The sequence below is a fragment of the Phalacrocorax aristotelis genome, chromosome 5 (genome assembly GCF_949628215.1).
Source record: "Phalacrocorax aristotelis chromosome 5, bGulAri2.1, whole genome shotgun sequence".
NCBI classification, from domain to species: domain Eukaryota; kingdom Metazoa; phylum Chordata; class Aves; order Suliformes; family Phalacrocoracidae; genus Phalacrocorax; species Phalacrocorax aristotelis.
The window spans coordinates 47,546,035-47,690,213 of record NC_134280.1 but is presented as its reverse complement, the minus strand read 5'-3'; the positions used below and the strand labels follow the sequence as shown (position 1 = coordinate 47,690,213).

The 144,179-nt window shown below is 37.5% G+C and overlaps 1 protein-coding gene across 2 annotated transcripts; it reads right to left on the bottom strand.

The window, feature by feature from the left end:
• Nucleotides 1-42,417: 42,417 nt before the first annotated feature.
• Nucleotides 42,418-143,877, bottom strand: LRRC4C (leucine rich repeat containing 4C). 2 transcript variants are annotated; one of them, XM_075094317.1, is made up of 3 exons: nt 141,991-143,810; nt 100,121-100,253; nt 42,419-45,327 (listed from the first exon to the last, which is right to left on the bottom strand). In XM_075094317.1, the coding sequence occupies exon 3, from the start codon at nt 45,283-45,285 to the stop codon at nt 43,369-43,371; it is 1,917 nt and encodes a 638-aa protein (XP_074950418.1). In that variant the 5' UTR covers nt 45,286-45,327; nt 100,121-100,253; nt 141,991-143,810; the 3' UTR covers nt 42,419-43,368. The 2 variants fall into 2 exon arrangements, with proteins under 2 accessions (XP_074950419.1, XP_074950418.1); XM_075094318.1 differs by lacking the exon at nt 100,121-100,253 and having other exon boundaries at nt 42,418-45,327; nt 141,991-143,877.
• Nucleotides 143,878-144,179: the final 302 nt, after the last annotated feature.

Below are 144,179 nucleotides of genomic sequence, written 5' to 3'. Positions count from 1 at the left end.
GTGTGTACTTCTAAACTCAAGTTAGCATCAATAGTGTAGTCACTTGGAAAGCTTCCTTATGAAGCAGTTAGTCAGCAAGAACTTCAATCAGTAGAGAAGCAAGAAGTCCCAAAGGTCATTTTCCAAGTGAATGTTTTAGGATGTGACTACCTGCTGGCCTATGAGTTGCTCTGTTTAGTGTAATTAAAAACATCTTAACTCTCTAGAGTGTTTCAGGGAAGTCCCAGGCAAGGAGCACAGAGCAGGGAAATGCTACTATACTAACACTTGACTCTATCTGTAGCCCCTTCAAACTGCACAACAAGCAAACAGCACAAACAAGTACCACCTTCAGTATCTGAGACTTAAACAGAGTAAAAGTAACCACTGAAGAACAGAAAAGTCATTGTAAACTGGGATGGTATGATATGCAGATCTCCAGCAACAGTGAAACTGTTTGTAAAACCTTAATACCAATACCAGCTTTATACGTATATGCATTTCTGTTGAAGAAAGTCCTAGCAAAGGAAGAAAGAAGGTGAAGGACCAGTGTGCATCAGCAACATGTCTCAAAGGCACAGAAATAAAATTTCAGGAAGTGTTTCAAGCCAATAACAAAACCCAGTGTTAGAAGAGGAGTTGAATACAATAAAAGCTAAGGTATGCCACAAGATGTAGAAATGCCTAGACTTAAATAGCTTTCAGAAGCCAGAGATAAAGCAATGTGCACAACACTGCAGCTCAAGCCAGGAAATAAGGTACAAGTGCACATAAGTAATTTTCATTAGAAGCACCTACACTTTTTCTTACAGGCTCTGTGGCACTAGCTGCCTGCTACACATCAGTTTGTTGCTGTACTGGCAATGAAGCTTTTGCTATTGAGCCCAGTCAGCCTTCATTACTTATAGTAACAACTGACTTTGTTCTTTTTCTTGTCTCTTCTTCATTTCAAATGCTACTGTATAGGAACTGATATACTTCTTTCTGTACAGCAATTGTAATTTTCAGACCAGCTTGAAACATTTTTTCTTGTTCATCTGAAATAGATGAAATTAATCTTAATTTTTTTTCCTGCAGGTTCTCTACAAATAGAAATCTATTTACAGGTAAAAGGTATTGAAGGACTATTGGCACACAAATCTGTCACCCCTACAAATAGTTATCACTAGTGATATACAAAATATCCATACCAGTCCTCAGATTATTTGTGTATGGATTTTGGAAGATTCCAGGGAACCCTGCACCAAGTATGAAAGTGAATGCACTTTTAGATATTATATAAAAACAAACCTTTCAGCAAGTGCATGTTAGGAGAGATTTTTTAGCCTCCTTTCCTACAAGGAAAGTGGAGCCATCGTGGTCTCCTGTATCTCATATACACTGCAAGGGTTAAATAGTATTTTCCAGCACTCCAAGACCACCATTACTCTTACAAAGAGGCTGAAACTTGAAGCCTTCAGAGATACTGTGGAAAGGGAATTCCTATCCAAATATCACAGGAAAGACCTGTTCTAGAAAAAAAATTAATGGGATAGGGGAACAAATTATGGCTGTTAAAGAGGTACCTAAGACTGTAGAAATCAATGGACTTTGGAAGGAAGAAAAAGAGCTAGAAAACAACAAGAATGTTAGTTGCATGAATTTGAATAATTAAATTCAAGACATTTCAGCATTCTACAGTAAAATGATCCTTCTAAACTAATTCTGCTTGAGGTTGGAGCGTGCTGATAAGCAGAAGGGTGTTATGGGAATCAGGGGAGGTCAGTTAAGTGCTGAATAATGCTATGAATAAAGAGAACTTTATTCTGCAGAATTGTCAATCTGGCCTTTTCACACAACATTAAATTAATTAAATAACAAGACCAAAGCATTTCTCTGCCTGAATTACTTCATTTCTCCCTGAAAGAGACAGAATATAATTATTATCAAATATGTAAGAGGCTCCTGTAAAAAGCAAAATCTATTAATCAGACTACACTTCAATAGAGCCTTTAATGCTGTGCATCCAGGGGTGCTTCACCAAAAGGTAAATTAGAAACTCAATTAAATATGAATTATTTTAGTGAATTATTTATAAAACTGGATTTAAACATTTGCCAACATGGCAAATTAACATGGGTATCGGAACCCCAAACTAGGATGAACTGCAGCTGGAAACATCACAAACAGATGAGACTAAAGATGGGTTTAATCTGGATCTCAAAAAAATTTGAAAGCTACTGAATTTTGAAGTTCCTAATAGAAATCTAACCCTGCCTGTCAAAGAGGAGGAAATAAGTATAACATACTAATGACATGAACTTCCTAGTGGTTACCAGCATGATAAATATTTTTAAAGTGCCAAAATGTACAATAAGATAAACAAAAATTGGGTTTAATGGTCTGAAAAACAAAAGCTTACTATAGGATTGACGCTAAGTAGGTCATTTCAGATATTTTGTGATATGAACACAGACCGAAGTCAGGTACAGGAGTGAACAGCAAAACCCCTCTGCATTTTCTATTCCAAGTATCTAGTAACTGTGGCATATTGGCATACTCAAAATGTGAAGTTGCTGCAGTACCATGTTACTGTGCAGGACCAATGAAGAGGTTTTAATGGCTCCTACAGAATTAATAACAATTTGTTTCTATGTAAGCATACTGTATTGCCTTTACTGTTATTTAAATAAGTGTTTTTAGGCTTTCTATTGCTTAAATACTTACAGCTTACTAGGAGCTTTGTTCGGCTTATATGAAGGGAAAATAAAATTTGTCAACTGCAGTCTCCCTAATTCCCTGAACTACTCATATGTCTGTACAGTCAAGGCAATAAAATGTCATACAATATCATTATTTATATGATTAAGAAAAGGATTTTACTATGCATGGTACTTGATTATCAACAACTTTCTGTCTGTTGGTTATGTTGGCTCCCGCAGCAGTGTACAATTTCACTCCTGTCAGCCCCCCTTCTACCCCTCAATGACTCCTCAGCCTTTCCAAGGGAGTGAGTACTTACAAATAGCTCTGACACCTCACATTGCTCTATTTGTCTGATAAGCAGGTGAAAGCCTCCCCAGGCATGTGACCAGACTTCAGAAAAGAGAAAAGGATAACTCAGGAGTTGTAACACCATCTTTAATGGGAAAACATGTAGAATGCAGAAGCAAGGGAGGTGAGCTGGACAACTTAATAGTTAGCTGGATGTCCAGGCATAGAGCCCTCTGTGAGTACTTCTTATATAAATGGTTTTCAAATGGAAAATTCTTACAATAGTTAATATGAAAATATCAGCCTATCATCTTCTCCATAGACTACAGACTCAAGTGAAAAATCACATATTGCCCCACAATCATTTCATTGTTTCTGGAGAATATTTTCCCCAAATTGATTTTTTCCCCTGGCTATGTAGTTTTATAGCATGATATATTTCTGTGCTTACAGAAAGATTTTGAACAACTACCAAAGTAATTTTCTTATTGTAGTAAGTCTGCTACCCCTGGGTTGCATGTGAAACATATTTACCCTTACTACTTGTATTCACCTAATATATTTTGGTTTTTATTGAGTGCCTTACCAAAGGTACTTGAACTCCACTTCCTTCCTTCTTTAGATTTTTATTGCCAAATTTCTCTTGGAATACAAAGTGAAAAAAATTGAGTGACTTACTTATGACCAAAAATCAGAAATGAGTGGCAGGCTTTATTGAAACAAACAGCACTTGTAGAATTAACGGTATATTGGTGCCAGCCTGTGAGAGAATTGTTGAACTGCGAGAACAATGCAAGGACTCAAGGGTAGGAAGAGAAAGGCAAATTGCTATAGAATGTAGAAAGAAAACACATTTGAGGAAACCAGAAAGCAAGTTACATTAGGAATGTGTCTTACCCAGCTGGAAGAGGCTGAGGAAGAACCTAAGAAGTTCTGAGGATTTCCATAGCCTCATTTACAGGGCCATTAAGGGTTTAATTTACCTCAGGCAATGCTTTTTTAAATTGGAATTTGGAAAAAGGCATTGATGTTTTAGATTTATCACATTGCTTTGCACTCATCAAAGGTGCTGAGTCCTTTGCACAATACAAATGCCACCATTTTCACAGACTATTTTTCAGAAGCATACATGTGTTCTGGTTCACATCTGAGGGTATGAAAGATAGGAGGATGTATGATATGAAATGTAAATGCAAAGCTGTGTTTCACTCAAATGTGAGTCTAGCCCCAAAATTTGTAGTAAGGGTGGTCATCTACCATCTAATGCATTCAAACCTAGAGCTCACGCTTATAATAAGAATCAGACTTCATAACATATGTTATATCAAAGCACAAAGTCATTCAACAGTACTGCCCAAAACCAAGAGCTAGTCAAGCTTGCTCTTTCAAAGGCCAGTTCTGCCAAAGTTTCAACACCTGATAAACCATGATGAACAAAGCATCCCTAATGGAAGATGTAAAAACTCTCTGACCTCTCATCGATCTACTGTGAATTCTCCAATGTAGTGTTCTCAACCTGTTCTGGTTCATAAACTACATAATCAGCAGTTGCTAAACTGCAGTTCTAATAAGTTACCAGTGCTTGTAGCAAATTTTGTACCAGACTTTATGTAATTTTGTGACATTCAGTAGTTTTATTATTTATCATTATTATTATTATTATTTATTTATAAGTAGTAGTATTTATTCCACCTTAGTCATGTAGTCAGGAGGTATTGTTTAAGTCAAAGACAATTACAGGACCAAAAATGTGGGCCTATACCTGAGGACCAGGGAACTCTCATGGGAGTGTGAAGCTCTGAACTTCTTACTTTGATCAATATTTATTATAAAATAGTTTGATAGCTATTTGAGAAAGGGCTGGAATTTGTCTGTTGTTGGGACCAATACGCTAACTAATAGGCCAAGGAAAATAGCAATACCAAAACACAGATTCATGAGTGCCATGTCTATACTGTGGGTCTTGGAAGCATGCAAAGACTAATATCACTTCCCTATTGTTAACAGCAAACATTTTTTCATATTGCCTTAAGTCTCTGTTGAAGGTTGCCTACCTTCAGCTGAGTGTCTAGCACTCTGCAATTTGTCTCTTTCAGAAGGTAATCTGCAGGTATTATCTCTATGCAGCAGAAAAGACATGTCTCTACCATAGCAATCAGTAATAAACTGGCATACCAGAGGTGGAGAAGTGGAGGATTATCCATCAAGAGCAACAAGGGCATTACCAGAGCGTGCAGAGATGCAGTTAGAAAAGCAAAACCCCAGCTCAAATTGAAACTGGCCATAGATGTCAAAAATAACAAGAAAGGTTTCTTCAGGTATGTCAACCAAAAGCTGAAAAAGAAGGAAAACATAGGCCCACTGTTAAACAGAAAAGGAGAGTCAATCACCAACGATGCAGAAAAGGCAGAGGTCCTCAACACCTTCTTCACCTCTGTCTTTACCAGTACTGTCAGGTCCCAGACTTTGGGAACAAAACTGCCAATTGATCCAAACACCGACCCACCATCAGTGAAAGAAGAGTTAGTACATTAATTACTAGAGGAGCTTGAACCCTACAACAAAATGGGCCCTGACGCCATCCACCCGAGGGTGTTGAGAGACCTGACTGACATTATTGCAAGGCCACTCTCCATAATCTTTGAGAAGTCGAGGAGAATGGGGGATGTCCCAGAGGACTGGAGGAAGGCAAATGTTAGCCCTATCTACAAGAAGGGCTCAAGGGAGGATCTGGGTAACTGCAGGCCCATCAGCCTTACTTCAATCCCTGGGAAAGTTAAGGAACGAATCCTCCTGGGGGCCATCACACGTCAAATGAAGCACGTGATTGGGAAAAGCCAACAGGGCTTCACTAAGGGCAGATCATGCTTGACAAACCTGGTGGCCTCTGTGACAAAGTGACTTCCCTGGTTGACATGGGGAGGGCAGTGGACATTGTCTACCTGGACTTCTCCAAGGCCTTTGATACAGTCCCCCACAGTCTCTTCTTGGAGACTTTAATGTGTTATGGCCTAGACAAGTGGTCTGTGCAGTGAGTGGGGAATTGGCTGACAGGCTGCACCCATGAGTGGTGGTAAATAGGTCCTTTTCCAAGTGGCAACCTGTCACTAGTTGAGTCCCCTAGGGATTGCTATTGGGTCCAATTCAACATCTTCATAAGTGATCTGGATAATGGCATCAAGTGTAGCCTGATGAAGTTTGCTGACGACACCAAGTTCTTGGAGTGGAGAAGTAGACACTCCAGAAGGGAGAGCTGCTCTGCAGGAAGATCTGGATAGGCTGGAAGAGTGGACCAACAAGAACACAGCTTATGAAGGTCAACAAGGAGAAGTGTAAGGTCATGCACCTGGGAAAACATAATCCGGGAGTGCAGCACAGACTGGGATCCACCTGGCTGGAGAGCAGCTCTGTGGAAAGGGACCTGGGGGTCCTGGTGGACAGAAAGCTCAACATGAGCTAACAGTGTGCTGCTATGGCCAAGAAGGCCAACAGGATGCTGGGTTGCATCAAAAAGGGCATCACCAGCAGAGAGAAAGAAGTCATCGTCCCGCTCTATTCAATGTTTGCCAGGCCACACCTCGAGTATTGTGTACAGTTCTGGTCCCCTTTATACAAAAAGGATGTAAACAGGCTGGAAGGGGTCCAGAGAAGGGCCACCAAGATGATCAAAGGAGTGGGAAGCCTGCCATACGAGGATAGGCTGGGAGAGCTGGGTTTGTTCAGCCTTGAGAAAAGGAAGCTTAGAGGGGATCTCATCATCATGTACCAGTACTTAAGGGGTAGCTACAAAGAAGATGGAGACTCCCTTTTTACACAGAGTCCCATGGAGAGGACAAGGGGGAATGGACACAAGTTGCTCTTGGGGAGATTCCGATTGGACACGAGAGGGAAATTTTTCACAGTGAGGACAGTCACCCATTGGAATAATCTCCCCAGGGCAGTGGTTGACTCGGCCACGTTGGACACTTTCAAGAGTCGTCTGGACAGGGTGCTGGGCCATTTTCTCTAGACTGTGCTCTTCCTAGAAAGTTGGACTGGATGATCCCTGCGGTCTCTTCCAACCTGTGATTCTGTGAACATTACTATTTTCACTAGAACAGAAAATAAGACTTAGAAAAAAATTAAAAATCACAGATTTTCATTTTAATCCATTAAATAGCTAAAATTACTTTCAGGCAGTTTATAGTATTATTCTCTGTTGGCCCAAATCCATAGACTCATGTCACAAAAGTATTCACAGACTGAAAAATACACAAAAAAATTAGGTGATTCTGTTTGTTTGTTTCTCCTACTATTTACAGTTTTATCTCACACTATAGTTGTTAAAACCATACATACATTTTCTTCACACTGATAATTATAGATTTTTTTTAAAAGCCATTTGAGAATTAGGAGGTGTTAAGTATGTTTAGAAATTATACACAGTGATAATAATACTTCTAGATAGAAGAACAAACAAGTAGCTTGGTCCTGCAATGTAGTTCTACTAAAACGAGTAATTTGAAGGATGCCTTTCACACCCATTGAAATCAGTATGCACTGGCAAAGCTAGTACAATGAAAGAATACTTAAGTGGTCTAAGATCATACTTAATTTGCTTTTTACCTTATGTAGTAAAGGGTTATAGGATTATATATTAAGATTAAAGCAAATAATTTTTATTCACATGTGCATATTTACCTGAGTAAACTGGAAAGTAGTTCTTTCTGCCACTACCCTTGACTACAGTAAAGTTTGGCAAATGGTCACATACCCTTATATCTGCAGAAAATGGGAAATACAACTGTAGAAATGTCTTGAAGTCTTCAAATAAGACTGCAGAAGATAGGAACATTTCAAAATGTAAAAAAAAAGTTTTTTCTTATTTCAGTACTACAGGATTAAGCTGTGGTACTCCTTGTCAATGGGAAGCCCTGAGGTCAAGAATATAAGGCAGGCTGAAGGTTTTCAATGAAGTCAAAGTCATCCTGAATTGTAAGAACCAACCCTTAAACATTTGGAAGGAATACTAAACTTCAGGATAATCTCTGATTTAGCATATTACCAACTACTAAAAAAAAAGACAAGAATGGACGTGGATGTCTTAAACCTTTACCTGAAACATTAGGTATTATTGGATTTTTTTGACATTACATGCACACATACGCACTCACATAAATAGACTTTGGGTCTGGTTCATCTGAAATGAATAAAGTTTTTCACATTCACTTTACATAGCAGTCAAGAGATTTTGAGACTATATACAAGCAAAATAGGAATAAAATTACTAGGAGTATTCTATAAAATATAGGTTTTTTTATTTTCTGTAGTTCTATATTTCCTATACTTTGTGAGACACATATGTTTGCTGCAAACACAGAAACTGAAATTAGGTATATTTAAAATAATAGGCTTATAGAATAGATTCATAGAATCATTAAGCATGGTAAAGACCTCTAGGATCATCAAGTCCAACTGTCAACCCAACACTACCATGCCTCCTAAACCATGCCCTGAAGTGCCACGACTACATGCCTTTTAAATACCTCCAGGGATGGTGACTCTACCATCTCTTTGGGCAGCCTGTTCCAATGCCTCACCACTCTTTCAGTGAAGAAATTTTTCCTAATATCCAACCTAAACCTCCCCTGATGCAGCTTGAAGCCATTTCCTTTTGTTCTATCACTAGTAACGTGGGAGAAGAAATACCTTATACATAGATATATACCTATATCCATATATACCTTAAAATACCTTTTATCTAAGTCTATATATCAAGGTACCTAAATATAGATTTTTATCTAATTATATATCCAAAATAGCTTTTTATCTATAATATAATATATATCAAGATATCTATAATATATAAGTATATTATATTTATCAATATACATATCTAAAAGTAGCTTTTATTAAAAAAAAAAAAACCTAAAATAGTTTTAGAAGGGAAAAAGCTATAAAAAAGTAGTGATACCAGATTACTAAATGGAAGAGATGGATTCAGGTTTGACTCCATTAGTTTCAATGGAGTTTCAATTGACTCATTTAGTTTCTTTCTAATTCAGTGCAATCTACCTGGATTTTTTTCAAAATTGTGACTAAAGCTGTATCTTGTTACAGACTTGCTTAGAAATAAGCACCTATGCTGTCTTCTGATTGGAGGTACGGTTTTGTTATTAAACTTTTGGTTTAACTGGCTATAATAAGCAATGATTATCAATGGGTAGATTTCTGGATGCATAGTCATTTTGAAAGCACCTGAATTTCAGAGTTCTAAAATGTCTGTTTATCTCTTCTGTAACTTCTGAAACTGGAAACTGAAAATTACTGTTCACTGTAGAAAACTGCCTGCCCTGAATAGTGACTTCCATCAGTATTCCATTGTAAGGCACAAAGATTTCTGATTTAAGTACATTACATTAAAAATGTTGTTTAACATCAGGTAATAATAAATTCATACATCTTACCTTATGTAAAATGCAAAAAAATATGATTTATAGATACAGAAACACATGCAAAATGGAAAGAATTGAAAGTGAAACTTTAGACGTTTTTCTTAGACGCCTAGTACTTTCTGTGACTTAGTTTTTAAGCAGAACATGACAATAGAAGGTGTTGCTAAAATATATTGATTTTGGTGTTTTTTTAAACATCTTGAAATCCTGAGAGAGAAGTTGATAAAGAAAACAAGGGGATCTTTTAATATCCTGTGATTTTTTTTAAAATGTGTAGATGTTTCCTCCTTAGTTCTAAAGTGGCTGATGTTGCTGTGAGGAACTGGAAAAAGAAAAATGCAAGAAGCAGGCAGTGGACAGACTGAGCCACTCCTGGGTGGCCAGCTGAGCTCCTATCTGTGAATGAAGGATGATGTTCCTTGATAAAATATATGATCTAATATTTTAGGAAGAGTAACTTCAAAAACACATTTTTCTCTAAATTTCTGGCCTGTTTTCATAATTATTTTAATTTTAAAACCAGATGAGACTAGGCCTCTTGAAACCATTAATTTTACTCTCCCACATTTTTTTTTCAAATCAAGTATGATTAATAGTTCTAAAGCAAAATAGTGTTAAATTTTTGGACTGATATTAAGGTATTAAAGGTATCAATTCACTAATAGTTTGATATTCTTTATTGCTTTATTTCTGGAAAGATTAAAGTAATTTTTTTTTCTTTTTCTACTAGAGATCTATTTTTCTCTTCTATTGTCAGACAAAAAGCAGTGGTCTAACATGTCATACATCAGCTTACAGACTGATTTAACTCTACATGCGAGAAAGTTATTGGAATTTGCATTCACACTGATATCTAACAGTGGCAAGCAGCAGCTTTCACTTCAGATTTCCTTCTATGAATAATATTATCCATCCACTAGTGTCTCTGAACATTGCACATTGCTATGAGTTAGGAACATGCACACACATGCACATACATGCCCACATGCGGAGACAGAGGAAAACATTGTTTAGCTAGTCTTAGGAGGATAAAGGAACAAATTGCAGTTTTCTCCCTTTACAAATTAAGTTGTAAATATCAGATAACTTCTACTGGGCAAGAAAAGCCTCAGAAGGTGCCTTTTAAATGGCATATAGACTAGCACTGTGTAGCAGACACCAAAGGGGATGGAAATAATGAACAACAAACATCTCCAAAAGTCACTCAAAATACATACATTCTATGTAATACCAAAAGAATAGATAGTGATGAATAGAAAGTCATGCTTGAAGCTATCTGCTGTGCATTACCTCGCTAGTTGCAAGGTCATTGTTTTAGAAAAAAATCAGGGAAAAAACTTTTCTAATCCCCAGAGTGGCAGCAAAATAAAAAGCATTTTGATTTTCTTACTTCTAAGGCACTACTTATAAGCAAAGCAAACAAAGATTAGTAAAACACAGTCAGTACGTACGTCCTTACTCAGAAACAGCAGAGACCCTAAAGTGTAATGCTACTGCATCATTGCTGTCATTTCCTTCATGTGCTTCAAGAATTTTATTTCCTTTCATTCAACTGTGGAAACTGTTCATCTTGCTTGTCACAGAAATTCAGCGAGTTGAGTGCTTGGCCTTAGAAAGTACTTGGAACTACAAGGATTAATACAAACAGAAATTACAAGTATACTTTAGTAGTTATATCTGAAATACAGAAACAAATATCCTTGGTTCTGCCTTGTCCATGGTGCTTTCAAACCAGGTACCTTTCCCACAAGGCAAAAATTAATACTTGGGATGAATAGTGCTATAATTCTGTGAAAAGAATAATTCTTCTTTATTCCACCCCCACTTCATGTGTATGGAAAAAAAATCATTCAGAAGGGCATAACTAGTATAAAAATCAATGAACTACAAAGCTGGATTTTTTTTTGTAGTTTTTCACTGAACGTGAGAACACAGGTACACAGTCTATTTTTTATTTTGCGGGCATAAAGTCCCTGATAATCAACAACAGATTATTGGAGATTGCTCAACTCTTTTAAGAAATATATCCGTTTATAAAACTATACTAGCTTCAATATTCACTATAAGTCAAAGGCAATTACTTGCTTTTTTTAAATTACTAAAACCCCACAACTTACTAGTGGGTAATAATTCAATTATTGTACAAGACTCCATTACTATTTCAGGACAAATCATACCTAATCCTTCGGCTAACTGATATTTTCCCAACTTCTAGTTAACTGAAATTGTCATTCTGATGTGTGTTCTGCCCCACTAGAAGCAAAATAATGACATTTTTAAAAGTCATCTTAATAGAATGGTAAAAATGAAAGGAGGAAGATACAGTGAATGTACTTTAATATCTATGGTAAAAACGTGAGGTAAAGGTGAGACAGGATCTTTCCAATCAGGGCTATTACACAGCTTGTTTTTCAGGAATTTGACCTCTATGGTGCAGATTTTCCAGAAGAAAAAAAAAAAACGAAACAAAAAACAGAAAGGCATATTAAAAAAAAGTGCTTTTGACTAACAATAATAATGAAAAATTATGAAAACTAGAACTTTTTAAAATCAGTACTAACAAATCAGTTAAGCTGAACTCCCATCTAGATCTGCGTAAATCTGTACTAGTACAATCCTGATTACTTAATGCCATTTAATTTAACAAAGTTTTACATAATTAATTTTTCACTGATCTAAGATGAACTGAAATTGAGTAAGTGACTCTGAAACACATTTTGCTCCTGACTATGCTGGTGTAAATCCAGATCAACTTTAGAGAAGTCAACATCAAGATCAACTTTAGAGAAGTCAGCATTAAATTTATGAGGGTGTTAGTAAGAGCAGAATCTTTTACACTTGCTGCCCTTAGTCCCCATTTAATGTTTTGATGTATTTTGCATGCAGAGCTGAGTTGCTAGGAAGATATTCATCACTATCCTTCTAATAGTACATACTTAATTACCTTTTCTGAGAGTTCCAGAGGAGTATTATGGACAGTACATGGTTGAATTAAAATTCTTCATAAGAAGATTGAAATGTTTAAGCCCCCTAAAACATTTAATATCATCATTTATTATCAAATTACATGACACACTTATGTTCAATCATATTATTTTCCAATTTATACATAGATTCCAGAAATTTTGTGAATTCTGAATAAATCCTTTACTGCTCTGTGAGGCTGCAAGCAATCTGGTACAAATGTTTACAGAAAAAACATATTTACAAGGAAAGCTCTGTAAAGTTGTGTGTCAAGACTGTCCTTATCCTCTAAAGTATGAAGAGGGGAAAATTGAAGGTCTCTGTGGGGTCATTTAACTTGGGCTCCTCCTTTGACAGGTGACTTCTTTGTGGCTTCTCATTCATAAATAATTTAAGATCTATCTTTACATCAGCTATATTGGTTTCTCTGCTTCTCCTTTCCAAACATGAGAAAGCCTCATTCCAACCTCCTTATGGGATAAATTCACTCCTAGCCAGTATATCTCTATTTTAGTGCTGAAATTGTCCTCAAGTTTAAACAGCTTTCTTCATCTCTGATGTTTATCTTCAGATACATTCATAGTGAGCAATCATCTCCTCTCTCAGCCTTAGTTTTATTAGGCTAAACATCATGCTCTTCTAGTCTGTAAAACAGGCTCCCTGTTCTCTTGATCATTTTATTCACTCTTGTCTTTACCTGCTCTTCTTTGGATTCAGCAGTCATGGACACTTGCTCTGGATACATTCTTATTAGTGATTTGTACTGTGGTATCAATACTTCTCTGCTGGTTCTGAAACTATTTTGCCTGCTACAGTCTGAAACAGTACGTGATTTTTCAATAGTTGCTTCACCTTGACAGGATACAGTCTTTTCTAACTGCATTCCCCCATGTTGGAATACACTTCATGGAACAATCTAATCTGACTATGATTAAAAATTAATAGGTCTGAAGCTATATTACCACATGTTTAAACAACTTACATAATATATGAAACTGTCAAACAACTTCTTTTCCATAGAACAATAATGTACCTCAATTAAGTGGTTTGATTATCACTGTCTGAGAAAAACAATGCATGCTCAGAAAATTTGGCACAGCATGCAGTGTCCAGCCTCAGACAAAACTTGGGAGTGGATTTGCTTTATGATTTTTTTAAAAAAATATTTTACGATATTCATTTTGTCAGTATGGTTTCAGCACTTCTGTTAGCTACAGTGCTACTGCAACACTTTTTAATAACGAAGTGTTAGCTTTAAAGGAAGCTTGTGAAATTCATGTTGATTTTCATTGTCTCAAGTATTGTTCATGTCAGAAGTTTTTTTATCACTCAAAAATCTATTTAAAACCCTATATCAATGTCCCACTGGGTGTGATCTCGTTAGGGCTCTCAGGCTACGCTGGCAAGAAGAGCAGACTCTGTAGAGCAAAACAGTTGGTGCTGAGGATTCAGCATCCACAGTGACATTACAAACAGGGTTTACTTTGGACTGACTCTAGCCTTGTCCCAGGGATTGAGCACCCATCAGCAGCTGGAGTTACTAGTTTCCTCCTGGAGGACATCCTTTGATTGAATGTACTCTAAAACCAGGACTGACTGAGACACCGTCTTTAAAATCACATTCATGACCGAAATTGAAATGACAGGGTAAGCTAAGTCTGTATCAGAGATCTCCACGTAACAAAGACACTATCTACTTTTATAACAGGGTTAGATATAAAGCGATGTCCAGATTGCATTGCACAACAAAGTCATGAATAAGTTGCTATAGAGGAAGTGTAAAATGAGAGCTTGACACCTTGCAGCCATGACATTCTACCCTCTAAGATCACATTATTATCAGTTCTTTTCAGTACAGAATGATAAAATATACTTCAAAAGCCAAAGAAGGCGCACACAGAGTTTATTCACGATATATGAGGCCAAAATTTCAGCAGGAATTTTGCCTACCTTCCTGAAGTAAATGAAATTGTGTCAGCTAAGGAGTTGGTCCTACATCCGAGTCAATCATACCTGCAGTGGCTCAGGACTTAGGTAATGAAATCCAAATACTTCCTGAGCAGAAATTGTATGAATCTTCTTTACATCAACCATGTAATTGTTTTTTAGCGATATTAAACCTTTGGTTTCCAATAAGATTTGTTCCCACCTTACCTGTAGGTTCAAATATAATAAGGTATCCACCTTAGAAAGACAAGCCCTTACTCCAAAAAAGCATGACGTGCTGAAAAATACATGCTACTCTTGGGATAGCTTTAATATTGTGCTGTCATAGGGGTTAATGGGCAAACAAGAATGACTTCAATGAGCTGCACAGGAAAACCTGCTGTTTCTTCTGCACAGCACAAACCCCAGAGAAACTGATGATGAATAGTGATTGGCTCCAATGGTTATTAGTTAAATCATCTGTCGTAGGTACTGCAGAAACACTCGTATGACCTTCTTTGAATTGATTAAAGATACCACTGACTCAAACAGCTCAGGATCTATGTCCTTTTGATTTATATTTGCAGAAGAAAAAAGACCTTTCTAGGGAGCCGTAAAGCAGGCAAGCCAGGAGACAGGTTTCCCCTTACAAAGCATTTACTTAATTTAAATCTGGGGTGAAAGTAAGGTTAATTATCACTGTGCCAGCATTTTGTTTATGTGTAGCTACACAAACAGATTGTGGTGTTTAACTGCACTACACCTAATTCATGAAAAGATTATATAGTGAAGGAACATGGGAGTTTTATAACTTTTTGATAGAATGGTTCTTACCTCAGGAGAGACTGTCTTGCGTATAGATTCATATGTACATATTTGTGTGTGTATTTATACTTAGTGTGTGTGTGGGCGTGCGCGCATGTCCATATTTACAATATAGAGGAACTCACCATAATCTTTTTTTACCTTATTTCGTCTTGAACTAAGAATACATGCTGTCTAGTCACTGGCTTACTCTCCAGCTCATTTCACCTGCCAAACCTCAGTTTGCCTGTCTGTAAAACTGCACTGCATATAGACATTTTCTGTCTGTAACCACTTATAGAGCACTTGAGATCTATTTTAAAGTCTATGTATTACTACTTATAAAACTCAGTACATACATTTGGGGATGCTTTTGGAGGAGAAAAGATTTACAAAATTAGACTGATGCATCTACTGTAATAAAAATATAACTAAGTAGTGACATGGCATATTGTTACAGCCTCCCAGTTTTAACACCTATTAAGAACAACCTCTGACAAATGCCAGAAAACACAGTGCAAAATATTAAGCAGTCTGCTGCCACATGAGTCCTGAGTACAGGGTCACTGATCTTCAGTGGGCTCAAGCAGCTAAAGGCAAGGATATTTTTGATAGTGTTGGCAAAACCACAGTACTTTAGGCCACTGTGTTAATACAGAATGAGTTTGCAGACTTCCAATTACACTGCAGATTATCACTGTTGGTATCCCTGTGATAACTCTCAAGACTGACTGAAAGATGCCAGCTATAAAAGGAATTCCAGCATTTTGTCCAAGGCTTCTTTCCTTCCCAGAGAGGGAAATTATGGTAAAACCTTAGAGCTCAATTAAGTCAACAGACTCTTACTTGGAGCACAGGAAGAAGAATAAGCTGGCAGGGTTTGTTCAGAATGTAGCTCTCCACTGCACACCTCCAGTAGTTGCCACTGCCATGCAGGTCCTTCTGTGTTACACCATGCCACTGCCTCTAAATCTACCACCACAGTGAAGCCTGCACATGTAAAAAGGGGCCAGTTCATTTATCACAAATCTGATTAAAACATTAACAATAAAAAAGAGTTCTGGTGCCACTTCTCAAAAGTATTAGACTGTGCCCGTTTTATTCTACTTTTTCCCATCAATAATGAAGCAGGTATTATACAAAAGGTTTGAGTCGTATAAAGGTTTAGAATGAACTAGCTCACCCTACTTCCCATTTATCTCAGTGTGACACATTTATTTCGGAATTGTTGATAGTAGATGATCCTGAAGTTATAAAAGAAAATACTGTGGCTTTATTTTAAACACACATTTTACCTCTTTGCATTTATAGATACCAGTTTCCTAATGATTTTGCCCCTCCCTGAGTATGAATTTCCTTAAGCGATTTACAAATGTACACAATATTTGATATAATAAACCCTATTAATCTAAGCGGTCATGTTGAGTATAGCTAATATGAAATCTATTAAAATAGAAACCTTGTGAAAGAAATGAAAGGGAAAGAGAATTTTTATCAAACATGCTGAAGGCAAGTCCAGTCCCTACGCAGTAAGATCTCAGAATTCACCCAAAGGAGCCTTTGTGCTTTACAGAAACCATTCACAATAAGACGATGACTGATCACATGTTTACGTAAGTGTTTGCAAGACTGAACTACTTGCTTGATCTGATCTTTACCATTTATCTATAGATCCAGTTACCAGGTCTCATCTCATTCTCAGTTCCAATCTAAGTTACCAACGTCAGCGAGAACATTTACCACCTGTCTAAAGTTTCAGCTCCACTGATGGAAGGATGGCTGGACAATAAGACCAAGTTAGTTGGTATATTCTGTATTTTACTGAGACGTATGCTTGGTCCCTCCCAGCTTCGAGCCTGGGCTGAAGGACGGTCATCCCAGGGTGGTGATTTCAGAAGCTTTGGGCTTACTCACAACAGCCAGGGTTATGTTTCTTGATACTTTACACTGCTTCAGATTAACATTTGTGAAGTGGAAGAAGATAATACCTCCCTGCCACATACACTATTTAAATGCTGTGATATGTTTGGTTACTATAATGATTAACACCAGAAAGGCAGATAATTTGACATCAAGGAGCAGGTGGTAGACTTATTTTTGTTACAGGGTGAACTCAGGACTCTGGAGAATGGTGTCTAGTGCAGCGCGACTTCAAAACTCTGACATGAGTGTTTTAAAAGCAGTGAAGAAGGAGCAAATGCATAATGCATTTTAAGAGGTACTTACATGTTAAACAGTGGCAGTATATTATTCTGAGACAGAGCTTTGAATTTATAAATTCTTTGGATTTATATATTTTTAAAGCCTTTTGATCTTACTTTTTATAATTAAAGCAATGCAGCCTAAATGCACATAATAGAAAGTAGCAGAACATGCCAACACACCTTTGGGAACACAATTGTGTGCTACTTCCTGCAGTTTTATTTAGTATCAGAAAATCAATGCTAACATTGATAAGCAACACTCATCATAAATTCAGGTCAGATAGTGCTTCTTTGCCTCATTCAGAGAGTAAAAATAATTTCAAAGACTTAGATTCCCTGTGCTGGGCTCAGAGTCTTAAATAACACCCAGGGCACTCAGACAGTTGCCAACAGGGTTTTGTCAATGGAACATCAACTTAAGCTTTATTTTAATGCTAATTTACATGTGTACATGAAGTTGTGGTGAGATATTAGTACAGTTTCACTTGACAGTTTGGTATCTGTAAATAACAAATAGGTTTGTTTCTCGACAGCAGGATGGGTGACTTTTTTTAATTTATTGTGCTTTAGACTCAGGTGGAAAAAAAATGTATAAATCCCTTATTTGTTTTCAGCTCTGTAAGAAGCAGAGCACACCTTTCAAGATAAATAAATTTTGAATCACAAATGGATTTGACTGGGTAAAGTCCAGGGACTTGTAACAAAATACAGAGCATTTCACTCCTGTGACATTGGTTTGAAATTAGCAGAATGAACAGACAGCAGGAGTAATTTTCATGAAACGTCTGTTCAGCAGCCTACTCAAAATGAGTTGTTGGGGTCTAATGCATGCATCTCCTTGGGGTCACACAGCCACTTTATAGAAATCAACATTAATCAGTAGTCAACCTGAATTATGAATATGCACAGACAAACTAGAAGTAGCATGCTAAGTAATCCATGTGGGGAAGGAACTAAACAGACACAGTAACAGACTCCAAAGGATCTGCTGCTATTCAGGAAAAAAATCTTGATGTCAGCATTGGTAGTTCTTTGAAATCATCAGCTCAAAGCATGCAGCTCAACAGCAATCAGAAATGCAAACAGACCTTCAAAGTGACTAGGAAATACACAGAGAAAACAGGAAGCACTGTTGTGCCGCTGTATGGATCCATGTTAGATCCACACCTGGAATATTATTTTCTTTTTTCATTGCCTCATCTTAACAATACTGGAGATGTAGAACAGTTCTTAGAAAACTTCCTAGAAAAGATAAGGGAGCAATGATGATCTGAAGTATGGCACTGATTGAAAACAGAGAAAGATTAATGAGACAATTCTTCAGTTTTGAGGAGAGTCAATGAAGAAGATATATGAAAATCTAGTGAAATCACGAATGGCACAAAGAGGTAGAATTGGCATGTTTATTTTTTTTCCACATAAGACAAAAACCAGGAGGCATTAAATGAAATTATTAGGCAGCAGGTATAAAATAAACAGATGTACTTTTTCACGCTATATATAATTAAGTTATGGAGCACATTGCCACAGGATGTTACAAAATCCAAATGTGTTTAGAAGGTGGTTAGAGAGGTTCATGGAAATAAGGCCCATCGAAGATAATTAACACAATGCAGTTGCAACCTCTGGCATTGGGATGCTTAAGTTGCAGATTACAAGTGTCTTAGAACATGAGCTTGGGGAAAACATTTTTCTATGCTGCCATTATTTTCCTGTTTTCCAACAATATTTTTCTCCCAGGCATCTTCTATTAGCTTTGCCAAAAGAGGCTACTAGGTTAAACAGTATGGCCATTTCTACAAGTCAGGAAAATCCTACTTGCCTACTGTTTTTGTGAATATATTCAAAACAACCAACCAGTTGTTTATTGTGGCAAATGTATTAAAAAACATCAAAATGAGCACAGGAAGCAAATTATTCTCCAAGGGCAAAATACCTCTTAGGTGTTTTTTTTATTGGTTGTGGGGTGGGTGCTAAATGCAGCTGCTTTTTAATCACTAATTCAAAAGTGCTATGATAACTGGATCTCTGAATACGCACACAGAGATATTTAGTGAATATATTAGAGCAATAACATTGAATTTGGGGAAAAATCTGTTTAATACTTAAGAAAAAATGGAAAACAATGTTCAGCATCTTTGTACTTTATACAAAAATGATTTGATTCAAATTTAACTTTCTGACTGCTGGTATTTTGTAGAATCCTAAAGAATGTAAGGACTAATTTCAAATTATCTCCTGTAGCATCCAGTATACGGTAATTTAGAGATAGATATGTAGTTCTATTCATGCTGAGATTGTCCTGTTCTTGGTAAAAATTGGAATTGTGTATTATAACTTTTTGAAAATGCAGGGTAAGAAAAAAAAAGAGTTGTTTCCCATAATTGTTATAGAGGAAGTTGCCATTTTCTGACTTTGTGGAACTACCTATGTGCATACACAGTATATATTCCTTCTGTACTTACATTTCCTGGACTTTTTAGTTTCTCAGCATAAGAACCCCTAACAGCTGATTTTATTTCTTTGTGTGCTCCTGCATGTCTATCATATATAGGCATCTAGCATTTTCTTCTTTTGAATCAATAAGTTATATTTTCAAATAGTTTTCAAGCATCTGACACAAAAGTGTCTGCATTTTGCATGGAGGCAAACAAATAGTCCACAAAAAGGACATTGTAGTAAGAGTTGAATATGGATCAAGGTAATGGCTGCAGGAGCAACCAGGACAAGTTTTGTAACTCAATTCTCTAGCACCCTTCTGCATGAAAGCCACAGACATTCATATTTAACACCTGCATTTTTGCTCAAAAATCTTAACAAATATAAAATCACAGTTCACATTGAACTGTCATATCCAGATAAATATTTAACTTTCCATATCCAGACTTTTCAAAGGAAAAGAACAATAAAATACCGCAGTTTTACATCAAGGCACTAGTAACAGCAATAGAACTTGCCATTATTGAAGTAATCAAATGTGAACATCTGGATCATTATTGCACATAATGGATGGAAGATTTTTTTAACTGTTATTTGTTTCTATTCAATTTGAAGTACTGTTATGCATCACAAGAAATGATTTTTGAACCTGATCTCTGAACTCATCAGACTTTGGAAGCTTTTTTAAAATTATTTTAATAGCCTTGATAAAACCAGATTCCTACTTAAATTCTAAGCTAACATGGAACTTCTAAATCTCCTAGCTGTCAAGAAGCAAGGGAACTTAACCATATTTATGAAAGCCCCGAAAAAGTAAAGGATCGGTAGCAAACTGAAGGCTCTTCCCATAATGATGGGAAGCCAACTGACAAAAACCAGTTTGAGGCTGCTCCCAAAGATCTCTTCCACACTGGGTACTGAAGTCAAGGGAAAGAGGTAGAAGCCTTATGCTGACCCTGAATAGTTTAATGAATAAATAGCAACACATTAAAGACTAGTTTAACAGCACTATTCCTTCTAAATCACACACATAGCTTCAATTAGCTTCCCAAACAACTACTAAGATAAAATTGTTTTAGAAAATAAGCTATACTTGGAAATTTCACACAATCATCACGGAAAAAGATCCAATCAGCTTGACTACAGTGTGAAACTCTACAGAAATGCTCTTAAATTCCAGTCACTAGAGGCTGCAGATCTTAGAAAAGAGAATGCAGATAATAACAAGGTGAAGACAGACAATCCAAACCAACAGCTAGTGAGCATTGAGGCTATGAAGACTGGGCATGAAAAGGGCCACAAAAGGCACAAGTATGTGTGAAAGTTTTTTGACTAGGGAATATTCTACAATCACTACTTCTCCCTTTGAAGGCATGCTATCTATCTCCAGCAAATATATCTGTATCTGGCAACAAACCCCATTGTGTAATTAGCTGCATTAAATAAAACCATATTTTCACTTCTGATAGGATAAACTTTTCTAAGCCTTCTATTATGGTTATATTTATCTAGCAGACCAGCTGAATAATTCACATAAATAATGCACCTTATTTTATCTCTTTTCTCTTCGTCTTTTGCATTTGTAAGACAAAAATCTCACCTCATAGATTTTCAGAAATGGTGAAGATAGCAAAATGAAATAAATAAAAATATCAGAGTTCCCTTCAAACATATCCCTCCTTGCTGGGATGCAGGCACTGTGCAGCTCTGGTTTTGGGACCCGCTTCTGAAAATAAAAAATGCAGCCCAACATCGGCACATGTGACTATGTAACAGGGAAAAAGGTTGGATCAGTACGCAAGTCTTTCTATATTTATTTCTGTAATTTTTTGCCTATGGTTAATTAAGTTCTCCCTTGAATGTCTGACTAAAGCAAGATAATCTCTACTTTGCAAAGATTAACCCCATTAATACCAATTAACACATAACAAAGAAGATTTTTAATGTTTTACAGCAGCAGGCTAAGGAGGATGGTACGGAGGAGAATCAGAGGGGATCACTTGCATCTTTAGTTTATGACATCTCATTAAATAATTTATAATAACTGTCAAACATTTGATACTGAAGAAGTTGTAAATGTTTAAGCAGTAGGATCCATTAATTGTAGTCAAGAAGATAAATTTCTCTCATACTGTTTAATACGTGGGAAAAGAGAAAAATGACAGGTAGGGCTGGGGTCCCAAAGAAAGCAAAGACTCAAAGATAGTACCTCCAGCTTGTGGAGATGCTGGGCACTCTCCCACTACTGTGAAATACACTAATAACAAGTTATAACTTGTGTTCATAGTAAAGGAAAGTGAGTCAGGACCATATTCAGGCAGCAGCTACATCAGGTGGGACAGACACTGCACTCGGCCATTGATTCAAGTGTTTTGCATGCATCCTGGTCTTCCACTGATAACACTGTCACACTGGTGCTATACCAGCTCCCTGCTGAGTCAAACTGTCTCATGATAAAGATGCTTATAATACAGCTAATTTTATGAATAGGAAAATAAAACAACCTGATACAGATTTGTAGTTATCAGACTAAAGTATTTCCCTAGAAAACCACATTTGTAATCAAAGGAGTTCATACCAAAATCTACCTTTGTTTCCTTGTTTATAGGAAAAAAAAAAGAAAACAACACAACAGACCCTCCTCCCACCCCCATTCCCCCTTTAAAGCGTTCAGAGTTCAATGGATAGATTTTCTTTTTTCTGACTATGGGTAATAACTCTACTGGCTTAGTTTCTTCTTTGTGCTTAACCTTAATTCTGCCAAAGAAAATCTCTGACCAATGTCAGTGAATTAATTAGAACTTTAAGTATGTTGTATTTTTCATTTGAACTAACAAGTGTATATTTTTAAATAAAATTAAGATTTTATTTTAAAATTAAAATAATTAAATCCTTCCTAGTGCTCACATCAATGCTTTCAAACTTTTACTTAACTGAGAATAGGGTCCTTCTGTGCTAGGGATCTCTGCAACAATAATAAGGAAGAACCCTTGTCCTGAGGCCTTTACAAGGGACATCAGAAAAGTAGATGTTAAAAAGAAACATTATTATCCTACATTTACAGAATGAGTTTATGAACAGGAAAATTTCATATAATTTTTTTTTCAAACAGTGCCATAACTGTTTCCTTCTCCCCTTTCTAATGGGTATGCTCAAACACTCATAGGAAAATAATTTTATTGGACATATTAACATCAGAATTTATTTTATAAGCAGCCACTGAATTAACTAGTTCGGGTTTTTTTCTCCCTTTCAGACAGCCGTCAGAAATGTTTGAATGGATTAAGTCCTTGGGAAATATATTTAAAATTCCTAGTGCAGATAAACTGTAAAAAGAATTTTCTTCCTCTGTACAAGATGCTTCCTTTAAAAGGCATGAAAAAAATAGATCCTTGCATATTTTATAAGAGCCAATTAGTCTGCAGTCAAATGATCTGTTCTGCTTTTCTGCTCTGCCACCCTCCCCTTCTGCTGCAATTTTATTCTTCTTCTAAAGATTTGAGAATATATTGGGCATAGAAGCTGCCACTCTAGGGAGTTCATGTAAGAAGATGCTAGTGTCAGACCACGAAACACCCGCAGTTACTGTGTTTCAGTAACAATATTAATTCTACAGAGCTACCTAGATAAATACAGCAACCTATATGAAGTCTGCTTTGCTGAACTGACATGGCTGCTGCCATGTATTGACTCAGAGTCCTTCTGCTCCCCCACATCCTTCCTGCTCATTGCTAGGTAACTGGAAGGATTTTGTAAGCCAGCCCAAAACTGGTTTTTGGGTTTGAGCATAAACTTCTGTAATTTGTTAACTAGCAAAAACAGAAATCGGAATTCATTAGCTGATGGCAAAATGACATCTCGAATGTGTGTGTGTACGTGTGCTATCCACAAAAGAAGTCTGTCAGAACAAAGCCATGGTGCCTCTTCTGTACCTTCCATGGGGATATCATATGTATCTGTCTGCTAAAAAATTGCATTATCCTCTATCTGAACATTATGTACCTTCTCAGAATTTCAAGAGGCCATTATGAACAATGTGCTATTCAATAGCTGATATGTCAAACATGTTTTGAAACTTCAGATGTAATAGATCACAGATAAGTACATATGTTTGTGTATATATGTTCATCATACTTCATTTAAGAATACCTCAGTGTTGTGAAAATAGAGAAATAATGCATGTGTATGTAATTTTTCACTTCTAGCAGGATTCAGCAGCACCTTTGTGAAACAAAAAAGAGAAAATACATGCATGTGTTTAAAGACATCAACCGCCCACAACAAATTTGATCACAGCATATTTTTGCCTTCATGATATAGCCACAAAGAGTTACAATGGCAATGTCAAAGTTTCCTAATCTCTGTACCAACCTTTCTATAGTTATAGAAAGGGAGATTTTATACCAGTTCTATTACTCAGTTAGAAAAGGTATACATGTATCATACTCATCACCTTCTTCCTCTCCACAGAAGTACTCTCTTCAAAACTAGTTTCTGACTTTCCTAGTACAGCACTTGCCATTAAACATCACAACATCTGAGAGCCTGGAGACCCTTGTCTCCATCCCAGTCTTCCATGCTCTACTTCAGGCATTTACTTAAAAAGACACATTTTCCAAAAGACTTATAGCCCATGATTAGCCCCTTGCTCTCTCCCAGAGAAACGTTAGGAAATCATATGATGGTGCAAATTAGGCAGCTGCCTGCAAATCGTAGACTTTCTAAGAGGTGTGCTAACATAACACTGTTCACTTAGTCATCTGGCTTTTGTTACAACACTTCATCACTAAAACATCACATCTCTTTATAAGGAATTCCAGAATTCCCTTTAACTCTATTAGACTTTTTATCTCTGCTCACTAAGACCACCATCAGTGGCAGAATTCTTCCATTCCACAAACCTGGACTCAGCACGTGGCACAATCAGGAAACGGGGGAAGGGTGGGGGGGTGGGGTGGGACGGGACGATGACTACAAAACACCACCAAAAAGGAGGTTTGTACCATGCAAACAGCAATGATACCAAACAACATGTAAGTGCTATCTAAGTCCCATGCTAAGGATTATATGTTTACCTCCTAGCTATTGAAGGCACTATAAGCAGCTAAAATAACATTCCTACACAACTCAGAACAGCAAAGGTTTTCAAACGCCAGGAGTCTGATCGCACATTATTTAGCAGAAGAACCTAATATTCAACATATTGTGTTTTTAAAATGACGTGACAAGTATAATTTTATTGACCCTACCATCTTGCAGTCTTCAATGTCTTTAAATTAAAATCAGGAACAGAAACATTTACCTAAGAAAACAACCAACCAAAAAACCCCTCTGTATTTTCTGGTTTCTCCCATCCTTGGCAGTCATTTGAATTGTTTCTCTGTGCTTCATATATGACCCTAGGTAGCCGGTTCTGGTCTGGCAATGACGTAAACTATGCATTGTGTGGATGATTGCTGTTGCCAAGGAGATCATGATGCAGAGTTCTCTTACCCTGGAGGTGTATAATTGCAGGTACTCAGAATAGACATGAACGCCTATCCAACTTTTGATGATGCTCCATGACCTGCTTTATTATTTCATAGAAAAGGAGGAACAGAGCAAAATTTAAATTGAAAATGTACAACAGAGAAACAGTGGATGGTAATTTACATATAAGATATTTGGATTAGATCCTCAAGTAGTGGGGTTCCTGTGAGGTCAGTAGACATACTCAATGCAGACATTCTGAGAATCTGCACACAGAAATCTGCATCAGCATCAAAATATCAAATGGAGAGCAATAGCATAAGGTTTTGAAAGTTCTTGTGCCAAAACATAAGTGCCCACTGCTTCTTTGTGTGCAGAGTAGGTCGTCATCCGGTATTGCCTGTCTGGCTTTAGCACAGACAAAGCACCAAATACTGAACAAAACTTCAGTGATCCCCAGGGAAATGTTTTGCCTAAGTGGCACTGTGAAAAGCAATGTAAATACAGAAAGCATGATTTATTTGTGCAACACAGTGCTCTGGTGTTTGGGGCTCACACCAGCACAGGTTTTTCTAACTCCAGTGCAGAAACTGCAGAAACCTGTCAAGGGGTTTTGAGAAGCACTATGTCAATGTGGTGATTTAACTTCATCATAATTTGATTTTCTATTTAAACTTTTCCTTTAATTGAAGAAAAACTGATCCAAACAGTACGTCACTGATTCTTGTTTCCAGAAAATCCATGAAGTAATGTAAATGAATGCAAGATCCAGCCCAGGTTCTTCCAGAACATATGATGAGAAAGACACTGATTATTATACAGTTTCTCATTTGGAAGCTGAAAAAAAGTCTACATCTCCTTAGGCATAATCCCTATTTTATTACCCTTAACAGATTTCTAGGGTGAAAGTACTAATCATTATATTTAAACCATACATCATGTGTGATGCATGAACATTGCTATGTCCATGTACCTAGATGGATATATTCTGGAGGTGGAATTCACCACTATATACTGTAAGACAGCTAGGAGGTAAATGTCACATAAAATACTGATGAGAGTCACTGCTCTTAAATGATAACATAATTCTCAGAGAACAGAAATCGCCTCCAAGAGTAAGTTTACTAAATCAAAGGAGAGCAGCATTTTATCTACATGATAAAAAAACTGTAAAACCTACAAAATGGTCAAACCTTACTATAGTCAACAAAAAACTTCCAGCAAGTTCCAGTAAACCACCCACAGTACATGCCATAGCTAGGAGTCAAGATTGAAAAAGACTGCACACTCAATTACATTTTCTGAAAATGCATTTATGTGAGAGAATATTTTACATTTCACATTAAGGGTTAAGTCTGAATAATATGTTCTTTTAAATTGAAGCCACTTATTACAAGGATTATTCAGAAGTAAGTAATAGGATTTCATTTAATGACTTCTGATGATAGGAAAAACCTGGAAACAGTTCAGTGGATTGTTCAAAGTGAGATACTTATTTGGAGCTCATTGGAAGTTACTTTAGTAACAGAATATGCCATCAAAAGTAAATACTCTAAGAAGACAATGTCATATGCTTTTTTTTACTCTTTTCTGGTGTTGGGTCCATTGGAAAAAAAAAAGTAAGAACAAACATTATATTTTGAGAAAAGTTTGTAAAGTTCAGTATTCTGAGAGGCAAATTTATATTGCCAATGAAAATCACCCCATAATTTATCTCCATTACGCAGCCAAACTTCCTCATAAGTTATCTAATATATTTTATTAAACCAAAAAGTAATATTTTTAGACCCGCTGTTCCAGTTTTAATGAGCTATATACAAGGTACCTTTTTCCTCCAGAGATCCTTGGCTTTCCTGTGGTTTTATGCCTCTCCACATTTTGGTTGCCTGCTTCTTGGAAGTGGGACCACAGACATGATCTCATGCTGTTGGGTCTCATCACCTTCTCTATGATTCTACCTATCCTCTCCCACCCTGACTTCAAACTTCATACTTCACAGAATAGAGTTAGTAAAATGCATACCATTTGGGAATTCAGTTTTTGCTTGAGTACTTTCTCACTCTAGTTCCTTTTCAAAGCTAGGTTAACAATCTCCCATACTAACCACCCGAATGCAGCAGTCCTAGCAGGGCTTCGTTTCATTTGGTTGATACTTCCCAATGTTATGTTGTTTCCCTATTTAATATATCACATCCTTAGTTTTTTCCCATGTACATATCAGAAACTGTGGTCTGCAGTGAACTTTCTAATTTGGGCAACTCTAATCATAAACATTTCAAGCTATATTAGTTTCAGGAAACTAAAGATGTACAGGGGCAAAAATAAATACATATGGGAAAAAAAAAATATTTTAACAGCCAAACTGGAATTTGAGAGTGGGATGCAGGGTGGGGGAAAAAATGTTGATAACTGTAAGGAAACAAAAAGCTTTGCTGAAGCTTAAAGGTGTATGCTGTATGGAACGACTCTTTTTCTCTTCTGTAATTCCTTATTAGTAGGGAATATTTTAAAATAAACAAATTGAAGTACTGGAGACCAAGCAGTAACTATTTTCTGCAAATGGTGGGAATTTTAATTTTTAGCTTTGAAAAATCCACACCCCCAATAAAATTTTTTATATGCCCTTAAGATCAATTCTTCTAATTCTTTGGAAATAGCGTCCCCAAGCCAAGTTGAACATTTGTAACCCTCCTATAGACTATGCAATATCTGTGGAATTGCATGACAGCCCTCATCACAGACCTGGTCTGGCACTACTCCCCTTCAAACTCCAACTGCAAACTCCTTGCAGCACTGGGAGGAAAAGTAAATTAAACTTTCTTAAAAAGATTAGGGAGAACCATTTTCAATATACAAGGCATGCATAAATAATATATTTCTTATATCTTCCTATCTGGACCACAGGCTCACCCTGGCTTTATTACTGGAAGTCATTGTGCATTTATTACAAAAGGGAAGGTATAACATGCTTATGTATTCAAACAAACATACGGATTTAATTTACTGGATTTCAATCAGAGGTGAATGTGGCTCTTCACAGCACAATTCAGTTACTGCATAATTCAACTCTTCTTGGTTATATTCTCTGATGGGTCAGCTATGGTCTTTCATCTACATTGCAACTAGATTGATTCATTGGCAAATAGGTGCAATTTAATAGCTTCTAGACGATATGGCCTACAGCACAAAAGAGGGTTAATAATCTTAGAAGCTTGAATGCATTCTAAGTGCTGACTATTTATTCAGAAGTGAGATTTCAAATCTCTTGGGTACTGCCTCACAATTCCTGTTTGCATCCTCAAATAATTATCTTCCAAAATGTACTTAAAACAAGCTCAATCTATTTCTTTATCTACTCTTTGTGACAGCCATTGCTTTGAGGAATGCAACATAATTGTGTTATTTCAGGCAATAAAACGGTCATCCCCCACAGAAAAATAATCAAGCAATTTAAAATGTGGTCATGGTTGCCTGAGCAGCCAGAGTCTGATTCCAAAAGACCAAACTACATAACCCTGAGTAAGTATTTATTTTTAAGGGAAAATCATCTTGGAAAACAAATATTACTTGGGGATGGGGGCCAGAGGGGAGAGTGTTCAGCACCGATTGTTTCTGTGAGCATCTTTTCTGCTTTCTGGATATAATAGCATGAGAAATTCCTACAGGAAATTCTGGGAATTTTAGGAAACCTCAGAATTTTGCTTCCCACTCGCCCACCCACTTTTCTGTCTCCTTTTCACATACACACACGCGCTGGTTTTTTTCTTTTTTTAATCTAAGACCTCAAGCTGTGGACTTTTTTGTTAATTTACTGTGATAGTGAAGCAGTTAATAAATCCTACAGGCAAGAAAGCAGTTGGAGAAGGCTGACAGACAGATGATAGTTATATCAAGAAAACCATGTTCTTCATAGCATAAAACTTATTTATATAGACTTCACAACCAGGGCTGATGCACTGAATCCAAATGAAATCAACCGATGTCACATATACCAGCCATCAAGTTAGAATCTGCAGCTTCATTTACTACTTATTTAAGGTTCTCTGGTTCAGACTTGACTTAGCCATCTTAAAAGCATTTAAGCCAGAGCCAGCTGTAGCAGTAACAGGTGATAACATTTGAATCTGGACTCTTTTAGATTAAATATCACTATCATATCAGGTAGCACGTTCTATTGAGTTTTTTAGAACATGAGGCCCATAAGAGAAAGGAGGAAAGTGCAGATTTCTTCCTTCACCTTCACTAATTTCCTTTTGACTATCAAATCTGGTTTCCTGCAGGCCTTCACTCTCTCTAGAACACTATTTTTCAGCTTCCTAAGATGTGTGCTTCACTCCACTCAGGACCTGATCTTCCCCTTTTTCCTCCTTAGCCACTGGATCTGCCCTCTCATTTTTCCCCACCTGGCAGCTTTTCTGCCTCAGGACATGCAGAGTTTCATTTGAGCTCATAAGCAGCACTTGTGGCTGTAAGTGGAAAGAGAAGGAAAATCAGAACATCACCTGTCAGTCTGTTCATCTGTGTGCCCATCTTCACGTCTACTTAGTCATCACTGCCAGAGCCTTGGTCAGTGGACCCCAATTCTCACAAGAGAAATGGGACAGAAAGCAAAAACAATGTGATCCAGCATTGCAGGACTGGGCAACAATGAATGAAACAAAAAAAGCAGGATCTCAAGCAGGCACTGAACACTCTTGATATTGTTAGATATCATGTACCTCAAAACTGTGAATCTATTAAAGAACAAATACATTGTCCAGCACCAACAGCATGATTACATCAGATGGATGCTTAATGAGATCACCTATCCCAGTATGCACAGTGCCTGCAGCACAGTAACAGCTCTCTCCTTCCCATCATACCAACCACGTGACTTGCTCTCAAACCTTTTTATAATCTATTCTCTGTAGCTATCTCCAAGATAAGGCTTTCTCCTCATATTTAACAGTTGTAATGAAGGCCTCTTTTCTCACAGTTCAGCAACCACAGACCTCTCCTTCACGGACTGAGACATTTTTTCATCAAAAGGCTTTGTTCATTAAAAAATAAAATTATATCAGAATACTCTAAGTCAGCAAACAACACGCCCCCCCCCAAATCCCCAGAATGCATAACTATAAGGGAAATAAGGTTCCCTGAGATGTTTCATAAAACCACAGGGAATTTTTCATTTCTCCTTAAAAAGAAATACTGTGAAAGTCAGGTCTTCCCCACAGAAATTTGTCGTTTCTGTCTTAACCCACATGGACAATGATAACAACAAAACCATACTTCCTTATACATTATTGTCTAGATTATTATTGGTTAAAAAAAAGTATTTTTTAATTATACAACCCATTTCTCCTACCTTAAAAGTCAGAACACTAATGCAAGTAGGCTCAGAGGGGATCTCATCACCATGTACCAGTACTTAAGCTTAGGGCAGCTACAAAGAAGATGCAGGCTCCCTTTTTACACAGAGTCCCATGGAGAGGACAAGGGGGAATGGACACAAGTTGCTTTTGGGGAGATTCCAATTGGACACGAGAGGGAAATTTTTCACAGTGAGGACAGTCAACCATTGGAATAATCTTCCAGGGAAGTGGTTGATTCAGCCACATTGGACACTTTTAAGAGTCATCTGGACAGGGTGCTGGCCATCTTGTCTAGACTGTGCTCCTCCTAGAAAGGTTGGACTAGATGATTCCTGAGGTCCCTTCCAACCTGGGATTCTGTGAAATACTTTGTTAGTGACTTTTAAATTGTTCAAAAAATATTTTTCTATGATAAGATTGTGCTGAAACATTTATACCTTGCCTTGAGAAAATAATTTTGAGAGCCAGACAAACTTGTGGCACCTCAGAGAACATCACTAACCTCCACATTTTTCTGAGTTCATTTTTGTTTTTTTTTGTTTGTTTTTGTTTGGTGTTGTGGCTTTTTTTGTTGTTTTGTTAAGTAAAAGAGAGAGCTACAGAATATACACTTTCCCTCTGTCCCCCCCAGGAAATAAACAACTGTGCCAGTATTAGAAGACAAAAAAAATCAAATTTTCCACTGCTCTCCACACCAGGATTTTATCATAAGTTCATAAGTTGGTCAGAGAGAAAAACGTATTTTACTTTTTTTCATACATAAGTTTGCCTCATTAGACTTCCTTGGCATTAGAACTATTTGCTAGCAGTAGCAATGTGACAAGGTTAAACATCAGGTTAAAAAAATATGTTTGAATGCTTAAGCTATTCTGGTTATGTGAGATTTACTCAGTGAGTCTACCCCCTAATAATCGTTTAAGTATTTTTAAATATTTTTAAATACATATGCACTTCATAATCACACATACCCTTCAGTGTTTGTACTGCTCTTTTATCCTTAGCCTTTCTATTTTGGAAAAAAAAGAAAACATAATAGTTCTTGTTAGCTTTGTTCTTCAGTTCTCATAAACTGGAATAATGCAGCAATGTTTGGGTCGCTAACATTGGCAAAAAAGTACATCTTTGCATTTGAATGCTAGAGTTAGGAAATATTTGGTTTGCTTCTGTGTTCTTTATTAATTGACAGAACCACACTGAATTTTAAAAATACCAATTCTACTGCATACTGCTGTTATGTGCTAGGTTACAACATACTCTTGAAGAAGCAAGGTGCTTGAATAAATTTATTAGAGAAATATATTCAACCTCGAGTAAAGGAGTTGGACACTAGGCATTCAGATAATTATGTTCAGCCTTGAAGAGTAAAATAGAATAATAAAGAAACTATAAAAACACCTTTTTGATCACATGATTTATCAATAATGAGAGCTTGGAGATTTAGTGCCAATAATAAAGACCCAGGCTTGGATATTAAGCCTTCCAACTATTTCTTAGAAAAAACATTAATGTTAACAAAACAATAATCATACATTGTAGGAAACATATATACTAAGGCCCAGAAGGAAGGAAGTACAGCATTCACACAGAGAAAGGGAACACAAAAGCCAAACACTTTTAAATATATGTATATAAACTAAAATAGTTTTCTAAATAAATGAAAGCAAACAGAATTGAAAGTAGAATTATTTATGAATCAGTCTTTCTCCCCTTGTTCACTGTGCACTGCACTCACTGCTAGCTGCAAACTCTGCGGCACCTCTGAGTTCCTGGCAATTTTTCCATCACAGAAGGGCAAAGCTCAGTGCTACACCCCTGCAGGGTGTCAGCAAGCTCGTTTCTCTTTCCATCCACGGGCTGCAAGAGCCTCCCCTCCCCAAAGGTGCCCGGCTGCTCCCTGGGGAAAAGCTCTGCCCCTGGCTGCAAAAGCTCCCCTTGCCCCAGGCACTGACCCCACTCCCACCTTGGGAAGAAACAACTCAGACACCTTTTTATGGCAACTTCCCTCCTCTTACAGATTTGGAGGAAGGGGTTTGTGAATACGTGTTTGTAAACTGCCTGAAAGACCCTCATTGAAAGATCTCGTGAAGCAGTAATGGACAGCAATTCCTCCTTACCCCTATCAGCATGAATATCCACTCTGTTTATACAGAGCTAAGTCCTAGTTCTTTGCTGTGTTGTTTCCATTCCATGAAGGCTTTCTGTCCTTTAGTTGAATCAACATTCCTGAAGATGAAACACTTTACAGTCCATATTTAAGATAAAGTTGAAACAGACAAGGCTGAATGTGCTCCTAAAAGGAAAAACCCACAACAATCTGCAAAAGCTTACTTACTCAAGAGAAGCCTTTCTCTGGGAGGATGATAGGAAGCCATTTCCTACAGCTTTCCACAGGTGAAGTGTATCCCCCCAACTCTGTGGCTCTTCTGATTGTTTCATGTACCTGTGCCTGTACCTTTCCTGCACCCATTCATTTCCTTCCTAGATAGAAAATGCTGGCTGTTTTGCCCTTTCTCCCAAAGCTCATGTTTGAGAAAGCTACAAGAGAAACAAGGAGGGTGTTGCATTATTTGGTCACGCCTTGCACCACCTGAATGTGCTGTCACTAGTCGCAGACTTTGACAGTCCTGTCACAGATGCACAACAGGCACAGAACATGAAATATCCATCAAGTAACACCATAAGAACTTTTATGTGTTTTACTTGGAGACCATGACTTGTTGACCCTTCCATGTGAAATTCTCAAAGAGAAGTGTTGAATGCTTGAGAAACACAAATGAAAAAAGTGTCCAACCTCAGCAAAAAGAGCAACTGCAGTAATGACCAGCATTCATGCTGCTTTTTGCGTTTGTGTTTCCCAACATAATCTGCAAATGGGGAAAGTGCTTCAAAAAGTCATATAAAGGGCTTTTTACACGGTGATTACATAGACCAGTGGCAAAGCCAGAATTACTACAGAGGCATTCACTTTCTCCCACTTCCAGTTACCTAATCTAGAGTACTCTGAACTGCCTGGTACAGTCTTACCTTTCTCCCGTTTATACATAAGGAAACATATTTTCCTGTTGTATAGCAGATCCTCCAGACTCCCTGCATTGTATGCATGGGGTCAACTCTTACCTCAGGGGTAGCAGGGCCCTGACCACACCAGAACTTTTAGTGAAAGCTTTTTGTGTCTTACTTTCCTCCTCTTCCATGCGTGCCCTTTGGCAGCTAGCCACCCAACGAGAAGTGCATTGCATCACCACTGCATCTGCACTGCTTTCCAGAGCAGACCTGCTGAAAAGCTTCGGAGCCACAAGAGGGTGTATGTATGTATCTATCTATCTATCTATCTATATATCTATGTGTGTGTGTGTGTGTGTATACAATACAGAATGGAATTTATATTTGTTTTTAATATTTTGTGTCTTGACTGATCTATTTCTTCTAATAGTTTTTTTCATGGTCTCTTTACACAAACATTATCTGGATTCACCTATGTCCTGGAAGCAAAATCACCAACTTCTTTCTTCTTGCCATTACTTGTGCCATTCCTTGGAAACACCCTGAGAAATGAAATGGAATAAAAAGAATTAATCTTATCAATTAGGATTGTAGAGAAACATGACTATTGGAAGTTTCTGTAAGGGATGGACAGAGACCAGTTTGTATCTGAACAACAGACATATAGTGACAACTTATTTACTTTTGCATGACTTACCCTCTAAAGACAGGCTCTTAGCTATCAATCACTTTGCAGCTGCACTAAGATAGAGCACTTGATGGAAACTTGAATGAAGATACAGAAAGCTGAACACAAGGAGGTGGTGGTATAGAAAGCTAAACTCAGGAGGAAGAGATCTTTATTACCCCCTGATAAATATACTGTGATCTATTTGCAATGTGTCTGATAGAGTTTGTATCTTAGGGTAAGTTTTCTGATAGAGAACTGCATTTGTCACAGAAGACTGGTCGCAAGAGAGCAGACACAGGAACTGAATACTTCTCACACGCTTCTGGTGCACCCTTAAAGTCAAAGCTCAAAAGTCAAAATCAACACTGTCCCAATGAAGGACTTGCTTCTCAGCCCAGCAATTCTCTCAGAACCTAAATAACATTTAAAAAAAACAAGATAATTTCCCCTACTGAACCATTATAACAGTACATGTCAGATGACAACTTTGAAATTAAAATAGAGCAACAGAGAGCTACATAGATTAGATGCCATGAATTTGCACAACTGTAAAGTTTTGGCATCATTCCTAGTAATGTGCTTCCATAACCGTGCTATCAGTAGTTAACAGTTGTTTAAAAAAGTACCCATAATTAACCATGGTCAGTGGAAGGAAAATCCATTTTAAAACAGGTTGATCCAATCTTTCAGTGATGCTAACTGAATGCCAGTCTTGCTGCACCTCCGTCAACCACACATGAAATACAGTTCCAGAAATCTAAACCAATAGGTTGCAGATATTTAAATAAGAAAACAGCTTACTGAAAAAATCAGCTTCCTTTTTACTAAGGTTGTCAAACAAACTTCAGAGGAGACAGAGTATTCTTCTCCTATTCAGAGATAACATCTGCCTATGTTAAGATATGTGCAAGAGATTAATTACCTTACAGCTGTCAGGCTGTTCTGCTGATTTCCTGCAGCCAAACTCCAACTGCCATAGAAGCCTGAAAAGTTTGAGTTTACAGTGTTTTGCTGATAAGCTTCAAAAAATGTGCTGGACAGTCATACTCTTCCACGCTTCCACTAATAGCAACACTTTATGTTTGCGTGGAGGAAAGATGCCTAATGACTTTATGGACTGACTCAATTAGACACAAAGAGCGATAACACCAAATAATGCTACAAGGGTAGTGAAGAAAAGCAGATACCGCCATGAAGTTAGGAAGGATATGTAGCAGTGCAATGCAGACTTAGATCCTACAGCCTTGTGTCATGGAGAAAATATATAATTAAAATAGACTCAGCTTTTGAGAAAATATGGAGTAAAAACTGAAGATACCAAAAAACTTGAAATTATAAATAGAGACAAGGAAAAAGGCTTCTGATCTGAAACATACCAAAATCCACAGAAAATTTATTTGACCAGTGGCAGTAAAAAGCATATCCTAAAACTGAAGAATCATGAAAAAAAATTATAAGGACTTCTTTGGGCTTCCTACACTTTTGAACAGCAAATTAGAATGAAATTAAGAAAACAGTAAGGACATATAAATCTTGCACCTTCACAAACTTCATCATAGAGTCCAGTTTTCTATCTTACCATTTCATTTCCATAACTTATATTTGTTTGTAAAGGCAAGAAAAATCAACTTAAAAGAAAAAAGCAAAAGCATAACACCAAATTACCAGGTGTTTCACAAGGTATATTTCTTTTTTTTCCAAAATTCTAATCCACTTGTATTATCCAGCCCAAAATGCTATTCCCCCTTGAGGGGAGAAAAGGGGAGAAAATGTACCAACAAGCCTTTTCTCAGTTCATAATTAAAAACACTTAAATTAAACATTTCACTACTACCATCCTTGTCCATTCTATGCATTTCAGTGCTTCTTCCAGATTCATTTTAAGGAATTAATTTTAAAATCAGCAGAGGTCAATGTTAGAATGATATTTACATGCAGAAATTGCCAAGTGGGTGCTCCCAGAATGCAAATTTTACTTTATTTCTTGGGAAACTATTTTCTACTCGTAAAATATGAATTGTTTTTTTTCAGAATTCCAACTTAAGTCTTGCTACAATAATCTTTTAGTGTCTTAGTACAATATCATAACATCCTAAATAGTCCTCTGAGACTGGTTTGATCCATACAAGCCTGAAGACTGTTGCTTTTATAACTTTTTAAATAAACCCTCAAACAGGTTCCAGTGTGATTTATTTAGAATGCATTCATCAGTGTGTTCAACTATTATCCAGTATACCCAAGTACAGCTTGGAAATAAAATGCATGAAATGAGACTAAAAGGAGGGGAGGAAAAGAGATAATAGCTTCTCACTCGTTTTCAACTTCCTCCTTCTTTGTAATAATGTTTTTTTTCCTCTCCCTGTAATGCTTAGTTATCTTCTCAGGACTCTTCTCTCCCCATTACCACTGCATTTTATTTTATTCTTCCTTGCCTTGTTCAGCCCTTAATTATTTCATTGTTGTGTTAGGTGGGCCAAAGCTTCCCTTTCAGTACAGAATTGATTGCTTCCCCACAGGAGTGTCAGAAATCAGCAGGGAGGTGAAAAGATAAACACCCAGAGACAATGTTTCTCCAGGTAGAAACAAGAGCTGACAATATTTCCAACAATAATTACTCATATCCATCCTGATGGAAACACTGCTGACACAGGCAATAGAATTTATAAAGAAAAAAAAAATTGACAGAACAAAATAACCTCTGTCATGGAAATCTTAGCAAAAGCCATGGAACGTGTCACTGCCTCTGCTTTATTCAGTCTGATAAGGCTTTGATGATTTTGCCAAGTCAAATAGAAAAATTGTTTTTAACTAAAAAAAAAAGGAGGGGGGAGAACTACTGTTTTGGCATTTCCTTTCTAGGAATCTGAGATCATTGTTTTTTATTGGGTTTTTTTTTAATTGTAGTTTTATAAATTTGGTATCTTTTTATAGTCTTTAGAATTGGATCAAATAATTAATCACAAAGAAAGGTATGCTCCCAGGGAGGGGAAGACTATTTTAACCTGAAAGATAGTTAATTAACATATGGCAGGTGATCAACAACCCTATCTTATACACAATATTAAAAAACATATAAATAATTTATGAAACTGCCTTGCAGTATCAAATAGGGACGAGTTGTTTACGAGTTAGCGGACTTAAACACCTAGTACCCAGACCTGCAGATGCTCTACTTAGTAACACAACACTGACCTGTCTTTTGCCCCATTGACATCCCAAGACAGGATGGGTGCCTCAAGAAGATAGTTGAATAGCTAGACAGAAATGGCAAGCCAAGGAAGACAGGGAAAAGGAAGACCTGCTTGGTATCATGTGGGTACTGTCAAAAATGGAACTCAGATTACCACCTCCTTGCTCAGACAACTAACTGTCCTTTTGAGGAATTAAATGAGCAAATTAAATCAAATTGAATTACATGTTACAGAATTAAATTAGTCGTAGGGGTTGGATTAATTCTGTGGTCCACTAACTCCAGCTCTGTTTTACTAGATTCTCTCTCAGCTCATTTATTCTGTCTTTCTTTTTTATATACATTTCTTTTTTTCCTTTAATGTCACCTGTAGAATCACTTTTTAAATAATACACATATACAGACACATGTGTGCATGCATAGCATTCCAACAGGTCATTTCTCTTTTTTTAATCTTTTTTTTTTTTGGTAATTTAGTTGTGTTTAATGGAGCTACAGTAAAAGGAACAAAAGTACTTTTCAAGTCAACAGAATTCAAAAATTTTACTAAAATAAAATACAATTGCAATTTATATTTTAAATTTGATGAAAATATAATCCATGGAAAACCACCTTCTCCAAACTAGGATATGAATCATATATTGCTATTGTAGTAGAGGATCAAAGAAATTAAGGAATCTTTCACTGCACAAGCCATTTCAAGTAGATTGAAAAAAGCCCCAGAGAGTATTAAACATGAAGCTCCAATGGGTGGAGTTTGGATGACTTAGCAGAGAATTCCCTTCCATTTTCTCTCTGGGAAAATGTTCCAGAGCCGAAAACCCAGATTACGTCATACATGTACTGCAAAATTTAAGAAGAAAACAGAAAACTATGGATAGGGCAGCCAGAATCCTTGCACAAGCTGAATGATACACAGGAAAGTAACTCAAATTTTTGAATTTGGAAATTGTGTTAGGAAAGATGTAAAGATTTTCTGGGATATATGACTCCCACTTCTTACTTTAATCATTACATCTTACTGTTACTTTCAATTCCAATAATGTTCTAATTTCATCTAATTTTTTACTAATGTTTCCTACTTTCACATAAGATTTGGTTTTCAGAGTTCTCAAAAATGACAGGCTTTATTTTCCCCTTTCTTATTTTACAAAAGATAGCCGTAAAATCGTCTGATGATGTGATCATTTCAGTGTCTCCTCCTCATTCCAAAATTCTATTCCTCACTGGAGTTACAGTATAGGAAAGAAAACTCTCTTATGAAAGTCAGTCAGGGTTCACTGATTCAGCCCTTCAAAGAGCACTCCAATTAGCAGACAGTCTAAATGTAACTTATAAATGTATGAAAGCAAGGACTAGAACCAAGACAAATTAAACACAATGCTTTGTTTAACAGATCTCGCCTAAGAAAATAACGACTTATTCTTATTGAAGCAAATAGCATGTAGTTATTGAAGTACAGATCTCATTTATCTTTATAGAGTCCTTGATACAGGAAAAACTTTCCCAGACTCCTTCAAACCAGCATTAGCATTTTGTCAACATATGGCTTTCCCATTTGTATAAAACTTACACTATAGGTCTGTGACTTTTTTTATTCTTCAATTTTTCAAATTAGTGTGCACTAAGCTTTAAAACATACTTGTGAATAACATGAAAACCAAAAAATAATTCCTTCATCTGTAGTCATACACTGCATGTCTGAAGCTGAGCTATTACACCATGATTACTTCTGCATTTATGCTTTTAAGTGGTGAGCAGACAATGTTGTTCCCAACCCAAAGCTCTCCTGCCCTGTTCTCTTCCAGCTGCAAACTATACACAACCACAGTGTTTCCATGGGGCACTACTACAGAGCGAGGCTGCAGGGCCAACAGAAATTGCAGATTTACTGGGTAGGTTTCCCAGAATGTCCCGAAGCCCATCCCCTGCTCATGAACCCTTACTATTTCAGTAGTGATGTCCCTGGGTGTTAATCTACTACAGTCTTAATATAAAATACGAGCTCCCTAACAAAATGTCCACCATTACCTTCAGACTAACTGTAGATTGAATTTTTGATGCATGTTTGAAATTAATTTTTTTTTGGCAACACCTGCAGAAATGAGGAAAAGATGCATTAAATAGTTCTAGTAAGAGAAACAGAAACCTAGATGCTGAAGCGCAACTCTTCTTATTATATCTTAAAGATAAGGATAAATGATTTCTTCATTTACTTCTTTTGGTATGAAATTGCAAGGTAGCTCCTAACATTTCTTAGACCTTCACCTCTTGGACTTAGGAAAAAAGTGAAAATTTCAAAAATTCTGTGCTTAGCTCATGTAAAAAATGGAATATAAACTTTAGAGAAGGGCAAAGAAGTTGAAAAGATTTTCCACTCTCCTCATTGAAAACACTACAGTAATGGTCATATATGACATATAAAAGCTTATAACAGCTCTTCTGAAGTATTTTCACAAGATTATGAAGCTAGTACAACTAAGTGCAATATTAATTTAGTTATCTTTTCTCTAATGCTGTGATCAACCTATAATGCCATCAGTGGTGACAGGGAATCTTGAAACCATTACATAGAATATTTAATGCATTCAAATATTTTAGCAAAAAATACAATTACTGTAATAATTTTCATATACTTAGCCCTTTTCAAAGTAAAATAAAATGTCCATCTTTTATGGCGAATTAAATGGAACTCACTTGCTTTGCTTTTCACATGTTATTTCTGCATACAGCAAGGTCTGTAAAACTTTATGACAATTCCTGAAAGAAAATGGTTTGCACTTTGTATTTGTACAGGACAGCAGGCAAACATCTTCAAATTCCATCAGATGAACTGAAGACTAATTCATCCTTTCTCATCAGCCCATTAGAAAGTGATAGCTCATAATCAAGATCACAATTTTTTTGCACAATTTTTTACATCACACATCATCTACAATGTAGTCACCTGCAAGAGAAATTTTATTAGAGCTTTCTACTAGTTGTGCTCTGCCATATAGGAGATCCAGGCTTCATTCTTATCACTGTAGCCTCTGGAGCAGTAACAGGCTGCATTGGCATGTGATTTGAGCACCAAAACAAGAGCACACAGCACTCCTCTCACTTTATTGCTCAGCTTAGTTCATACTTTAAACTGTGATGTTCTGGTATTTAATTAATCTGCAAAAGTACTGGGTGTTTTATAGAAGTCGAAAGGAGTCAGAAATAATCTCTGTGGTTCCAAGAAGGATTGGGAAGGTGCCGGGAAAATCATAACTAATATGGTTTCCACATAACACATATATACTCACCCAACCAAACAACCAAAATGCTTTTTCTTTATGCTTATTGTGAGCAAGAAGGAATATCTGATCTTTTTGATTAGCCAATAAAAACAGGTTAACACTCAGTAAGAATATATATATTGTTTAAAGCAGTAACTGATATTATTTTACTCTGATACTTCCTCTACTCCAAAGAGGAATAATGATTGTCACTGACCCAGTGTCCCACTGGCAATAGCTATACCTTTTCCCTTAAAGGCCTCCTATGCATAATCTTTAGGAGTTAGTAAAAACTACCTCTTTATAAAACCATGGAGACCATAAGGGCTTTCACAAATACTGGTTAGAGAGTAGCCATAATATTTAACTTAAACCTGTTGATTACAGATGACCTAGATTTCGGTTTCCTTGAAAGAATTTTTTTCAGTTTTCAGGTAAGCACTGGCCATGGACAAAATGTTACTAGCCAGATAGGCAAAGTACAAATAACAACGTGTAATTTCAGTGTTTCTGTACAGACTCTGTCATGCAGCTTAAAAGAAATCATCAATGAAATGCTCTAATCACTTTGAAGAAATAGGTACAGCTAGGAATCACAACTGCAATATTTTACATTCAGGTCCATCTTTGTCCTCTATTAAAATTCCCTCAGAGTAGGTACTATTTTTCATGTAGTACATCAAAGGATAATGTCTTGTGAAATGTTTCTTTGAGATTATTATAGAACTTTGGGTTTAATTCTGTATTATGCTTATCAGACTCCTTGCAGGGTGTGATTCATCATCACCTATCTCCACTGTGTCCTCTTCAAATCAGGCCTTCTTACTACAATAGTCATTTGCAACTTTGAGAACTCTGCATCCAACAAGAGACATTTATGGCCTCAACCTAGCAGAAATTCCTTCTTAAATTTACAGAAGTGTACTGTTCAGTAGGGTCTTCATCCTGCATGCTATTGCATACTAGAAAGCTCCAAATAGATTTTGATAAGAACTAAGAATGTTATTTACCTGGCACAGGTCTCTGAAAACTCACAGTAAGGGCAGTTAAGCAAGAAAATAGATGAACAGAAATTCCGAAATTATATATATGATTCTTTTTCCTAATCTAAATAATCTTAGAATGCTTCTATTCAGTTGTCAATGCATAAAGTAGTTTAATTCGGCAGAACTTCTACTTGGAAGAACAGTGTCCTGAAGCTGGTTTTCTTATGCAAAGCCTTCATTTTAGCTTTCAGCATGCAAGGTATACACCATTCCTAAACCAATAAGCCAAATCCAGAGAATGGGTATAAACAGAAAGGAAAAGGGTGTACATTTCCTATTGGTAAATAAGTCTGAGTTTAAATTAATGTAAACTGGTTCCTCTACGGGGTATCTAATTGTCATGCAAATTACAGTAACTTACATTCTCCTCTGATTTGGCTGACTGTTCTTTCTATGTTTTTAAATCAAAATCCTCAGGCTTCTTCCTGTAAGTTTTTCTGTTAACATAATTTTGATTTCATTTCGCACATAGGGATACAGGTCTGATTATAGGTATTATAGAAACCTAAAGATATTTCATATTTATGTTTAGGAGTACCAGAACAACTGAACTGGAACCAACTAGCTTTGATATAAAGACGGATTTTCTTATTGACAGTAACAAATAACAAAAAGAACAGAACAAACTTTTCGGCTTTGTCTAATAAATTCAGTGATAACTGGAGCTGCTTGCAAAACTTTTCCTGGCATTTTGAAATGTATCTTGCAATATAATAGAGATAATTGAAAACACCATTAGAAGGAACGATCTTAATTTTGCATTAAAAGTCAAACACCCTTGTTTGCCAGTATGCTGCTTACATAAACTAAAATGAAAACTATGTTATTCTTCAGTAATGATCCAAAATGGTCTAATTGTTCTCTTTAAAAGGATTGTATTTTGGACCATCACAGCAGAATATCATAAGAATTTTAACAAACTTTTGATGTTTAAAGCCACACTAAAAATGAGCTATATCCAAGTACAGAAAAAAACCAATATTTTATTTATAATCTTAGTTTAGTGTTTGAACTACAAATTCTGGTTCTAGAATTGTTTAAAAGTTCATGGGTCTTGTAGGTTTTCACAAGTAAATTAATTTCTTGGGTTTTTTTTTTTTTACTTTTCCATTTTTTCACAGAGTGTTGCTTTTGGTAAATACAGAGCAAAACATTACATGGAAAAAAGTTTTGCTTGTTTGTTTTTCTCTCTTGTAAAGTTGCGGTTATTATTCCATTTCCTATTGAATAATTTCAAAAAGGGCATGAGAAAAGAAAAGAAAAAAAAGAGAAAAAGTGACAAAATAGACCGAATCTCACAGCTAGAATTCACCATAAAAATTCCCAAAGTGTAACAGAATTCTTACAAAATTTCCTAGGCTAGTTCTTTCAGGGAATCAAGATCTCCTATGAAAAGTATGGAAAATGGGAATTGGGGCAGACTGGGGAGGAAAAAGGGAACAAGGAGGGTAAATAAGTGCAGCAAAAACAGGTTCTGAGGAATACACATAATTTTGTCTGCTTTAGATCACAATAGAATTTTTAATAAATAAATTTCTTTTTCTTTGTAAAGACACTTTTTTGAAACAGTAGATTTAGCCCAGTCATTTGTGTCATTTGTTTTATAAACCATCTTTTGTTGTCCCCACCCCCACCCCATAATGTCATGTTTTAGATTTGAGTCTCTTGTACATTGTCTTTTGAGTTCATTCGGATCAATAACGGTTCATGCACCGAACTGTGTATTGAATTTATTGTGTTGACTGTTGTTGTGTGGTTGAAAGGAGACTTATAAGAGTTATAGTGATTTAGGTGCTCATGCTCTATTGCTGGCATGGGCAAGTGACTCTCTATGGGCGTGTCACCTGTAAGCTCGTCATCCACATTAATGATCTCTACAGTCCGTGTTGGAGCATGATGGTTCTGCCGGTGATGCTGTTTCCTCATTTTGTAGAAAATTACCAGCATCACAGCAGCCATGAGAGTGATAGCCACAAAACAACCAATTATAATTTTTGTTGTCTTCATAACCTCATCTATTCCTGGGATCCCGTTGTTTGCATCTGTCACAGGAATGGTGAATGTTTTTTCTGTTGATCTTGTGCTCTGTGGAGTGAATGAGGTTGTCATGTTAGTGGTCTCCCAGCTGGTAACTGGTGTGGGCCCAACCTGCTCTGTGGTCTGTGCCTCATCCTGAGAAGGTTCCACAGTCTCTACTGTGACAGTTGAAAAGTATGTGTAACCAGGGTTATCCAGAGCAGTCACATTCAGTGTGGCAGAAGCTGTAGTATTCCCAACAGAGTTACTCACCATGCATGTATACAAACCTGTGTCTTGCACTGTTACCTTTGTAAAATTTAATGTGCCATCACTGAGCACAGCAATCCGAACTCTGTACGCCCCATGTGTCATAACAGATCCATTTGGAGTAATCCAAGATACAGAGGTCAGGGAGGTTGATGCCCGGCATTTCATCTCTGCAGCCATGCCTTCTGTGACGTTGAGGTCTGCTGGTGGCTCCACTATGACTGGAGCATAACATGTGAAGTAATTCAGGTCCAGCTCACCAATGTACCTTCCTTTTAAACTGGGAGGTGTGTGGCAACGGGCGCAGCACGCAGTATTGGAGGGTGCCTTGTCTTTAATCCACCAGCTGAGCCAAAGGATATCACAGTTGCAGTTCCAAGGATTGTGATGCAAGTGGATCCTTTCTAGGCGGAGTGGTGTGAACAGGTCATGAGGCAGCAGTGTTAGATTGTTATGTGCCAGATTGATCTCTACAAGTGACTGAAGGTTATCGAAAGCATTCCTTTCTATCACTTGAATCTGGGACTGTATCATCCACAATTTCTGAAGATGCATTAACCCTTGGAAAGAACCTGGCCGGATGGCAGTCAGGTGATTCCCAGAAAGATCTAACTCATCCAGTTTTACAAGTGGGGTGAGGTTAGGAATCTCTCGAAGATTGCACATGGCAAGGTTCAAATACCTCAAGTTAGACAGACCCTCAAAGGCACCTTCTGAGATGTATGAAAGCCTTTTCAGTTCCCCCAAATCCAGCCTCCGGAGAGAAGGGATTCTGTTAAAAGCATAAGAAGGGATGCTCTCAATAGGGTTGTTTCTCAACCACAGTTCCTTCAGTTTTGACAGGTATACAAAAGCCCCATTTGGGATAGTGGTCAGACGATTGTCAAAGAGTTCCAAAGTGTTGAGATTGGCCAGACCATTGAAAGCCCCTATTTCAATTGTTCTGATGTGATTCCTGCTGAGCTGCAGGATTTCTAGGTGCCTCAGGTGCTTGAAGCTATTAACTTTAATGATTTGGATCTGGTTCTCATGGAGATTGAGTAACCGGGTGTTGGTGGAGATGCCGTCTGGCACGTCTCTCAGATTTTTCCGTACACAAATCACTTTACTGAACTGGTTGCTGCAGGAGCAGACAGAAGGGCAAGTTTGAGCCCTCACTAGACCAGCCACCACAAGAAGCTGAAGAGCCAGCAGCACCACAAGCAGGGGGTCAAATAGGGCCCTGTTAAACCTAGGACCTATCATTATCTGCTGTGGATGTAAGGTCATCTTGTTCAACATTCATAATTTATTTGGTGTTGGTCTCTCTGGAGTTTGAATAGCCTGAAAGAAAGAAGGGAGAAGAACATTAAATTAATCTCAAATATTTAAGTGTGCTCTCTAAACAAAGACTTCCCAAGTCGTTCCAGTCAACTCCACCAATTTCATGAAACTCTGTAGTGAGAATAGCTATAGAAATTCTAGTATTTTGTTTCCTATGTTCATATCCAGCTATGTATGTAAGCTGTAATTGGCAATGAGACAAGAAAAAGCCAGGCACCAGCTTTTCCTGCTCATTCCAATGTATAACTCATGTAGCTGGATGGCAGATAACAAGTTCAACCACAGTGGATACCTAAAAGAGATGTTCTTACTGAGGGTTAGAGTTAAGAAGTGACAAGGGCCTCAAAAGGCAAAAATGAGTAAGATAGGAATCATTAGAATATTCAAGGTGTTAACCTTCTTGACACATTATAAGACAATACAACAGATAATATGAAGAGCAAGTGAGGACTCCTGTTTTGTACAGGTGAAAATCTTTGTCCATACAAATGTGATTCCTGCATCAGAGTTAAACTAGAATTAAAGCTTTTAATACTGGATGTAGCAGGTCATGGCAAGATCTTGCCTATTTCACAATAAAAGAAAAAAATACAAAAGAAACACGCTGAGCATCAATTCTTCCCTACCGGTAAACTGCATCATCCAATTTCATTATATTTCCTCCTCAATTCTTTTTTTTGGCACCAGCAGCAGAGAAAAAGCCATTAGCAAATGTGTGCTGAACACAGAAATAAGAACAGCCATTTAAATGTTGAAAAATATCTCTGTAGCTTCAGGGTTGGCAGTTTCATTGGCACCTCTGAAAAAAATCCTACAGATCTTAGTGTAAGGGGGGAAAAGACCTTTACACTACAAATTATCATTACCGTTTTAAGAATTTCAGTGCTCATTCATTTATGGTAGTTCTTAAAGCCCCCAGCCCTCAGTGCATTTTCAATCTGCTGCGCAAGTGCAAGGTCCCTCTGCTGTAGTAATTAATGAAGTTTCCTATAAATCAGCCAAAAGTGAAGACTTATAAATTACAGTAAGCCTAAAGCATATTTATAACCTAAAGCACCCAGTTGCATAATACATTCATTTAGTACAACAAAATGCTATAAGGCAACAGTTTTCCACTCCAGGCCCTGAATTTTTTTGTTTTGTGTAAAAAAAAGCTATATTTCTTAAAATAAATAAATAAAAACAAAAAACAACCAACAGGAAAAAATATATTGACTTGCATCTCACAGAAATTCATTTAATGAAATACTTTTTTTCTAATTATATATTCAGACAATGTGTTTTTGAGAATTCATCTCTGCATTTTAAAAAAATTTGTTATAATTGTTCAGAGCTAGCAAATATTCTCATCTCACTTTTAATAATTTACTGCAGAGAAAGCCAATATAATGGTTAAAAACCTGTGAATGAGAATTGGAAAGTCTGAGCTGAATCTGTTTGATCTGCTTTGTGATATTTATAAAACATCATTCTTGTTATGAAAGATTCATGAAACTAATGTGTTTTGCAACCTTGAGCAAGTCACCCAACTTCTCTCTCTGTGGCTTACACTTCTGTCATCTGACTCTGGAGAACCCTGTGGCTATAGTGTTAGATGATACTGCTGTCATGTCTCCATTCCTTCCCTCTGCCAACAACTGTACTTTGGAACATTGGCTTCATGGGTTTAGGATAACATAGTAGGCTAGATGAAGGGTAGTTGCTGTACACATCTTCCTTTTTACTGCAGGCTGACAAGGTCACTTATCTCTTCAGAGGTGTTAAACACAATATGTGGAGAAATACTCTCAAACTAATCACTAAAGTTCAAGATCTCTTACATCAAAAATCCAAAAGATAGTAAAGCTATCTGCAACAAGGGGGTGAAAAGGACCTAGCTCCCATCTTTCTTACACTGCCATAAAGAAGAATCTGCCCATTGTGGTCAAAAGAATTATATCAATGAGTCTAATATAAATTTCAGGCTCCTTAGTTAAGATCTGTGATCCATGAATTTTGCTGTGCAGTAGTAATTAACCACCTTTTCACCTTCTATGGTAGTTAATGTGAATGTATTAGCATTTTTGTTTGTCACTAGCTGTGTTTTTTTATTCAGTGGATTTGTCTTTTCTTTCCTTTCTTGTTTTTTAAATTCTTCTAAAACTTGTCCCCTAGGGACTTGGACTGAATAACGAATTCCATTAACAAGTAATGAAACAGTTACAGAAACACACCAAACTGATTATTTTACCATTTCACTGGTGCAATGTTATTGTCTTCACTGGAACCGAGATGAGAACTCAGCCCACTACAGCTTCAGAGCTGCCAGTTATCTTTGTATGGCTGGTGTGGCACTGGGAGCACATGTGGCTTGTAGAGATACAGGAATGTGCTGTGTTCTATCTCAGACCCATTCACTATTAAAGGTCAGCTTTGCAGGATGCCATACATTTTCTCTACCTTTCTTTTTGCTACTTTCCGTTCTAATTCCTGTATCCCGGATACCCCAGAGGACCAGGAAAACTATGGGATTTGTAGAACAAGGAAGTATAGGAAAAATAAGAAAAGTTGTGAGAGAGCAATTGCCCTCAACAACAGCCAGTGTGGGCATAAACTGCCTTCAGCTGTTTCTCTACCAGCCTCCATAAAGCTGAGGATGCCAAACCATGATGGAAGCACTGCAAGGCACTTTCCTCCTGTCCCCACTTCTTGTACCTGATGGTACCTCCCACCATCCCCTTCACCTACTACTTTATCCAGCAAATCTTCCTTTTTACATAACTATACATATGCTCCATGGGTAAAAAAAAAAAAGATAAAAACATTTTCCCTGAATACAGGACTTCATTATAACAAATAAATTATCCAGTTATGAGACAGATTAGCAAAAATTGTTGAGCCCAAACCAAAATATTTCCCTGTCTTAGTTGCAAAAAGATTTTTGAAAGAAATGGCTTTGTTTCATCTTCTTAAAATAAATTCCCTATATTCCTCCCATTTTTGGTTATTGACTCAAACAATTAATCAGTCACACAGAACAGCTCTTTCCTTGTGCTGAAGGCCAAAATTGCCTGTGGCTTTTATGTTTACTTCTTCCCCCAGTCTTCCTGTGCTAGGGAAGACCCAATCAAACATATGCCTCAGAACTACCACCTATCAAAGACCCTCAGGGAATTCTGCAAAATACAAATCTGTTTCTACTTCAAATACAAGCTTGGTCACTGACTACTTATGGGCTGCTGTGAGTGTATAATTTTGAAGACAGGATCTCCATTTTGTGAGATGTGGATGGAAAGTTCTAGATAAGTTTTCATATGTGTTGGTGTGTTTGATTTTTCTGTGTCTAAGCTGTATCTTGTTTAATATGTAAATACAGATCTATATTGCCATTCCTCTGAAACTCTTTCTGGGAGGCAGTGAGAGCAAATTTTAGCTTTTGTAGCCACCGTTTGATTTAACTTTGGATTTATTTACATTACTAAAGTTTTTTCCCTCTTCTTTGGTAATGCAGGAAGAAAAATGCAGTATTTAGCATAAGACCACACTAAGTGGGCTTGGTGCTGCTAAAGTACAGGGGAGCTGACAATTCAAAAAAGCCAGCATGACCAGCAGAAAATATACTAGGCAATGGCTTGCAAGACTTCACTTCCCACTGGTGAGCTTTGTGAGAGTCTAACATACTGCAGTGAGATTCTTAGCGGCAGTAGGAATGTACTAAAAAGGTCCTTTCTTTTATACTGGTTTTCCACAACTCAGAGCCTAAGTATTCAGGAAGTCTTGGTGCAGTCATTTCACATCAAGGTAATTTTAAATCACAAACACCCTGAAAATATCCTGGAAAAAATTAGCCAGCACAAAAACACAGTGGAAAATTCACTTAAATCCTTGAAGAACATTATGGAAATATTTTAATGGGCTTTATATAAAGACCCATCAGGAACTCGGTACTGGAGTAATTTGCTATTCAATATCTGTCTGTTATGCTAGAGACGCATGAAGGTTTAGCTTTATAAATCCACACATGGAACACAGACCATCAACCAGCTTCTTTAGTCTTTGTTGACAACTCTTTGTCTTCTAAGCTATATTTTTCCCCCGTCATTTTTCTAGTACCAAAATATAAACTTTATGGTCAATTCAATAACATTAGTGCCCTCTGCTGTATAGATTGAAAATGTGGTTTAAATTGCTAAGAATTTCCTTACTGCACAGTCAGTTCCCCAGACACTGTACAATTATCAAATATGTTTCCAAACACGACCTTAAGTCTGTCTATGGCATTGCTCTAATTACCAAAGCATATATCATCTGTCATTTTAGTACAGAGATATATATTCTCTTCATGACCATGGAGACATACATATACATATATGGAGAGTTATTTGTTTTGTTTTCTATTTCCCCAGAACTCAAAAAAGCTTTTTTCAAATTGACATTTGACATGCATGTTCTCCTTGCTATAGCTTATCTGATACTTACTTAGTCTCGATGTACTTCATATTTTCCTTTGAGCAAATAGCATTGCCCTCTTAAGATCCAATGCCAAAGACAAAGCAAGGAATGACAAAGCTAATCTACCTCTGCAGATATGCACAGTGCAGCTTTCCTTAGGGACAGCTTGAAGGATGCAGTCGTTATGCTACTGAAAGGTAACTTTGCCAAATGTGTATGCAGAGATGTCTTCCTTATGGCCATTGTAATGGAACCCACGAGTGGTTTTTCTATTTTTTTGTAATTAGGTCTTAGGCCTGACGTGCTTTGATCTCTCTTTGTTATTTTACCAGGAGGAATTGACTACACTTACTCTGATGTCTGAAGGATTTTCCTGTAATGGTGGGCTTTGATTACAAAAGAGAACTTCTACACCATTCCCAAAGATCTGCCTAATGAGGTATGGCAGGTGGCAAAGATATTTTCCCAAGCTCCAGTGACCCTTAGCTGGATCACTGGCAGTTTAGTTGCTGTTGGCAACTCATACTTAGCTTTCTCTCTAGTCTCTGGGTCGATGAATAACTCAGCAGTGTCTCAGCAGTGGAGCAGTGCAGTGCAAAGGCCATGGCTTTATCCCAATATATGGTTTATGATACAACATGATATAACACACTTCAGTTGGTGCTGTACATCTCCCATTAAAATATCAGATGTGATGCTATATGTCACTGCATTGAAAATATAGGCAGAATCTATCAGATATCGGGTGATAAAACTATCACAGTAAAATTAAATCATCACAAGTACATCACAGATAAATCTCAACTAAAGCAGTTAAATCATCACAACTTTTCCTCAGCCAAAAATTCAGCATGAGGATCATTCAGATAACTTTTTACATCTTTTTTCAAGTTGACAAATATGTGGGTGCATTCAGAAAACACATCTTTGCTTCACTTTATATGATACAGTTATGTATGCTGTACATCACACCCCTTTAAAGAGGTTTTTGAGAGAAAAACCCTTTGCAAAGATGTCTGCATTTTTCAGTAAACAAGCCACTCTATAGTTGCAAATTAAATGGCAGATTTCCAAACATATGAAGAGGAGCTAGGTGCATCAAGCAGCTAACTATGCCAGGAAGTCTCTTCCAGTAGTATCAGCACCGGCGAATTTTTGTATAGAACAGAGCATGAAGTATGGCAATAAAAATAGGTCTAAATCCCAGAATGACCTTATGCAGAAGTGACTCTTCTGACTCTCTTTTCAGGAACTCTGAATGCTCTCAGGGCCTGAGACTGATCCCGTTTTGGCAGCAATGCCAGCAGAGGAAGCCAAGGGAATTTCGGTGTAGATACCAGGAGACAATCTGCTTTAGCTCCACAAAATACTGAAACACATGATCGTAAGCCCTGTTCCCAGAACAGAGACTCAGCTGTGGGCGGGGAGCTCCACTGGGGTCAGAAATTCTCTACCAACATCTGCTCTGCAAATGCTCCTGCAGTCTCAGATGCATGTCCCCATATGGCTGAGAAGGGTTAGGCTGTTGGAACCACATTGCTAGGGATTCACTCACCATACCCTTCTGCTCCCCTCCCTGCCTTTTCTGTCCTGAAATTCCTTTCCACCTGGCTGAACCCCTGAGGACTAGAGCTTTCAATTCAAGAGAAGTACAAACACTTTGCATGCTGTTCCCTGTTCATATACAGTACAATGACACCATTCTTTTTCTCCATTGAATGTCTTTGCCACCAATAAAGGAACACATGCTATCTTCTTAATAAAGCATTACAATAATCATCATGCAAAATCAGTAAACTGGGTTATAGTAGATCTCATATCTTTCTCTTCCTAATCTTATTTTTTTATTTTTCTCATGGATTGGTTCCTGTCTGAGGTGTTCGGGTATTTTTAAACAGACTGTTTTACAGCGAAAACCCATCACCGCAACTACATAGCTGTTTATCTTTTCCTCCAAATAATTTTCTTCCTTTTCACTGCTCTAGGACTTTAAAAGTCTTAGTTTAGGGAGCCATTGAAATAATGCTTAAAGTCCCAGGAGATTTCAAAGCCCAGCAGCTTTTATCTATTTGGTTTTTATTTTATTTTTAGTTAAATACAGTGGAGGCCAAGGAGGGCTAGATAGGCAGCCCTGCAATGCAAACTGATTACTCATGAGACCAGATAAATCAAAACATTCACAATGCAAATTATTCTCCTCTTTGCGCGTTTCACTGCTTCACTCTGGGACATAGTCGGGATTTTCTATGGCTCCTTAAAGCATGTAAGTGTAGGAGGCAGAGTAGATATTGCTGTAAAACAGATACTTCCTGGTTCTCTTCTGCAACCCTTTTAAGACCCAGCTGAATCACTAAGACACTGACCTGAAAGACCTAAATGTGATTGGACACATTCAATCCTACTGAATCACCATTGATTTCAGGGGAGTTCAATCAAGGATGAGTTTGATCCAGTCTGCCTTTTTCTTCTTTTCTTTCATTTTGTTATACAGAAAACAGCTTTATTTCACACCCCTCATTTTCCAGCATGTTTCCTGTCTCATGTCTTTCTAAGGTTTAAAATTTTCTCATTAACAGAAATGAACATGAAATAAACATTTTAAAAATGAGAATTCTAGTATGCATCGGTCCAGTCAAAAATATTTGCCTTTGAGCTGGAAATGAAGAGATTTCACAGTGTTTTAAACTAAATCAGTGTGGTATATCCCTTTATTTATAAATATTCTTTTAATCCCAAGCTTCATTTGCACTTTGCATGCTCAGTACAACTTGTAACATTTGCTAATTTTATAGGAAAATCATAGGAAACATCAGACAATACGTAATGGATATTTCTTTAGGACATACTTATTTTTATTAAGAGGAATTATTTGGCTTCTTTAATGACCTTTCCCTGGATGTCACCCAAAGGGTGAAGAGGGCTAAACAGTCCTAATTTCTCTGTTCAGACTGCTCACAGTGGTATGAATGAGTGATCTATGAACTATTCATTATGAACTAACTTAAATTCTTTCACAAAAGCCAACACAATAGAGCTTAGTACTAGTCCACTCAGAAACATTTTAGAAATGTAATTGGAATTAACTTTTAAAGTGGGTTAATTATATTGCATTAAATCTTTGTGTGGACACTCTTATTTAGAATTTAATTTAAGCTAAATTAAATCAAGGCCACTGTAATTTCAATTAAGAGTGTCCATAAAAGAATGTAATGTAGTTTAGCTAGTCCCTTTTCAGAGTTAATTTGGATTCATTTTCTTGAGACCCCATGTAAACATTAGGAACTTTCGTTCTGTATTGACTTGAGCTCGATTCAAACCAATTACGTAAAGGTAAAAAGGGTTTCTACCTCATTACTGATCCCCTGGGTTATTCAAGTCCCATTTTGCTCTTCTCACTTCACTAATTCAGTTGATAAAACACAGTTTCTCTGAACCTTTTTTGTTTGTTTCATTTTCTATATTTTTCTGGACAGATATTTATGTAAGGGGAAACAGGCAACTGTACAGAAGAAATTTTACAATAGCTATGATAACAAAATTATCTTAATTACAATAAAATGTCACTATATGTCATGTGCCAACAATGATATAAGGGGAAGTCATACAAGCACCTTCAGGATTTCACTGTCTTATGTCAGAAGTACCTCAGTGAGCAACAATTAAGCACAGTATATCTATAACTGTTGAAAGGATGCTTTCTTAATCCCTTTTTGGTTTATTATCAAATCAAAATTACAGATGCCCATTCACAAGGCATCCATGAACCACAACAAAATTAGTATAAAAACAATCCTTAATAAAAAATTGTATGATGTTCTAAAGCACTGCTCCAAAACAATGCAATTTTCATTCCTTTCATACTGGGTGAAAGACTGTGGTATTTCTTTGTTATTCTGAAAGACTGTAGTATTTATTTGTTTTTAGCAGACTAGTGGTGATTTAAGACAGCATCTATTTAAAGGTACTACAGTGATACTTCATTTCAAAAAAACTAGTTTTGGACTGGTAGAATATTATAAATTTTTTTACGTTGAAGCATTAAATTGTATAAATTTACATCCCTTTCAACAATGTATTACAGGATTTCAAACCAGCAGGCAAAAATATGCAGGTTAAGTATATGAAACATTAAAATGTTCTGTCTTTTAAAAGATGCAAAGGGAAAAAAGTGCAAGGCTGACAGAATCTAAGTTATTAGCCCCAATTCCTTCCAAAATTTTTTCCCTGCTCATAAACTATAAAAAAAGATGTAGGAAATGTCAGATTAGAACACCACATAGTCTAAAAATGCATGTGCAAATGTAGCCAGTGCAAAGAAAAGCACCCAAAAAAATTTGGCAATTAGAGTATATATTTGCCCTTAAGAAATTTTCATTCTAATCTTAGAAAACTGGAACTTAGTTTTTAAAGCCCCAAACATCCTTTCCTAAATTACAATATCTGCATTTGTCTACTGAATGTGCTAACACTGAATATTCTTGGTACCCATACAAATCGTCCTTTGAGTCTTGCTGAGCCATTGACCTCAGTATAAACTAGAAGACAGAAATATTTTACTTTGATGAACATATAATGCAGTTGTAGATCAGTAGCAGTTTCTGTGCTTTGGCAACAGAGATGATTTGGTAAAATTTGAAGTCATTTAGAAAGATTTTAAGATTATTTTGAGATTAGCAAGTCAGAGGATTGTCCATTTCAGTGGCATAAAAAAATCATGTTTGTGCTGTAACAAATGCGGTTTTTCCAAATGCATTTTGTACTATGTAAAACAGAGGTGACTGAGGGATGAAAGGGAATTTTATTAAAGTACTCCTGCAAAATCTGCACCAATGCTTTTTGGGGTATGCATTAAAATAGGTATCTGCCTAAATACTTCTATGCCATAATGCTGTGTCAAGAAAGGTGTTTTCCTTTTTTAAGGTCTAAATTATTTGATGTTGAGTTGGAGAAGTCCTTGATAGGTATTTTATAACCTTTGTAACTATAGACTGTATTGGTAGCACGCATTATTCTAAAATACCTTCTGGGAGAAACATACCCCACTAATAACACGCTAAAGCACCAGAGTCCATTTTGCATCATTGCATTTGTAGTGGCTAACTGAGTCCAAATTACTCCCTCAGTCTGCTAATAAACAAAGAGGGAAAGAGAAAAGAGACGTGAGATAAAAAGTTAAGGCTGAAAATAGCCTCGAGTCTGGCAAATGATGATTAAACTTCTTGTCCTTGGTAACTATGGAAACCCCTTAAGGTAAGAGTGGAACACAAGCATTTTGTGGTCTGCAATTTACAAGCTGTTTATTTAATTATGAAAGAATATGAAACTGTTAGGGGCAATGCAATTATCATACTGTGATAGTGTTTTGAGATAAAAAATAGGTACAGAGAAATATAAGAAGTTAATTTTTTGGAAAATTACTTGTTTTAGGACTTCCATGAAACTGCAGCACATTGTTTTTTACCGAGATTGTGATATTTTTTTTCTCCAAAAGGGTGTAAGGAGCCAAAATTAGTAATACAACATTTCGCCATAATATCCCTCAGTAGATTCATAGTAATTATGTCCATTCTATGCCTCATGAACAAAACAAAGGTCAGGGTGTATTTCAGTTAAACCCTAGGTGTTACCAAAGTGCAGCACAGCCAGAGTAGCAACCACATTATTACCAGATCTATCACTGCTGGGCAATGAATAGGTCACAGGTGCTCTTGCATACAGTATTTGTACACCTTTAAATATTACAAGTGGGAAAATGTTTTGATTCAATTTAGGAGGTAGCTAGTGAAATAAAATTAAGAGTGAAACTATGTGATGACTCAGGGGGACTATAACAACTACTTACAAGTATTTTCCTGGATCTAAACAACAAACTTTGACCTGATACTTCTGTTGTTGGGAGTAGTATGACTGTAGGGGCCTCAGGGCCCCTTGCATAAAATGGGAGTTTTGGCAACAATCCATCCTTGACTGGATCACCTTAATAAGACTTCAAACATAAACACATTGTTGCAAGGTCTCTGGAAAGGATATAAGTAATATTATTCTAGTTTACGGCTGAAGAAACTGAAGCAATAATGGATTAAATCAGTTGCCAAAATTTAGCATGCATCTACATGATATTTTGCAAACACGATCATCATACTCCATGCTGACTAGATGCAATGCGTGTTGCTCCAGTTGACAGCCATGTAGCAACCATTAGCTTGTTGCTGACCCCAAGCTAGTATGCCTCACAGTGCTACTCCAGTCTGGCCCTAAGAGCACAAAGAGATAGTCTGCGTCTGAGTGGAGCATGGATGAATCTTGCCCACAGCAGTCCACAAGAGTCCAGGTGGATACGCTATAATGAAAGGTGTCAGCAGCAGAGGCAGGACAGGGACCCAGAACTCCTGAATCACATTTCCACCAGAATGTGGACTTTGTGTACACACTAAAGGGTGTGATCATCAATTTTCAGAAGACCAACATGTCATGACTTTTAAAACTAAGTTTGATTAAATATTAGAAAATGTTCTGTCCTATTCCACCGATTCCTGTATTACTCTTCTTATCATAATATTTGTGCGTCTTCCAGAAATGCATTAAATACCAGAAATTTATCATTTCATCTGCATATTCTTTCTCTCATTCCTCTCTTACAGGGCTATACTCAGATGCTGTTCTGGTCGGTAGGTATTATCAAGTATCTGCTACAAGCTGTTGATACTATAGAAGGCAAATTTGAAGAAATACATTGTGAGTTTGAAATGACAATTTATGACGTTTGCTATGCAATTCCTTCTTGAAACTGGACATCTCATGAGAAGAGTTCCTCCCTTCTACCCAGAGAACAGGCCACAGACACTGCTATGGATCACCTGGGACCCAGTCCAATCTTTCCTACAATGGGAATGGGCAGGGACTCCTGGGGACCTACCATCACCTTTTCCCTGTGAACTGTTCTCAAAGCTTCTTCTTGGCAAGGCTCTCCAATATATGTGCTATGATCTTCTGATCCTTGGCCACAGGACAGCTTTCATATAAGTTGCATGTCAGACAGGCTCTTGACAAGCCCTGAACTGATTTTAAATATAAATGTTTAAAACAACATGAAAGAAAATTCCTGCCATAGAACAGTACAAGTCACAAAATGGGACATTTCAAATTCATTATCATTTGGGACTATCCAACTAGGAAGATGCAAATCACTTGAAAAAGAACAACAGTTCACATTCAGGAACTATACTCATTAGCTGAAGAAGGAAAGGGAAGAGGGTAATAGTTAAGTGGCTTATAACTGTCTCGCATGTCACTAGGCAAAGTATCTTCTGGCACCACTGCACCAGTCCAGGATAACACGAAATCCACCTTTCCCATTTGCAATAACCATACCCTCTCAAATGTCAGTCCTGCTGCCACAAACATCTGTTTCTTACCTAGTAAGGGACTGATGATGTTTCATGGACCACAGTACTTTTGAAAAATAGTAGACTCCAAAACCAGTTTCACTCTAAAGTGACTAATTACTGTTTTAATTACTAAATTCCAACAATGAGTGCATTAACCCCCAAATATGTTGGTATAAAGCACAGTCATAGGGTCACACATGTGACTATAATAATGATATAAATATGATAAGACTATATTTGAATTTCACCCTAAGAGGTAAAAGCATCCTTTGTCTTGGCAGCTTAGCCAAGTACCTGAAGCAAAATCAGAGAGGCATAACTAAGTCAAATTTTATAACTGTCATCTACTTTGAACTTTGCAAACAAAAATAATTATGTATTTTTACTTTACCCTGTATTAATTTTATTCAAATGTTAAATTCATTCTGAAGTTACTTGTTAATACTGGAGCATTCTGTTTCTATATGTACTGAAATAAGGCACTAGCACAATCCCATATCATCCATCCCAATGTGTTTTCCTGAGGTATCCAAATCATAGTGCATATCTTCACAGAATATATGGACTGATTCCAGAACTGATAATGTAGATCTGCCTGGAAAAGTTATCATTAACAAAGAAAGCTTTGAATGCAGCTTGGTGAAAATCAAAGGCTCCAAAGAAGTTTGTGAGAAACAGTGGTATATTATATGAGTTATTCTCTTTCTATCCACATCACCCATAAATCCAAGACTGATAAATGATAGAGAGAAGACCTTATCTCTCTGAAATGTTACACTGTGGTAAGTCTTATAGAGAGAAATAAAATATTGCTTCATATTTTCACTGGTTTTTAAATCGATGAATATATGTTTATGCAATGGAATATCTTCTCTACGTAGCCTGCATATAGCCTGATTATTGAAATGACTGGCCAAATTCAAAGTATTATTACACCAATATGAAATTCATATCAGATCCAGGAAAGCTGCCATATACTTCTTAGCAAATGATCATTTTTTACTGAAGTACTGTTTATCTGCTTCAAGTTAACCAACAGGATACAATAATCATTATCAGCAATGTTGCCTGCTTGTTCAGCTGTACAGACTGTGAAGTGATGTTTCAGTGCTCTATGTTCATGAGCCCACCAGAGACTTCCATTTTTAACTAGATCCATGAGAGAAAATCATGGGTAAAAATTGACTCCTGTGGAAACCCATGGGAGTTTTGTCTTTGATTTCAGTGGAGTCAGGGCTCCATCAATAAGAATGTCAATAAGAATTTGCTATAGAAAGCCAAGTGCAGATTATTGCTGATGTAAGCACCAGGGCTATGATGCTGTTCTTTTAGGACAGTTTTCAGGGAGATGGAAATCTCATTTTCATTTAATTAAAACTGTCACATACATGAAAAGTAGTAGCTGAGCTAAAAAGACAGAGTTCATGTATGTGAAAGCATGCTATGTAACAAAAGTAATATAATGTTTAAAAATGTCAATATAGTAACATCTTGAATTCTTAAGATTCCAAGAAAATTCTCTGCTACTTCAAAAATGTATAGCAACAGAGTCAATATAAGGTTCAAAACAAATTTGAAAATTATCTGTCCAAAGTAGAATAAGTTTGATAGCTGATGTTATTCAAGGATATAAATATGCCTGTTCACAGTAAAGCTTTCCATTACTATGCTGACTTGTATAGCAACACAAATACGTTTATCACAGACAGCAGTGATATCACCTATTATTAAAGATGTCCAAGATCTGCCATTGTGAAAGGCTGTTTTCAGTTTCTTACAACTTTGTAAAATTCTAACCATTTACAGATTAAATGTTCCACGCTAGATAAACCTATAGTATAGTCACTGAAAGTTGCACAGCCACGCTCAACACAGCTTTAAAGCAGCTGTCATATCTTATGGTAACAAACAGTTACAAAAAAAGGAGAACATTACTGATAAAAGTCCAAGTACTGAATTCAGGTAGGGTTTTTTGATTCTGTACATTGAAAGACACAGAGTTATTATGGGAGAAATATGATCTGGTCATATAGTTAAAGATAATATCAAAACATGAAGCAGCCAATGAAGCTTGCATTCCAATACATGCATTTATGCATGCATAGGTATACCTAATACACTTTGTAAAATATAGTTCAACACTTTTTCTAAAAAAACTATTTGTTTCCTATCAGGAAAATATTTTCTGAATTTTTAAATTCTAATTATTGCTCCAGCCTGAGCACATCAAAAATATAAATGAATTACAAAAGTGCTAATATGTTCAGATCTCTCTGGTTGAGAACTATTTACTGGATTCTTATCTATACTTTCTACTCCAGAATGATGCATGAGGATAAGTATGTTAAATATTTTAAGGCAGTCATTAGCAGGGGGCCGTGTAAGCACTTCAAGTGGACAAAAAAATTAAGCATGCAGCCCTCCCATGAAGCAGGCCTCTGAAGACTTTTGGCATCATCAGGCACTGTCTTACCAGAGTATTTCACACCAGTTCGATGTGGTTGCAGCCTGCTAAGAACAATGATAAATGTAAGTACTAATGTTGCATTTAAATACCAACTCTATAATATATATATCCCCAGTATTGCTTTGCCTTACAAAGTCTGAAAGATGACGTAATTAATTGTAGAGTAGCTTTTGTTATTTATCTGAAATTTCAGCTATAGCTACTTGTGCAAGCATGCCTAATGGCAGCTGTTATGAAGTAATTGGCAGTCAATGTCTGCCCTTGATCTGCAAGAATATTTTAAAAACCCGGGTTCCAGCATCTTGTGAGAAACAACTTCTTTTCTTTACTCATATTGCTGTCCATGTGCTCAATACTTAAGAAAGCTCAGAAAGTTACAAGATGTAATAACAACAGCTAGAACCAGCGAAGATTACAGGGAGTTATGCCGCACATTCTTCACACAGAAGCACAGAGATCTCCTTTACTAGACCTGATTTCTGGACTGGGATCCAAATCTCAGAAGACTTTCATGGAAGACAGGATTGCTGCTGTGTATCAGAGATATGGAGCATGCAGAGATTTAAGAACTTTCTCTAACTCTGCAGCACTAGATCTAAACCCAAGCTATTATCATCAGGGAGGGGGTGATGGAAAAAACAATTTTTTTTTGTATGTGAGCTCCTCTAGGGCTCTGATAAAAGGGGAAAAAATAAAGTTATATACATAGCACATTCCTGTGGCTTCTTTTCTTTATAATTATTTCCATTCCAGAAGTGTGAAGACAATCTTTTTCTCTGCAAATCTACAGAAATTGGCCAAATTTAGTTTAGTTCTTAGATGGAATAAACTGGCATTGCTCCATTCAAGTCAATGAAAACAGAATTATTTTTATTCCAGCTGAAGTTTGTGATCTTTGTTACCCCCTAAACTAGACTGATCCATTCTTGAGGAATATCAGGAGGTACGGATAGCCAATTCTATGAAAACACAGCTTTTATAAAATAGGCTTCAAATAGTAAAGATAAGACAAATGCTTTTTTTAAACTGTGTAATAAAGAAGATCGCTCTTCTGATTGCTGAAATGCTGAAAGAATGGTAATCATACAATAAGAATGGATTTAACTTTAGTTCTTAAAGAATAAGCTTTCTTTTTTCTAGATAATAAGTTATCTCCTTTCTTTTTGTCTCTTTTCTTCCTTAGTACCGTGAAATATAGGGTTGTAATGGTATCTATGAAATAGAAACAGCAGACATACCCCGCAATGAATGAAGAGAGGTCCTTATCTCCAACCTTTATGTGTTATGTCTGGTGTACATGGGTTTTAGGAAATTTTATGTTGACTAATAGATGGTAATAGCTTACAGTTATACCCCGACTTTATCTAGAAGTTTCCCTGAGAGCTTTAAAACCTACATTGACAAACAACCTATATACATATCAGAATTACCTTACTCTCCACTGAAATCTAGCTATTTTTGGAGAGAAACATAGCAGGTTTTTTATAGTTTACCATGTTATATCAAGAAATACTGAAAACTGCTATCTTCAGTTTAACTCAAAGGCAAACTCTAGAAATGTGGGGTATATATCTATGCTCAAATTTGACATACAACAACAATGGGATAAACTCCCATACTGTTTTGGAAAGTGCCTTTTCGAAAGAAGGCTTGGCTCCAAGTGGAGTGGATGTCTCATTCACTTGTATCATGTTAGAGAACAGTATTTCTGTCAGAACAGCACTAGAGCACTGCTGTAGGATTAGCTTGGAAGAACAACTTGCTTTTTTGGAATTGCTAAATTAGCTTCTTGCAACATCCTGTCTTGTTCAGCAGATACAACGGATTTTTTTCAAGGCAGACAGAAAGCTAGGCATGCAATGTGAGCAGACTAGTACTCCAGATCCTTTAGTCAACAGTAACATAAGCATACTGATAATCTATCTATCAGTATTTGCAGAAGCATGTGTTAGACAGTCTGTCTTATCCCTGGCATTTGTCTTGAGTAAGCCAGGGCATGAGAGGTTACTTGGGAAAGAGTTAGCCATGAATTATCTTAACTCTTCTTAAAAGTGAAGACAAATACTGCAAAAAAAGCAGGCATCATTTGATGGCTCTATAAACATTCAGTATCTGCTGTTTAGACTGCCTTCAGCAACTGCTACTTCTTTTCTTACTTAAAACAGGTAACAATTAATGCTCGGTGGCAAATACTGGGATTTAAAGTCCTCTCTATAGGTAAACACAAGAACAAGAGAGCAAAGCTGTATTAAAATCCTACCATAATTTTTTACAGATGTTGAAGGGGGAAAAGTTTGCTGCTGCTCCACAAAGCAGCCCAGCAACGTAACGTGCAAGCAAAGCAGCCTTAATAGTTTCTCCTTAATGTATAATAGTAGCATAGCAAGACACCTTTCAACTTAATTAAGGGTCTGCCAGGAACTTGCAAACTTCATTTTTCATTCTTAAAGAGTACTAAATCCTCCTTTTAAAATTTCATTTACCTGCAGTCTGGTGTCCAAGTTGTCAGCAATTTTTTTTCCTTAAATATAGCACAAATTGCTAAGTAATTTCAAAATTACATAGCAGCAAAAAGAACAAATTTTTTTCTTTAACGGTTTGGGGGTGCTTTTCTTCTCACCAGGATCCCTCACATTTATACTAAATTCAGCTTCATTTTTCAAAATGAAATTTAACAAGCAGTACTTAAGAGTGAGAAAGGCACTTACTAGACCATATTCAATTGCTCTTCACTGCTATTCTTTACCTTCCAATTTTTACTGAAAGGCCAAGTAAGACCATACCAGGGAGTCAGAGGAATAATTTCATTAGTGAATGCTGAACAGACAATGCAGACAGCAGACAGTACACCTGAAAGTTGGTATAGGGTTACTACTGTACTCTTCTTGAAATTCTGATTCTCAGACTATTGATTCAAGCATTTCAAACACGGGTTTGCTGCACCTTTCTTGCAGACTGCAAGGAATAATGGTCAATCCCTTTTGCAACAAAACCACTTTCACTTAATTTCTCTCTATATATTGTGGATGCAAGGTCCATAGCTGGACACAAACTCCAAAGGGATAGCTATTGATTAGTTTGGGCATTCAGGCTTTTCTTTGTTTCATACATTACTATGAACTAGCAAATCTATCCCAGGGAGCAGCCTTGTGAAGAATTTGTGCCTTATGAAGGTCATTGGCCATGCCGCTCTGCCCATTACATGGTGGCACAATCATCAGTAACACAAGTAAAATTCAGAGAGCCAGACTTCATACTTCAACCTGACTCTTCATCCCCCTGAGAAAAAAGTTCTCTTTTCTGAACACACGCTGAATTTTGCTATCTTGGAGTGTTCTTTTAATGGGAAGTTTCCATTTCAATTCAGTGCATGAAGATCAGGTCTTTCAACATAAAATTATATTTATGGATGCTGAGCCAGTGCTCTATAGCATGAAGAATGCCTGTAGAAAGTCCTGACTCTGCTCTAATAGTGTTTACTGTCAAAAATAAAATTCACAGGCCAGACCCACAGCTTGTATAAATCAGTGTAGCTTCAGTGGCACAGGATCTGGCTCACTGCATCCATTTAGATAGTTCCTCAAACTCCTGATTCTATAGTTTTATCCAAATGCTGGTGACAGACAACTGGGGGTGAATGGACTTACACTTAAGAAAAACAACAACAAGATACCACCTCTCTTTGTTCATTGTTAATGAACAAGAATGAAGATTAATTTTTTAATATCTGCCTGGTAATTAGTTCATTATATTATTGTGAAAATTATATTTAATGCAGTATTTCTCAAAAACATTTGAACTTAATCAACAGCAGGATCAAAAAAATCCGCTACAACATTTTGTGTCTCTGTCCTTTACAATGACTATTGGATTTCTGTCACAAGAAATAAGCAAAGGGAGGTTTCTAGGAGGTGTGGATGATGGTTGAGGAATTCAGTGTTTGATACACATGAGAGTCTTCTCTCTGTAATGAAGACATTAAAAGGTGCAGAGTATAAGTATTTAATTTCCATTTTTTACTCCTGTCTTGATGAATTACGACTTGCCAAGCCATACCCTAATTAAACAAATTCAGGATCAGTACTCAAAGGTCCCAATTTCAAGCTTTCATTGGTGGTTTTGGTTGGTTGGTTGGGTTTTTCTGTTAGGTTTTTTTTTTTTAGAGTGTGTGTAACCAATATTGTCTTCTTGACAACATGTTTACTTTCATGATCAGGTACTAAATGATCAGTTGTTTTGAACTGTAGTAATCAAATGAATCACTTTATCTCCTCTATTTGCCCAGTCAGCTCATTCCAGGATAACTCACGTGCTATTGACCAATGAAGTGATTAAGAGGATTTCAAAAGGGAAATTCTACATGTTTCTGTTACATTGCTGATTGCCACTTGTCCCTTCAGGCAAATGCCATACCCCTTACCAGTATCACATTCTCTTCTGCAATATGCAGAAATCTCTCCTTTCTGTTTAAAGTTACAGATCTACCTTAAACGTGAGTTAACAACGTATATTGGAGAAGATCACAGACTTCCATTATCTTGAATGTTTGATCTTAATGAGGCCTGACAGCACTTCAGCTGAGTTAGAACAAAGTGTATAAAACTAACAGGACTGTATTAGAAAACAGTTCTCATAATCTTTGATGTTTGATTTCTTTCTTACTCGTACAAAGAGAAGTATGAGCTAATGGAATTTTTCTTGTTACTCAAAGCAGCTGGCTGCAAAAATCTGGAACCTGCGCTTCAAATATTGTTCTATAGCTGATGGAAGACCTGAAGTTTATTGTCCAAAATGCATTTAAAGTGCAATTTTGATATACTTTATAGTTTAACTCAAACTGCCAAAGTAGGAAGAAAATTATTCACACTCACTTAATAGGGTAGAACTCTAGGTTTCTGGACATGAAAATGGTGTTTGTCCAAACAAGTCAGTCTTGAAGGGAATTTTTTTTTTTCCCTATGCTTGCCTGCATGTAGTATTAGACACCTACAGTACCTGAGCTAAAACCTGACTTTTGTAAGCAGTTTAGGGATTATTTACCCTATCACTTGTTCACTCACAGCAAAGCTGAGCCATGCGTGTAACATTTGCCATTAGTTGCAACTCTTAGGTGAATAAACTAGTCCTGTGCCACAGCTAATGGAGTTATTCCTGTAATACATGTAGCAGAACTTTTGTGCTGCAATACTGAAGATTATAAATTTACACCCTGCTGCTGAAGGATGCTGGGGGTGTCATTACGCAGTCTAGGCTGAAGTTGATTTGATCTTGAAACTCAGCAGAGTAGCTTCCTGACTCAAGATCATAGAGTTATATAGTCTTTCTCAATAAAGGGTCAGATTAAAAAAAAAAAGCAGCTCATCTCAGTTAATTACTACAGCCATATCTGGCTCATTAGTGCCATTGACTCATGTGGTGCGAAAAAACAACTGAGAAGGTTGCACCCCAGCAAACTAGACATGAAGAATGCTCTTTTGTAATTATGAATGAAATAGAAACACTGATTTATGCTTAATTATTCCTCTGACCGTCTGATATATCTGTAACTTAAGGGGTAAATAGATATCCAATGCAGAAAACACAGGGCTTGCCAGAAAAAAATAATCTTAATTTAACTAGAAGCCATATTTTCTTTTTTTAAGTTGCCTTCTTTTTATTATTTTTTAAAATTTTTTTCTTCATCTCCTGCCCCCTTCCAAAACCACTGCCAATAGAATTTACTGAACAATAGCCTGTTATGCAACACACAGAAATGTACACAGTGGTTTTGATGATAATAAACTATTCAGAAGCCTGAAAATACTTTTTGCAGAGCCTGGGGATAAAAATATAAAGAATTTAATTTCTACAGACCTTACAAGAGAGTTTTATCCATCCTACAAGATAATCCCAAACCACTATGTAAAAGAAATCATTTTTAATTAGGCTCTGAGGAGGAAATGCTGGCCCCAGTAAAATCATTAGAAAAACACTTTCTTTCCACAAAAGATTCATTATACTCCATATATTTTTAGAAGAAAAGAAATGCTGTCTTGTTCAGTTTTTACAAGATTTCTATTATTTTCATCCCTGTTAAAAGCTACATCCTGATCCTCTTTCACTCATATGTATTTTCTTGTGGGTCAGTTACAGCTAAGCTTGGATACTTGGAAACTTAAAGGACTGATGACAGCATGCTTCATGATAATCAAATGCTTATTTCCTGAAGTAGGAGTAAGGTATCTACCTAGTTTTGAGGATCTGATCCAGAGCTACTCTTCATAGCTTGTTATTGTATTGTTTATTGTAATTTTCCTGGTGTTTTTAAAGTCTTTTTATACTGGGTACAGCTGACTAATATATAGATTAACTATTTCTAAGTTAGAAAGAGAATCGCATTGTGATGTCCTCTATTCCTAATTTATTCTCATCCCTTTTTAAGTTCCTACTAGTGTTGCACTCCAAATATAAATAAGAAAAATGATGGAGCTGAGGAAGTGCAGAATTATAGTGTGTGATGGATGTTTATGCAGGGGGTCTGAAACCATTACCAATCCTTTGAGACAGTCCTGAGAGACTAGGATTCAACAACTTGAATATTGTGCCATGCAAATGAAACAGAATTGCTTCTGGGGAGAGGTAATGAAATGGGAAGATGAGTGTCTTTGTTGCCATTTTCTATTTCATAGAATAATCATGCCTTAAAGCTGCTAAGACCAGTTCCTCAGATACTTGGTTGCAGCATGGGGTTCCAGACAAATAATAGCATTTACAAATGTTATTTCATCCTGCCAAGGATGTTCACCCAACTGACTATTCTGTTGTTAGTTGAGAGGTGAATACACATACGTATAATCATACAAAGCATACATATTTCATAGACACATATGCTTAAAAAAAAGATGTAGAGACTGGAATTAAGGTCTCAAAAAACGAAATTAACTCGCCTAATGACTCACCCTAGCCTAGCCTTGTTTGAGGGTAGTCACATGATCCATTAATTTGAAATCTAATTAAGCTCTACTACTAAGCACAAATGCAGGGAACTGCATGTACCCAAGGAGACATTTCAAAGAGCTTTCCTCTGTGGCACATCAGCAATACCTATTTTTAAATCAGGACCCAAGATTTTGCCTTCACGAAATGAAGCTAATCTCTGCACAGTGAACCAAAAGAACATTCTCCTAATTAGTGGTGTCTGTATTGGGCCAGACACAAATATGAGAGAATTCCATTCCAGACCCCAGAATCAAACAGAACCTCCTTCAAATGTGTCTCGTGGAATTGGCAAATATATCTTCCTATGTGAATAAAAAATGTACATTTTTAAAAAAGAAGTTGCTAGCTCAGTTTTTTAATTACTGTAGCTGAAGAAATTTTTGAGTTCTAGATCATCCTTTGGACTGAACAGCATTAAGAAACAAGTCTACCAATAGAGAAACAAAGATCTGTGCAGTCTATCTAAAAACTTTTAACTTTTCTAAGATTGAATCACTTGGAAAATCTTTCTTTGTTGAAGACCTATTTCTTTTTAAAAAACAGTTATTATAACATACTTGATATCCTTACATCCACAAAATACTATAGGTTCTGGATTTAATGTTTTGTTTGAAAAGATAGCCAGCAGTGTAACAAAGATGGACATCTTACTGCAGCTGGGATTCAGCATGCACTAAGACAACCTCCTGAAACTCCACATCATCAAAGACTTCATCTAAAAATCTGTCACCCATGGTTTCGGTCCTTCTGAAACTTTGAAACTCAAATTACATTAAACACAGAACATTTTAGTCTTACTAACACCACCAGCATATACAATTCAATCAAAATTATCACAGACAATAAAAATCAGCAAAGATCACTCTTTTCAAAATCACATGATCACTAAAAAATGGAAATCACTATCAGTTTCTAAGAACAGCTATAGATAGACAGTGCTTTTATAATCCATTAAATTAAGAAATTGTACATCCTTATCAGGGTTCCACTATCTCAACAAATTGGTGCTTCAGAGGAGCTTTATTCTGTCCCTGGAAAAGGATTCTGTCCCAGGATGGAGCAGTTCATCCTGGAGGTCATCTCCAGGAATGTAGAGGACAAGAAGTTTATCAGAAGTAGTCAACATTGATTCACCTAGGGAAGATCATGCTTGACCAACCTGATAGCCTTCTATGATGGCGTGACTGGCTGGGTTGATGAAGGGAGAGCAGTGGATGTTGTCTATCTCAACTTCAGTTAAGCATTCGACACTGCCTCCCATCGCATCCTCATAGACAAGCTAAGGAAGTGTGGGCTGGATGAATGGACAGAGAGGTGGACAGAGAACTGGCTCAGCAACACAACTCAGAGGGTCGTAATCAACAGATCAGAGTCTGGTTGGAGGCCTGTCACTAGCGGTGTTCCCCAGGGGTCTGTGTTGGGTCCAGTCCTGTTCAACATATTCATCAGTGACCTGGATGATGGGATAGAGTGTAATCTCAACAAGTTTGCTGAAGATACCAAGCTGGGAGGAGTGGCTGATACGCCAGAAGGCTGTGCTGCCATCCAACGAGACCTGGACAGGCTGGAGAGCTGGGCCGAGGGGAACCTCATGAAATTCAGCAAGAGCAACTGCAAGGTCCTGCACCTGGGGAGGAACAACCCCATGCACCGGTACAGGCTGGGGGCAGAACTACTGGAAAGCAGCTCTGTTGAGAAGGACCTGGGAGTGCTGGTGGACAAGGTGACTGTGAGCCCGCAATGGCCAAGAAGGCCAATGGTATCCTGGTTGCATTAAAAGGAGTGTGGCCAGCAGGTCAAGGGAGGTTATCCTCCCCCTCTACTCTGCCCTAGTGAGAACACATATGGAGTACTGTGTCCACTTTTGGGTCCCTCCATTTAAGGAGAACATGGAACTGCTTGAAGAAGTCCAGCAGAGAGCTACCAAGATGATCAAGGGACTGGAGCATCTCTCCTATGAGGAAAGGCTGAGAGACCTGGGTTTGTTTATCCTGGAGAAGAGAAGCCTGAGGGGGGATCTCATGAATACCTATAAATATCTGAAGGGTGGGTGTCAGGACAATGGGACTGGACTCTTTTCAGTGGTGCCCAATGACAGGAGAAAGGGCAATGGGCACAAGTTGTAACACAGGAAGTTCCACCTCAATATGAGAAAAAACTTCTTTCCTGTGAGGGTGCCATAGCAGTGGCACAGGCTGCCCAGGGAGGCTGTGGAGTCTCCTTCCCTGGAGACATTCAAAACCAGCCTGGATGCATCCCCGTGCCCCCTGCTCTGGGTGTCCCTGCTCAAGCAGGGGTGTTGGACAAGATGATCTCGAGAGGTCCCTTCCGACCCCTACCATTCTGTGATTCTGTGATCTGAACACACAGAGTTCCATACCGGTGGCCCTGCAATCATCACTAAAATATAATGAAACAACTTTAACAGCACAGTGTACTATATTGAGCAGAATGTAATTCAGGGAGTTTTGTTAGTTTGGCCAGGACAATTCCAACCAGTCTGTAAATTCAGATGGAAAGACAGAAAAGATGTTTTTCACTAAAGATAGAAAAGATGTTTTTTACCAAGAGTAAGCTGTACATGTCCCTTCTGGCTCTCACTATGTTTTTTTTTCCCAGACCAACTAAAGACAGTCTGTTATTATTATTGAAGTGCTCCTAAGACCAACTCCGACACAGAAGGGACCCATGGCTTTTTGGTCTATAATAGAAGTAGCTGTGCTTTCTTTTCATAGGCATGCAGAGCCAGTAAAATAAACTCTTTTCTTCTGCCACACACAATTCTCCAGTTAAGTTGTTAGATGCTTTCAGCTTCATTTGAAACATCAAGTGTTGTTCATTGCTTAAAGCAAGATCCTGGAGTTTACGGTCATGTGACCTGATCCAATATGGTAAAACCTCTCCTTGTAGGCAGCAGACTGCTAGATCTCTCTATCTAACCTCAGCTGCTGCCTTAGTGATCACGCTGTGTGCAATGGCGTGTCTGCTGGTGGGGAATTTATGGGTATGCATTGCAGGCAGAGGAAGCTGGGCAGCTGGGGGCAGAGCAGCCAGGGTGCGGAAACATTGTGGATGGCTGACAGTCCCCTCCAGGCTGTACTGCAGAAAAAAAATGAGAGAGCGAGGGAGCTGCTGACAGCCCACACACTGGATGATCGGTTTCTTTCTGAAATGAGGAAAGTAAAACAACACTCAGCAGTGATGAAAAGAAGTAAAAGAGCAGCCCTGAACTATCACTTCTCTCAGTGTTGCAGGGACTGGCTCCATGCCCAAGGCAAAATTACGTCTAAACTCTCACACGCAGCTGAGCAGCTGAGAGAGAAATGCTGGAGTGTGCAGGGACTATCCAAGTTAAGTTCCCATTTCTACTTGATCCTAAAAGCAGCTGAAGATTCCAACCTCAGGATTCAGCCTAAATGTTATAGATGTATATTGTTTGCAGTCTTGTGCAGCCGCATGTAGTGTTGTTAAGTGATGCAGGAGTGCCCCTACAGGAGGCTTAAAACTCCTTATCTGGGAAAGCTGCAGCTCACAGAAACAGTTCCCCAGTGCTGTGCTCTCACATCTGTGCTCCACTAAAACCAAGGAACCTCTATAAGTGCTGACACCCTCCCCAGAAAAGCAGGTGGTCTCTGCTATTCACCACTAAGATGAACCTTACCTAGATTTAAATGTGGGGATCAGAGTGTGTTTGTTGGTATTGGGAACATCTGAAGTGGCTTAAACCCACAACTTTACTGAATTAAAAAACTACAAAACCCTGCATTTCCAAGCAGGCATTGATATATATAATCAGATGAATTTAAAAGAAAACTCCCTTAAGCACAGGTTATTTTATAACTGCCATCTGTGCTGGAATCATATACTTTCCACTGCAGCACTCTGTACTGCCCACTCTCAGGAATGGGAAAATGGATGAGAATAATCCCTAGGCTGAGCTAGTAAGGCAGTTCCTCAACTGTCTCCCCGCATATGAGGGGGCATACGAGCGAAGCTACAGATCAGCTAGCTCCAAGACAGACATATTTCATTTTTTAAGATGATGAACAATAGGTAACATTGCCATCCATCTAAAGCCATGCTGTTAGCTGTTCTTTATGCTGAGTTAGGGTCACTGTGTGTGAGATCAGCTTGTCTGAAAATTATCAACATACTGTACTCAGCTCTTGCCAGGGAAGAGAGCTGGGTTTGTTTCCTCTCATTTCAAGTTTAATTTTCTCTTCTTAATCTGAGTTTCAAGGGGTCTTACAGAAGTGTCAATTCTGTGTTGCCTGATGATGGAATTTCATTAGTGTACGGTGACATTTTAGGTTTCATTTTAATCATTTCTAGTGTTACTGTTTCCTGCAGGGAGGGACTCTTTTAAATCGCCGACACATTGCTGTGCACAGCAGAGACCTCCCTTGGCAGCATATGAGAGAAAAATCATGTACTGATAGGTATTCATACCCCAAAAGCAGGCAGAGAGTAACAAGGAATAAAGCAGTCAGAAAAACTCTGAGCATGGCCATCTTTTGCAAAAAGAGTAATTAGAGGACATGGCATGTTGTAAAGTTGTTGAGGAAAACCTTCTGGCACACAGAAGCAATTCCAATTCCTGTGACTGTAGTCCAAAAATAAATCTACGGCATTTCCTTCTGCACTGAACTTAAAAATAAGCATGTATATGCATATAGATAAAGCACGTGTGAATACACTGCAACTTTATTTGCATCGGCAATATCCTTTAAATAGAACCAGAAATACTCAGCAAAATATGATATACAAGAATTGTAGAAAACTAAAATAAAATTATCTAGACCACAGCTGTCGAAGTCTGACTCTATATTTTCTAAGTTACCTAGCATTTCTACAAATTTACACTTACCCTAGCCAGGTGATTTCATTAAAATCAATGCTCTCAAATGCTATTATTTTAATTAGTCTAAAGGAAGTTAACCCTTAAAATGCAAGCTCAAGTGCCTGAACACAGCATGCTCAAAATTTATTTTAAAGTTGTGGTTTATTAATGATGTAAATAAATAGGATTTAAGCATTCAAAAATGTAATAGGATATAGAAATGATTGACAAAATTATTTTTGTAACTGCTACTTTTTTTTTAGCTCAAAGGCAAACCATTTTTTAATTACTTGTTTTCATAAATCTCTCTAGAGTTTAAGATCTCAGTTTAAAAATACGCCTTTTTCCTACATACAGACAAAAATTAATTTTCGTTTATTAGTACAATCATGAAGAGTGATGTCAGTCTTAATAATGAGATTATCAAATCCACTGGACACATATTTAAATTTTCTATTGTTTAGATATTTACATTTTCCATTAAAGAAAGGAATATTACAAGAGTGTACTGTCAACAGAAAATTGAATACAAACCCAAGAGATTATTTGCCTGGTTTTCCACCTATTCTTCTTTATATTTTAACAGTTTCCTGCAGTGCTATGATCACAAATCACAGCACTGTGTTGGCACATGAACTGCAGAAACTAAACCTGATTGGTGTTTATTCATTGTCCAAGCTGAATAAAGTGCAGAATGCAAAGAGCACATGCATTAGCTATAAAAATTCTGTCAGCTTCAATAATTTATGTTATTATTAGTAACACTGTGTGAGCAGGAATGTTTCCCAGGATTCTCTACACACAAAGCAGTGTCCATGCCTTTTCTGTGGTTAGGCTTTATTATGGCATGGAAAATAACAAAATAGCTTAACATTTAAAAATACTAATGTTTCTTATAGAGCTCCTCAAACTTAGCTGCTGGTAGTTTTCCTCCCTCAAGATACCTTGATCTTTCCTCTTCAACAGAGCCATTCCTACTTCCTTTATATTTAGGTCATGATAATGAGTTACCTGCCTCAGTGACTCATTGTGCTGCTATTGACAATTCTTATGATTTTATAATGAGACACTATTTTTAAGTGTCAAATTATATTACTGTCCTGCAGTCAGTCATGATGTTTTCTGTACTTCGAAATGACTGCTGGCCACAGTTGTATACTGGGATTTGCGGCAGAAGCAGCTACAGTGCATGTGTAAATACCCACTGCTTTTTGCTGTTTTTAATAAAATAAAGCCAGGCTTCCTTGAAAGTTAATGGCTACCTCCTAGATTTGATTTTATGCTTAGTGGGCTGAATAATAAGATGGTCAGGAATTTTACAAGACTTTCCCCCCCTCCCCCCCAAATCCTTGGCAATAAGACAAACTTGTCAGGGTTTCCAAGTGGAAGGGGAAGCCCAGAAAGTGTGTCAGCCCTTTTTAGAGACAATATCTAAGACCATCCTTCTGCGTACTGCAGAGTGAAGGACCTGGTGGCCCTGGAGCATGCTCCTGTGAAGCTCTGTAAGTCTGGGTTAAGCTGGTTCTCCAAGAGTTTCTTCTTGCCTGTCTTTTTACCAAGGCTTATATAAGAAGCAATGTTGGTAGCCTCAGCAGCTCAGGAATCTTTTTTTTTTTCTCACTTCCATTTGCTTGAAACAGTATCTCAGACTTCCTAGGTCACACGGAATTTGTAAGGTTCATTCTGCAATTAATATTTTTTTGCTCTTATTTTTTATTTGTGCAGTAATGAGTTTCAGAATCCAGCCAGTTTTACTGCATAAAGGGATGGGCACATGTGGGATAGTCTGAAGGAGGTTGAGGGTAATACAGATAAATGCATTCTGAATTGCAGGGGAAGAGCTGTGCAGAGAAGGATTGTGAAGTGTTAATGCATAACTCTACAAGAACAGATTTGTAGCAGTCAAAAAAGCACGTTAATATCAGGAATTATTAGGGAAAGTATAGAAAACAAAACATTGCCATTCCCTCATCAAATGCTTGACATTCCTACTTCTTGAACACTCTGCCACATTTTAGAAAGGATATAAAGGAACTGAAGGAAGTTTTCAGAACAGTAGATGATGTGATTAAAGACATGGAAGAGATTCTATATGGGAGACAACAAAATGGACTAGAATTCTGTAAAAGAAACAAAGGAGGGCAAAATAATGGAAGCCTATAAAACAATACATGATATAGAAATAATAAATAGGAATAGACCGGTTTTTGCTGCTTCTCTCTATACAAGCATTGGAAAGTATAAAGTGAATTTATCAGGACACAAAAGGAAATACTTTTTCAGAAAGCACGTAGTTAAACAAATGGATGCTGGACAAGTATTTGGAAGAGCAATCCAATAAGAGTTATTAAATATAAATCCACTTCAGGTCAGAAATTCATCTGAGCTGAAAACAGTCAGAGACTGAAGAGTGCCTAGCTAGGGAAGAAGCATAAAGAGTTGACCAGCTCCAGCTCTTTGGTGTGTTCATATAATTCCTTCTGGAAAAAGAATAGCAGCAGACAATTCTGTGGTGATATTGAACCAGTATCACCATCCTGATGTTAAGAGGCATTAATCATGATAAAAGCAATTACCTGGGTGACTCTGCATCAAAAACTGAGGAGTCAAGCTAGTCGAATGAAAACCTACCAAGATTACCACAAGAGTAACATCCCAAATAAGTCTCAAGCTGAAAATATGGTAGGGTAAATCAAGAAATTATTATGCTTTTGTTCTTTTCCTATATCCCTTCCTACATATCTACTATGTGCTACTACAGGAAAAATGATACTGAAATACATGGATCTATGTTCCGACTTGGAAAGACCATTCTTATGTTCTGGTTTTTAAGAAAGGATGTCAGGGACCAGAAATATTAGCAACATCATACATTATAGGGAACATGCTGATCAGATCTTCCAAAGGACTAATCTTCCTACGTGAAAACCTCCAGTGAAATGAAAAAGGAGATAGCACAGTGATATGAGAATAAAATTGAAAGAGCAATTAAAAAAGCTTGACTTTTTTAGATAGGAGGAGGTTTACCTTTTTGATTTCGCATTTCTGCATGAATTTGGGACCTAAATCTGAAAACAAGTGCATGACTAGAGCACAAAAAAGAAAATGGAGAACACATCCCACAGAGTATGAATAATGTTCAAGATAAAACTCTTAAATACTTAACGTTGATGGTGGTGGAGTCAAGAGAATACAATTAACCCTGTCTTAACTGGTTTGGTATCTGCATACCAAGTGGGATGTTTTAATGTTGCTGGTACCAGCTAGTTACATGAATAATTTCCTTTTAACAAATCTAGGTTGTTTGTTTTGGTTTTTTTTAATAAACCCACACCTCAAGAAATATGTCTTAATTCAAGCAGTATAGAAAGATTTGTTGAGTCATTGGAGATGTTTTCCAGTAAGAGAGCAAAATAATAAACAATTCTACAGGTGGTCTAGAAGCCTGAAAGAAAAGCTTTATCAAGTATCTCCAGTGGAACTCTACCAGACAATACAACATTCAGTACTGCAGTACAAACAAAATATCTAAATAATAACAGGATTCCACACTATTCACCACTAGTGCAAACAGAAATAATTCTGTTGTTGAACAGCTTACGTCCTATCAATGCTACACAGTAAAATAAGAAGACAAATAGAAAACAGTGGATTTCTTTCTCCACAAAACATGTTTCAAAGTTAACCTTCATGACAGGAAAACACAATGAATAGAAATATTTGACATGAGAGAGCTATTGACACATATATTTGAACACGTGCACACATACAAATCCTAGTTTCTCATTCCCACCCCTTCTGGACTAAGTTTCCACCTCTTAAATCACTTTAAACATCTGAAAAATTGTTTCCATTGATCCTTGTTTTTGTATTTGGCCAAAGTTTAGATGTCAGCCAGAGAATTATCTCAGTGTTTGAATCCTTGATTTAGTAACAGTCATTATTAAAAAATGGACATGACAATTGCCCTTGCAACTGCTTTTGCATTAAATACTAATTCATTACTTATATCCCAAGATTCAATACAGGGGAACATCCTCTAGATTGCCTAGCACCTGAAATTGCAAGGCACATATGCAGAAGCAGAGCAAAACCTAAAGGTAGGGAGATAAGCCAGCCTCTCAAAATAGCTTACATTTTCTTTTTTTCCGAGTATTTATTTTTATTGCATGGCATAATGTGGCCTTCTCATAATTTCACAAGCCAAGGTGAACCTTGACCCACCCTTGTTCCCAATTCCACTAATTCAGCAAGGTTGAATTGTTGTCTGAAGGGGAACTTCCACTTATTTCCATCTCAGCGTTTCAGAATTTTTCTAGTAAGTGTTTTCTAGTAAGTGGTCATGGAGGTTTTTCTTGGTTTGTGTTTTTCTTTTTTGTTTTGTTTGTTTTTGTTTTTACCTGTTCCTTAGAGACTTAGGAGCATTTCATCACTGTACTGCACTGGCACTAAACAACATTAAATTTCCACTCAGCATTAGCCTAACTCTGGTGCTAGAGAAATCAATGAAGTGGGAGCAAAGACAATTCAACATCAAATGCTTTCGAATATCTCTCTCCTATTCATCACAGACTTAGATATAAACAAATGATAACTCAATTGAAAACCTCAGAGTTTACATCCACTGAACTGTGTGTCTTCTATGTCTTAGAGTTCAAAGTATTTTTAGTTTTATGCTGCAGAGTCACATAGGCATTTTTGTGCGCACATCTTAATTACATTGTTTTCTCCCCTTTTCTTTCCAGAGGAGCTGTCACTAAGATGAAAATTGTTGTTCAAAGCACATCTAAGCAAGAAGGTGACTTTAGGGTTCATTATCTAATTGATCAAACAACCTGCTAATTAAATGTATCTGGGCCTAATCAAAGTAGAGACATAATGCAGAAACACAGTGAAACTGTCAGCTAGGTGCATGAGACTCAAACCATCAAGGCGACTGGAGCTCACTATGTTGCTTAATTACATTAAAGCTAAGATTTTCAAAGGAGTCTAGCAGAGAGAATTGGCTGTGTATCTTATGTTGCCCTGGATATGTAAGATCATGGCTTGGGAGTGCCTGCATCTTAGCAATAAGCTCTGTTTCACATTACCGTTCAGTGCCAAGCTTGCTCAGCTCCTACAGTCTTTACTCAGCACATATAAGGCTAGCATAAAATCTGGACTGAATTATCTAAGTTGGTCTTCTTCATGGTTCCATAATCAAAGTCAGACATATAGGTCTGGTATATCTCTAGTGTTCAAGAGCAAACCCCTTTTTTTTAAAAGCAATGAGCTGCAAGAAGTTATATGCGAAACTGCCTTATGCTTTCTCTTAACTCTACAGCCAGTAGCATTTTCTTTTTCATTAAGGCCTAGCCCCATTCTGAAAATACAAACACGCAGCTGACTAATCTTTATACATCTGCTAATGTCTATCACTCATCTAAAATGAAAAGAAGATGGGGTGAAGCTACTGTATTCCCCATATTAACAGAACTTTTTCTATACTCAAATGATAAAACTGAGGCAGTGACTGTATCCTTTGAGAACAGATTTAACAGCCTATGATTGATGTGTTGGAGTCAGATGTAATATATGTTTAGGTCTATCTGAACAATAAGAGGTTGGTCTTACCAGTTCAAGACTGATCTATTTAATTAAGGATAATATATACTTTGCACTCAAATGTTTCTTATGCAAAGATGAACTAAATTATTTTTCATTAAAGTTGTTATGTATATTGCAGTAACATCTGGAAGTCCAAATCACGATGACAATGCTGAAAGAATCCTACCCCAAAATTGACCTTAAAAGTGAGGGCAGATGCACGATGATTTGTTTAATGCAATGCAATAAATCAGGAGTGAAACTTTGACCCAAAGTCACTGGCATCAGTCTTCTGCTCTAACTTTTGGGCAAAACTCCAGTTGTTTAATGATGTGGATAAAATCTCTAAGGCATGGCTCTGCCTGGTGTCATTCTTGGTTAGTGACCAACTGTACATTGCTGCAGTGTAGATTGCCCTGAAGCCCAGCATGGTTTCCCCCTTACGTTAGAGAGTGACATCTCCAAAATGGAAGAAATTAGCTACTAATGCTGTTCACACAGTTTGCCACATATCCACTAATTGGTTGAGTGTTCTCAAACTTCTGATTACTATGGAGGATATGTAGCCATAACCTCTAACAGAGGGAAATATCTTCTGTCAGGAAGGTGATTTGCTGCCATTTGTCTGGGTACAGTAGAGATCTCCCATAATAACTCATATGGAAGTATGTCCATAAGTCAAAGTAGGATGGATCTCACACTTCCTCTTAAACAGAAAACTGAAATAGATAATACGGTTGTATAAATTTGAACTAAATAAAATTAGGTTCCAAAGTAAAGGATTAATGAAATTCACTTCAATAAGAATAGAATAGGAGGTAAGAATAGGAAGGAAAAAAAGTAAAAGCCTATATTTTTACATAGACTTTGCAGTCAAGCCAGACCTCAGAGAAAATGTAATCTTTAATTACATTTTCAAAAATGGTAATTGTTCCTTATGGGAAGCATCAGCTGGTTTTAAACCAACTTCCTTCTGAGATTAGTTCAATATATTTACTACCAGCTGCCCAGACATTACCAACGTACTCTGATTTGAATCTTGACCATTGTAGGAATATCTAGCCACTGGATCTGAGCCTCCTGTCAAATTCAGTGTAATTTCATATGCTCCAAAGGCTGTTACAGCAGCAGAAATTACAACATAACTCCTTTATTTGAATACATTTCAGCATTCAACAAGAATTTCCATGGAAAGTTCACGTGTACATCAGGAAGAAGGTATGCATATAAGTGTGTATATGAACTAGAATATGAAACTCCAGTTATGTTATCAAAGAAATTTCATATCTGACTTGCAGTTTTTAGAGGCAGTAGGCCATTAATCATCAGTGCTACTCAATTCCCAGCAGTCCTTTCTGGTTTTAGTTTTACTTTTGAGTTATTTTTACAAGGAAATGAACTGAATGACTTTGTCTGAAGTTAAAAAACTAAAGTAAAACATATCTTACCAAGTATGTGTAAAAAAACTTAAAAAAAAAATGCAGCTTTTCTTTAGGCAATATAAGCTCAGCAAAAAGAAGCATTAGTTCAGAAATAGAAGCGGCCTGTTGTTCCAAAAGTTTAGCATATTTAGTGATTTCAGAGTCTATTGGATGGAGTCAAGGACAGAGATTTGGGGAAGGAACTTAATCTGGTAAATCTATAAAGCTCTAAATTATTAAGACTGGCAGAATCTGAGGGGCCTTACCCAGATCCAGCCAAAAGACCCTGTGAGAATTTTTCTTTACTGCACAACTAGGGCAGTGAAGAAAAACTCAAGGAATTGAAAGGGCAGGTAAGAAAGGCAGCAACAGCAACATTAACAGTCAAGCAATAGTTTTCATCCCATAGAGCCTGAACTACTCCTTTGCAAGAACAATGTCTTCACTTTCTAATGTTTTGCTATATATAAATGAGAGAGAGGAAACATTGCTGCTTTTATGTCTTAACAGTGTGCTCCTTTAGGCAACCGCTAACTTTGGTTATTCCAGGATCCCCTTTTGCAATGCTGAAAATCTCAAGACCTCATTAGAAAGAAGCCTGAGACAAAAATATTTATTCCTCATTTTGATGACAAGGGATTGCCATTTTGGGGTTTCCATCTCCCTAGAGGTTTTCAGAATTGCATTTTACATCTTTCCCTCCAGAGGTTTTGCAAGAGAAAGACCTTTAAATCCTTGAGTACTCCGTAAACATACTATTTACATATAATCTTATGTAGAGCAAGAAAGTTTAAAAAAATTAAAAAGTATAGACACAAGGGTGGCAACTAGCAATGATGAAGACTGAGCAGTTTTATTGAAGCTGTTTACTGAGCAGTTTACCAAAAAAAACCATTCCTCACAAAAATTTAAAAGGGTTTTTTGATTTGACATTGTCTAGACTTCCAAAAACATGCAGGAAATCAACAAGGCAGGAACAGAAGACTTGTCTCTTGCTCCCACTCTATGCCTTTGCCAGAACGTCACCTTCCTTCCCGTCAGAAAAAAAGACATCCAGTCCCAAAATTCTTGCTTTACTAGATTTTACAGCTATCAAGTGAGCACAGGTATTTATTGCATCAACATGGCAAATGTTTAGCAGCACATCCCTCTTTGTAAATACACAGAAAGAGTACAAATACAGGAGCAAAGCAATCTCCCTTCTGCTCTTCTACTGAAATGTTGGCACTGCAGCAAAACATTAACAGTCATATTTTAGAACAATAGAAGTTTCTGTAGGGTGGATATATAACTTATAGGGTAGAAATAACACACCATGTCTTGAAAATTAAGTCCTTGGATGTTCTTTTGAAAGGGGTAATTGCCTTTCCTGCTCCTCGCCAAAGGGGAACTAAAGCAGGGAAAGGTGGGATGCCTTGGTACAGGCACATCAGTGGCAGAGCAGACAGAAGAATTCAGATGTGACTTCCAGCTCACTTTAAGTCCTCCACAGCAGATGCATTATCTACCAAAAAGGGAGTGGATTCATCCAGATCAATGAGTAATTGGTCTTGTCTTAATCCAGCAATATGCATTTTACATTTCTTCACAGTTCTAACAAACAGAGTGGAAGATGCCCAGCCAAATGAGAACACTATTTTCTCTCATTTCGAAAAGCAAATGATCCTTGCATGATTTGCAGTTACTGTATTAATTATGAAGACATCTATTTACTTATGATTTTCCTAAACCACTCTAAAAGTAAAACCATTTAAATGTTGATTCAGTTTCAGTGCCCAAGTGAACTGCCCCCAAGGAATCCCTGCCACTGAATCGCTTGAAAATGCCCTTGTAAATTAGCAAGCATTGCACAAACACTGCTGGCAAATTCAATCATTTCTGTGTCATGCTGCATTGTTATCTCCTGCTTACTTAAAGAGCTGAAGTTCATTCTTCCTTAATTCCATGTAGGCTAGTAAGATGATACGAATGACTTTGCGTAAGTGGCACTGACTCTATTAATATTTAACTACAGAGAATAATGAAAACAGAGCAAAAAAGCTTAGGAATTAAACCACCACTTGCATGGCACTTCCTCAAGCTCTCTATTTTTAAAATATCTATTATCTCTTCAACAGTATTTTTCAATTTACAAAAATCCTTTATAGTTGTAACTGTGTTTAATGCAAAGCTATTAAAAGAAAGAAATTTAAAAGATCAAGGTTCAGGCTACAGTAAATCTAATGTCTCTCGATCCTTATGCACTTTCACAGAATTAACCGGGGCCAGGATTTTCAAAGCAGATGCCTATGCCTAGGCCCAGTCATTGGCACCCATTAAAGATGCTGCTATATCAGCCCTCTCAGAAATCAGAGCCTTGACAGATCTTAAATAAAATAAAATCAATCTCTTATTTATTCTTTCATTGTTTGCTTCCCGAACTACAAGAAAGCTGAGAAAAATATTCAAAACTGTAATATCACACATATTCTTTCAACAGCAAAGGTAACAACAGCATGTGAAACTACTGTGTGAACCTCATGTCAAAAATAGGTAATTATATTCCTACTATAAACCTGCATCACACCTGCAAGCAGCCACCTGTGAATGCAAACTATATAGCTAAAGGATAGAAAGTTAGATTTGAAAACTTATCCTCATCTTTTACAAAATGTTTCTTAAATTTTAGACTTCTTGACTTCATAATTATTTTGATCATAATATAAGCTTAGTGATTAATATGATTACATAAGTAAATACTTAAATGCATGAGGTACTATTATAAGTTAAATATAAATATAGAAAAAAAGCTGTGTCCACAAATTTTTTCCATTTTCAAGATTAGGAGACAGTTTCTAACTCTATAAAAGATATACTACCACACAGCTTTTCATTACAGCAGGGTTAAAAACGTTAACTCTCAGCGGAGCAGTGAAGATTTACTTAAAGTTTGCAAACACTGTGTTTCCAATATTTGTAAAGGAGCATGAAAGATATGCAGAGTAATTCCTACTATAGTATTACAAGTATTATTCTCTGACAGTCTATTAATATTTTCCCCATTTTATTCCCTTATTTCAAATAATTCTAATATTGTTCTCAGACATATTACAAACTTGTTGCCTCTTCTGTTCTTTTAGTTTCATAAACTCACAACAATTAGTGATGTCTATATTTGTATAGCTAAGTAAATGTTCTTTAATTGTGGAGGAATCCTTTCTTGATTGATAAATAGAAATGATAAAGCAACAGTTGGGTAGAGGACTATAGCCTCAGCTGGCTGCCCCTCCTACAGCTAATATTTCAGCCTTAACAAAGTTAGTCATCTTACATCAGATATAATGGTGCCAGGCAAATTGTGAATGATGCCAATAACTTGTGCAATTTTCTGAAAAGCCACTCCAGTTATTAATTTGTCCTATTTCTTCAGTCTCGTGATCTTGCTAATGGAATAATTTGAAATTAAGGCAAGATAGAAGTATAAATAAGCTGTAAATAAATTGGACTATTTTGCTATAACACAGGAGGAGGATGTCATTCCTGGATCCTGACCTTACAAGCACTTAATACAGCCATGTTTTTACTTATATATGAGATTTAACTTACCGTGTGAGGCTAGATTCTTGTTACATACAAAACTGTTCTAGATTTTAGTATAGGAAGGAAATTGAAATGGATAATTTGCTTGGGAAGCGGGCCCATGTGAACCTCATGAAGTAAAGGCCAAGTGCAAGGTCCTGCACCTGGGTCAGGGAAATCCCTGGTATCAATACAGGCTGGGGGAGGAAGGGATTGAGAGCAGCCCTATGGAGAAGGACTTGGGGGTACTGGTAGACAAAAAGCTGGATGTGCGCTGGTAACGTGCACCAGCAACCCAAAAAGGCCAACTGCATCCCTGGCTGTATCAGAAGAAGCATGGCCAGCAGGTTGACGGAGGTGATTCTGCCCCTCTACTCTGCTCTGGTGATACCCCACCAGTCTCCAGTGCTGCGTCCAGCTCTGGAGCCCTCAGCACAGGACAGACACGGACCTGTTGGAGTAGGTCCAAAGGAGGGCCACAAAAATAAGGAGAGGGATGGAACAGCTCTCCTGTGAAAAAAGGCTGAGTGAGTTGGGGTTGTTCAGCCTGGAGAAGAGAAGGCTGCAGGGAGACCTTATTGCAGCATTTCTATACTTAAAGGGAGCTTATAAGAAAAATGGAGACAAACTTTTTAGCAGGGCCTGTTGTGATAGGATAGGGATAATGGTTTTAAACTAAAAGAAGGTAGATTTAGACTAGATATAAGGAAAAAAAAATTTTTTTACAGCGAAGGTGGTGAAACACTGGCACAGGTTGCCCAGAGAGATGGTAGATGCTCCATCCCTGGAAACACTCAAGGTCAGGTTGGACGGGGCTCTGAGCAACCGGATCTAGTTTAAGATGTGCCTGCTCAGTGCAAGGCGATTGGGCTAGATGACCTTTAAAGGTCCCTTTCAACCCACACTATTCTGTGATTTTATGAATTCTTCACTTATGACATTTAAGTAACCTACAACATTCAGCAGAACAGGAATGATGCCTTCAAATTCAGGAACCTGTTGAAAATCAGATTGCATCAGTCTGAAACTACAATTACAATTGGATTTAAATGTTCTTCAGTAGTTCCTGTCATAATTTTGTATTCTGCACTGTTATAAGGTTTCCCTAGATTTAATTATGTTTCAGAGACAATGGCACACATACAGCACTTGTATGGTACGGGCTTTTTTTCTCCCCACTAAAAAGCATGAAGTTAAGGTCAAAAAGTTAAGTTGGGATTTTGGTACCCTCTTTGAAATACTTCATGGTTCCAAAAAGTATGAATAATACCGCACATGTTTTGGCTCATTTAAGACTTGCTCGAGGAAGTATGCCTCACCTATAAACAGCATATTTTCACCACATGCTTCTAAACTGCAGGCAAGCTTGAAAGGAAAATAATCTAGATTTTTTTCAAGAGGGTTACTTTATAACTAAGGACTCCAGTGGTTCATATGGAATATGAATAATGAATCTTTAAAATTCTCTTTGTGATACATGTATGCACAAGAAACAATTGTTACTTAGAGGTAGAACTGAGATGTGAAATAACTTAGTTCTGATCCACAAAATGAAGCACTATGTGCAGCGACATGATATGATCGATAACATATTGGGCTGAAAGCCAGGAAATTAAATTAATTTATTAACTAAACTTAGGCGTGGACAACTTAAGTGACATACCTAAGACTGTATAATATACAACAGTAGTAAAAGGAAAACAGGCATCTTGGTGCTTTTGAAAACTAAGAGCTGAGACTTCAACTTTCCTTTATGAAGAATATAGTATGGAAAATGTATGCTCTATGCATGGAGGAGGGATTTTGACCATCACAGATTCAAATAAAAGTGCAGTAAAGAATCAAATCTCAGTGAGGAGAAATGAGCAGGCTGAGCCTGGAAAACATGGAGAGTGAACAACAAGTTTTATCTGTGAAGTGTGATTTAGATATTAACTGAGACAAGAGCCTAATGTGAGCTGGAGGTGGCATAGAATCACCACAGGAAATTACATGCAATATTGGGATTATTTTGATAGTAGACATTTGCTAGATACCCACCTGATCAGAAGAGGCAAAATGAGGTGGAGATGATAATTGAAATGCAAAACAGGCAGATGAAAAGATGGCATAGGTTGCAATCAATGGGAAGTTTCAACAGCTGTTCAGGCAAGTGCTGGAGTCCATTAAATTGGATTAGAAAATGTCACCAGTGCAGCAGCCAGTCAGATTCAGTTTATAGTAATTTGGCACAGTGGAGAGGTCATGTTTCATTAGGATTACTTCTCTTTCCTTTTAACATTGTTCCCGGAATATCATGCAAGAAGTGATATAGTTCCGATTTTCACAACTTGTCAAGTTTCTTGTATGCACCACTGTCATTTTAAATATTTCTCAACAGCATATATTTTTGCTGTAGCTATGCTTGCAGCAATGTAATTGCATCTCCCACACTACATATATCACTTAAGCAAGCAGTTAAAATTTTAAAATTCCAAAAGTCTAAACCTAAATTATCACAGAGCTCTTTAAGAAACAGTATAGATGCTTATGCTTACTCTTTCCCATTCTATTCAATTGTGGATATTCACCATTGATTACTTGCTGCCTATTGTCTATATAAGTCTGCTTATGATCTTCATAGTTCCTCTTCAGAACCCTACACTTTCTGAAGGCACATATTAAAGCAGGCTACCCTTATGCCACCAATACCAAATCAAGCAGTCTCCATATTAGTTTTTCTTCTTTCATCCAAAAGGAAAAGATAAAACACAGTGTCTTTAATATTACCTCTTATTTTCTCATAATTTGTCCTAAAGGCCCTAACTCCCTCATGGACAGCTCTTTGCATGTGAGAGTCATGAATAAAGCAGCACTACTGATTAACTTGTCAATTAAGTACATGTCCAGGTGCTTTATGTGCTCAGGCACTATGACAGAAGAGAATAAAATGCATATGGTAAGATTATTTCAAAATCATTTTCTACAAGCTTGGTTTCAAAATGCAGCCAATATTTCCTCTTACGTATATATTATGGCAAATATCTAAGCCTCCAGACAGAAAAAATTATGGAATGCAGCACTAAGCTAGAGGTCTGAATTTTGGAAAGCACCAATCACCCAAAAGCCTCATAACTTGAAACTGAACATAAGAATAAGACCCTCACAGTATCAGGTGTTCTTATTACTTGAAGTGGTGCAACGGAACGTCTGTGAATGCTCTGGGGCTCATAAAAATTAGCTATTTAATGGAATGGCACATGAACTGCTGTCCAAAGATGAGGGGTGTGTTGGAAAGGCATAATGCTCTGCAGGAGGTTACTTTGGCCTAAGGTTTAATCTTTCTCTGATTTTTCTTGGGATTTTTTTCCTGTTCCCTCAAAGTTATATCTGAACACCTTCCACATCATATGGATTGTAATAGCAGAAATTGTCAAATTAATTTGTTATTTGAACATATTATGTGACTGACCACGCTGACAGAAGAGAAATCAGGAAGTAAAATGTAAGAGAAGAAAAATCCCTCCTGTTCTCTAGAAAGGTGAAGGCAAATACTGGATGACTGAACCAGCCATTTAACAGCTTGTATTAAATCATAGTCCTATCACATAAGTATCAAATTTTACCTTGCTAAAACTTGAAAAGAAATCAGTGAATATGCTTTATTTCATCATACCAAGCCCACACTCTGATATTGAGGGATGCCTTGCAGCACTGGAAACAGCTTAGAATTTCTGATGGGAAGCATTTACTGTGATAAGCAATAACAGCAAGAACATTTGAGATGGAGCCAGTTTGGGATCAGCTCCAGAGAGATGTTGAGAAAGAATTTAAGCATGCATTTTAGGTCTATATTCCTCAATGGGTTTGACCCACTGTTGCCCAAATATGTGATGTCTCAGGAAACAAGATTATTTTAATGGGATGGAACAGTTATTCCCCAGGACAATAGTATTCTACAGAATAACCTGTGTGTGAAGTAAATTTTCAGTGGTTGTTTACCAATTAATAACTTATAGCACTATATTTAAGTACACTGATGTAAAAATGTATGGACAGCACAAGGCCATGAAGATCTCAAATACTCAGAGTAATAGCCAAATGTAATAATTGATGATTAATTTAGAAGTCTGAGATTAGCAAAATTAATCACACAGTGCAGAAAGACTTCATAAGTAGATAAGAAAAATTATATAGGGAAATGGGGTGAGGCTGCACTGCCATTAGCTGCTCTCTGTGATAGCTCATTAGGTTGGCTTTTACCAAAGGAGTCGAACCTAAGTATGTGTGTGTAGTAGCCAAAACATAAAAAGCAAGCAGGAAGCTCCTGCTGGGAACACAGGGAGAAGAGCTCTCAGATTTTTCTGGATGAGGTTAGAGAAATGTTTGGGGATTTGTTCCCCTGTGGAGTTCAATAGCAAAGTAACCATCAAACTGCTGAAAGCATGGCACCAGCAAGGGAGAAAGACAAAAAGTAAAAAGCCTTTATAGCAGCAGATGTACTGTGCTAGCAGCAAAAACTACAGCACTGATTCTAATCGTCATTACCAGTGTGTTGCCGTCGCACCGAGGTGGATTAGCAAAGTAATCAAAGTGAACACAGGCCCAAAGTGAGGACCAGGGACATTCTGTTGATGACATGTAGAATTATTAAAATAAAGACAGAAAATTTATCTATCTATGTATGACTGCAAGGCAAGAGAAGAGAAGCAAACTTTCCTGTTGCTGGCCAGTGTAAGTAATAAAAGGGGAAAAAATTATAAGAGAAGAAACTGCAGTCTTGTTTGTCCACTGATGGGGAGAATACCCATGTCTTGTAAGTAACAGGATCACAAACTATACCGGAAAGCCAGCCCAACAACTTACTTACTGCACCTTACATCATCCCTGCCAAAAATAAAAACCCTGACAAGTCATAATGTTTACAGTGGAAGAGGAGCGAGCTCCTCTTATAGCAACACTGGTTTGGCATAATTTTATAAAACACACGTCTCTGTCAGTAAAACAGACTGCAAAGATCAGCTAAGAGCAAACACTAGGTAAGAAGGCGTCATCTTTATATCATCCCTTGTCATCCCTTGGTCCTGAGGTTCTGTCCAATCAGATCTTACATCCTGGGCTTCGATCTACTGTTTTCTTGTGCCTAGTTAACGGCTTAACAAGCTTTATGCATGGCTTCACATTCCTGCCATAAATCTAGTAAAATCAATACTGCGTGTTGCATTTCTCCTAAGAATTATGGTGTTCCAAAAGAGAAGAGCATATTATACATTTTATTCACAGAAAGGTGGCATCTGAGATGAGGAAGGGCACTAGATTAGTACTGTTTTCTCTAACTTGGGGTCATAAATCCCTTGGAGGTCATACAAAGGTTAAAAAAGAGAGCTGTCAGTGAGCAACAGCTTAATCCCTGCAGGGCTGGGAAACAAGAGGGACTATTATTACCTACTCTAATTTTTACACTTCCCAGAAAACTTCAAATTACCTTTAATTGCTGGAAACAGTTCAGCTCCCTCAAAATGAGAAAGTCAATAAGCACAGTTGTTTTTCACTCTCCTGTCCTGCAGGGACTGGTTAATACTGACTGGTGGAGATCACTCAAACACAGATGAGCTGAAAGGGCTTTTACCTTTCTGAAAGTTGCCTAAATGTAATCATTAACATAAAAGATCTGGGGACAGATGACAAAGAAAATAGACCATTGTTCCACAGCCATTTCTCTTGGCAACTGTGTCTTTCTTGGGAAGCTCCTGTTTTCTCTGTCCCCAGCCACATGTTTCCATACCCTGAACATACGTTTGGTTGTGCTGGTATAATTTGACTCACAGCCCAGATCTCCAGGGAACCAGGTTATAACTCCCAGGTTAATAACAAGCCTCCCCATAAAGGCAGAATATTTAAAAAATACATCTGTAATCTATCTGTTTCATTATGCAACACCATAAACAGTTGTAGGGGCAAACAACAGGGACAGAATCAACTTAAGCAGAATGAGCTTCTGAATCACCCCCTCAGGACAGAATGGGAATAGAGCTAGGGGACGCAAGGACAAGGACTAATTGCTAACTAGAACACCGATCTGGAAGACAGAATAGAGAGGGTGTCAGGAAATCACTGTACATATCTGGGGTAGAGAAGGACAGAATGAGTCAGCGACAAGAGAAACAAAAAAAATCATTATTTGATGCAAATTAAATCAATGAGACATTGGCAGAATTGTTTCCAAGAAGAATGTTTTTCAGTGTTTTCCATAAGGTCTTCAGCAGAACCAAATATGATGAAGCTATTGAAGCTTGCAAGGACAGAACTACAAGACCAAGCAAATAGAGAAGCATTGATTAAATGCAGAGGGAGGAGAGAAACAGTATATCAAAGGAGACCAGAAACATCTCTTCAGAGTTGAGGGAGGAAAAAATTGGAAAGGAGAAAAAAGATCTCCTTTTAACTTATATAAAAAGTACCAACTTAACAGAAAACAAAACAAAACTTATATTATAAATGCATACCTGTTTCTTTTGGAGAGGAATGGAAAGAGTGTAAAATATGCAATTGGCAGCACAAGCCAGGGCATCTGGAATGTTCAGTCCTTAACATCCCTCCTCTTTACACTACCTACTGCCACAGGAAAAAAAAAGTCTAGGGAAGCACCCTCGTTTCTCAGGTGCACTGCTGAGCTCAACTTGATAGTCTCCTTCCCCTCGATGTACATAACTCCAGCTGTTTTGATGGAGAATTCTGAATACTCACTGACAGAGTTTAAACTTCCTAATAATAGCAGGGAAAAAAATTGTATATGTATTACATCTAAAACCTATTACTCTCAAAAAAATATAGGTTCTTTCAGTTGCAAAGAGAAGCACTCAAAAAATATCCCAGACTTCTTTGTCTGCAGTTCCTTTTTTAAGTCATCCTGTGCAATGAATGAGGCAAGGTCTCAATGGATAGTGAATATAAGGGAATAAATGACTAAAACATGATTATGCACTTGAAGAGACCATCATAATATTTATGAGATGTATACAATATAACCATTCCATCCCTCCCACATTTACTGGAAATAAAAGCTATTTTCTACCATAGCAATCCTTAAATATGAACTACAGTCATTTTGAAGGGGGGAAAAGGAGGTGAAGAAATATGGCAAATTACTGTTTCAGTGAGGCTTGTCTAAGAAAACGAAGAAAGTAAAAAGTAGAGGTGTTAATGGATTGTATGTGCACTTTTATTACAATTGTCATGGAGTAACATAGTAAAAACCATAAAAATAGGATTAAAGTATGAATAAAATAATAAAGCTATGAAGTTCCAAATTAATTTACCATTGGTAAGTTTTACAGCCCTCATAAATTTAGTTTCATTTTAATACTCATTATAATCAATACAGGTATGTATAGAGATGTATAAGGGTCGACACAGTTGTCTACATATCCTATTCAATGTAATTTCTTACATGCGCTAAATTCATAAGCATGACTAGGGAATATTCAGCTTCTTCAAGTAGAGAACATAATATGTAATAGTGAAACTGTATTTGTCCTTTTCATCTGCAGGGCACTTGAGATAACCATGGCATTCCTGGTACAACAGCATGGCAGACATGATTCTGAGCACCATACACCAATGGCTCTGTAACCTCCCTCTGAATTGAAGTAATTTAACAGTATTTATTTTCCAAATAAACCTTAACTATTATAACCAACAAATAGCTCTTCTGCATTCTAAGTCAGTCCTTCCTCTCCTTCATTTCAGTTGTTTTCAACACTTCTGAAGTTTATGTTTTATTTGTATTAACATTTAAATCATCAAAATACATAAATACAATTTAATCAACACTAAAAAGCTAGTATGAAAACAAAAAAAAACCCCAAATTCAAACATATATATCTTCATGTAGCTGAATGGGCAGGCAATTTAGCACTAGGGCAAAGCTCCAACATGCTTCTCAAAAGTCAGAGAGTGCCTTTCCATTGGATTTAAGAGGTTTCAGATCAGACTATATTTATAAAAGTGCTTTGTTTTCAGAAATGTTTATTTTTTTTCCTATTTCTCTTGTTTGTTCTATAATGACTCCAGAGATCAGGAGTAACAAATGACTGAAAAACACACAAAAATCTGCTTCTGAGACTAAAACTGGAGCCTATATCCTTCATTATCAAGATATTAATAACATTTTCTCATCTGGATGATCCCTAATTTAGTTTTTAGAAGTTCCTTGATTATAGTTACTTGTATCAACATTTTCTGTGTGCCTAACTTGAAAACAGAGGAATGAATAATGTGATACCCTATGAGAACCTAGAATATCGTTATCTTTTTTCAGGAAGTCATTTCTAAGCATGATGGAATAAAGTCTCCCAGTGATTTCATCCTGCAGACAGCCTAGCTTACAGTTTTAATTGTGAAATTCTCACCAAATTCCACATTAGGCTCTCCTACAGGAAATTCTTTGTTCACACTTGGCTCAGGAAAATCTGAAACTCTGGCAAGTAAGATAAGTAATGTCTAATGTTCCTCCTTCACCACATCCATAAATGAAGGAAGCGGAAGAACACATTTAGTAAACTGGAATTGAAAATGTATGCCAGTCAGTTCAAACAAAGCACTCCTAAATAGAAGATTAGGTTTACATTTCCCACACATCAGATTAAATCCCATGAAAATCAGGTTTTACTTTTCACCTTCTAAAACATTATTCATATTGTGTTTTTAATCAAAGAGAAATAGGAAATAGAAGGAGAAATATACAACTATTGTAAATGGCTGTGTGTCTGGTTTATTCAGATTTTCTTAGCAATCTTCAGCTGTTATATGAATCTCATCAGCCTGTTAACTGGGCTAGTGGAAAGGTCATTAGAAAAACATTCCTGGTGGCATTCTGTCTGAAACAGAACCACTAGAAGAAAAAAAGCCTGGGAATATTACAGAACAAAATAGCGAGGAAGACAAATTTCCCAAACACGGAATTAAGAAAATTTGGTGTGCAAGACTCATTTTTCACTGTTTTCCTTTTTGGACCATGACACTTTTCTTTTTGAAACTCCATTTTTAAATAACCACTGACTCAGTATCAAATTACAATTTCTACTAAAAGAACATTTCTTTTTCATGCTGGTAATTTTAAATTCAACTTTTAGCTGCAGTAAAGGAATGGATTATGGTGGCTCTCAGATCTTTCACTAGTGGATATTTGCCAACATTACCCATTATTATGGAACTCAGCAACTAGTTGCAATGCTTAATACGCACTTAGAAGAGCCCAGGACAGGAGAAATAGAAAGATCTGTTGCTTACAGCTCAAAACATACAGACTGTGCCGAAACTTTAGTATTCCTAGCAAAACTACATAGGGATGCTTGTGCAACTGGACAATATTGTCTAGTTTAGCTATTAACCCCTTGCTATAGAAAGTGCTACTTTATTATTAAGAAAGTGTACAGGACTGAAGACGGGACCATCACTAGCTCTTTGTATTTAACTCCCATGACTAAAGCAGCTTCTCTCTGTTTAGACATGTTAGGATTATTTTCAGTTGTAGCATCTCAGATCCTCAAAGAGCTATAAAGGTATGTGATAATGAATTTATAGACTAAGTGGTACTTTCTGTGAGGAAAAAGGCTCAGATTTCCAGATCAAAGACAGTAGGAAAGAGGTTCTAACTACTAACTTCCTCAACGCTTCATCTCTGTGCCTCAGCTTCTTTGTAAATTGGAGTAATAATCAAACAACAGGAGTTGCAAAGATAAACAAATGACCTACTCACTTTCAGTATCTATTGCTTCTAAACATGAAGTCTTGCTAAAGAAACCCACTTCTGAGTGCAATATTCAGAGAAATTGAGCACTTTTGTGCTGCTTGGTTATTTAATATATTGGGCACTGTGCTGCCATTATCATTATGATGTATTTCAGTTATGATGTTTTTCATTTTCAGTATTTTTAAGTATTGATCAGAGGCTAACTGTGTTCAGAGAGGTATCTCCTGTTACTTTGTGTATCTATAGGAGTTAACAACTGTGAAGTGGTCAAATAGTCTTGCCATCAGCCCAGTAAAAAAAAATCATAGCTATAACTCAAGAGGATTAAATAAAGATATTGCTTCCTTCATTGCAGCATCTGAACAATACATAGCTCTCTCTTATGCTGTGTTCATATAGCTCTTTTCATAAACTGTCACAGACACTGATATAACACTGTTAGAAAACTATTGAAAATAATATTATGACAATATATAATAGCCTACTTAGCTAATATAAACCAATGCTTTAATATATTAGAAATATATTCACAGTTTGGCTTTCATTCACCTATGTTAGCTACTCTGTGTTATGTTGTATAAAATCATCCTTGTTTGTACTGCTCACTTGCTTTATAGAAAAAATGCATGGATTACCCTCCAAAGGAATTTTTATTTTACTTTAAGTCAGTTCAAATATTTGTAAGTCTGAAATGAACAATGATTTACAGGATTAAAGTAATCTTCATCCTAAAGAGGCACAGCATATCCAGGTCTGCCTAGTGATGTGGGCTAACTCTTTGCCATCTGCTTCTAAGCAGGAAGAACAGAGGCCTGTTCTGCCAGAGGGATTTTCTTCCCAAAGGCTGATATTTGGCAGCCGCGGCCCCCATACTGATGCTTAACAGAGCAGTAGGAAGCACTCTCAGCACCTGTGTCTCAAGGTGCAGCTCCTTTTCCACTACCTGCATACATATTCTTCTGACTTTTTACCTCAAGCATGCAGACAGCCCTACTGTTTCACTGTGATGCATCTTGCTCCCCAACATAAGACAGGATGAAAAATAAAAAAGCAAGCTATACCTAGCAAAACTTGAGGTTAAGGATTTACATGGTGCAAGCAAACAGAGTATTGCAAGCAAAATATAAAAACAAGCAAACCCCATAAAATATTGTTCTAATCTATGCTTACAGCTATCTTTCATCCACACCCCTCATGCAAATTTCTTTCAGTGTGCTTTTACTCAAAGGCCACAGTCATTAATTCTGCCCCTTCCCCCCACTTCATGAAACTCCACAAAAATAGCTTCCATCTCCAGCTCCTTTGATATGGGTTTAAATGCCCTGGGGAGTTCTAGCTGCAGTCAGACACCTTGTGTCTGTAAGTTGTTTTCACTTCACTTTTTTAATAATCATCTTGCCTAATCTGGCTGCTCATTTGGTAATATTCAGTTCTTGTTATAGATTTCAATATCTTGATAATAAATATTACATCAGATATTGGATATAAACAAAAGCTGCTATGGATCTCAGGTATATTAACAACTTCTCAAAGAGACCTCACCTTTTACAACAGGTACAAATGTCATATCAATAAAGAGTGATCTCCTTGCTGCATCTAAGAGTAAATTCTTTCCCACCCCTTTACCCCTCTTTAACATGGTTTCTTTTGTCAGAAGAGGTTTATAGTAGTTTGGAGCTGAATTTTTGTTACCTCTCAATTATATGTTGCCAAATCAAGAACTAATCCTTTGCAATTCCCCAAGATGTCAAGGGAATCGAGGAAAGAAATTTTACTATTTGGTATTCAGATCAGCTTTTCTACCACCAGTTTTACTCTACTGTAGTGAAAGCAAGATTTCCACTAAACTTAGTGTTAAAAATTGTGGGACAGGATCCTGGAACAGTACAGGAACCAGAACATTCAGAGGAAGGTTCCTGAACATTCAGTCTTACAAAAAGAAAGTACCCCAAACTATTCTTCAGTATCAGGTGACCAGTTTTCTGCCATGTATCATAATAAAACTTGAGGAATGAAATGGGAAATCAGGAAAAGGAGCATATTTGGTAAGAAATTAAATAATAATGGAGAAATAACAATAGAAAACAGAAGTGGCAGGTGAACAAAAACCAACCCTAGAGAGAGGAAGAAAGAAGTAAATTGAGACACTGAATCATTGTTATCCTGACACACTAAAGGTGCCAGCTTTTCTACCAGTTTTTAATGAAAGAGGAATTTCACCCAGTAAGTTTAAACAAAAAGAATACAGCACTTTTCCCCACAAAACATAGCAAATTTATGATATACAGTGTTATCAGCTGTGGAGAGAGCAATGTATATGGCATTGAGTAGTGCAGGTGAAGGCTACCTGGTAACTCATCTCTTTCATATTTGATTTCTCAGATAATTTCAGAGAAACAATGGTCTATCCTTGTTGTGTCACAGTCTTTAGTATTTTGTGAAACATTGAAGGAATTGCTGCTAAGTTCTCCTGTCTCCATTTGTCTCTTCAGGGTTATTGACTTTGGTTCTGTCTAAGGGTTCTTTCTTATAAGATAAAACCCTAGAGGTCTCTTGGTGAAAAGGGGAAAAAAAAAAAAAGACTGAACAGACGCTTCCCAGTTTTCATTTATATATATAAGGAATATAAAAAATTACTTACTTGAGCACTTCCTTTGCCTGAGAGCAATGGGCACCGCCTACACAGTTTTGCACGCACATGCTTTGTGACTGTAGTCTTATCAATCACCAGCTCTGTAGAGCTAGCTGTGCACACACAGGTCTGTATCTATAGCCACTCAAAACACAAGCTTTGTTCTAAACATGGCTATGTGAATTGTTGTTAGGTGAAAAGAACTTCTGGCTTGATTTGAATATCTCATTTCTTCTGTTCCATTCCAAACTCTGACACACGTCTTATTCTCAAATGGAGATTTTCATTATGCTTACGAACATAATTCATTCTGAAGCTGTGTACACTTCACTTAATTTGAAAGGTTTGAACTTTTCCATAAATCATGGAACGCAACTGGTTTCTTAGCTGTTAGAAAAACAAAACAAAACCCAGCATTGACTACTATGACTTTACTATAAATACCCTTGAAGGGGCACAGTGATTGCCACAAATATAAAATTTAGAACCATCCATCTAAAAATAGACAAAAAAAGATCACCCAGAACAGCAAGATGCAGCCACTTGTAAACTGAGCAGCCAAAGAAATGCACAGAAAGAGCTCCATTTGCTGGAACAATACGAAACAATTATGGTTCCCACCAGAAGAAGAATCTGGTCAGAATTCAAGAATATATACTTAGTACTGATTTCAGATCAATATCATTAGACTCCAATGAAGATGAAAGCTTCTTCCTGAAAAGATAAATTACCTTTTACCATCAAGATTTCAAGTCATATTAAAACAGCATTCTTATCTTCCCCTTCCTTCAGTAAAAATGGCATTTCCAACAACATGAAACACAATTTAAACAGTGAATCAGAGACTGAAACATCAATCCATTAAGCTTCTTGTTTCTCATTAAGTATAGGGGTGGAGAAGTTCAAACTTTATTTAATATGTTGCAGACAAAGAGATTACAATGTCATCTCATCTCATTTCAGTTTCTTTCCATATTTGCCCTGAAGGGTTGTAACTTATTTTTCCAGGGTAGAGCCTGGAATCTAAATTGTTCTCTGTGGCACTGAGGTAGGATTCATAGAATTATGGAATATCTCAGGTTGGAAAGGACCCGTAAGGATCATCAGGTCCAAACCCTTGCTTCTCACAGGACTACCTAAAACTAAAGCATATGACTAAAGGCATCATCCAGATGTTCCTTAAACTCTTAGTGCTGTGACCACTTCCCTGGGGAGTCTGATGCAGTGTCTGACCACCCTCTCAGTAAAGAACCTATTCATAATGTCCAATCTGAATTTCCCCTGATGCAGCTTCATTCCATTTCCTCGTGTCCTGTCACTGGTCACCAGAGAGAGGACATCAGCACCTCCCATTCGGCTGCCTTCCTTGAGCAAGCTGTAGACTGCGATGAGGTCACCCTTCAGCGATGAGGTCATCCCTCAACCCCTCAGCCTTCTCTTCTCCAAACTGAACAGGCCAAGTGAACCCTTCATAAGTCTTGCCCTCAAAACCTTTCACCATCTTTGTTGCCCTCCTCTGGACACACTCTAATAGTTTGATGTCCTTCTTATATTGAGGTGCCCAAAACTGCACACAGTGCTTGAGGTGGGACTTCACCAGTGCAGTGTGGAGTGGGACAATCATCTCCCTCAACTGGCTAGTGATGCTGTGCTTGATGCACCCCAGGACATGGTTGGCCCTTTTGGCTGCCAGAGCACACTGTTGACTCATATTCAACTTGCCTTCAACCCAAACACCCAGAACTCTTTCCACAGGGCTGCTCTCCAGCCTCTCATCCCCCAGTCTGTACGTATAACCAGCACTACCCTGACCCAGATGGAGAATCTGGCACTTGCTCTTGTTAAATTTCATATGGTTGGTGATTGCCCAGCACTCTAGTCTATCCAGATCTTGCTGTAAGGCTTCTCTACTCTCCAGGGAGTCCACAGCTCCTCCTAGTTCAGTATCAGCAGCAAACGTACTTAATGTACATTCAATTTCTGCATCCAGATCATTTAGAAAAACATCAAAGAGCATTAGCCCCATTGTTCACCCAACACATTATGGGCTTGTCTAGCTGTATGCTGGACATTTTGTCCAGAAGGATACTATGAGAGCTTTGCTAAAACCCCAAAACACCACATCTACTGGCTTCCCTTGGTCAACTAGATGGGTGACCTTGTCATAAAAGGAAATTAAGTTAATTATACAGGACTTTCCCCTTGTGAACCCATGCTGGCTATGACTGCATTGTCTCCCAAGTGTTTTTCAGTTACTCCCAGAATGAACTTCTCCATAATTTTACCAGGCACTGAAGTGAGACTGACAGGCCTGTAATTATCAGGGTCTTCCTTCTTATCCTTCTTGAAAATTGGGACAACATTTGCCAGCTTCCATTTGACCAGGAGCTGTCCAGACTCCCAAGACTGCTGAAAAATGATGGAGAGAGGTCCCATGCTAACACTGGCCAGCTCTTTCATCCCAGTACCCCGGGATGAATCCCATTTGGCCCCATAGATTTAAGTGCATCCAGCTGGAGCCGCAAGTTCAGGGTTGGCTGGAAGTTTATCATCCCTCCAGTCACAGTCTTCAAACATGGGGCTCTGGGGGCCCCAGGGCCCATCATCAGTGTTAAAGATGGAGGCAAAGAAGGCATTACATGTCTGTGCTTTGTCTACATTCCTATCTGTGAGGTGACTGACCTCATCAAGTAATGGACCAATGTTATCTTTGATCCTCCTTTTGTGGTTAACATGTTTTTGTTGTCCTTCACAGTGCTGGCCAGCTTGAACTCTCTTCGAGCTCTGGCAGCATGGATTTTCTCCCTACAGTGGCAAACAGCATCTCTGGAGTCCTTCTGTGTTGCTTGTCTTTGCTTCCAATGTCCATACATTTTCATTTTCCACATAAGTTCTAAAAGATCCCTGCTCAGCCAAGCTGGCCTTCTGCCCTGCTTACTTGACTTCTTACACTTCCAAATTGCCTGCTCCTGCACTCTTAAGAGTGGCTCTTAAAAAGTGACCAGCATTCATGGACCCCAATGTCTTCAGAAGCAGATTCCCAGGGGCCTTACTAACTAGTTCTTTCAGCAGCCTGAAGTCTGCTCTCCCCATATCCAGGTCAAAGTTTTGATGGAAGTTTTTCTCCTGTCACCAATGATTTGAAACTCAACTAATTTGTGGTCATTGAGATCAAGCCAGCCACCAATCACCATTTTGCCCACAAGTCCCTCTCTGTTTACAAACAACAAATCTAGGAGGGCATCTTTCCTAGTTGGCTCCCTTAGTACATGCACCAATAAGTTATCTTCAGTGTGCTTCAGAAATTTCCTGGACCTCCTTATGACCACGGTATGATATTCCCAGTTGATGTCCAGGAAGTTAAAATCACCCATAAGGACAAGGGCAGTTGATCTACAGTTATCCTTTAATTCCTTGTAGAATAATTCATTGGTATCATCCTGGTTGGGTGGTCGATAGTGGACTCTGACAACAACATCCACTTTATTTGCTTTCCCCTTCATCCTTACGCAGATGCTCTCAACCATATCATTGCCAACTGTAAGCACCATACAATCCAACCACTCCCTTACATACAGCGTCACCCACTCGCCTCACCTGCCCTGCCTACCCCTCCTGAAGAGTCTATAACTGTCCATCACAGGACTCATCCCACCAGGTTTCGCTTATGCCAGTGATGTCATAGCTCTGGGACTGGGTCAAAGCTTCTAGCTCCTCTTGTTTGTTCCCCATGCTATGTTCATTAGTATAAAGGCATTTCAAGTGTGCTCCAGTGTACTAAGCACATTACGGAACAGCCTGAAGGACCTTGCTAGCACACCATCCCTCAAACATTGTGCCACCCCCAGGCTTATTTCTAGCAAGCCTGGTTTTATCCCTTTCCCCCTTCAAATCTAGTTTAAAGCTCCTTCAAGGAGCCCTGCTAACTCTTGTGCAAAGATCTTTTTCCCCCTTTGAGAAAGGATTATCACAAAATCATCAACAAAGGAAGATTACAGAAATTCCATAAGAGTCTACCCATTTTACAGGTAGAAAAATGCACCCAAGACGACACCTGAAATGCAGCTAGGGACTGATGCCAGATGCTCTGGATCTCAGACCAGTTCCAAAAATAAGCAAGCTATTCTTGTTTTTTATTTACAGTAAATTACCTAAAACCAACTGGTGCAATTTTTATTGCACTACTGGACCTTCATTAACAAAAAGCGATGTTAATTCATTTATTCTACATAACAGAAAACCAAATGAGGTCTGGAGAACCTAGGTTGAATTGATTAGCAACAACTTTGAGTGGAAGAGAAAAACAGATTATAAACTGAAAACTATCCCCATTTGTATAAATGCAGGAAGCAAGACCTATGCTTACTCTCACTTTCCTATATCAAACCTTTCTTCTGTCACAAAGGCATTAATAACTTCTCCCATGTAATCAAGTAGCTTCTATTCTTTCCAGAGGGGAAGGCTTTAGACTCTCTACCACAACTACAGGTTATACAAAGACATAACTCTCAGAAATGTTATATGTGTGCAGATTGGCCTGTTTTCTGGCAGCTGCCAAGCCTGGTGAAGCATGGAAGCATTTTGTGAATTGCAGCAGTGGAATCTGTGAATGGTTTTAATTAATGAATGCAAGGGAGCTGGAGGGAGCTCACCAGCAACAAAAGGGAAGTTATTTCCCAGTGACATTTGAAAGCTTAACCTAGTATTCAAGCAGCCAAAACTTCTATACTCCTGAGCAAAGAAAAAAGCTTTCCGAATTAAATGACGTTTTGTGCCTTTTTGGTGTCTCATGAGATGTGGTAATGGGTCTTTATGAAAACTTTTGCATCAAAACCCCATTTTATGTTCCACCAGTGTGATTTTCCATTGTTAATATTCTTACACTCTGCATATATTAAGGCACATTAATAAATGAAAGCAGCAAGTCAGCCTGTCAGATATTTCATAAAGTACCATGGGAAATGATTGGTTTAGGATGGGTGGACAAAAATCTGTTTGTTCAGCAAACTTAATTTTAGCTGAGGACCAATAAATGTGTGCACATCATGGACATACTGAAAGTTAACTGGGCTCAGAAATACACCATATAGCTGAACTTTTGGGACAGCAGGTAATCTCAATGTTCTGGTACTTCATGGCTCAACTCTACCTCCTAACATGAAGGAAGAAGCATTACAGTTATGCTGTTGGATGACAGATCTTTAGTTTGCACATTCTCTTGGACTTCTGAAATGCTAGGAACAAAAACATCCATAATTAAGGCTTCAGGGGAGAAAGTGAGTCTCCACAAACACAATAGTTAAGCCTGGAAGGCGAGATTGAAATAAACCAACCAAACAAGATTATGTACAGTTAAAAATAAAGCCATTAATTCCCCCTGTGAAACAACATTTTATTAATTATGCTAAATTGTTATATGGCTAATAAGCTGGCATTTTTGTGATTTTTAAGGCCTATAAGGAATTTCTTGGAAAGTTACTGTAAACTTGTGATTTGTATTTTCTAACAGGTCCACAGGAAGACAAGAAAACCCCTGTAAAATATAGCCTCCAAATTCTTCCTCACACTGGGAAGGGAGTTGAAACTCAGTGCAGTTTAAGAAGCTCTTGAAAGATTTTCAGGAGATTCTGTAAGAACAGTCCAGACAGTATCAAAGATATGTGCTCCCTTTCCTTTCCAGTTTTCTGCCACGCATTCCAGCCATGATATGCCTGGAGCCTGAAAAGCTGACTGCATAACAATATCCTAGCATGAATTACCTTTTTGGTAGGTTTACCGTCTTGGGAGGTGATGCTTCTCCTTGTTTCCCAAACTACCCCTCGACCTTCTCATCCTACTAGCCCATTGGAGACTGTTCCACAGAGCTGCCTGGACCCCCCCACAGCATCCACCCTGTGGAAGAAACAAATATTGAAAAGCTATGATGCTGCAGTTAAATCTTCTAGACACATAATTTGAAGACATTGGGAGAAAATAACTAAAGTAGACTAAAATGATATAGAGCTGTCGTTACACTATCTGAGAAGGAAGGGGAGTTGTAGGGTTAGAGTATCCCCTCAATATACTTGTATGTATAATACAGCTGCTGAAGACAGTTAATTTCAAGAATACTTTAAGACACAAATGTAAGCAGAGATTTCAAAGGCAGCAATTAGTCAATAATGTGATCACCTAATCTTGCATATGAAAACACTGCCTATTGGAAATGCCTGTATTTTGGCATGCTTAGCAGTAACAGGAAGGGGGTATGTGTTACTGCTATGTTTCTGTAATGGGTAGCTTCATCATACAGGTATGGTGGTAGAAATTCTTTCCCTGTCATTAGTGGCAGTGAAACACAGACACTTCTTGAGGGCAAGGTACACCGTCCAGCATTGGAAACCTCCTTCATTTAGTCTTATATGCATGTTGTGGTGAAAATGAAAATTGGCCAATTAAGTACTCTGCTAAATAATTTTCAAGTTATAGCCTGGATATACTGCACCAAATTCCTGTTTCAGTCAATGAATAAATAAACATTAGAAATAATAATCATACATGTAATTTCATAGCTTGAAAACACTGATAGGAATGAGAGACAAAAGAGACCTTTTATTTAAAATCTTTTAAAAGCATTGCTCATTTACTAAAGAAAAATAAATTCTACTGTCTCTTGTTTATGACAAAAGACAATTGAGTAAATGATGACTCCAGATAACCCATGTCACTGATTCTGTTTTTTAAAGACCTGCCTGCTTTCTATTCCTTTGGCCTCGGCTGCCTAGCAACCTCCACAGAGCTTTCTTAGTCTATACTAATCCTGGAGGGGTTTCATTTATATATTTATTTATGAGAATGTCTAGAAGGAGGATACAGAAGCAAAGAGCTATTTGTTCCTTCCTTCTACCGCTGGACTCCAGACATGTCACCTCAGCGTCTCAGTGAAGGACAAAGTCCTTGGTTTTGCAAAGAGAAGTACATACCTCCTTGAAATCACTTGGGAACTAAGCAAATCCCACTTTCCATGAGACAAAAGCTGAGTGTCTGTAGGAAGCTCTTGATGTAATAGGCACTGAGATTTCTTACTCTCCCTGTTGATTTGATTCCTTGATAAGCTTTTTCACCCTGAAATACTATGTGTTTATGTACAGCTCCTGTTTGCATGCAGCCTGAAGCTTTTACTTAACATGAAGACAGAGTTTGTGCTGCTGTACTGGGTCACCAACAGTTCCTGCATCATCCAAGCACGGGAGGGAAATGGAGATTAAAACTGATCTCCTGCTGTGTCTGACTCAAAGGGGGACAGTTTGGAAGTTATGCATGGGACTACTTATTATAACTAGTAGTTTGAAACTGGATTATGGACTGTCTCTCCCTGTACCAGCCACCAGCTTTTCATTGAGGAGCGTATTTCCTCAGGTTTTTTTCTTTCCTTTATTATTAGTGCAAAATTGAGGACGCCACAGAAAATATCCTTACGCTACATTAACAAATACTTATTTCCTTGACAATTCTATTCAAACAGCATTTTGTAAATGCTTTATGCCCTGATCAACATAGCCCTCTCCTCCAATCAGAAAGGGCGGGGGAACCAAGCCACAAAAAAGAGAGAAAGATGGTCCAAGATGTGTCCTGAAGAGCCTAACAGGCTCTTCCAAATGATGTGGTAATGGCATGCCAAGTGTTCATAGCTTGTGGTCACATGGCAGTGACGTGGTTTTTGTGTCTCACCACTTCTGAATCCTGAACTCATATGGAAAACTTTCCATTTACTTCTGGATCAAACTGAAGCCTGCAACATAACAAACTGATATGTCTTAAGACATAGCAATATGCCTTGATCACTCCATTACATTTCTTTATGATTACGTTGATGTGTAGCTGTGTTTTATCATTAAGGAACATGCAGGGAATCTGTGACAAAACATGAACCTGAAAACAGATCTCCGAACTTCCACTTTCTGTTTCTTATCAACAGAGCTATACACATGAAGATAAGGTTGTTTTAAACATCACAGGAAATGTAAGATTATGGAAGCATATGTAAATCTTGGTGGTTACATATATTTAGCCATCAATATTAATTTACCCCAAATTGAATAGTATGAAATAAGTATATTTTTTAAAAAAATCCCTTTTATAGTGTAACAGGAAACAAAAACAATATTGGATGGTATAGCAGTGTCCAATGAAATAAAATATAAGCAACAACATGAATGACAGAAAATTATTCAAAAATAACCCACCGGTTAAAAGAGTTTCGTTTTTTAGAGGAACTTACAAGCAGTGAAAATATCCATAAAAATGGAAAGATGCAAAATGATTCATTAAACAGAAGGACAAAAGTTACTGATAGTAAACAAAGATATGGGATTCTTCTATTCATGGACTCACTATAAACAATTTTCTAAGTTGCTTTACCTCTGTCATTTTACACAATGACTTAAGTTCATAGTTTCCAGCAAATCTCTCAGGAGTACAAAATGAGAGTTACTGTAATACAAATAAATTCAGAATTAAGTAGTTGCTTATTGAGAAGCAGTTTCCCTGTATGCATTTTTCAGAGTATCATTATTAAAGCAAAAATTGAGTGTGTGGTGTCTCCCTCCCTTGCAAAGTATGATCATGATTTCATATGCTCTTCAACATTAAGCCAAAGTTTCTGAAAGTAAATCTAATGAAGAGTATCAGAAGCATAGACTTTTATGTCTGTTTTCTCACTTTTGTGAGAAGTCTGTGTTTAATAAGTTCAAGAACATGCAAACAGACATTTTAATAAGAAAAGTTATAATAAGCTTTCCTACAGAATGAATAAAAAGGGAATAGTGTCAAAGCAGCTACCAAAGGAAATCCTTTGGAAGCAAGCAAAAACTAGAGAAAATGAAGTCTCTTGACTCATGGAAAAAAAAAGTTGCAAGCAGTTTTGGCCATCTTTGTCCCTTCCTATGTTCCTCAAAAGACAAGAGAGATGCAACAAGATGAAATGTTAAAGAAGGTTTGAACAAAGGATGTTACAAGGAAAATGAAATTTTATTAGGAATAAGATGAAAGGAACATTATTGTTCATATAATAGTATAATATTTGCTTGAATAACTCACCAAGGAGAATTGCAAGAAAACTTTTGAAAACAATCAGTAGTATTAACCCAATGCTCAGCTCCTCATTTCAAGTACACTGATTTAACTTCAGACTTATGCCAGTAACTGATAAAATTTTGGTCCAGAATCTTTAAATATTTTATAAAAATTTATTATGGCAATAAGTAACACAAACTCATTGAAGTTATAACCAGGCTTTAGTAACTATTCTCAAAGTTATTTTTTATATATTGCAAAGGAATGAAAAAAGCTGCAGTAAAAGGAAGACTTATTAAAGAAAAACCAAACACAGCAGCATGTGCTAAATAAAATAAACAAGCAGAAGAGAACAAGAAGCTACACAGTTCCTGCTATTTTTAATAAATATCACTAACAGCATAGCATTCAACTGCCAAAAGAAAGGAGGTTATTTTAGATACTCAATGTTACTACGTATGGCCCTGAGTTGCCATTCCAGAAGAGCACAGGTTTATTGTAGATTGTATCTCTTATCTGCCTGCTCCTGTGGATACCCTAGGACATGCGATAAGCACGACAAAGCATTAGATGCTTTTATTTATGAATCCAAATCACCTGCAAGATGTTAGTAAAATCTGTGTGAGCTCTGTGTATTTACATATTAGGTAACAAGTACGGGTAAAATTAATATAGCAGGAAAATTGCGGTGTGCTATGCCCACATAAGATTTTCAACAGCCTCAGATGGTACAGAGAGAAAATGCTACTCCAGACAGTGTCTTAAACAAAGATATCTTTACACAAATTCTGTACTACCAATAAATATGAAGAAGTTAAGTTAAACCTCACCTCTGAACTACTGCTGACTCACTGCATAGTAAAACTAGCTACTGGTGTTTTCTTGGTAATTTGAAAAGGTGTTGCCAGTTTGCATTCCCTTCAGTTGTTGACATATTTTGCTATTTCAGAGCTCTGTTTTATTTTATATGCTTATCAGAATAGAACTTTTTTACAATGAGGAATTGGCCAAACGTCCATAAGCCTTGATTATTTACTGCGGAGTAGTAACTACATTTTTTCCTGATCTTTTAGCTTAGTCAAATCCTGAGTAAGGATTATTCTCCTGCATGAGACCTAAAATTTCTGTATATACCGTACTTCTAATTTTTCTTCTTTCAGGAATGCCAGATGGAAAGAAAACAAAGAATAGTTGCATGTCTGGTATGCTAATATTTTTATACTTCTGAATTTTAGTTAAGCAGATGGAGATTAGGTAATTCTGCATGGCTATCACTCCAAAACAAGTTGAGTTAAGGTATAAATACCAATTTCTAAAATAATATTCTCAGCTTTACTATGTGAAGAAATTCACTCATATATTATTGAATGGAAATGTGTTTGTACATCTAATCAATAAACGAGTTAATCCATGTTGAACCAATCTTCTAGACTATTTGTCTTATTCAGCCTAACTAACACAAAGCTGTGAGTGATTCATTTCAGAGCAACAGTACAGTGTGAAAAACAGGTCTAGTGTCCTTTTTAATGTGTCTCTGTGTGTGTTTATAAACACAAAATGTCATAAAAAATATTCCCCCGGCCAATATTCCCCCCATTTTATCATCAGTTCTACTGACTACTAATAATAGTCTCCAGATACTCGTCTGACAAATGGCTGTTTAATTTTATTTTACTATGAAAAATTTGACCTGGTTTGTTTATCTATAAATACACATTTTTGTGCCGTAGACACAAATATGCATTTGTGTTAGCTTTCATCCCTGCTGTGTTTGTACAACACAGTGTGACATTCACAAACAGAAAGAAAAGAGACTGAAGTGAAGAACATTTGATAGTGTCGCCCAGCATTTTAAATACAGCAAAATAAATAAATTAATGCCAACTTCATCAAATACTAAAACCAGTGTGGCTGAAATGAAACAGAGAGTGGGACAGAGAGAAAAAAGGTGAATCTTAGGTGAAAAATCAACTCATTTTGTCTACAAAGCAATAGGTCGAGTGCTACTGAATTCTACTAAACACTTAGTTTTATACTTAGATTTTCCCTCCCTACTAGTGTATCTGATTTAGTTTCAGCTTAGCAATAATTACAAGGAAGTTTGCCATACCATAGTGTAGGATTGCCAAAGGAGGAGGAATCATCTCTACAAAAAAGGAAGATGACAGTTTAAAATACCAAGAGCCACAGAAAAATTCAGAAAGTAATTTTGGGATCCAAAGCCCTGTTTTAATCACAGAAAGATACAAGTTCAATTTTTTTAAAAGCATCTAAAAATGTTGGGGTTTGTTTTTGAAAATGAAAACTAAAATTTTATTAATAATTATATTAATAATATCAATAAAAATATTATAATAAAGATAATTATTCCTTCATCATTTTAGGAATCTTTTACCTACTTAATGCCCAGTTCCTAGAGTTTTCAAACATTAATTCAAAGCAAATTTATGAAAATCGGCTTCAAAAACAAACCATGGAAGCCAACAGCTTGAATGAAGCTACAGGATGCCTCTACTCACTAGTTCGTGTGGACACTTCCTAGGGACAATGCATTTCCCAAGTCAGAGAGTTTCCAAATACAGAGAGTTTCAAATATATTAATAAGGCAAAAGTCATACCCCATTATTTAATCTATTTTCTGCCCTTTGTACCCCCAAGGCATTGCAAAAAAAGGTAACATCACTTGCTGGTGTTACACACAGGGAAAAAAAATCTTCCCTGAGGTATCAAAAAGAAAGATTTTTCAAAGACAACTGCTTTTTAGCTGACGGATTTCCTTCAGAAGGATACGAAAAATATGATTTGTCTTACAGTAATGAAGAAAATTATTTGTCTTATACTATATGTGCATAGCTACACATCATTGTTATACCTGGGAGAATAATTCCAGGAAAGGGAAGTCTTCTCAGAAATTCACAAGTCTTAAAGCATAAGTCATAAAGTCATAAAACATAGTCTTAAAGCAAGGTGATAGTGGCGAACTGCATTCAATAGGTACTGCAGAGAAATAATTAAATATTCATGCTTTTGCAAACTCAAAATATACAGTGGAGCTCTATTCATCAAGAATAATAGAGCTTCAGTTGATAGCTTACTGTTTAACTTAATGAATCATTTGGCCATCCAGGGATTTTATGATAATAATTTTTCTGGACAAAAGACTTATTATGAAATTAACAGGAGAGGCAAACTAGAACTCAGATAGTTATAATTTGGAAGTAAATACAGCTTCATTTATCTGGTGGAACTCCTGTATGGGTCATCTCTTGAGTAATTCCAGTTCCACCCAACAGAGGGAGCAACGCTCATACCACAACTGTACATCTCATTATAAAACACATGCCTACGCAGTCGTTACGATCCTATGAATTCTTGCTAAATTGATCGAATTATTGCCATAGAGCTACACACAAAACAGTTTATATTTAAGACACTACACATATTGTCCAGCAGTCATGCAGGAAGCATACTGTTATATAAGTTTGTAAATTTGTGGTGAAATACACATTTTAAGGAGAATATTAATGAAGCGTTAAGTAAGTACTTAGTAATATCAAACTCAGAGAGAAAAATCCTCAGATACTAGTTTTGAATAAGATCTGTATTGGGTCTAATAGAACTAAAATTTTATTTTCAGCCTATAGCAATTTACCATACTATCAACACATCCTCATATATGATAGAAAAATGCTCTCTCCTTATGAAATGTGCAAAATGTTGAATTCATAGAATCATTAAGTTTGAAAAAGACTTCTAGGATCATCAAGTCCAGCCATCAACCCAATACCACCATGCCTCCTAAACCATGCCCTGAAGTGCCACGACTACATGTTTTTTGAACACCTCCAGGGATGGTGACTCCACCACCTCTTTGGGCAGCCTGTCCCAATGCCTGACCACTCTTTCAGTGAAGACATTTTTCCTAATATCCAATCTAAATCTCCCCTGACACAGCTTGAGGCCATTTCCTCTCATTCTATTGCTAGTAACTTTGGAAGAAGAGATAATTCATAAATCATATAAAAGTATATATGACTTGGATTTCAAAGGGGGTTTTATATGCCATTTGTTAAACCAGAGCTTGTTGCCTCTTTCTAATAAACAAGCAAGTAAGAAAATACAAGATTGTGCTAAGTAAAAGCACTGATAAGAACATCAACAGCGTGTCACTAGCTATTTGCATGTATTACATGTAAACTAATTCCTAAGTTTATATGAAAAGAGGTGAATATAACGTGGAGACTGACAAACAGGGACTGATGTATAACTGATATTCCCTGCAACATATTGGGTAGAAATTGCAAAAGCTTGTGTTACTGGGAGGTACAGTGCAGAGCTATCTGTAGAAGAACAAGGAACAATGGTGGAATTGTTACTCAAAACTAAAAAAAAAAACAAACCACAAAAGAATCAGTGTAGAGCCATTAGAGATTAAAGATCAAAAGATTTGCATTGAGTGCTATTGCAACAGTGTAGACTACTAGTATACAGCAAAGCAGTTAAAAATATGAGTCAAAGCAGTTAAAAATATGAGTTGCTTTCCTGTCTGTAAATTGTTTATAAAATAATGACTTATTTCTCTGCTAATAATGATGTTTTCAATAATTTTCAAAAGATAAATATAACTAAAAATAATGAAAACCTATACATTGACAGATTATGTGTCAGTGATCATATAGGTTATATAGTACAGTGTTAGTGGTTCAGAATGGATGATCCAGCTTTAACAGATCAAAACAGGCCAGAAAAGTCTCTGAACATATTTGGGAAAAGAAACCGTGGCTTTAGACCTGGAAAGGACATAAAAATCCTTTTCTTTCCTCGAAAAAGGACAAGATTCAGAAATTACCTCCAATTTAAAATTAGTTCTGTTCCCTCAGATGGGTGAAAAGGGAATAGTTACCACAGCTCTACCAGGGAGCTACCAGTTCCAGCTCAACATCTCAGTTTTCCAAAACTCCAGATTCATGCAAAAGTAGTATGCACACAAGCATAATGAAACAAAGTGATAGAAAATGGCACAAACATAACCAACATAACCGAAGGCTGAGCTGACATTTTTGAAAATACTATCTTCACTATCCACCTAGCTTTATGAGTTCTTATTAAGATATATTAATTCAACTTGTAAATTTTTCTCTCCAGAAAATGCAGTGTCCTAAAATACAGGCATTTTCAGATTGTAAATTTGGAGTCAAGTAAAGTTAGCATTTAGTAGGCCTTATAAAGTCTTACAGCAGACTTGGACTTAGCAAGCAGGTTATCTGGTTCAGCCTTTTAGAAACCTTTGCAAGCGGAATTTTACCATCCATAGTATTAATTTATATTGTCTGTGAATGACAGCTCTACCTGAACTATCCATACATTAACCCCCTTTTTTGCTTGCAGATGAAGAACTGTGATACTTGCAGGAATGTCCTCAGTTTTTTCTTCCTATTTTTATTCTACACTCATACTTAGTCTACTTTTTTTCAATCCAGTGCAATGCATGTGTAATAATCTATGAAAATTCTGCTTCAGATAATTAAAAGTCTGGGGTACCCACACATCCTAGGGAACTAAGCTGGTTATTTAAAGGACCAGGAGTGAAAGCATTCCTCTTTTGCATATAATTTAGTGGTTAGAGTATTTGCAAGGAAATAGGGAAACTCAGTTCAATTCCTGCTTCAGACTTATGGGCTGAACTTCAGCTCTTCCAGAAAAGAAGTCTATGCTAGATTTCATGGGCCTGAGGCAGAGCCACGTTTGCTAGATTTGTAAAACTTCTGAGGCTAGAAGGAAAAGAAAGAGCATACAACTTGGTGATCTGGCTTTGAAAAGGTATTATTTGCGATTAATACTTTTGTAACCAGACCATATAAAAGGTACAAGGCCTTCAATGGCAGTAACCTGAAGCTGGTCTGGAAATCAGTTCTAGTCTTTACAGTCCATGTTAGACATTGTTTACACAAGTATTTTTCAAAGACCTGAAAGTATCTATGGATACTAGATACAATATATTGATTAGTATCCTGGAATATACCCCAGAAAACAACACTTATGTTCTACTTAACAGCATATTCAAAGCATGAATACTTTTGAACAGAGTTCAAGAAGACATTAAAGCACAATTAAACCTACAGTACACAAAAATTCTGCTTTTTATTCTTGGTTGCCTAGTCATACTTCGAGAAGGATGAAGAGAAGACCTCACTGAGCTCTACCATATTTTCAGTGTTTTTGATGTCCTAAAAAGACTGTTATAAATATTACCTAAATGATTATAGGCTTTGTCACTGTTTCAATTTCTATCTGAACTTTCATAACATTTCCTTTGAAAGGCTATTTTTATCCAAGATTAGGAAAAGTAAAAAAGAAAGAAAATATAATCACACCTTGTGTGACTGCAGTTGTACAGGACTGTACTGTACAGGAACTCATAGGATAGCCTCTCCACAGAACAGGTAATTGTGCTGTAGACCTGATTAACTTGTTTGGCACCAATGAACACGGGACCAGGGGAGAGAGTTCAGAACACACCATATAAAATAAAATCTGAACCATGTTATACTCTTGTATTCGGTACCATAAGGAAATCCACAATAGCTGCACTGAAGTCCTGAGTGCAAAGAATAAGAATGAAAGAATACACCTAGGTACAAAAAGTTACGGAACTTTCTAAACTATTCAAACCACTAATTCAAGTTACAATCTACATGCAGCAAAAATTCAGCAAGGTATCGAAGTATTAAAGAAGAAACCTGATTTTTGCTATAAAAATAACTCTACAAATGTGAAACTTAAAAACAAAAAACCCATTATTGCCCCTCTTTCTTCAAATGCTCTCGAGAAATAAAATTTATTCCTTGGCTGAGATCCAGGATAATGAGGACAAATTTCAACTTGGGAAGCAGAGTTTTGTACCTAAGCAATTAAAAACCCCTAAAAAATACAAACCAAACAGACTTTGCTGTTATCAGACTTCAGAAACAGAAGTTCAGAGAAAATCGTTTTTGTGACACATCATTGTCTAAGATTGGTTTTAGTGGTTAAGAGAACTGTTAAATTCTCTCAGGAAGAATTTCAGACCTCTTCTTTTCAGATCACTCTCCACGTTTTCCCTGATACATTTCCCCCCAACCTGTGGCCCAGAATTCACAATTGGTGAGTTAGAGCAACTGAGGTCCTGACACAATCACATGGAGAGAGTGATTCCAACATATCCAGCTCTCCACCTAGCCTCTTGGCAGATATTATATGCTACTGCCTCCAAAGTCTGCATTTTCCTAAGTCTAGACCATGAAATCCAGTCACGAGGCAAAAACTCATATTCTGCTGTCTTGCTAGTTGAGAAAGTAGCTGGAATACTTGAAACACATATCCCTAAACTACAACACAATCCCAATTTTGAATGACGTTCAGGATCATTATTTTTTGTTGCTGCCAAGAATTTTAAAGCAATTTATGAAAGCTTGGAAATGGCAATGTTGCTGCCTTTTTATTCACATTTATTCATTAGAAAATCAACACTAAGGAAAGTAAAGAACATGGACATATAGTTCTGGAAACCAGTTCTAGAATGAGATAGAAACTTGCAATCTCCTTCATGTCTATGCTAAAAGAATAAGCAGTGCAGAGAAAGAATACCTCACTTACAAACATTCATTCAATTCTTTGCTTATCAGCTAAGGTAGTCAAGAGAAATGCCATTATACAAAACTGATGTTTGCTCCAGTAGCAAAGAGAATGGGAACAGAATGTTTTATAAACACCTCCAAGGAATCAATAAGGCATGACGGTAGTTATCTGCATCAGAAGCATAGACAAGAAGATTCTTGCCCATTGCTAATGCCTTAAGCTACCCAATCACTCCATCTATAATGACACCCACAGGAAAAATATTTTGTGGCTAAACGTTTTTCTTTTCTTTTTTTTTTTTTTTTTTTTTTACATATGTTATACTCCGGGTACCTCCAAAACTTACATGATGTAAAGTACTTTCTAAGGAACTACCAAATGATTTTATGTATTTCTAATACAGTTGATTCCTGACCACTTATTTCTTTCAAAGGCTTAGAGTTGCTAGTGTCTAGAAAATTTATTTTACTTCAGGTGAAAGAGTTCTCTGTTTCTGTAAAAGGAGGATGCAAATTTTACATTGTATCTTCCTTGAGTTCCAGATGATCACAAACAGTGGCACAGCAACAAACGTAACTTTTCTAAGTAGTCACAAATACGGACTGTTACCTTGACTGACTTTTTCTATGTGTGGGTGACATTTTCAGAAATGAAATAATTATTGAGCTAGTCCACGGGCTTATTGCCCTTTTGTATCACACATACAGATAATGGTTCCTATTCCCATCCTAAGAAATATGCATAGTGTAGAAAGATTTTGCTGTACTGCAGCCATGACAGGGTTATTTAAGCAAATGAAAATGTCTTCTTAAGAGCCGGTTTCTTTCTGTGCTCATTCACATCAGAGAGAAATAGAGCTAATGCTATGGTCTTATGAGTGCTTTATGCATTCTGACAAACCAAACGAGATTTGTCAGGAGAGGCTTTAGGCAGCACGGAACTGCTGCAATTTTACATCTCATTGATTACCACAATATGAATTGAAAACAGTTCTCTGCTTTCCACATGGTATCAAAAATACTGTTGCAGACCTCAGAAAAATCTGCAGGTCTTTCAGTAGAGGGAAAATGAGGAAAAACAACTTTGTACAGCATTGTTTCTTCATGAATTTGAGTCAGGCCCATCTGACCTTTATGAAGGCTAATAATAAAACAATAAGGTGACATGCAGTAAAGCATGTCATTCTGTGAGTAGTTCTGCAATAGGTTACACGGAACAAAAGGGCAGTTCAGTGCCCTGAGGCTTTGGGGATACGCTTATTTTGTGGTAAGTGCATCCTGTACACTGCTGGCATTACACAGAGTATGTGGGAATGCACATGTCACAACAACATTAAAAGAACAAGGACCTAACAAATCCGGTAAGAAAATTAAGATTTATTATTTCTGTCACACTGCCTCAGTCATTGACTGGTTTGATGTTCTGGAGAGATTTTCTATGAAATGTTCAAGGGACTAACTATTTTTATTGCTAGTATACAAAAATCTCAAGTCTTTCCTTTTCCTACATCTTCAGTGACTTCTTTTTGCTGGATCCAGACATCCTGATCATAGAATGTTACCATTTTATAAGGGATGGACTCACATTCTAAGCACAGCAAAACAACCCCAAAACCACACAGAACAATCTATAGTGACAGCAGTAGAAGTCTGTTCTACTCAGAGATTGCAAGTGACATATGTAGTACCATGTGCTAAGCAAGCTGTGATTGTCACTAACCCTTTGAGGTGCCTAGCAACCTTCAGTAGCATTCAGTGGGAAGAGAAGATTTTCAGCACTCTACAGAATTAAATTCCTAATAAAAATGTTTATTCAGGATCAGTCCTAGAAGCCCTCAGTGCAAAATCAGATAGACAAAAGCATACTTAGCACAAAAGAAGAACAAGCCATTAGCTACTTACTACAATCACAGTGTCAAAACCAAGTTCATTTTAAAAGGAAATCTCTGTATTAAAATTGTCATTTTTATAGAAGTTCATGTGGACTGGTCACCAAACTGGGAATCAGAAGATCAAAGTTATTAATTTCATCTGCCTGTCTGATATTTTAACTATATTGTATCCATACACAAACACCTATACCAAGTCTAAACACGTACTTCCATTTCAGATACGTATTCAACACATATAGGCAACTATCAGTATAACAGGCAAACATAATAAATGGAATTTTAAAAATACAAAAATTGAAAACAATGTTTCAGCAAGTTGATGACAACTGTGTTACTCCCATCAGGAATATCCAGTCACAGGAAGGCGGATGGAAAAATTAAACACAAGCACTCCCAGTGACTCCCATTAGAACATATTGGGAACTCTGTATCTCAGAAAACTCGGTCTGCATGACAAAGAAACATGCCAATCAAAAAAAAGAAAAACTCAAATGACACTTAAATATTACCAAGCAGCCAATAAGAACTAAGCTGTTGGATATGTGAGGGTAACTGGTAGTTTGATCAGTAGCAGAATAGAGAAATCTAAGAAAAGATGATACCTCTCCCCCCCCAAATGCAGCTTTTGAGAATTTACAAGTGTCTGTTTCCTGCCTGAGAAGGGTATGATAAAAGCAACAGTCCACTTAGAAATACAGTAAGTAATCTCATCCATCACCTTAAGGACAAAAAAATGCAAGAATAAATTTGGGTGAAAAATATCCTCTTGGATTTCTTGATCCTGTGATATAAAGCAAGATAAAGACAAAGCAAGTAAGGCTCAGAGAAATACAATGATGGGCCAAGCCTCCTGATTCCAGCTGAAAAAACCAATCTTTTAAAGTTAAGAAGTAATGTGCTAGGCAAACCAGCAAGCATTTACCTTTTCTGCAGTAAGAACCTCATTCACAATAAACAGCGTGGTATACACAGTCACATCTGTGACAACAGTTCTCACCTACTGGTTATTGGTCTGCTGAAGAGGCATTAATTCCAACTGTAACACTAATGGAATAATTATAATCCTTGGGTTTTATATATATTATGTTAGTAACCTACCACCTACTACTTCATGTGGTAATGCTGCTTTATAGAACATAGCCTATTATAAACTTATTGCAACACTGAACACACAAAGCAAGCTTTTTTTTGATTCCCTTTATTTTTGTACATGTCATATATGTATATAAGTATATAGCAACAGCATATATATGTGTGTGTATATATATAACAGTATATATATATCATAGAATCATTAAGGTTGGAAAAGACCTCTAGGATCATCAAGCCCAACCGTCAACCCAACACCCCCATGCCTCCTAAACCATGCCCTGAAGTGCCACGACTACATGTTTTTTGAACACCCCCAGAGATGGTGATGCTACCACCTCTCTGGGCAGCCTGTTCCAATGCCTGACCACTCTTTCATTAAAGAAGTTCTTCCTAATATCCAATCTAACCTCCCCTGATGCAGCTTGAGGCCATTTCCTCTCATTCAATCACTAGTAGCTTGGGAGAAGAGACCAACACCCACCTCACTACAACCTTCATTCAGGTCGTGGTAGCTTCCTCTTCTCCAGGCTAAAAAACTCCAGTTCCATCAGCCACTCCACATAAGACCTGCGCTCCAGGCCCTTCACCACCTTTATTGCCCTTCTCTGGACATGCTCCAGCAACTCAATGTCCTTCTTGTACTGAGGGATGCAAAACCAAACACAATATTCAAGGTGTGGCCTCACCAGTGCTGAGTACAGGGGCACGATCACTTCCACACCCCTGCTGGCCACACTATTCCTGATACAAGCCAGGATGCTGTTGGCCACCTTGGCCACCTGGGCACATGGCTGGCCCGTCTTCAGCCAACTGTCAACCAACACCCCTAGGTCCTTCTCTGCCAGGCAGCTTTCCAGCCACTCGTCCCCAAGCCTGCAGCGTTGCATGGGGTTGTTGTGACCCAAATGCAGGAACCAGCACTTGGCCTTGTTGAACTCCATACAATTGGCCTTGGCCCATTGAGCCAACCTGTCCAGATCCCTCTGCAGAGCCTTCCTACTCTCAAGCAGATTGACACTTCCACCCAACTTGGCGTCATCTGCAAATTTACTGAGGGCACACTTGATCCCCTCATCCAGATCATTGATAAAGATATTAAACAAGACTGGCCCCAAAACTGAGCCCTGGGGAACTCCACTCGTGACCGGCCACCAACTGGATTTAGCTCCATTCACCAAAACTCTCTGGGCTCAGATATCCAGCCAGTTATTTACCCAACGAAGAGTACACTCATCCAAGCCATGAGCTGCCAGCTTCTCTAGGAGGTTGCTGTGGGAGACAGTAGCAAAGGTTTTACTAAAGTCCAGGTAGACAACATACACAGCCTTTCCCTCATCCACTAGGCAGGTCACCTGGTCATAGAAGACCAGGTTGGTCAGGCAGGACCTGCCTCTCATGAAGCCATGCTGGCTGGGTCTGATCCCCTGGTTGTCCTGCACATGCCTGGTGAGCTCACTGAAGCTATATCGCTCCATAATCTTCCCCAGTACCAAGGTCAGGCTGACTGGCCTGTAGTTCCCCAGATCTTTCTTGTAGATGGGCATCACATCGGCAAGCCTCCAGTTCACCTGGGACCTCCCCTGTTAACCAGGACTGTTAATAAATGATGGAGAGTGACTTGGTAAGCTCCTCTGCTAGCTCCCTCAGTGCTCTCAGGTGGATGCCATCCAGCCCCTAGACTTGTGAGGGTCCAGGTGGCTCATCAGGTCACAAACTGCTTCCTCATGGATTATGGGGGGTTTATTCTGCTCCCCATCCCTGCCTTCCAGTTCAGGGGGTGAATACCCTGGGGATAACTGGTCTGATGGTTAAAGACTGAAGCAAAGAAGGCATTTAGTACCTCAACCCTTTTCCTCACCCTTAGCTTCAATGTTCCCCTCCACATCCAATAAAGGATGGAGATTTTCTTTGGTTCTCTTTTTGTTGTTAACGTATTTGTAAAAATATTTTTCGTTATCCCTTACAACAGTGGCGAGGCTGAGTTCTAGCTGGGCTTTTGCTTGTCTAATTTTCTCTCTGCAAGACCTAATGAGGTCTCTGTACTCTTCTTGAGTTGCCTGCCCCTTCTTCCAAAAGTGATAAAGTCTCCTATTTTTCCTGAGTGCCAGCAGAAGCTCCCTGTTCAGCCAGGCTGGTCATCTTCCCCACCGGTTCATCCTGCAGTACATGGGGAAGAGCCTGCTCCTGTGCCTGCAAGACGTCATTCTTGAAGAAAGCCCAGCCTTCCTGGACCCCTTTGCCCTTCAGGACTGCCTCCCAAGCGACTCTCTCAATCAGTGCCCTGAACAGGCCAAAGTCTGCCCTCTGGAAGTCCATGCTAGTGGTTCTGCTGACACCCCACCTTGTGTATGTATATATATAGCATATATGTATATAATATATAACCAAAAGCAAGTTAAAGTTGTGAGACATAGAAGATTTAAGAGGGGAAAAAAGGAAATATGAGTACTTTTTAAATTTCAAGTAATTATGATGGTTCTGAACACCAATAATGAAGTTTAGACTGGCTATTCTCCACTGTAACTGGCCAAATATACTTATGCCTTCAACTGTTCCAAATGGTCATCAGCTGTCATGAAATGCCTGACCTGATTATAATAGTCACTGTGAGTTCCATAAAGAGAGCAGTGAAATTTGGGCCATAGTAATTTCATTAATATAGTGCTTACTATAGAACAGCATATTGGAATATCACAGAATGACAGAATGGATGAGGTTGGAAGGGACCTCTGGAAGCCATCTGCTTCAAACCCCCTGCTCAAGCCCCCAGCTTAAGAGGCCTCTGGCCCTGCACTGGTGCATGGGGTTGTTCCTTTCCAGGTGCAGGACTTTACACTTCTTGTTGAACTTCATGAGGTTCCAGTCAGCCCATTTCTGCAGCCTTTCAAGGTCCCTCTGGATGGCAGCACAATACTCTGAATATGCATACATATTTTTGGGTTACTTGTTTAATGCACTGCTCATTTATTTTCTTCTCTTATTTTTATGTGAAATACAAAAAACATTGACTCTTTGTCCTTCTTTTGCAATTTACTGAATAGAAAATATATACATTATTCAATTTTTTAGCCGAGACTGAATTTGTTGTTTCTTTCTGGAAAGTATCAATCACATTACAGATATTGCTACAAGAAAAAACACTGCAGCTTAGGCCAATTAGTCTCACAATGAATACTCTTCATCTGAACACATAAAATCATGATTATATAAAGAATGTGATATAATTAATGAAATATCTGTAATCGTACCTTGGTGCTACACTGCAAGTCCAGGGGTCTAAAGGGCTGAATTATAGCCAAAGGGGTTTTTTTGTTTCTTTGTTTTGCTTGGCTGGTTGGGTTTTTTGAAAAAATAAATTAACTAAGACGCTTCTTTTAACTTCTGATTTTAGGTACCCAGTGATGGAAACCTTATGGCCTGAACTTCAAGGTTACTGAACTCCCAGTAAGCTCCAAGTTATGTAGCAGCAGGATTTTGTAAATTCAGACTTTGCAAGAATTTAAACTTGGTTACTCATCTACCAACACACCCAACAGAGACTATTAAAAAAATGTAGGGCAGTCTACTCCTTTAAGAAAGGATCATATATTTTTAACCAACTTCTAAGGAGATGTATAATCATAATTAGTGAACATATATGAAATATTTCATAAAAGGAATTCTATAGAACTGCTAAGTTTTCTTATGCTGTTACTTACATTATTTTTCATTTAAATTAATCAAAATTAAATAAAGTATGTTTGAAGCTTTAAATAACTTTATAACTTCCAACTTTAAAATAAATATGCATTCCTAATACAGATATACACAATCTCATTTATGCTGCATTAATGGCAGTCTCACTGGGAAGAAACTGTGTAGAACAATGTTTTAAAGGTAATTGACAAAACCAGAAATTTCTCTCAAATTCAGCAAATTTTGCCTTCGGGGCAGAGGGAGACCAAATGACTGTCCCTTGCCCCTGCTGTTTTCCCCTGACAAGAAATTATTGTCTCCGAGGAGGAGACACTGTCAGTCACCACAGCCTTGCTCATGTATATTTCTTGCCCCTGAAGGAATATTAGATTCAAAGCAATATTGGATGACCAAGAAATTTTACCAGGATAGGTCGCACTAACCTAGTCCATCATCTTCACCATGTACTCTGCATGACTCTGATGCAATCATGGGCGCAAAATCACCCTAAGTCTAGCAATCTTGTAATCAAAATGATAATGCCAAAGAGTATATTCAGAGATGAAAGAGTGATAAGAAAAACTTATTTTAGGGGGACAGATTAGTCTAACATGGCTAAATAAAAAGATGAGATTTTATGAATATCTGAAGATGACAGGTGTTGAGGAATAAAATCTTTATTTAGCATGGTACAGGGAGGACGAAACTCCAAGAAAATAACAATAGTATAAAATTAAAGTAATAAGCTGAATAGAGCAAAACATTTAATGAGTCTGAAATCTGTCCAACAGGGACATAATTCTGTAAGGCGAGAACATTTGAAAACAGAGTAGACAAAGCATGAGACAGCAAGAAACAATTGTATACTGATCACACAGAAGGTTAAATCATTTATATTTGCCTTTTTTTGTCTTTAAGATTATTTCTTCTAGTCATTCTGGAGCATCGCATTTTAACACCTCTTTCTTTTGTCTCCATTCTCCCTTCCTCTTCTTTTTAAAAGGGTTATCAAAATAGACATGACCTCATTTCCCTTCCTTTTCCTTCTGCTTTAAAGGAAGTATTTGTATAACCACTATGGTTACCCTAATGTTTTCATATTTGACTCTTTATATCTGAAAACCTACTTTAAGCAACATCTGGACACTGCTTTCAACACTCCTTTTTTATGGTTTAGCTTTCTGTAGCCACATGATTTTTTAAGGTCACCTATCACAATAGTACTTCAGTGACCTTAAAAAAACCAGATGAATGGATGAAGAAAGAGTTGGGCTGGGGAAAATGCTAAGTACCGTGACTGTTTACCACATCCCCACATCCACATACAGAGTTCATTCACAAAGAGTAGGCTAAGGCTCTTCCAAAGTAGGCAAAAAAAAAAGCAAGCCTACAAGCCTTCAAGCATTTTATAAGAGAGATTTAATGCTAACACAAGTCTAGAAAGTAGGATTCAAAAGCTTTTGATGACAGAAGAAAATAAATATTTATCTCTCCTTGCTTCAAAAAAATTAAAACAGTTTTTCCTTTACCGGGAAACTATTTTAAATACCAGAAATATCTGTTATCTGTAAATCTTTGTTGAAATACCTTGTATCTGCTAAAGGGGAAGTGTGGTGAATTTCTATGATTTTTTAGTCACATTGATATTTTTAATATATTTTTTTCAAACACTTTCAAATGTCAAAGGCAAAAGGAGGGAAAATACAAAGGTAGTCACTTGTATCCTAATACTGTATTTTTGTCAATAGCTGCTAATATTGAAATTCTCCACTAATGGTATCCTCCTTGACACTCTTAAGAAATGTTTATATTATAATTTTTTTCCAATACAAAAATCATTATCTACTTTCAGAGTCTCTTGCAACAAGCGTCTGAAATACAAGACACTTTCTCTCAGTCCCCTCAATGCTCAACCTTAACAAATGGGAATTTCTTGTCATTCAGCAAAACACCAAAGATTTTGGTCCCAATGAAAGAAATGAGAAATCAAATAATATTAAAAATTATTTTCACATTTTATTCAGTTTGCCCAACCTGCATTTTACCTGTGGTCTGTAATAAAATAGTTAAGTGGGGGTTTATCTAAGAGCCTCTACTGCCTTTTGGTGGAGTCTGTGCAACTGAAATATATTTATAAAAACATAGTTGTTTAACTAACCTGATGGTGTTCGGTGCATAAGACCAGGATCTTTTAAAGGATGCAAATCTGTTTACGTTTGTTTCTGTACACACAATAAAATGCGAGGCATAATTTAAGCACTTTTTTCTAAAATTCTCAGGAGCTCTTATCATCCCTCCTGTTTCAACTCCAGGAGAATAATATTTTTGATTGATAGTCTGAAAGCATGATTTAAACCTATCTATTTCACCCTCTCTCACACACACATTTACTAAATTCATCTTAATTGCTGCATAATCTGGGGGGAATCAACAATTGACAGACTGCACTCAAGACATACTTGAGAATGGAGTAGCAGGGGTTTTGCATATCTGGGGCTGAGCTGCATAGCACACGTGTGGGAAAGAAGTGATAGAAAGGGTTTACGGTAATAAGAAAGTAAAAAAAAGTGTGTAGTGCTACAAACTCATTGCTGACTGACGCTTTGCGCCATAGGAACCTGCATGGAGCAGGAACTTTGGAGGGGAGAACTTACAAAAAGTACTTGGAATCAAATGTACCTGCATATCCCTGAAAAGCTATATGTGCTGAACTATGTTTCGGAAAAAACATTACACAGAATATTACTGAAGTATTGCTAGTCCCCACGAAACACTAATCTTGTTTGAATTCTACAGATATTTGATAGTTTGGTTTTGCTTATTTGTAATACAATGAAAGGAAACTTTGAAGTTAAAAGTCATGTCAAGCAGAAAAAAAAATCCAACCACAATATTTGTCTTTCTTTCTGATAAATGTGAAGAAATGTTTTTTAAAAATTTAAACTAGTTACAGAATTTGACAAGAAATTAGTAAACATCTTATTCAGCTCTGATCTATACATTTGTTCTGTTCGGGGCGGAAGGAAGAAACAGTCAAATAATATTGTCTAGCTGTAGCAAGCGCCTGCTAATGACATTGAAACCAAAGCAGAAGCATTCGCTGGCTATTTCAAAAATACATTCTGATGTACCAGGCTAGATGAGCTATTCTGTCGTGTGTTAAACTTTGCTGCGGTTTCTTCCAGTGCAGCCCAGTGCATTTCTGAAAAACTGCAAGCCCAAAGCTTGAATACATTAATCTTTAGGGATGCCAGTTATCTTTCCTGATATTTTCCATGCCTAATACAACAACAAAACCTGACGCATCTACAAGAGAGAATTTTGTGTTGAGTGCACCAAGACAGAACTAATGTGAAAGCTCATATTAATACATAGAAATCATACTTTACCTGAAGATGCAAAGAATGGATAAGATATGGCAGTCTACTCTGAGTAGAATTTGGTGGTTTTCTTGTCCTTCTAATTCACATAACCCTTACCACCTCTTGGGATAGGTATTGTGAGATAAGTGAATAATTGACTCGTGCCAAATGGTTTAGCCTAACTTGTCTCAGAGGCTCTTGGATCCTTCTGCTTGTCTTGTGCCTTGGCCTAGGCACTCAATTCCTGCCAGCAGCTGAAACGTATCAACAATAATTACCATCGATAGTATGCTTACAATTGGAATGGTCAGCCATATCAAAATACTGACTACAGTAATCTTCAACATACATCCACAAAACAGAGAAATTATGTGATTCTACTAAGGAACACAGAGAAAATCATATATTAAAAAATCACAGATTTTTTTCTTTAGTGAAAAGGGTAATGAAGTCTAATTTATTGAATCTAGAAAGAAGCAATCTAAACCTAGAACCATATCTTCAAATGCCACTATCTATTTAATCTCCTGGAAGAAGAGGATTCTGAGAAACTTAGGGACTGAGTCAACAGAAATATCCTGAAGCTCAACACACGCAAATGGCTGCAACCACCATGGCTCAATGCAGGCTGAGATCTGACAGGTTGAGTAGCAGTCCTGAGGGAAAAAACCTGGAGGACAGACTGGATGCCAGACTGAACACAGGCACTTTCACTGAGCGTTGCCCACTGTTACTGCAAGTTTGCCAAACCACATACTGGATTGTTAGGAGCACAATGGCCAGCACATCAAGGGAAGTTATTAATTGTCCTTATCTACCTGGCACTTGTGAGGCTGCACCTAAAATACTGGATCAAATTTTGGGCCCCAGATTTCAAGAAGGATGTGCAGAAACTGAAGAGGGCTCAGAGGAAGGCTACCAAGAGTGTCAGGGTCTAGAGCACATTTCTAGGAGAGGCTGAGGGAGTAGGGCTGGTTTTGTCTGGCAGAGAGGAGGTTAAGGGGTGCTGCTCTGTTGGCAGCCTACAGTCATTTAAGGGAATTTACAAAGATAACCACAGCAAGCTTTATTCAGGAGTGATAGATCAAAAAAGGGGCAACAGCCAAAAATTGCAGGATAGTATTTAAGACTAGGCATAAGGAAAAAAATTTCTCTGTTAGAAGAGTGATACAGCACAGGAGCAAGAGGGGCTGTGGAAAATCTTGAAAGATTTTACAACTAAACTAGACAAAGCAAGGCCTAATTTGATGCAGTGCTTGTGATAGCCCCACTTCAGGCAATCTTGATGATTTCCTATGGTCCTTTCCAAACAATATTTTCCTGATTCTATGAAGTAATAACAGTAGAAACACTTGCACAGACATGTTCACAAATATTTTCTCTTAAATACACAATAAAATAAATTAATGACTTAAAATATGCAAAAAATTAATAATTAGAAATGTTAACAAATTCAGGTAGTTTGAAGGGTCTTTTTAGGCACCCTGGTTTGAAAAAAGGTCCAAAAATCTCAGAAAAAAGGCAAAAAAAAGCTTTTTGTTATCTAAACTTCCAACTTACGGCAATAGACACAGGAGGGGAAAAATCATGGTTTAATGCTCTTACATAGGCACAGATCTACTTTTATAAGTGTCATAAACTAAATTTTATGTGATACACTCCAATATTATACACAATAATTAGAAGTTAAAGATAATAATCACTATATGGAAAGAAGAGAATACTTACTTCTAAAACCATTTTCATTTGTTTAATAATCTTTCCCAAGGGCCTAAAAGGTGCTGAACAACTACAGCCTCTAATGACTTCATAATCCAATTTTGCACTTGGCTTATTATAGCAGCTTGAATTTCTCTTCTATGGCTCAATCCTGCACAGCAGAGAGACCTACTCCTGATCCAGTAAAGCATCCTGACTCCTGCAGCTCGTATCAAGATCATGGAGTCTCTAGGTATTTCCTTTTCAGTAAGGATGATAAAAGAAGTGAATAGAAGAAAGAGTCTTAACACTGCTTCCAAACACAAAAGTAAGCTGAGAAAGGCTTGTGTAAAGAAAGTAGTGAGATGAACAAATTGCAATAAATTGCTTTCCTTATGGATCAAGGAATTGTCTGAGTTGGAACTGTAACTAAATCAGTTCCCTTCCTGGGATTCTTCTTGGATATTCCTTCCCCTACTGTTCAGTCTAGCTTTTAATTTACTCCCATCTCTATTGTGAAGTCATGCACAATAAAATAATTTGAATTTTCAGGCTGGGTTATTCATATGGGTATGAATTTTATGGTCAGGAATTAATTATACTTTTTATATACTTTTTTCTTTTATAGATATATCTAAGCTACTGTTATTTTAAGTGAGTTACCATTAGTTTAAGTGTTTTTTGTTTGTAACTCCATTTGTTTTTAATTAACAACAGGTTTCTAGCCAAATAATCATATATAATATTGACAATACATGTAACAGCAGTACTAAATTTTGCTGCACTTATACTCCCTTACACAGAAGCAGGCATGAAATATTTGCCTTTTAGGAAAAGAGCACCGTTTAACATTAGTATCTCTGGGTTACTGGATCTTAATGAGTCTGAACTCCTTCAGTCAACTTTATTTGTACAACCACTCAGAACAGTAGTAGAAGCTGTGGAAAAAAAAATTACAGAAAATGACAACTTTTTCCAAGAACGAACACTATATTAAATGCATTTGGAGGATGAGGGAGGAAAGGGGGAAATGGTTCTTTTAATGTATCACAGCTCTCCATTTGGACTTAAGATCTAACGCATCCTTATAAGCAATGAGGACAATTACTCAATGACTTTGAATTTACCTTTCTTGGCCAGCTCTGGGACACTGCAAAAGAAACCCAGCTGTTTCTTGATTGCACATTTGATATTAAATGGTGTTATATTTTGCTCAGTGCAAAGCAGAGAGTTACTAACACCGTGAGTGATTTACTATCTATGTTCTCCGTAATACTCTGATCACAGCAAAATTGAAGTAGATTTTGTAAAAGAATCAGGTAAGCAATAAAGATAAAGCACATCATGGGAATGCTGTGCACATCACTAATATATTCTTACACAGCGGGACTGGAGTAGGGTATGTGTGTTGTGTATATATAGATTTGATCTAGCAATAAAGGCAATTGCACAGTTAAGATAAACTACATTTATTAGTTCTATTTAATAAGTGTTTGCATAGCCTGTACCATAGGACTGCAAAGTGATCATTCATCTATTCAAGCACACTGGCATATAATCTAGCAACACAATGTTTGAAAAAGCCAATGTAAAACCAAACTACACCAATCCTTTTTTACTTGAAAGACAGGTCTGATGAAATACATGATTTACTTTATGTTAGGAATGAACATTTTTAAAGGTGTTCCAGAAGCTGAAGTCCATGAGAACTGCAGCTATTGAGATTCTTTCACAAAGGCAGACTATGTATGCAAACAAATGTGTTCAGGTATAGGTTTAATTGTCTTACCCAAAGAACTGAAGTTTGAGAACTTCAGTTTATACCCTCTGCTATCACAGATAATAGTGGTAGCTAATTCCATGCCTTCTGGAATACTGGCAATAAAGACACTTGAAAAACAAAGTCCATAAAATTTAAATTGAGGATTCTTTGTCCCAAGGCACTAATCCTGTGTACCCTTGTTCTCTGAAGAGAATTGAACCTGGACCATCACTTTTTGCTTTTAGTCATGGTGCATAACAACTGCCTCTCATTCACTCACATCTCATTCACATTTATTAAAGAAAAGTGAAACTGACTAGGAAACTTACACTGGGTAAGTTTATCAGTAGCATGAGGCAAAATACAATGATCTTTAAAAGGAAATTTACATTTTAATAGTAATTTTTTAATTTCAGCTCTTTCAAAACATTGCAGATTAGGATTTTTAAAATATGTATACATTTCTACCCTGGCACCAACTTTTTGAGGGATGAGAAATGTTCAATTTAATTTATTTTCCATCTGGTAACAGGAGCTTACTTCCTTCTAAAGGCTGATATGCTGATCATGTTTCAATGCAAGAATGTATCACTTACTAGGGCCAGCATTTTCCAATCACTTCTGTTGTATTTAGGCAATACTTATTCTGAAGATTGTTCTAGTTTTTCACCCATATTTAGAAAACATATTGTGTAACATGGTGAAATAGCCTGATTCCTGCCAGATATGAACAAAAAGGCAACACCATGTTAGATAATTTTAGTCATCATGATACCATTCAGTGGAATCACAGTTATGCAATGCTCTGTTTTCACAGCCTTCTGGAGTTGTGGTCGGGTACTAATTTCTTGGCATTGCAGCATGATTATTTTCATTTATGGACTCAGAAGGTGGAGGGAAACCTGCCATGCTAAAATTCAAAGCAGTCCTTTAGCTTTCTACTTTCAGTCCAGTGTTGCACATACACTATTACCATAATAGTGGAACAAATCTGTTATTACAGAAAAGGCAGATTAGATGGATTTGAAAAACTGATGAGCACTGTCAGGGATTTTTGGATGAAAAGTAAAGGAACGGAGTATATGGTGTAGGAAAGTCATGTCTGAAGCAGATCTGCTTTATGGAATTCAAACCAAAGCAAAATGCAAAAAAGAGTATCATCTTGTTCTCTTCATCAACTGGAGTTTATACAGACATGTCAACCTAACACCCACCACAAAAATAAAGAAAAATACAGTATGTTTGAGAGACAGTGTCAATTATTTTCTTTAAATTCCTAGACAGTCATGACTCTGACTCATCCAATTTACTCAGTTTAATAAAATATGACCCCGTGGGAGTAGCCTGTTGCAAAATTCACCAAGACTATCTTCTGCCTCCAATGTGAGAAATGAATTCTGAACATGTGGACAACTTCTCCTTTACATGGTTCATTAACTGTTGAGGTACTTATATATAACTTCTATCCTTATCACTCCGGCAACATGGAATTTAAGCAATGCACAAAGCTTTGATAAGAAAATCTGAATTAATGTGAACTTCTAATAAAAATTAATATAAAATTTTATAATTAATATAAAATCTTAAAAGAAGATGAAGTAATGCTGGGGGGGAAGGAATAACAAACTGAAAAATTATGAGATGAATAAATAATTAAGCAATCTGCCAAAGCTATTCAAAGCACCTTTCAAAACAAAAAGACAAAGACTCTATGTTAAACACAATTCTTAAAAGATACCTAATGTGCCAAGAAAAGGCAAGTACGCTGGTGATATCGATTTAGGTGTCTTAATTGTGTTGTTACCTCCACAGACAGCTCTAAGAAAAAGAAAAAAAAAACCAAACCTGGAACTACATTTTTCCCCTACCATACCAGACATCTAACTGAATTGAATTTTACTGAATTTGCGATTTATAAGCAGTGATTCATGTATAGGAACAGTAACACTGGAAACTGATAGGAGCCTTAAATTCAGCCAAAAATCTGCTCTTGTTAAGCCTTTCTCAAATAAAGCGTTTTTATTCAAAGTATTTCTAATTCAGTAGGAAACATGGCTTCCTTTGCAAACTCACGGCAACTGACAGTCTGAGAAATCGAGACATCATCAAGCCCTTTGGCTGTGCTGGGAGGTTTCTAGGGGCAGGTTGGTCACAGTATATTGTCCTTAGCTGTGAATTTCACTCTCCTCCTGAGACTCTGAACCTCTTGACCTCTGAGTCATATTTCAAAGTCCACATACTCTCCCAGGATCTCTATCTGCTCTTTTGCAGAGGGAAGGGATGAGTGTCTCCTAAATAGAGGGTAGGTTGAAAGGTGGTGATTGGATATTGGAGAATTCATTACTGTTCAAAAACAATACATAATCTCAGTTGCTGACTTTCTGCCTTTCCATACAAGTTTGCAATGACTAGATAAGCAAATCCAACATGAGAGAAGCAAGCAAGTATTGTCATGACTAAACACCTTCCACAAAAGTTAGGGTTAGCTGCATCAGGTCCTAGTCCTTAACAGCCAAAATTCTTACAGCCACTTGCATATATATATTATACTTGGCAATTAGCTGTCCAGATCTTTGACACTGAATTGGTCCTAACCTTCAATTAAGACAAAGTAAAGAAGTCAGTGCCCTGGGTTCAAGGAAGAAAGGAAATCTATATATTCATGGGACACTATGGAAACCTTTCATCTAGCAGTTTTAAGTGGTTCATCTACTAAACACACAACAAACTGACACATCAAGAAGTCAAATGGAAGCAACTGAAATTGTGAATTATGACAAAAAGAACTTTATAGCTTTAAAGCTTGTGAACAACTGCAACATTGACAGAGTAGGTAAAATTTCACAGCGTCCAGGGAAAAGAGAGTTTGGGCACCGTGCTTTTCAATCATGCGAGTATATAAATTTAAAATAAATGAGTAAGTGTAAAACATGTAGAAAGCCTGAATAAGTTTTACTTGAATACTCCATATTCACTTGGTTAGAGCTAGAATATCAAAGCAATATTTGAATAAGCTTATGTTTACAAGTATTTACTCTTAAGAGTAAGAATTGGCAGGCTTGTGATCTTGCTTAACCTTAAGGAAGGCAATTTTGTTTGTTTGTTTGTTGAATTCAATTTATGCCTGAGGTAAAATAGGTCAGGAGGAAAAAAAAATCACTAACAGTCTGAATATAAAATAGTTAGTGGTATCACAAAACTGCTGGCAGATCAGGAAAAACCTTTCTTAAAAATGGAAGGATAAGAAAGAAGTTTTTTGACCTATGTCTCCGGAATTGTTTCACTAATGGAATATTTAAGGATAAAAGATGTGGGTTGTTTTCATCTCTTATGCTGCACTGAAACACTGTGGTTTATGTATAGTGATACTGATTGCAATAAAAATTGTGCTTAGAAAATGCCTTTTATTCAAGGTCCTTTCACACTACTGAAAGCCTAAGTTCACAATACCTCTTCTTAAATCCTACTCCCACTTCCTAAATTATATTAAACTGGTTTTGATGTCCGAACTCTTACAAACAGAGCATCCTGGTTGCATAAATTGAGGAAGGATCTGTCTGCAATATGCAAAAATAATTTAAGTTACAGAGAGGTAAAAATGGAGCACATAGAGCCTTATTTGTTTCGAACAATGAGTCAGAGACTATACAAAGATCACAGTCAAGGAATCTCTAGTCGTGACCACTAGGATACACAAGCTTGTCCATTCTAATATATTTAAATGTCTCTCCTAATTGCATTTTCCCCTTAAAAGGTATCATTTGAAATGGTAGAGGGGGAATGATGTGATACAAGATGTGATATTTTTTCTTGCTTTTGGGGGGTGGAGGATATTTTCATTACTTGTTTTGAAAAAAACCCAAACCTTATTCATTCTTAAATCTTTCTCAAAGCAGTTACTTTTTTACTCAGCTGCCATATAGTCAATGTTATAATTCTTCTGAGATCTACATGACTAATGTGTGGAGATTTCTGTCTCCCTCCTACACAGAGAGATATAAGGAAGCAGGCATTTTCCTAAACATATAAAAAATATATTTCCCTGCTATTTTTCTATAATCCAACCACCTGTTCAAAGAATCATCACTTTAATATGTCATAAGGCCAAATGTGCTCTAAAACTTTCAAGGGCAATCTACCCTCTTAAACACACATACCTACACTTACATGAACACATAGCTTCAGTAGTGGAAGTAGTTCAACTCATACCAATGAAATTAATCCGGCAGCTCCTTTAGTACATTTTTTTTGTTCAATTTAGAATTTGCTTTAGTTTCAGTGAGGCTTCATTCTGGTCCATAGCTTCATCTGCATGGAAAAACTGGCAAGAACACAATGTATCTTGCAAGTTTTTAAACTTTTCATTAAAAAGAGCTAGAGAAATGCTTAGAAACAGGCACCTGTTAGCTTTCCTCCAGTCCTCAGACACCTCTCCCAATTGTCATGATCATTCAATCATAGTCCAAGTCTTCAAGACACCTCTAGCACCAAAGGGTTCTTTAGAAGCTCTGCACGAGAAAAAGAGCTTCTGAACTCTGCTGCCACTGGGAGGGGACGAACTATTAATAGACAACTTCCAAAGGAACTCTATTCAAGGAGTGAGGAGCAGCCCAACCAAATTTAGTTTTCATAGTAAGCAAACTGAATCCATGTGGCCTCTGTAATCACTTGGCTGGTCCCACAGTACGTCAATGGTTTCAGAAGTGGTTACATGAACCTCTGACAAGGGAATCTGGGAAGGGGCTGGGAGAGAGAAATGAGAAAGGGACCATCCCAGACAGTATTTACTAGACTTAGGCCTTGTTCTTCCAATTCCCAAATGGCCACTAATTGTAATAACTTAATGGAATGATGATGCAAAATTTTAGCTATGTTTAATTAATCTCTCATTTGATTTAAAATGTAAGGAATGAAACTGCATAAAGCACGTGCAAGAAAACTATCCTAGATGATCACTTTGGTAGGATTTCAATAGTTGGGGAAGTTGCTGGCTTCTGTGGAAGCCATAAGGGAAGAGCAAGGGACATGTAACCTTCTTCCTTGAAAAACCCATAACCACACTAATTGGAACATACATCTGGAATAAAGAGCAAGGATTAAAGAAGGGTATGAATTTTCAAAATGTTTATTACTGTACTGACTACCCAGACAGATGTTCTTAGTCAGTATTAACACTGCTTTTGTATAATGTAACCTAACAGGCAGCCACTATGCCAGCGCTCTTAGTGCAAGCTTAGTGCAGGTTAGCATGTTATACTTGTGCCATCCACATTGTTTCCTCCCATAAGCAAGCATGTGAGGTCACTTAATTTTTATAATCCCTGCAAAAGTAAGATTATCTATCCAAAGCCCAGGTACAGTAAAGGGTGCAAAAAGGAGCACAATATAGAATAAAATAGCAAGGTCAGAAGTACAACCTTGTCTCTAACCTCATCCTAAGCTTCCTGAAATTAGGAATATTTGAAAAGTCAGTAGCCTTTTCTGTGGTCCCTGCAGTATTGCAAAAGCATGACTCCCTCTGCAAAGGATTCAAGTTCTCACTATCTTGTATACAGCCATTTCCACCTCTGTTAGGAGAGCATAAAAATCCTACAGTTCCAATTTTGCATTGTCTGAATTCCAATGTCACTCAGTGATAAATGACAACACAAGCCACAAGGAGAATCAGGCCTAATAAGTCTTAGTTTTCCTCTGGATACACTGACACAGTAACTCTGAACAGCGTCTCATTAAGCCACATTACTAGAAGAATACATCCTATTATCTTACTCAGTGACAGCCTAAGCAGTAATGGGGAGACAATGAAATTTAGTGTCAAAGAATATACCATTGTTTTTTGTTTTCATTAGCTGCAGTTGATATATATAGCATGGGTGGAGAGCAGTAAGTAACAGAAGCTTAGAGATGAAAAAGAAAGTATAATTGTTACAACCCATCCCTTCAAAATATGTCTCTTGCACACCGGTACAACAGAAGTATCACAGGTGGAGAATGCACTCTGGAAGCGCTAATTAGGACAAGATCTCTTAAGACTTGCAGTTTTGGTGAGTATTCAGAAAAGGTGAAAGAAGTATGTCCTGAGATGTCCAGTCCTTAGAATCTGTCAACAGCTTGTAGCTGACAGCAATTGAATAGCAACTGACAGCAACCTCCAAAGGAAAGCCCATTGCTACCTCAGAGAACACTTTCTTACAGGCCATGACCTCTCAGGCTAACTACATCAGCTGTAACAATGAAATTGTCCACTACTCCAGGAAGGCTCTTGAATGCAAGAAACACAGTTTACACAAAAAAATTTACTTGGACTATGAAACTCAAAACTAAACAGAGGAAGTGACCACCAACCTTACCTGTAAGTACAAAATATGTATCTTTGTTTTAGATTTCCATCAGTAATTTTTTCAGAATAGTTTAGAACAAACTGCCCAAGAAATCAGGTGAAGAGTAACTAGAAATGTGAGAAGACAACTCACTGTGACTGCATATAATTGCAACCTACACTACCCAAAGGCTATTAAGCAGAGATGCAGAGTCAAGCTAACTTCATTCTTTCCTCTTCTCTGTCTTCCCAAACTAAGTACATACATTAGCAAAAGAAGAAAACATGTAAAAATCAACTCCATAAGCAGAGTTATTTTATGAAGACAGAAATCTACATTTTAGTCTAAAATGCTTAACAGCCATTCACAGCAAGAAAAAATGTGGACAGAGCAATGTTTAGTGGCCAATAAGCAGAGAGAAACAGGGAGAAGGATATACCAACTTTGACATCCCTATATTTAGTCCATCTCAGGCTTGGAAAGAAGCCTGGCACCAAGACCAACTATCACAGTTCATATCTGGATGCATATCTGGAAGCCTAAGCTAGAAAAAAGCTCTTAGACAATACCTTTTGGCTGGTTTTGATTTAGGTGTTGAACTCCTGTTTCAGCTTAAACAAATGGACATTTCAGGCTGGAGGCCCAGGTTGCTGATAAGCCAGTGTTTCAGAAGCACAACACTCAAAGCTTGCAAATCTCTCCACTACGAAGGTAGGTAGAAGCTTGATCACACAAATAAGTTAGTGGATGGGCTGCTGAGTGGATGAGTAAATATGCACAGTGAGTATTTTTTCCACCCTCAGGACAGCCTTCAAAATTAACCTTTATAAAACACTTCAGATTTGACAAATTAACAGATTTCAAAAGATGTTTTTCCAACTAACCAGATAGAAGTCTGAGGTACTGAGATTGAGTCAGAGTGCCACAGAGAAGCAGATCACCCAGAAACTTCTTGGGCCTTCTGCTAACAAACTCAGCAGAGAGGAAACGATCGACTGGGTAGTGAAATTCTTTGGGGTGTTCATGCATTGCAAGCTAGACGGGCTTGTTGATGATGAGATTGGAAGCTTGGTTATGAATGCCAGGGTACATTCATTCTACATGCAGAATCACAGGCTGAGGGTACAGGGACCTCAGAACCATCTGCCCTTCTGAGTATCACAATATACAAAACACAATAATGCGTACATCACTACAACAGCCTTCCACGCAAATATCCAATCTGTGTACATGGACTTGAAGACACAGGGAAATGCCACTTCTCCAAGCAATTTTAAAAATCATGAATTATTTTCACCATTAAGAATCTACCCTTAATTTCTAATCTGAATTTATGAGACTTCAGCTTCCAACTATTGCTGCTTCTTAGAATTTTATTTGCTATATTAGAAAACATTTAAACACCTATTTTCCCCCACACTAATCAACAGTTCTCAAGTTTCTTAATCAATAGAGTAAAATCTGAGCACTGAATTTTTCTTTTTTTTTTCAGCACTGAGTATTCTTGTGTCTCTTCTTTCTTTTCAACATAATTTTCAAAATGTGGACAAATTTAAATGTAAACAGCATTCCAGTTTTCCCATTGACGTTGTTAAAATCACTACTCTATTTCTCTGTTTATTTATCCAGTGGTATGACATAGCCTTTTTAATGCTATCATTGCGGGAGCTCATGTGGAATCTCTCGCCTGCTATGACCTTAAAAGCAAGTCTGAAAATCATTTACAGATGAATGTCCCTCATACAGGATATACCTTCAGAATCTGTCCTTCTTATACATAAGATTTTGGATCCAAAATCACTCTGCATGCCTATCCTATCTACCATGCTGCCAATACAGTCGCTAAGAAAAATTTCTCAATTCATGTGATTTAAATCACATCACTATAACCAACAACATTTAATTAACTGGCACTCACTGCCAGCTCAGGATCAGCAATACAACAGATTAACCACAATACTAGATACTTACAAAATGACAATAAACACCTAAAAACTTCTAAACACCCCTATATAATTGATCCCCCAAAGTAATACCATTCAGGTATCCTCACAGATGACGTGGGTGACAAGCACATCTCCAGTTCTGGGAGTGCAGGCTCCCCTACTTGCTAACTCCTCCTTTTGAGACATGGGTGTTCCAACTCTGTGTGGTCCCATGCTATCTGCTAATGCCCAGGCTGGGAAGAAAGCACTCACAGTTTGCTCATGCACTCACAAAATGTGGGTCCCTGCTTGTTTCACCCTGTGTGATCACCCCACTAGCTGAATGCTGGCTCCTCACAGTATCCAGTGCAGAGGCAGCTTGGTCAGACCAAGCCAAAGGTTGCAATGAAATGGAGCAACATCTGTCAGTGTTAAACAAGTTTTTTTGCTCTGTTTCTCTCACCTGCCCAGCCACTCACACTTAAAAAGTTTCATGCTTCTTTTATCCTTTTTCCCAAGCTTTGTTTCATAAGTTTTTTGGTGCTTTTTGTTTAAATTCTCCTCTTCACCATTATCCGTTTGGGCAAACATTTTCGCAGTTAACTCACTTATCTTACACAGTTTACACTCATATTCCCATCCTAACAGCCTTTGTTATCTAGGTCATTTTGCCAGCTGGAGGCCCCACACTTATGCTAAGCGTAATTTTCTGTCAATGATCTGTCTAGATCATTGGTACAAATGTTGTAAAAAGAGTTACAATACCTTTATAATCCATTCAAACATATTTCCCCACAATACTTAGTTTTGAATATCTGACCAGTACTTCTAAGCTACTTAAGTATCCCATGCATGTGGTTCAAAGTTTAAATGCACTATATTTTCATGGTAACTTATATCTACCAACCCTGCGGTATCATGAAAGAGTCAGATTGTTTGCTTGATAGAAAATACTTCCCATAATACCATACTATTGCCATTAAACATTTCCCCTGCCTTAATTCTGTATCAGCTGAATCCTGCGTTGGATTTTCTGGATTTCTGCCTAAAATTTATGTTGGACTAAATGGTCAATGATCACCACAAGTTCATCACCCTTGTATCATTGGAATGTTTTCTAGACATATACTCTGGATTACCCTTTGGGAAAAGAATAACAGTACTGTTGATCTAATGTACACCTAATAGATGTTTTCCAATATCCTTTCACTTGCTTTTACTTTTCATGATAAAAATTTTTAATCATGATTTTTCCAGATACAGAATAGAAATATTAGTTGAATAATCCTGTCAGTTCTGAATCATTACTGCCAGTAACTTTTCATAGTATGTCTCCAATAAAAGCATCAATATGTACAGTAATAGTTCCCCACTTCTGGTATATCCTAAGCCCACCACCAAACATCAACACTTCTATCAGATCAACTGTGCTAATTTTATACCTTTATTTTAATAGAGGTTGTTATCTGTTTTCCTCTTTTTTTACCTAGTATATACTAGTTTATTTTCATTTTGGTTTAAATGCTACATTTTGTCCTCATTTTCCCTTGTATCAGACAGACTTATAGTCAAATGTGAACTCTTATGATTTAGGTTTTCGTCTGGCAAAACAATATATTCCTAGAAACTGTCCAGTTTATATTCACAGCCTTCTGTTTATATGTTCTCTTCAATCAATTTTTCTCATAATTTTCCTCAGGTTTAGAAGATATGTCTTTCTGAAGCAGCATCATTGGCTGCGTTTTATCTTCCATTTGCTATAGGTAATCATCAACTTAATCTTTCTTTGCCACAAAAAAAGCTTATCTAGACAATGCCTGAAATCAGATACAATACCTTTTGTGATAGGAAATTATTATCTATATTTCTCTACAACTCTTAATGACATTCTATTACTGCTGCATGGGATTTTCATACATATCCCCAAACCTGAAATTTCCCATTAAAAATACAATTATTTTTCCACATGTTATGGAAAGTTACTTAAGGACTAAATCGTCCTCTGCTATGGTTTGATTTAGTCATCTTTAACAGATACCTCCAGGCTTTTACTTAATGTATATAACTCAATTTTCAGTACCAGACTACTCAGTGAAATGCACATTACAGAAAGAGGGATATCAACATGAACATTCACTGAAGGTGAGTTTTTTCAACCTCATTCCAGTTCAAAAGAGAAATCCATTATGGTTTTAATTCTCTGCACCATATACAGTCAAAATTCACATGGGCGTTAAATACAATAAAACTCTTACTGAAGTAGCAGACTGTGCACTGCATATGAGCAGCCTGAAAGGCTAATGGGGTCACCATCCTTCCCCTTTAGTAGCTGTGTCATCAACAACCCTAACAAAAATGAACCTCAGCTCTTTAAATGATGTAACAAATATAAAAAGCTTGCCTCTGGAAAAATAATATATAACTACTTGTAGAAGAACCTGCCTGTCCAATAAGGGCTCACAAATAGAGTACTGGCAGAGAAAATTATTGTAAAACCAAACAGCTAAGTAAAAAAAAAAACCCTTAACACAACACGTATGCCCTTTAGCAAAGCTCATGGAATTTAATACATTTTTGCACACTTCATTTGAAACTTGCATGCACTGAGGGAGGGAAAACTATGGTTCCTTAGCTTAACCCTTTTCTGTCCTTGTAGATCCTCTTCTGTAGCCTTTAAAAAGTAAACTATAACTTTTTTTTTGTAAACTAGTTATAAAATGTCACAATATCCACTTACCGATGTGAATAGTCAATGCACAGAGACGACAGCATCACCAAATTCTCCTAGCCGTGACTGAGAATTCAGCCCTAAAATATGACATTTTACAAAATATCTGGTTTTGTTAATATAGATTGAGTTTTTGCTGTGGCAGCAACAAGGCCCAGATTACTTTATTAATCCATCAATTATTACATTATACACTGATGAAAAAGAAGCATTAATACCTGAAATATCATCAGGTACTGCAAAGGGAATATGGAAGATTTAGAAATTTAGAAGTTTATGGCACATTAATTCAAAATGGTATTTGGATCACCTTTTTATGTCTGTAAATAGAAATACTTATCCTACTGTTTATTTCTGGAACTAAACCAGGTTTTGTACTTCATTTAGGAGAAGGAAAAAAACCAAAAACAAAAACAAACCAAAGCAGGATCAATCCTGCTGAAGTAATTACTAAAGCTCCAAGTGAGATCAGTGGGAGCAGAACTGCATTTATCTTTGCACAATGACAGATGAGAAGGGGAAGAAATGTAAAAGCAATGAAACTGGTTGCATGGAAGAGTTACCACAGAACCGACTAGCTCATACGCGTTGCAGTGCTGCATTAGAACAAGAAAATGGGCATTAGTGAATAAAAATCAAAACAAACCTTTTAACTATTTCTCTGCAAGACAGAAATCTCACTTATACCAGTTTACAGAGAGACTGTCATTCCAGCCTCTTCCACCTGCCCACTAATAGTTGGGTTTAGAGATTAAAAAGAAAGTAAATTATTGGTCTACAGCTGACGAAGACCCTATAATGATGAAACTTTCATCCCTAGGACCCTACTTCAAATTCCAGTCAAGTCAATGGAATCTGATGGGCTTCAGTAATTTGAGGAGCGGGCAGTAGTACAATGCATGGGAAGCATGCTACCTCCCGTCCCCATCACAGCTAACCACTTTTTTTGCCATCTCAAAGATGCTGGGGAAAGTTCAATGTACATGAACAGAATTGGTGCCTGCTTAAGGTCTTAAGGCAATTTTTGCTTAGGATCGTAACAGAGGTACAATGATAAACAGTGTGAGGAAGCCTGTACTGTTATTACTCATGCTGCACTCCCCTCATCAATAAACAGGCTCTTTATGTGCTCGGCTTCACTCACATGCCATGTGAGTGAAGACATTATTGACATGAAAGTGAAGAAAGGTGTGTAAGCAAAAATAAAATGTGCTAGAGATCTAAAATACACTAATACTTTTTTTTTTTTTTTCAAAATTACTATCACTGGCTTTCAGGATTAGGTCTGACCCTCAGCGCAAACACTCTTACACGTGTAGTGAAGGAAAACCACCAACTCCTAGGTGTTCCAGAAGTCAATTCATACTATACCATTCATATAAACATGAATGGAAACCACATCTATATTTCTGAGGATTATTTTAATGCACAGGACTGTATGGATCCCATAGCTGTCAAATAACTGAAGAGAGATCCCTCAAACACAAAGATCATTACTAAATGCTCTGAATTGCCGCTGGTTTGCAGACAAAATCTCATTCATTTAACTTATCTTGTTGTGATACTTCTGAGTAAGCTTTATCTAGTTGCATGTGAAACCATTGTTGCAGGAGATTTTTGCTTTTTTTGAGGGTGGGTTGGTTTCCTTTTAAATTCTCGTGGTTTCCTGGTTATATTGCTCCCCCACAGTCCTGACATAACAAGTACAAGCTCTGCAGCAAATACTATGGGAGATTTTATTCAGTGGTCTGTTGCTGCCTCTCTCTCCCTTTCACAAGCAGCAAGGGTAAATCTTGTCTCAGCACTGTGAAAATGGAATTTCAAGAGTTCTTACAGTGGTATTAGTATTTAAATTTACAGCAGCTCTGGTATATACCTGAAATGCATTTTAATCTACCCAAGGAATATATTCAGTTCTGGGAAGTTCATTGTTGTTTCTAATTGTCAGTGACTGCTACACTTTGCTTGCCTGCAGCTATCCAATTAACATATCACCACTACGCAAAATATTGTAATTTGCTTGATGTCCTAACAACAAGAGCCTCACACTCCACTTCTATCCAAAAATTTCCTCCTAGTTGGCTTTCCAAAGTATTAGCAAATGACAGGGAAGAACATACAAACAGACATATGTGAACAGATAACACAGCCTTCAAAAACCTTCTCCTGTTGTTGTGCAAAGTTCTGTGGAGATACTCCTGGTTGTTGCGTATCTCAAGAGAGAGAAAAACAGAGAAAGAGAGGGAAGAAAAGCTCAACTCCAGAAGTGGAAAACATGTAACTTGTGCCCTGAGATATTGCTATGGCAACATTTAAACAATGAACAGAAAGCCCTGCAGGATTCTGCTCTTGCTTCCTTGGATACCAAATGTAAATCCTGATTCTCTTTTATTGTGTGCATGCACAAGCGTCTGATTTTTGCCTTTTCCTCTAACAGATAGCAAAGTATCCAGGCCCCCTACCATGAACTATGTGTTAATTCACTTCCACATGCTGCAGCTTGTGAATCTGCAATTAAAACACACCAGTAGCACACTCGTTTCCCTTCTTGCATCCCCATTCCTATCCCCCAAGAGAAAAAATTACTGCGATAATACAGCTAAATAGCAGGCACCCCTCTTTTCTGAACAACGTAATTAAATTAACCACTCCAAGATGTCACAAGCCAAGACCCAAAGTCTTCTGCCATTACAGGAAGTGAAGACAGGATCATTTCTAAGGGGAGCTCCTTGCCCATGCTGCTGGACTTGAGCATGCTGTAAGGCTGCCCTCCAGACCACTCTGGCTTCTGCTATTATTAAGGCATTCTCATCTGGGTTGTCCTGCAGGGTAGCACTTTATAACTGAAGGAGGCTTGGTTTTCATTATGATTTTCATAGAGCAGCTGGTAAAAGGATAGATGGGGATGCAGAAGGAAGGCCCCTGCTAATGGGGGCCCTGCTTTGCACCCTAGCCCAAAGTCCTGTCAGCTTGACTACTCTAGAAACGACTTGGTGGGGGGCTAACTGCACTTCTTCAGAGTAATTTTCCTCCCAGACTGCAAGTAGCACTAATTCCAACACCCTTCTCTCTCTCCTCATTCCCTTACTAGCAATCAGAAAAAAAGGGATATCTCTAAGCAGAAGTGAAGGCGCACTGGCAAGACTGAGATGGAGGCTCTCGCACACTGCTGCTGTGCACAGTGCACTCCTTCAGTGAATATATTGTAACTTCACTCTTGAACAGCTTGGCTTGTGAGTTTTCACCAGTACCAAGATCTCTCAAAATGTGCTAAAATCCTGTCCTGAGCCCCCTTCAAAGTCTTTCATATTGCTATAGCAAGAATCTTCATGTCAAATGGGAGACAGTTTGTTAGGCCACAGGCAAAAAATTTTAAGTCCTATATGTAGGAAGTCACAGCAGCACCTTGGGAACCCCTTTCTTTTCCTTCAGTCCCACAAAATTGCTCACAGATGGCTCACATCTAGAGCACTCTTTCTTGGGTCTCAACCAATCTGAAAGTCCATTTTTCACTTGTCAGTGCTATCAAGCTGGGAGATACTGTGACACAAAATTTGCTGCTCCAGCAAACTGAACCTGCTCCTATTCTACATTAGTACAAATCATTCCTGACGTGAAAGACATGGACTAGCTACCCCCTTGCATTGCTAGCCTACAGTTTGCCAAGAATACCTGAAGTTTGAGATGCATGATATCTGACCTTCCAGAGAACAATAAGAACAAATACAGTAGGACCCTCCAATATAGCTTTCTCTTTCCTTCTGTACAAGCATTTGGTGCCTAAATATACACATAATGGTTCCTTGTACAGTGCCAAAATCCCAGCTGCCTGGGGTCATTACCAAACGGATTGTCCATGGTTTGAAGAAGAGACAGCCCACAAGACCAGCATATGCTGCTGAATGATACACCTGTGCTCAGGCACATGCGAGGGAAGTAGCAGAGACAGCCAGCTCTTGCCTCTCCTTGTGGAGATTTGTTGTTGTCATTTAGCTGGATGTTTGGATTGACACTTTTGGCCATTTATGTTATGATCAGCCCTTTGGGCTCTGGATAAGCCCCAGCTCAAATGTTGAGAAATTCTATACTCGTTCCCAGTCTGAGATTGAATGAGTTAAACTCTGGGTTGTTCCATCTGTCTTTCGGCGACTGTATTAAGTGAATGATTCACTGAAGTGTGAAACTGTTGCCTCTCTAGAAGCAGACACGCATCCCTAGCTTTTTAACATTGACAAGGTTTGCCTATTTCAGCCCAAACTGGTGGCTAAATTTTCCCAGTGCTTCCTTATTGCATCAGGAAAATCCTCCTGCTAGTTATTGTACAAAATGAATGAGGCACCTGTGGCAGATTTCTTTTGTCAAAACCTGGAGTTGCTCTATCAAATATTCTGTTTATATGTTCAGTTGACAGCAGTCCAGGGAAAAGCTTGGAGATGCCTTTTCCTTAGCCAGCTTCTTTTTCCTTCAGTAATTACTGAGCAGCAGCTTAACATAGATTTAGCTGCTCTATTACTGCAACTGCTGATGTAAGTGTAGCCCACAATTGGGCACAGACTTATAATGATACATGAAGGAATGGAGAAGAGAGTTTTGTGCTTATTTTCAGATGCTGGCAAAGTTATTAACCACTTAGTGTCCCACCAGGAAATGTGCCCAGAGAAATAAATGAGGCTAAAGCACTTCATACCAAACTGATTTAGCTATACTGAGAAAGATGAGAGTAATTGGAGCTGGAAGGAACAATTTTTGCTGTGCATGCTTCCTTCTTTTTCTAAACACAACAGCACAAAGGGTCTGATTTGTTCAGGTGGTGAAACAAAAACTCCCAGAGATTTCGTTAGGAGCAGGACTGCACCCTAAATCTTAATGCTTTAGAAGTAGCTAATGTTTAAGCAGCATGACCTCCAAACAGAAGTGCATGGGACACATGTGAGAGGCAGAAGGTCTCATTTCCATTATGCCAAAAGATTCAGGATGTTTACATAAAGTAACAGTGGTGATGTGAGTGAATGGAGAAAGGGAGAAAAAAAGAAGATGCTAATATTTATTTATGTATTTATCCAGGGAAGTTAGAGCTCTGGTTTGCGTTGTTTCATGCAGGAAGCTTGTGAAGAGGGAAATGCTGGCAGAAAAGAATGTTAAAATCCAGCTCTACCAACACCTCTCCCATCCCTGCCTTCTCTCCCCTCCTCCAGAATATTGCAGCTAGAGAAAAGTAAAGCAAGTGGCAAAGCTAGTTTTGCACCTTGCCTGCCAAAAAATATACATATCTGCTCAATGCCTCATTTAATTAGCTGTTTCTCTCCTTCTCCACCAGTTTGGGCCTAATACTTCCAGCTTTAGCCTCTACATATGAAGGCCAAGGTTGAGGAATACAGAGGTGAGGGAGGAGAGAAGGGGAAGAAAGAGAAAGAAAACTCCCTATCTACAAGCAAAGCAGTCATACCAGGAGAGGGGACGGAAGTGGCACTCTTCCTCACAGGAAAACAAGGACTTCTATTTCAAACACCATGTTATCCTCCCTTTATTCCACACCCCCACACCACATTCCTCCAGAAAGGGAGAGACATTTACTGGTCTGTTACACATCATTGCTAATCTGTGAACCCCACCATCTACAAGCCACATTTTAATTATTTTCATTATCAGCATAATAACAAAAACCTCCTAACAACACAGTATCCTCTCATTGCTTGTCAATCAAAGTAAATTGCTTTCAACTGCCATGAAAGTCCTAGGGGAGCCTGAAGGATTCACCACAAAATCACAAAGAATTTCCTAGGAGATCTGGAGGACACTGGTGGCTTGTACAGCAGTTTCCTAAACTCCCCTTCAATAGAAGAATGTCCTCTCTCTGCCTGTTACTGTTTTTTCTTAGCAATGAGTGTAAAACATGCCATTTCTCTCAGAGTTGCCTCTTCAAAATCCATTAAAACCCCTTGTCCTACCTGCCCCCAGCTCCCGCCAAAAGCCATCCTTCACCTCCCTGCTTGATTATTAAATTTTCCTCTTAACAGACCATATTCATCTGCAATGTCAGACTAGATGCCAGCATTCAAATCAGAGCATTTCTCTATTTTAAACACTTACTAAACAAATAAATAAATAAACCTCCTCCATGCATCCAATTCTATGCAACTTGCATCCATTTGTACAGACTGGGCAATCAGGCAGCACCCCCCACTCACTGCAGGGGCTTTCTCAAAAGATTTCTTTGCTAGTGAACATTTACAAACACCTCAGAACCACAGAGGCAGGCATCTGCAACATCCTACCAAGCCTAGAATTTTACTAACAGGAACATTTGAGCTACTGTGAGAATTCAGTTCTGTCCTCATTCCTTCCCTTCTCCCTTCGCAATCACCCCTCTCCAGCCATTATCAAAATCCAGCCAGATTCTTTGTTCACGTGGGGGAAAAGACCAAGAAAAGAGGGTTAAGAAAGAAGAGAGGCAATGGGACATATTTCCTTTTCCAAAAAATAATAAAATAGAAAGTGTACTTACTGTATCCTCAAAGACTATCCAGGCGGAAATCCAAGTGGTTATGAAAAACCAGCGTGGGGGAGGGGTTAGAAAACTATTTCATTTCAGCAACCAAATCAAATTTAAAAACAAGAAAGGAAATAAAAATAAAGGTTATCCAACTGTAATTTCCCAGCAATTTCAGTCCATACAGGTGCCAATCCAACCCATTGCTGAACTCTCCCCCTCCAGCAATTTTCCTTTCTTCTTCTCTGTCCTTTATTTTCTCTGTGGCTTTCAACTTTTCTGTAGTGGTAATGTTGATGTTTGCCTTCACCAGAGAAGAGTAGTTTAAAATAAGAGGAAAAAAACAAAAAATCCTCGCAGATGATGAATGGTCCTTCTCCTTTCTGAAACTTTTCATTCCACTGTGGATCCTTTCCCTAGTTTCCTTTTTCTGAGATTTTCTGCCTCTCTGGATGTACTGCTCTCCATTGCTCACTATTTGTTTTTTCTCTGGAGAACAGAAATGGCTGTATTTCTTTTTAAGCAACCCTCCATCTGTATTCTTTTAATGTAATTTTGTTGTGATTGTTAAGATCCAGGTCTTGCCAGGCAATTTTCTTCTTCCCCCTTCTTTGCTGCACTATCAATTATCCAATCTGTGTGTCTCCACATTAGAACAGGGATTCCCATTCTTCTTTTCCTCTATCCTCCTCACTCCTTTACAAAAGAATCTCCTTTTGCATTTAAATTTTTATTTGTGTCTGTCAAAACAATAAAGTTTTAGTCTCTCTCTCCCCTCTCCAAAGATCTGATTAGATTTCCAATCACAACCCAGTGCGCAATTGGATTTTTGATTTCAGCAAGAAGCCAGCAATCCACAGCATCAGCATCCTCTCCTCGCTTCAAACTCCACGTTATATCCTTTTGCCTTCCCTCCAACTCCTCTGCATTTTCATAATCTCACATTAAATGGAATGAAGGAGGGAGGGAGTAGAGAAAAATTCAAGGTTCCCACCAGCTGTCAAGAATAAATCCATCCCCTTGTTATTTTTTTAAACACTTGGGACGGGTATTTTTAACGCCCACTCTCCCCTTTGGCCCCCACACTTCTCAAAAATCTCTCTGATGTTAAAACTCCCCCAATGGGGCACAAAAGAAGCCCAGCGAGGCGTGATTTGTCCTCTTAGCTGTAAATTTCACAAGCACCCTTTGCTTTTCATTTCAGCTTCCTCTCCTTTTGTCCAGCAGCTATACAGATCCAGCAGCACCAAGACGGATAAACTTCTGTTTCTTCTTTGAGGAGGGAGAGGGAATGAGAGAAAGGAAGAAGAATAAAAGCTTTCCAGTCTCTGCCTCCCTTTTCCTCCTTTTCTTTATTTCAGTGCAGGTCTGATCTCATTTCCAAGCTTAGCCTGGTGTATTTCAGATCTACAAGTTGGATTTCCCTTCTGCACAGCAGCGAGTTAGTCTCCCATCTTTTTCCACATGCCAGTTATCTTCTCCCTTTTCTTCCTTCCTGCCTCCCTTCCAAGATGACACATTCCCAGGAGCACAACCGCTTCCTTCAGTTTTTAGTTTCATCCCTGAAATGCATAGCCCTTTGCACAGCCGAAACCCTTCCTCCCTCCCATTAGCTTCAGCTCGAATTCTCCCTGTGTGTGCATGTACGTACGCATGTATGTATATATCCAGTTCCTGACAGATGCTGTTGCTGCTGGGAGTAGCTCCGCTTTTCTGTCGCTCTGGCTTTCTCTTACTCCCCACCTTTCAGTGGCACCCTAGGATTTGCAAATGTCCCAGGGCCAGTCTTTCTGGCTACACTCCTGCTTCTCCCCTTCCGTTCTCTCTCTCTCTCTCTCCCCGCCCCCCCTTTCTTCTTCTTCTTCTTCTTCTTCTTCCTCCTCTTCTTCTCCTTCTCCTCCTCCCCCCTGCCCCCCCTTCTCTGCTTGTGATCAGTAAAATACAATTACCCAATTACCTCCCATCATCTTAGCACTGATTGGTCAAGTGCATTAACACTTGATGTCAGGGAAGGGGTATGGGAGCTACTCCGACGTGGCACTGCTGCCACCTGGTTGACAATCTGGGAACAAACGCTGGGCTACCTTAAGAAATCTTCAAGTCAGAAAGCAGTGACCGAGAAACAAGGGATCGTCTTAAGGAAAAGAATGTCAAAACTCATTTTCTTAAAAGCCTGCCTGATTCTGACAGTTCAACCAGTATTC

What these genes read in the sequence shown, in the direction of transcription:
- LRRC4C (XM_075094318.1), bottom strand. Translation starts at nt 45,285, where the DNA reads ATGTTGAACAAGATGACCTTACATCCACAGCAGATAATGATAGGTCCT.